The sequence below is a fragment of the Budorcas taxicolor genome, chromosome 11 (assembly GCF_023091745.1).
Source record: "Budorcas taxicolor isolate Tak-1 chromosome 11, Takin1.1, whole genome shotgun sequence".
NCBI classification, from domain to species: domain Eukaryota; kingdom Metazoa; phylum Chordata; class Mammalia; order Artiodactyla; family Bovidae; genus Budorcas; species Budorcas taxicolor.
In genome coordinates this window covers 141,247,436-141,391,614 of record NC_068920.1, presented here as the reverse complement: position 1 = coordinate 141,391,614, position 144,179 = coordinate 141,247,436, and the positions used below count along the sequence as shown (strand labels likewise).

Sequence of the window (144,179 nt, the reverse complement as noted above, 5' to 3'; positions counted from 1 at the left end):
CCCGATAAACTCAAAGCAAAATAAGGGAAGCAATATGTCCTGAAAGGGGGCTTTAAATCCAAGCTCAATGGCCTTTCTTTAGAGGTAATAATATTTACACCAGGCATTCCCACCAGCTTTATTCTCCCTGGAGTCCCTCCTCTCACAGTCCTCTGGAGCTCTGAGATCAAGTCTTCTGTCCTTGTTTGGGCATCTGCAGACATCTCCTGGAGCAGGGCTGTCTCACTCATGGGAGGTCCCGGAGTCCAGCGCTGCCCATGGGCAGGAGAACAGGGTAAGGTTTGCTGAATGCAGAGTCAGCCAAGGGTGTGGGGTGACAGACATCTACATTCCTATTTTTTCCTATGAAGAGACTGAAGTCCATGGCATGCAAGGGATGTGGCCAGGCCCCATGCTGTCATGCCCTTTGCAGGCCAGGATCTGGGGTTGAATAATCAATGAAGGGAGGCGGGCAGCCAGAAGCATGAAGGATGAGCTAGTGACACTAAGTAGGGGGGCTTTCCAAAATGTAGCCACAGCCAGGGCTTCGCAGGAAGGAGGGGTTCACGTCACTGCTCTTCAAAGACCCTCCAGGACAGTGCAGTTCATCTACGTCCCTGCAGGGGTGGGTGACCGACAAGGAGGACCTGGGGAGGGGACAGGAGCGCCCCGATTCCCCACCCTACCCCGTTCCGCCAGTCCCGCCAGCTCCGTCTCTCCCTCGGCCGGGAAGCCGCAGCTCCGCATTGCAGGGGTCCCTGTGGGCCGGGGTCGCCTTGTCCCCGCCGGTCTTTCCTTTGTCCCGGCGCGTCTGCAGCAGCCGCGGAGCTCGGCTGCAGGCGGGGCGGCCGCGCGCTGCCCGGTGCACCAGCACCATCTAGGGGCGATCCGGGTCGCGGGGGTTAGCCCGCGTAAGCGGGGAGAGAGGTCCGCGAGCCTCGGAGAATCACCGCGCACCTCGGGCACTTGGCCGCCCCAGCCCTAGCCTTAATTAGGGTAGAGGTATGGGCCCTCCTAAAGGTGTGAGGCCATTTCACTCCCTTGATCGTGTTTGATCGTCCCAACAACTGAGTTCCCCCAGGGGTTGAGTAACCCCAAAAGGCACAGCAGGTCTGAGCAGAACCAAGAATCAAAGTCCCCAAACGTGTGCACGATGTATGCTCCTCTATTGCACTGCCCAGGGGAGGCCGGTTCCTCTGATACCTACAGCTATGGGAACTTTGTCTTGCTGTGCGATCTTGGCCCAGAAGCCTGACCTCTCTGAGCCTCAACGGCGGCTCAACCTTAGGGATCATCCCTAAGACCTTCCTTCTGGAAGGATGAGTGTGTCAACCATGGGAAGATTTCTAAGTCAGAATTCACTCCAAGAAGGTAAGTCAGAAGCTGTGAGTCATGGCCAGGATCAAGAAGAAAGATCTCAGGAGGGGAAAAAAAAGGAGCTGGCTCCATAAACTGCCAAATTACTATTCCCAAGAGCTGGGTGGTGCGGAACACTGTGCCATAGGCAAAACTTCTTTTGGACCCGGCTTTGAGGTGGGCAGCCAGTGTCATTATCTCCATTTTACAGCTGGGAAAATCGAGGCACAGAGAACCAGAGACATTTTCTCAACCTTCCCATCCTAGGAGAGCCAAGACTGCGGTTACTGCCGTGGCCACCCGGCCTCCTTCTCCCAGGCGGGGGCCTTTCTGGGGACTCTGAGAAGGTCTGGAAGCACAAAGCCCCATATCCCCTCACTTCCAGGGCAGCACCCTGAGGATGCTGGCAGCAGAAAGAAGGACATGGGAGGGTTTGGGCTGGAAAAGAGAAGACCCAGAGGGGCATGGAGCAGAAGACAGTCTCTAAATAGCAGGAGGGCTGACACAGGGATGAAGAAGCAGAGGAATGAGGCAGAGATGGGATGCAGGAGGTGCAGGGTGAGGTGGTCAGGTTTTATTTGGCAAGGCAGGGAGCAGAAGCTGAGACAGAGGGCGCTCTGCTCTGTGGCCTATGGGGTAACCTTCTCCCCAGAGTACCCTGGAGTCCATTCCGTCTTCCTGATGCCACAGCCCGCTACTCCTGGCTCCTTTGACATCCTGTTGACCTTACTCTCAAAAGTGTCCAGACTATAGCCTAGGGCTGCCAAGACCAGGTATAAGACTAGTGAAGAGGACTCTGCCGCCTCCCCTGCAAGGGCAGGTTTGTTTTGATATGCGGTGTAGCTGGGCCTCCCATCATTTGTACAGGTTTACCAGCTCCCATCAGTTCTGAACAATCTCCATCACTTCAGGTGACTAGAGTGTGTATCTCTTACAACTAAACAGTCTGATGAATGCGGTCCCATCATTCGTCCTTTCTTGGAGCAGTGGCCTGGGTGTGAGGCTTGTTCCCCAGGCCTTGGGACCTCTGGGAGTTCTGGACTATTCATTTTCTGCCCTGTTTTCCCCACTTCTACTCCAGCACAATGCTGATGATGAGAGAGAATTTTCTAGAAACACTGTTGAAGTGATAGTACTTTACTCCTTCCTGCAACCCATAGTTGCTTCTGGGGGCTTCCTGCCACAGATGCTGGCTGAGAACCTGCTTTATGATAGGTACTTGGCTGGATCCCTTTATCGACTACCCCAGAATCTTTGACTGTGTAGATCGCAGCAAACTGTGGAAAATTCTTAAAGAGATAAGAATACCAGACCACCTTACCTGCCTCCTGAGAAATCTGTATGCAGGTCAAGAAGCAATAAAAATTAGAACCGGACATGGAACAACAGACTGGTTCCAAATAGGAAAAGGAGTATGTCAAGGCTGTATATTGTCACCTGCTTATTTAACTTATATGCAGAGTACATCATGAGAAATGCTGGACTGGATGAAGCACAAGCTGGAATCAAGATTGTTGGGAGAAATAGAAATAACCTCAGATATACCGATGACATCGCCCTTAGAGAAGAAAGCGAAGAGAACTAGAGCCTCTTGATGAAAGTGAAGGAAGAGAGTGAAAAAGTTGGCTTAAAACTCAACTTTCGGAAAACTAAGATCATGGCATCTGGTCCCATCACTTCGTGGCAAATAGATGGGGAAACAATGGAAACAGTGACAGACTTTATTTGGGGGCGGGGGTTCCAAAATCACTGCAGATGGTGACTGCAGCCATGAATTAAAAGACATTTGCTCCTTGGAAGAAAAGTTATGACCAACCTAGAAAGCATATTAAAAAGGAGAGATATTACTTTGCCTATTAAGGTCCATCTGTCAAAACTATGGTTTTTCCAGTAGTCATGTATGAATGTGAGAGTTGGACTACAAGGAAAGCTGAGTACCAAAGAATTGGTGCTTTTGAACTGTGGTGTTGGAGAAGACTGTTGAGAGTCCCTTGGACTGCAAGGAGATCCAATTAGTCCATCCTAAAGGAAATCGGTCCTGAATATTCATTGGAAGGACTGATGCTGAAGATGAAACCCCAATACTCTGGGCACCTGATGCGAAGAACTGACTCACTGGAAAAGACCTTGATGCTGGGAAAGACTAAAGGCTGGAGGAGAAGAGGAGGACAGAGGATGAGATGGTTGGACGGCATCACCAACTGGATGGACACAAGTTTGAGCAAGCTTCAAGAACTGATGATGGACAGGAAATCCTGGTGTGCTGAAGTCCATGGGGTTACAAAGAGTCTGACATGACTGAGTCACTGAACTGAACTGAAATGGCTGGATCTAGTTGACACACTGGCAAATTCCCCTGACACATCTGTCCAGGTAGATTCATTAACCCAGTTATACATAGGAACCAGTTCACCAGCCTAGGATTGGATACATTCACACATTTCTCATTTTCCCAGTTTATCGTCCAAGTCCCATTAGCCCAATTTTGTGGGAAAGTCTCTATCTCCCTCTCAAGGCCAACTCTTTCTTTGTGGAGGAAGGAAAGTGACATATTGGGACCATTTCAAAGGATACAAAACTTCTGGGCACTGGCTCAGGAAGAACCCAGCTCACCCCACAGCCCATACCCACTTGCCTTTACTATAGGTTGTGGCAAGGGGAAAAGCACTCAGGGTTGGTGACCTAAAGATTGAAATGAAAATCCTGACTCTATTTCTTACCACTCGAGTGATCTTAACCCCCGTTCTCCAAACCAGAGTGTCATTTCCGGTTTCCAGAAGCTAATAAACATCTATGTTTCTTGACCTTTGCTGCTCAATGCCAGTTGCAGTGTCCATGTCCATGAGATGAAATTTCAATATCTGTGTCTTGGCCTGGGGTTTGTAACAAACCCCCAAGGGGTCTTCCTCTGGAAGCTTTAGGCCCCACAGGCACAAAATCCTGGTTGGCATTGTTCTGCATTTCACTGGACATAGGAATCTCTTAGTCCTGATTGCCAATGGGTGGACCAGGCCTTTTGTTAATAGCCAGATCTAAAGAGGTATATTAGTTATTGCCTGTAAGACAACATTTTCAGTCCAAGCTCATTAATAAAGGCTACCATGGTTGTGGTCGCTCCCTCTCACCTTTGGGGCCTTGTGTACTGCAACCTACCTGGAGACTATGCCCAAGTAGGGTTGAGGGGCAGACACTGCTTGTTCACTCAGTGCTAGGTTACTCTTACTCCAGACATCTTTCTTTAAACTTTGTTTTGCAGGCCTTCACCAGTGCAGGGGTTGAGCTTATGCATTATGCAGACAAGAAAGAGATTTAAGGCCAATGAGAAGGAAGAAATACAGCTTGCAGAAAGTGAAGTGAAACAAAGAAGTTAATGAGAACTATTGATTGATTATTCATAAATGAACTGCACTGTATGTAATTTTTTTAACCTTGCACTTTAAAGTATCTTCAAACATCAGAGGCTTCCAGAATGTTATATTTAGCTAATTAAAACTACTTCACTTTTATTTAAAGGAAGGACAAGTGTAAATTCTTTTGTTCTGATCTAAATCTCAAATTACAGCATGAGCCTATAATTTATAAAGCATATCAAGCAATTAAGGTTCTTGGCTGTTTCTTTATATTGAACTTGCAAAGATAAGCAGCTAAGTTAATTACAACAATGTCACTAGCTTGTTTACTAAATATCTTCAAATATGATTTTTAATGGGGATGAAAGGCAGATTCAACTGTATATAAAATACACAAGACAGCGCCTGTCCCAGGCCAAGTATCAGGGATCAGGGAAGAATAATTGATAATTCATTTGTTGCGCCTGTGTTCATGTTCCTTTGGGAAAGGGTCATCTTTCCTTAATTCGGGCAGAAAGCTTGATGTCTTAATCCTTTGTTGTCAGTATGAGAAAGTCTTGGCTGAGCCCTGGTCGCTCTTGGGCAAGGCAGAATGTGTGAGCCATAGATGGACATGTGCCTGTCATCTTAGTCTCTCTATTGATTGCCCAAAAGTGAGTTTAATGAAGACGGAATGTCTCAAGTAAACACATCATTATCCCTGATCAAGGAAGTGTAAACAGAACCTGGCCTGGGAAGCAGGCTCTTTGTCTTTCCCTACCACAGGCATGTAAAAGCGCCTGGGTTCTGGGGATTTGCTAGGGTCTGGAGTCAATAAGGAAACTTCCTGGAGCACAGGGGGAAGACCCAGAAACTAGACACGCCGAGAACTCCGGCAGTGTTTTCAACACCACAGCTTATTCTAAGAATTGGGAAAAGGGCACTAAAACAGGAATAGATGAGCCTTATTTTTAAAAATTCAAGTAATCTTAAATGCTTAAAATGATGATAGGGAAGGAATGAAAATAAATCCCCAAAGCATTTGTTATAAGAATACTTTGAATCATGGGAACTAAAGTGGGATTCAGTTTACTTAATCTGACTAAAATCAACATTTTATCTCTCAATGGCCTTAGAAAAATCATTAGAATGTCTTGATTCTTCGTTTATAGTATGTAATCCATCTCTTCGTATTTATAATGTAGACTCTATAAACTTCATTTAATTTTCTTTGTTTTTGATGAAAGTAAAGCTCCTGAGACAACTATATAGTGCCAGGTAAATATAAGGGGTTATATTTATACAGTGTCTAGCATGTCAGTCCTTAATAGGTGGTTGCTCTTCTAATTGTTATTATAATTATCATGATCTCCATCATTCACACCATTTAATTACCTCCGTGTAAAGTGAAGGGTATAAGTATGTTTTAATTAATAATGTAATAATGGATACCTCTTATTGATTGTAAACTCTGTGCCAAGTCTTATACTAGGTGCTTTGCATACAAATTAATATTTTAGTTATGTCAGGGACTCGGAGACAACAACATTGCCAGCATCATTTTACTGAGGCCAGAGGAAGTCAGGCATCTTTGTAGATAGTCCACAGAGTCTGGAGGAATGTTGGTTCAAAGCCAGGTCTGTGTGACTCTATATACCTTGCTTTTTCTGCCATCCCATGCCACCTGTTTTGAAGAGATGGACAATGCATTATTTCGGGTTTTCATTTTTTCCCCATTAAATGTATACCAACTGTAAAGCCACCTGAAATATGGGCTGCGCCTCCTCTCTGAAGGACAACACAAGCCTAGAGAAGTCCCTTGGAAGCTCAAGTTCACCCTTCGCATTTTATCGCCGTCATTGTCTTGATTGTTATTGTTCTCACATGCCTTGACACTAGCTTTGTTCTGTGAATGATTCCTGTGCACAGTCACTGCTCCAGATACTTGTAAGTATTTTTCATGGTAAACCTACCTTCCCAACCTAGATCTGTTTGAAGGGGGTTTGAAGATTGCTTGAAGGGGGTCCTGTGGTTCCAGGATCTCCCTGCAGTCATAATTAGCCAAGACCACAAACAAGATGAGTTTCCCTGGTGGCATAGCAGTAAAGAAGCTGCCTGCCAATTCAGGAGACATAGATTCGATCCCTGGGTCAGGAAGATCCCCTGGAGAAGGAAATGGCAGCCCACTCCAGTATTCTTGCTGCACAATCCCATAACAGAGAATCCCGGAGGGTTACAGTCCATGGGGTCACAGAGAGTCAGACACAACTGAGTGATTGAACAACAAGGTCAACAACAACAGGCAGGAGAGGATAGATGCTTTCTGTGTCCTCTTTCTCCCCAAACCCAGGAGGTGGCTGCCTATCAGTTCACGCTCAGCAGAAGTGCTCTTTAGATAGGCTCGAACACCTCCAGTAACAAGAAGTTCACTGCTTCCCAAGGAAGCAGATTCCATGATTGAAAAATTCAGGTGATTTGGAAGTTGGATATAGGCTTTTCTTTCTTCTTTTAACTGAGATATATTGACATTGTGTTACCGTTAGGTATACAACATGATTCAACACAGGACATAGGAATTTCTATAAAAAGATAAAGGAACACAAATTAGTATACCCTTTCTAATCCTGGAAGTATCAGTTAGTGTTAGGAGCTTTAAAATTACAAAGTATCAAGGAGCTTTATCTCTATATTAAGGAGAAATTTATCAAGTATCAGGAGCTTTAAAATTATTCTTCCTTTTCAATCAGCTGATCGTAATTCAATCAGCTAATTCTCTTCCTGGAAATTCACAGATCCAAGAGAGTAGAAAAACTGTTATATTTTTAGATGTCAACATTATATTATTTGTAATAGCTTAATGAGTATACGCGTAATTAAGAATTTCAGTTATCTTAACGTTTACTCAGACAACATGGTACGCCAATCCTAAAAGATGACTTACGAAAGAAATGCTTTTTCAGCATAACTCCCCACTGAAATGACCCAGACAAATTAAATGAGAAACTGAAGGGATAAAACCAGACAGCATTTTTCTCAAGTTGCACTAGTTATTCTCATTGTGCAGCCAGGTTAAGAGACATTCTTCTAGAATTTTTCTAGTCATCAAAATGGCTTGTTAAAAATCACTCTCTTCCTCCTTCACGGAGCTTCCCTGGTGGCTCGGGCAGTAAAGAATCTGCCTGCAATGCGGGAGACCCAAGTTCAATTCCTGGGTCGGGAAGATTCCCTGGAGAAGGGAAGGCCTACCCACTCCAGCATTCTTGCTTGAAGAATCCCATGGACAGAGGGGCCTGGCGAGCTACAGTTCATGGGGTCGTAAAGAGTCAGATACGACTGAGTGACTAACACACACATACATTGTGGTATGTGTTCAGGTTGCACTAGTGATTCTCTCTGTGCAGCCAAGGTCAAGAGTCATTCTTCTAGAAGTTTTCTAGTCATCAAAATGGCTTGTTAAAGTCACTCTAGCTCATATTCTTCAGAAAGAGTGGCAGGAGAAAAAGCAGGCCACCTGTTTCTACAGGACTCCTGTGACAAGCAATCACCATTTGTCCTGGTGCCCCAGGGGCTAAGGGACCTTCTCACTGCACCATAGTCACATCCAGCCATCATTAGCCCCTCACCCAGATGAGTCTGCTGGCCCTGCTGGGAGGTCCAGATAATTTTGAAGAGAGAAGCTTCCAATGTGACAAGCAGACTGGGTCTCTAACTTGCTGACCAATCATGTGTATGTCACTTCCAGACTCTGGGTCTCCATTTCTTTTGTAAAATGAAGATAATAACTCCTGCCTTACTAGGGAGCTGCCAAGTTTGAAGCAGAGATCGGGGTTGAAGCCACGCTATGTATGCCCTGGACCAGTTGACGCACCCACATCCGCCGGAAGTCTGCTGTGTGGGAGAGGGGAGTGAGTGCTTCATATGCTCCAGACTGGGAAGGGGACAGACAGACTGAGCTGACCTGGGGAGCTTTCCTGAGATCAGGCCCGAACCCCCACTGCCGGTGAGACACTGTGCCTGCCTGTCCCCTCCAGGATCCTGACCAAGTCAGAGCCTCCCTCTGGTGGTCTCTGTGCTGATCAGCCAGCCCTTCTGGTCCTTTATCACTATCTGTGTTCTTTAGAGGCACTGGCCTCTCTTTCACATGCCATTCAGGGCGATCACCAGTCCCAGTTTCATTTCCTTTGGTGATTTCTTTTGTACAAATTGGAAAAAGCATTAGGGAAAAAAAAAAAGGAAATCCACCAATTAACTAGCTTTTTTTCCCACTTCTAAAATAGGTCTCTGGTCCCAAACCAAAATGAGGGGTGTGATTCACAGCTTCTGCTCTTTAGCTTCTGTGTCCATCATAGGGGTGGGTGAAGGCCAGCGTGAAATGTTTGGAAGGACTTCTCTGAGAACCAGTAGCTAGACCCTCCAAATTGACTTCATTTGTTTTTTGTTTACTCATTCATTCCTTTATTGAGAATAAAAACTGTCGTGACCTCACTGTCCATAGGGCTGCATTCTTGGGCAGACACTTTGCCGAAGTCAGAGGCCAAGCATTTGGGAAGTGGATGGCAACATAAAACCAGAATCTGACCATTACTCAGCACTCCCACCACCAGCCACTGCTATTTCTTCTCTGAATGACAGCGGTAGACTGCTAACTCCTTCCTCCACGTCTCTTTTCTTCTGCCTACCTCACAGGCCAGTCTCAAGAAGGAAGTCAGAGTGCTCTTTTATTTTTCTTAAACCATTTTTAAAAAGGGAATTATAGTTAATTTGCAACATTGTTTGTTTCAGAATGTTCTTTGTAAAATGCAATTTGTAATACGTAGCTTCTCTCTTCAAAATTATACACCGATTCCCCATTTCACTCAGAGTGGAAACCCAGATCCTCACTATAACCTTCAAGGTCACAGGATCTTGCCCTGCCCCCAGGACGGCTCTTAGCTTTCTGGCCCCCTCCCACTGCAGCCATGATGCTCCTCACTCTCCCTCCATCAACGTGGGGGTAAGTCTCGGGATGCGGTGTTTTCTTGCAGTCTCAATTCAGCGCCCTTGATGTGCAGTCTATTCCCAAATGTTGAATTCCCTGCCGCCTCAGTGCGACAGACAGCAGGGCGGTCTGGAGTTTGGACATGTTCAGAAACACTAGTCTGTTCATTAAGAATTTCCTAATCTGCTTCTACCTGAAGCCAAACATCTGGATGGAATATGCAAAAGCCAGACCATATATCTGGGTGTTCTTCACATACCGACAGAACACAGATCATCTGGAGACTATTGCAGTTTCACTCTTTACCCTTGGGTTAAGGTTCAGTTACTTTAAATTCAACAAACACTTGTTTACACCAGCTTTTTGCTTTTTTTTTTAAAATCTTTTCGATAGAGAAATGAATGAGTCCCACCATGAAGGAACTGGCAGGCTAGCTAAGGTCACAGGTAATTCTACCCAAAGCTAAAAGTGCTCTGTGAAGATGCTTGATCTGGATCCAGTGACTGCTTCATGGAGGGACCCTGACGGACAAATCAGAGGCCATCACCACTGATGAACTGGATGTTCCAACTGGAATGTTGGAAGTTGCAGTCTGTCAACACGATGAAACTCAGCCCAAAGCTCAGTTGTTTCCTCTGTAGGATGGGGGGAACACCTTTGAGTTGTCCAAGGCTGGGATGGACAATAAGGAAAAGGATTTGAGGTCATGGTATAGGGAGGGGGAGTACCATCCTTATCAGCAAATAGGGGGTGTGTATGTAATTTAAAAATTCTCTGTCTTTAAAAGTACAGATTAGCGCATGGGCTAATCAAATATAGGAGCTTTACCTCTTTTGAAAGTAGACCCTTCCCCTGCTCTCCCTACAAGGGAAACATTTACTCATCACTTAAGAGACAGCATAACTGCTGCCCACCCCCACCCCCCACCCCCCGCCCTGCCCCGCTTCCTGGAGAAGTCTTCTCGATTATGAGTACACTGGCCACTTTTGTCTGTCTGCAGCCAGCTCTCACCAGACTAAGCTCTGCCACTCTGTCTACTTCACCGTGTTCCTTGCTTATGAAAGGGTCCTGACCCAGACCAGACAGAAGGGAATGCGCGTCCCCTCCCTGGACACCTCGGGATGGAGCATCTTTCACATTCCAGTGTGGTGCTTTCTCCAGACCCCCACCAGGGGGCTGTACCTGAAGGGAAGATGGGGAAGGGCCAGAAGGACCCCCGGAGAGCTGGGACGAAGAATGTGGGAATACAGGTGCAGCACCTGTGGGCACAAGGTGCCAAGCCCTTGGGCTTTCTTTGAGCAGGGGCCACAGGGCACAGAGGGTATTTGGGGACATGCATCAGTCTGCCATGCGTAGATACGGGACACTTTCAGCACTCCATCCTTCCTTCGTTTTCCAGGTCTTCCATGATACCTGCACCATTTTGTTTTAACTTTTTATTTTATATCAGAGTGTAGTTGATGAACAATGTGCTATTTATCAGTTCAGTCTCTCAGTTGTGTCTGACTCTTTGAAACCCCATGGACTATAGCATGCCAGGCTTCCCTGTCCATCACCAACTCCCAGAGCTTACTCAAACTCATGTCCATAGAGTTGGTGATGCCATTCAACCATTGCATCCTCTGTTGTCTCCTCCTCCTCCTGCCTTCAATTTTTCCCAGCATCAGGGTCTTTACCAGTGAGTCAGTTCTTCACATCAGGTGGACAAAGTATTGGAGTTTCAGCTTCAGCATCAGTCCTTCCAGTTAATATTCAGGACTGATCTCCTTTAGGATGGAATGCTTGGATCTCCTTGAAGTTCAAGGGACTCTCAAGACTCTTCTCCAACACCACAGTTCAAAAGCTTCAATTCTTTGATGCTCAGCCTTCTTTATAGTCCACCTCTCACATCCATACATGACTACTGGAAAAACCATAGCTTTGACTAGATGGACCTTTGTCAGCAAAGTAATATCTCTGCTTTTTAATATGCTGTCTAGCTTGTTCATAGTTTTTCTTCCAAAGAGCAAGCGTCTTTTAATTTCATGGCTGCTGTCACCATCTGCAGTGATTTTGGAGCCCAAAAAATAAAATCTGTCACTCTTTCCATTGTTTCCCCAGTTGCCATGAAGTGATGGGACCGGATGCCATGATCTTAGTTTTCTGAATGTTGAGTTTTAAGCCAACATTTTCACTCTCCTCTTTCATTTTCATCATTTTAGTTCTTATTCACTTTCTGCCATAAGAGTAGTATCATCTGCGTATCTGAGTTTACTGATATTTCTCCCAGCAATCTTGATTCCTGCTTGTGTTTCATCCAGCCTGGCATTTCATATGATATGCTTTGCATATATAAGTTAAATAAGCTAAATATCATTAAATAAGTTGAATATATATGTTAAATAAGCAGGGTGACAATATACAACCTTGATGGACTCCTTTCCCAATATGGAACCAGTCTGTTGTTCCATGTCCAGTTCTAACTGTTGCTTCCTGACCTGCATACAGATTTCTCAAGAGGCAGGTCAGGTGGTCTGGTATTCCCATCTCTTTCAGAATTTTCCACAGTTTATTGTGATACACACAGTCAAAGGCTTGGGCATAGTCAATAAAGCAGAAATAGATGTTTTTCTGAAACTCTCTTGCTTTTTTGATGATCCAACAGGTACTGGTAATTTGATCTCTGGTTCTTCTGCCTTTTCTAAATCCAGCTTGAACATCTGGAAGTTCACGATTCACGTACTGCTGAAGCCTGGCTTGCAGAATTTTGAGAATTACTTTACTAGCATGTGACGTGAGTGCAATTGTGTGGTAGTTTGAGCATTCTTTGGCATTGCCTTTCTTTGGGATTGGAATGAAAACTGACCTTTCCAGTCCTGCGGCCACTGCTGAGTTTTCCAGATTTGCTGGCATATTGAGTGCAGCACTTTCACAGCATCATCTTTTAGGATTTAAAATAGCTCAACTGGAATTCCATCACCTCCACTATCTTTGTTCATAGTGATGCTTCCTAAGGCTCACTTAACTTCACATTCCAGGATGTCTGGCTCTAGGTGAGTGATCACACCATCGTGATTATCTGGATCATGAAGATCTTTTTTATACAGTTCTTCTGTATATTCTTGCCACCTCTTCTTAATATCTTCTGCTTCTGTTATGTCCATGCTGTTTCTATCCTTTATTGTGCCCATCTTTGCATGAAATATTCCCTTGGTATCTGTAATTTTCTTGAAGATATCTCTAGTCTTTCCCATTCTATTAATTTCCTCTATTTCTTTGCACTGATCACTGAGGCAGGCTTTCTTATCTCTCCTTGCTATTCTTTGGAACTCTGCATTCAAATGGGTATATCTTTCCTTTTCTCCTTTGCCTTTAGCTTCTCTTCTTTTCTCAGCCATTTGTAAGGCCTACTCAGGCAACCATTTTGCCTTTTTGCATTTCTTTTTCTTGGGGATAGTCTTGTTCACTGCTTCTTGTACAATGTCAAGAACCTCTGTCCACAATTCTTCAGGCACTCTGTCTATCAGATCTAATCCCTTGAATCTATTTGTCACTTCCACTGTATAATCATCCGGTATTTGATTTAGGTCATACCTAAATAGTCTAGTGGTTTTCCCTACTTTCTTCAATTTAAGTATGGATTTGGCAATAAGGAGTTCATGGTCTGTGCCACAGTCAGCTCCCAGTGTTGTTTTTGCTGACTGCTTAAGCTTCTCCATCTTTGGCTGCAAAGAGTATAATCAATCTGATTTCGGCATTGACCATCTGGTGATGTCCATGTGTAGAGTCTTCTCTTGTGTTGTTGGAAGAGGGTGTTTGCTGTGACCAGCGTGTTCTCTTGGCAAAACTCTGTTAGCCTTTCATCTGCTTCTTTTTTTACTTCAAGGCCAAATTTGCGTGTTACTCCAGGTATCTCCTGACTTCCTACGTTTGCATTCCAGTTCCCTATAATGAAAAAGACATCTTTTTCAGGTGTTAGTTCTAGAAGGCCTTGTAGGTCTTCATAGAACTGTTCAACTTCAGCTTCTTCAGCATTACTGGTCGGGGCAAAGACTTGGATTACTATGACATTGAATGGTTTGCCTTGGAAACAAAGAGAGATCATTCTGTCGTTTTTGAGATTGCATCCAAGTGCTGCGTTTCACACTCTTTCGTTTACTATGATGGCTACTCCATTTCTTCTAAGGGATTCCTACCCGCAGTAGTAGATATAATGGTCATCTGAGTTAAATTCACCTATTCCAATCCATTTTGGTTCACTGATTCCTTAAATGTTGATGTTCACTCTTGCCATCTCCTGTTTGACCACTTCCAATTTACCTTGATTCACAGACCTAACATTCCAGGTTCCTATGCAATATTGTTCTTTACAGCATCGGGCCTTGCTTATCACCAGTCACACCCACAACTGGAGTGTTGTTTTTGCTTTGGCTCCATCCCTTCATTCTTTCTGGAGTTATTTCTCCAATGATCTCACATAGCATATTAGAGAACCTACTTACCTGGTGAGTTCAATTTTCAGTGTCCTATCTTTTTGCCTTTTGATACTGTTCATGGGGTTCTCAAGGCAAGAATACTGAAGTGGTTTGCCATTCCCTTCTCCAGCGGACCATGTTTCCTTAGAACTCTCCACCATGACCCGTCCATTTTAGGTGGCCCTACACAGCATGCCTCATTGTCTAATTGAGTTAGAGCAGGCTGTGGTCCATGTGATCAGTTTGGTTAGTTTTCTGTGATTGTGGTTTTCAGTCTGTCTGCCCTCTAATGGATAAGAATAAGAGGCTTATGGAAGCTTCCTAATAGGAGAGACTGACTGAGGGAGAAACTGGGTCTTGTTCTGATTAGCAGGGCCATGCTCAGTAAATCTTTACTCCAATTTTCTGTTGATGGGCAGGGCTGTGTTCCCTCCCTGTTGTGTGACCTGAGGCCAAACTATGGTGGAGGTAATGAAGATAATGGCCACCTCCTTCAAAAGGTCCCATACCCCCACTGCTGCACTCAGTGCCCCCGACCCTGCAGCAAGTTTCTGTTGACCTACACTTCCACCGGAGACTCCTGGACACTCACAGGAAAGTCTGGGTCAGTCTCTTGAAGGGTCACTGCTCCTTTCTCCTGGGTCCTAGTGCACACAATGTTCTGTTTGTGCCCTCCAAGAGTCTGTTTCCCCAGTCCTTTGTAAGTTCTGGCAGCTCTATGGTTGGGTTAATGGTGACCTCCTCCAAGAGGGTTTATGCCATACCCAGGTCTGCTGTACCCAGAGCCCCTGTCCCTGTGGCAGGCCACTGCTGACCCGTATCTTTGCAGGAGACACTCAAACACAGCTCTGGCTCAGTCTCTGGACTGTTTTTAGACACTAGAAAAAATCATGATGCTCCCAGACACACAGACTATTGTTCTTCACTCTTGAAGGAAACCATTCTCCCTAGTATCAGAGTCTCTATTGCTGAGAAGGCAGTAGAATAGTTAATTCCCTATAGGTTCGCTTTGCATAGGAAAAAGAACTTGATTGAAAACCCAAGCTGATGATGTGACCTCCCTCACTGTGGAAAATTCTTCAAGAGATGGGAATACCAGACCACCTTACCAACCTCCTGAGAAACCTGTTTGCAGTTTAAGAAGCAACAGTTAGAACATGACATGGAACAACAGATTGATTCAAATTTGTCAAAGGAGTATGTCAAAGCTGTGTATTGTCACCATGCTTATTTAACTTATATGCAGAGTACATCATGCGAAATACCAGGCTGGATGAAGCAAAAGCTAGAATCAAAATCGCCAAGAGAAATATCAACAACCTCAGATATGCACACGACACCACCCTTATGGCATAAAGCAAAGAGGAACTAAAGAGCCTCTTGATGAAAGTGAAAGAGGAGAGTGAAAAAGATGGCTTAAAACTCAACATTCAGAAAATTAAGATCATGGCATCTGGTCCCATCACTTCATGGCAAATAGATGGGGAAACAATGGAAACAATGACAGACTTTATTTTGGGGGCTCCAAAATCATTGCAGATCATGACTTAAGCCATGAAATTAAAAGACTCTTGCTCCTTGGAAGAAAAGCTATGACAAACCTAGACAGCATATTAAAAATCAGAGACATTGCTTTACTGGCAAAGGTCCATCTAGTCAAAGCTATGGTTTTTCCAGTAGTCATGTATGGATGTGAGAGTTAGACCATAAAGAAGCCTGAGTGCCAAAGAATTGGTGCTTTTGAGCCGTGCTGTTGAAGAAGACTCTTGAAAGCTCCTTGGACTGCAAAGACATCCTACCAGTCAATCTTAAAGGAAATCAGTCCTGAATATTCATTGGAAGGACTGATGCTGAAGCTGAAACTCCAATACTTTTGGTGCCTGATGTGAAGAACTGACTCATTTGAAAAGACCCTGATGCTGGGAAAGATTGAAGGCACGAGGAGAAAGGGACAACAGAGGATGAGATAGTTGGCTGGCATCACTGACTCGATGGACGGAAATTTGAGAAAGCTCTGGCAGATGGTGAAGAACAGGGAAGCCTGGCAGTCCTTGAGGTCACCAAGAGTCGGACATGACTGAGCCGCTGAGCAACACCAGCTGCTCTGAGCAGACTTATCTTCCTAAGGCCTTGGGAATCTTTGGCCAGGATGGCTTCTTGCGAGCAGGTCCATCTCTGTGCTGAGAATGGTGAATGGCAGGTTCCTATGCTCATGCCAGGTCTTTTCTTACCCCCAGGGCTGTCATGTAGCATCTCAGAAAATTGCTTCTCTGGTTCTGTCTCGATGGAGAGACTGGTTTTAGCTGCTGACATGGTGCTTCAACTGTCTGCCCAGTCAGGAGGTTGCTTGTGGTCAAACCCAGCTCTGTTGATTTGTCAAGGCTGTTTGGCCACAGGGAAGGTGGGGAGTGATAGGACCCATCGATCACTTCAACGCTTTCCCCTGAGTGCATTATACTCACTGAGGCTTGTGCTAAGAGCTTGGGGGAAATAGAGAGGGATGTGACTGAGTCTCACCACATGGGAACTAGGGGGACAGAACTAACATAACTCAGGCTGAACATGTTCAAAAGCAAGATGCACTTGTTTTGCCTGCAAATTCACTCCTATTTTGTAAATGATTCTGGCCCCTGACCGACTCACTCATACCAGAGACCTGGCGTTCATCCTGGACTTTTCCCTCTCTTCCCCCCACAAAATGATCTTAAATCCTCTTGATTCTTTTTCTGGTTCTCCTTTCCCATGTCATGAGCCCTGCCTCCACCCAGCTGTTTCCTGTAATGCCCCTGACTTCCCCACGCCATCCCTTCTAGATGACAACTCATGACAATTTCCTTTTAAAAAACTTGTCAATGATTTTTCCATCTCCTTCTGGGTCAAGTCTGCCCAGACATCTGAAAACCATGTGACCTCCTCGATGCAGCCCCATGGGGCATTTCCATCTCATTTCTCCCTCTTCTCCTTTGAGAGTAAAAGCAGGTTCTGTACACCCCCGTCCCCCTTCCCCCCACCAAGATTCAGTTCACATTTCCTGATGCTTTCTCCTTTCTTCTTGACTTTCTTTCTGTCTGGAATGTATCTCCTTTTGTCCAAATGCTGCCTGTCCTTCAAAACTGGCCCAAATGCTACTTCCTACATGAAGCCTTCCCTGATCTTCCCATCTGAGGGCATCTTTCTCTTCCCCAAGTCTCTTGAAGACCTTGGACCCGAGCAGGACCCTGTGGGGCTCTCCTAGGTACAAAAACCTTTTTTGTGTGCCCTGTTTCTTAATTGCAGGATAACACCTTCAAGCTCCCTGACCTTCCTGGAATTCCAAAGAGTAGATTCAGACAGTGCTAATCAGGAAAGGGAAGAAATGCAGAAACAAAGGAGGAATAATCAAGAAAAAATAGAGTAGTGATTAAAGCAGGAGCTGGGTTCCTTCTCAAGGAATATTCATAATACCTTTGAGTTTTTCTGCAGGAACAAAGGCCCCCACCCAGGTGGAGGATGGCAATTTCAGGCTGAGCCCAAGATCCCTAGGGCACCACCCTGTTACCTTACCACCAACTAATCAGAAGAAAGTCATACACCCTGCAACCCTCACCCCAAAATTTGCCTCTGAAACCTTCTTCCTGAAAAGCACTGGGGAGTTTGTTGGTTTTTAGAGAATGGCCCATCCATTCTCTTTGCTTGGCCCTGCAGTAACATTTTCTGGACTCCATACTCCTATGTCTCAGTTTGTTAGCCTCACTGTGTATCAGGCACACAAACCTGTGTTGGCAACAACTTCTGTTTGCAGAAGCATTGTATTGTAACTAGAGCAGAAGCTTGAGATATACCAAGCATGGGCTGGAAATTTGATTAAGCCACTAAATAACCAAGTGTTCTTGGGGAGCTAATATCTCTAAGCCTGTTTTTGTTTTTTAATCCATGAAATGGGAAATCCTCAAGCTTTCTACATTTGTTGAGAGGATGAGAGAATGGTACATGCTAAGCACTGAGTGCAATGCCCATAGTAGGTGTTTAATAAAAGGTGGGGATTGCTATTATTATTCGAGGCCTGTATTATGCACTGACTGTGTTTAAGTTATGTGTGCAATGGCCAAAGCATCTGCCCAAGCCCTGATTCCTTCTAGGGGGTGGGGTTGGGCTGCCCTAGGGCCTGCCTGGTGGGTGGTGGACTGCTAGGAACATAGGAGGGGGGTCTGCTGAGGGCACTGCACGGTCACAGAGAGCAGCAGGCCCAGGGATGAAAGTATCAAAGGCCCGAGGTCCCAGAAGAACCAGCTTGTTTCATTAAAACAAAGGGAAGGGTTTCCTTGAAAATTCCACTTTTTCCCAGATTTCCCTCTTGGCCGCATCTGTGGTCACACATGTTTCCGATGAATCCACATTCAAATGAATTTCGGCCGACAAATAACTCGATACAGCTCTTTGGTGGGAGAGAATTCCTTTGGGATGAGGTCATGGTTTGGCTACGGTAAAATTAAAAATAACCCAGAACCCCCCACCGCCCCGCCTGGCATCCACCCAGGACAGTGCATTTGGGAACCATTATCGGGTTTATCGGGGTAACGTATCGCAGAAAACCTGCTTCTGTTTATGGACCATTTTATTATTCCGTTTTGACATTTCCCTTTTTTCTTCAACCTTTTTCCCCCTTAAGCAAATATCTATTAGACTGAGTTGAAATGTGAGCCAACCAAATATACGCTTTTTCAACTTCAGGCTAAAGCAGGTCTGACTAGAAGCAGAAATACTTAAGTGAAAAGTTATGATTTACTTTCTTTCTAAAGGAAAACAGTGTCAAAAGGAGAATTTTATGTGACAAGAGAAACTTCGGAGCACAGAGCAGGGGCTGGCAGCTGACATATGTGCTGCCTGGGGAAGCAGTGGTGCTTAGAAGGCTGGATGTGATCCTGCCCTGTGCTCCCCACGCCCGGGCCATCCAGGAACAGCACACAGGCAGAACCAGAGTTACTTCCACCATAGCAAAACCCCCAGATTGGATTGTAGGCACACCAATGGTCAGATCAGGAAGAGAACTTAGAAATCGCACAGCGCTATTCCTCTTATCTTACTATGGCATCGACTGAGACCCACAAGATGGTGGCGCCTTGCCCACGGTAATTTCACTGAGGTCTGGTGTTAACCGGTTTGGTCTTAGACTGGAGCTCAGATGGCCTGAGCTTGAGGACCAGCTCTGCCTCATGTTCTCAGGCAAGAGACTTGATTTTATGGTGCCTCCAGTCCATCATAGGTTGCTGCTGTTCAGTCACTCCGTCATGTCTGACTCTTTCGATCCCATGGACCGCAGTGCGCCAGGCTCTTCTGTCTTCCAATGTTTTCCAGAGTTTGCTCAGATTCATGTCCAGTGAGTCAGTGATGCCATCCAACTATTTCGTTCTCTGTCACTCCCTTCTCTTCCTGCCCTCAATCTTTCCCAGCATCAGGGTCTTTTCCAATGAGTCAGTTCTTTGCCTCAGATGGTCAAAATATTGGAGCTTCAGCTACCAGCTGTAAAATGGGATAGTGATTTCTGCCATGTCTGTGAAACAGGAGGATGCCAAGAAGACCCAGATATTATAGCAAATATTGACGGACTGCTTTCTATGTGCTTTGCACTGTTCTAAGCCTTCACTCAACTCACTTACCACTCACAGCAATTGCATCAGTTAGATACCAGAACGATGCCCATCCCTGAGAATGAGGGAGCTGAGTGAGGCATGGATTTTAGTTACATGACCAAGGTTATGTCTTTGGAGGACATAAAGGCTCATTTTGAATCTAGGGTGTCCCACGCTAGAGCCTGTGCTCTTGGCTAGAACCAACTGGTCTCTGTGACCTGTTCCCTCAGAGCCCAGATGTAAAGGTGAAAGGTGAGATCCAGGCTGAGGCATAATGAGACCAGGGCTCCTGCTTTCTGCACCCCATCCTTTTCCAGGACCCTGAATGGCCCCAGCTTCTGGAGGGCGAGACGGTCAGGTTGCTTTCATGCCCTTTCTGTCAGGCCTGGAGCAACAGATTGAATGATGACATGGAAAGATGGTTTGAATTCTCTTTGTGTGCATCAAGCGCAGACCTGAAAGGAATGTGTGCCAGTGAGGGTAGGGGGTGGGGGCGGGGTCAGGAGGCAGGCCTTTCCTGAAGGCTGACACACATAACAGCATTTCACGGGTATGACTGGGGAGCCAGGTGAGCCCCCCCGTGGCTGCTGACTGAGGCTCTGCCCTTGAATTTGCTCCCCTCCCCTCCTCCTCCTTCTCTTCAATGTCTGATTGCTCCCAGGCCTGACTGCCTCCTGGCTCGCCTCTTCATAAACCCCTGGATGTGTGGATGATCTGATGACTGGTTCCCCACTTCTTCTTTAATCTCTGTGTTCCTCTCCCTCTCACCCTCTGGGCTCCAGCTCTACTGCTGTGTGTGTGTGTGTGTGTGTGTGTGTGTGTGTGTGTGTGTGTGTGTGTGTGTATGAATGCATCAAGTTCTCACCCTCCCTAGGGGCTGCTACCTCTGCCCAGAATGTTCCACCACCCCACTCTTCGCCCAGCTAACAACTCACCCTTCCCATCTGCTCCAAATGGCCTTCCTAAGACACAACTCCCATGATCCTCCCTCTTAATTAATCTTCCCCGAACCTCTTCTTACTTCCCTCATAGAACCATTTCTTTTCCTTTGTGCCCTCCTCACCCTTTGCACTCATATGCGTATTTTTTAAATATGTTTCTTTATTGAGACCAGGTATCTACAAGCACTACATTACTCTCATGAACTTTTTGTTATAACCCACATGGCCTATGAGCTAAAAAACGGCTTTTGGATTGTAAATAGCCATGTAAGCACCTACATAGTATCTTTTATTTTGCTTCTATACCTTACAAAACCTGATTTTTAAAAAATATTTATTTATCATGTTTAGGCTGTGTTGGGCCTTAGATGCAGCTCACGGGCCTAGTTGCTCTGCAGCATGTGAGCTCTTCATCCTCAACCAGGGATCAAACCCATGTCCCCTGCATTGCAAGGCAGACTCTGAACCACTGGAACACCAGGGACATCCTGGAAATATTTGTATGTCTATTTATTTTTTAAATAAGTGAAACTTGCCGACATGTTGAAGACTGTGAACACCATTAGAGCAGAGACCATGTCTTTTTTATCTACTCCACATATTTAGTACCCAACTCAGTTCTTCGTATGTAGTGGATATTCAGTAAATATTGCTGTCTTGAAATTATCAATGGACTCTTCCTTCCTTCTAGCTCCTTCCAGGGGAAGGTGAGATGTTCAGTAGGAAGAATTCATGCTGCATGTAAAATCTCGTTTGAACTCCAACTCTTCTGTTTACTTGTTGTGGGACTCTGGATAAGTCAATGTCTTTGAACTTCAAACTTTTTATCCTTTGGGTGAAGTTAATAATTGGAAGGATGCAATAAGGTCATAAATATAAAGACTATGTAACAACATGTAGAGGCTATATAAAATGTTAATTATTATCATAGTAATTGATGCTTTGGGGCCAGGTATCAATTTATCCTCTATCAGCCCCCAAGAACTTTTCATTGCGGGCTCTGTGCTAATGGAGAGGGATTCTGTATTTTCTTCTCCCATTCACACACAGTTTAGTTCTCTCAGTAGAGGGCACTGAAGAGATAAATCAGGAGGAAGAGACTCCCTCTCTTGATTCTGCTGCTTCTTGCTCCAGTCTTTCTGCTGCCAGCATCACATTTGGGAACATTCACTAGGGTTAACACCCACATCTTTTGGTGATTCCTCTATAGACAATTTCCCTTTGATTTGTGGAGTACATCTGTGGGCAGATCCCCAGTGCGTCTCACAGGCATTCCAATGACTGGCTTCCCTGTCAGGCCCACACGTGGTAGGTTTCCAGCTTGCCAGTCATGGCTGTGGGTCCCTGCTCATCTGTTTCAATCTATCTGTTCTTAGATGGAGTATTTCCTGTTGGTCACTTTCAGTTGCAGCTCCCTGCCCACCAGCCTGAGCCTGGTATCTGTGGACCAGCTCTTTCAGCAACACAATGAACTTCGCTGCCATCCAGCGGAGTACAAACCGCACCTTCTTCAATGAGGTGAGCTCCATGCTGAGAGAGGGCCCCAGGCTTTCAAGTTTATTTCTTCCTTAGAGAATTTCTATCAGCCTTAGGAAGTTCTTTAGAGTAGTCTTTGTGTGTGTGCATGCTAAGTTGCTTCAGTCGTGTCTAACTCTTTGCAACCCCTTGAAATGTAGCCCGCCAGGCTTCTCTGTTCGTGGGATCCTCCAGGCAAGAATACTGGATTGAACTGCCACGAGCTCCTCCAGACGTTCTTCCCCACCCAGGGATCAAACCCATATCTCATGTCTCCAGCATTGGCAGGCAGGTTCTTTATCACTACCGCCACCTGGCAAGTCCAGAGTAATGTTTGCTCCTTTATAAAGTAACTGTAACTGTTATAGTTAATAATTCCTTATATTATTATTTTTGCTGTTCAAATAGCTGTTTGTTCTCTGTCTCCTGATTTAACCCTAACTGAGAATGGTTTCAGGAGATAGATATACAAAGTTGAGATTCAGGGTTGCTTCGGTTGTGTCTGTGAACTTGAGGGCAGTGCTGTATTTTTTTGCTAATAGAAAATGAGATGCTAGCAATTCATGGCATGCAATGGCATTGCCATTAGTCCAGCTGTCGCCTGTGGCTGAATGTGTTAAAGTGCCAACTGAAGATGTGGCCTGTGTGCCAGTAATGATGACAATGGGGACAATGGTGTGGGATGACTCTTCAGAGTGTGCTCGAGCAATTATAGAAAGAAAGTGACAAACTCTAGTCCTATAACTGTCAGCTCAAGTCACAGATTGAGGAGCAAAGAGCTTACAAGATGGCTCTAAAATATGTTCTTATTGCTTATAGCTGCAGGGCTGATATTGTGAAAAAAATCAACAAAAAATGTATTATGCAAGTGGCTGAATTACAGTAACAGTTGAACTCAGAGTCTTGCCAAGTTCCTCATGTGAGAGTGAAGACACTCATTTGGAAAGATTAGGAGACTAAAACTAGGATTGAGAACATCTGGTTGGCCCCGGATGCAACTGACAATCTTGAGCCGCCAAGTCACTGTGGATTTCCCTTGGCACTGAAATTACCTAGTTCTCCTGTACACAGAAGTCAGACGTACATTCCTGTACCTGAAAATCTTGTTATTTAATCGTACCTGGGGTAGGTGCTTCAATAGTGGACAATCTCTCTTTTTAAAATCTACCACCATCACCTTCTGTTGCCAACAAATCCATAGTTAGTGCTAAGTTGCTTCAGTCGTGTCCGACTCTTTACAACCCTATAGACTGTAGTCCTCCAAGCTCCCCTGTCCATGGAATTCTCCAGGCAAGAATACTGGAGTGGGTTGCTGAGCCCTCCTCCAGGGGATCTTCCCGGCCCAGGGACAGAACCCGAGTCTCTTATGTCTCCTGCATTGGCAGGCAGGTTCTTTACTACTAGCACCATATTAAGGCCCAGGTGGAAACAGCTTACCCTGAGAAAAAATGAAAACTGTGCTACTATATTGTTAGAAACTTGGGGAACATGAGTAGGAATGGATTTTATGGGTGTTCAGCCAAGGAGGGTAGACTATAGCGATAGATTGGGTCAAACTCATTGGTTTCACTAGGCGTTCCAGAGAAAGCATTAGATCGTGCATTGTGGGTAGTTCCAACAGCTTATTATGAAACTGTGAGCCAGACAGAGAAGTAGGATTTGTACAATGAAGAGATACGGAGGATTTCTGGTCTCATTTCACCCTCCAAAAGACTGTAACTCTGCTGGGGAGAAAAACCACATAAATCCATGTGAAAGCAAATCAAAAAGAGTCTCTTAGGAAGGCAGCCACTTTGAAACAATAGGAAAACAAGTAGCACAAAGTCAGAACTATGGTGCTCAGGAGAGAGAAACTTTCATGGACTGAAGGAGTCAGGAACTGTTTATTTGAAGGAGGAAAAGGGCTATTTTGGAGCTGGAGATGCCTGGGTTTCAGGAGGCCAAGACAGTAGAGGTCAGTGAATGGGAGAGGCAGGTTTTTAGACCCAGGCTGAAAGTGTGGCCACAAAACAGGGATCAAGAGACCTGCGGAGCTTGTCAAACATCATACAGATGCCTAGGGCAACTCAAGATCCCAACAGGGCACTGACTCAGCTTCTTCAGTCTATGCCCAGGGCTGTCATACCTCCTTTCTAGATCCTAACACATGGTAGGCCTGAACTTCACATTTTACTCCCAGGAGCCCAGCACATTCAGCATTTACCATCACCAGGGTCTGGATCCAAGAGCATTCAGCCTCCAAACCTTAGGAATCACTACAGCTGCACATTAACCCCCTCAATGATTCTAGTTTTGAGGAACAGACCTCTTTCCCCAGGTGGCTGGGTAGAAATGGCCCGTTTTTTTTAGGAGAAATGCTGCTCCTACCCTGGAAGTTTTGCTAACACCCATACCAAAGTCTGACTATCACAGCAACAGGACTTTGACAAGATACAGTAGACCTCTCAGAAGAGGCCACCCAATTATCATCAGCGTGGAAAGTAAAAGCAGTGGATTACTCTCTTTATTCAGCCTTGTGGACACTGATGTTCATAATATTGTCTTGCTTGAGTCTTCTGAGCATTTGTCACAGTTGATTAGTCAAAAATGACACTGAAGAACAATAATCCTCTCAGGGCAAGGGGCATGGCAGAGAGGAGGAGGAGATGCGCTGTGTCTGGCTCCAGGTCAGGGTGCGTTACAATCTGTCACCATCTGACGTTGGATCTTCCCTCCAGAAGCTGAGCTGCTTTTCAGCTGGAGACAGTGGAATCAGTGCTATGGGTGAGAGACTCCATGGGACAGCGGGGGCCGAAAAGTCTAGCTGACCTTGCAAGAGGAGATTCTCTTCCATTCTTGTCTTGGATGATCTGATTTATATCTTCGGTAATAAAAGGAGCTCCTGATAGAGGCGTGTTGTGTTAGAGACAGCAGAAAACAGGCAGGGATCCAGCCTTCAGCAGTAGGTTGGTCACCATCACAAACTGAAGGAAAAAGACGGGAGGTGAAGGAGCTGGACGATGGCCACAGGAAGGAGAGCTGAAGAAGAGGGGAAGAAGAGAAGCATGTTAAGGGCTTAGTCAGCGTCCTTGGACCTCTGGGAACTGGGAATAAACTCACTTTGTTTGGCCTCAGTTTATATCCATTCTGTTCCCTCCAGTGGAAAGTAATGGAAAGTAAATAAATACTTGAATAATGAATGAAGACCCCAAAAGTAGATCCAGAAATAAATGAAGGTAAGGTAAAAATAAGATATATTTTAATTAATAGGAAGACTGCATTAAAAATCAATGTCAAATAGTTGATTGACCAATGTTCCTTTGGAATAATAAGCTCCTCACTACTGGGGTGTACAGACATTAGCAGAATGACCCTCCCTTAGGAATGCCAGGAAAGGGCATTTCTGAATGGTGTCACACTCAAGGATACATGCCAAGCTGTCACCCACTGGATTTACGCTAATCAACCTGTGAGTTATGTATGTGAGGTGGTCACTTGGGGTGGCCTTACTCCACAGACCACAGCAAGAAAAGGAGGGTTTCCTTTGCTCGTGGATCCATTGATAAATTTCATGGATATTATAACCCTGATTTATCAGTTCTTCAAACTTTTGTCTGAAGTAAAGCACAGACTTGTGAAAAGAAATAAGAGAAGACACATAAAGCTGGGTGACTGCCACAAGGCTAAATTGGATATGCCATGAATAATAAAATAAAGATGAAATATGCCTTATTATTTGCAAATTTTAACTAAACCTATTAGAAATATTTAATTACAGCTATAAACGTTGTCATCAAAATGGCCTACCCTAATGTGAACATAAAAAGGATAGACAATGAAATCTTCATTAGTTAATTAAAATTTCTTAATTTAATGAGGTGTCATCCTGATAGATTAAGTTAAATAAATATGGTATGCTCTGTAATTTACAAATGAAACCCTGAAAATAAAAACCATTCAAAAGAATAACCTCTGTCTGTGTTTTGTTCATTCGTTCATTCCAGGCCCTTGCCATCATTACTGCAACATGCATGCTATAAAATGTCAGAGCTGAAAGGACGAAGACAATGGATGAGACTCAGTAAACATCTCTATGCATGGTTGACCTTCAACACCAGCGGTCAACCGTGGCTCATACAGAGGAAGAAACACTTGGGACCCAAAGCACATGCATTTTATTAAAGGATAAAAAATGTCACCTACAAGGATTTTGCTTTAGTGGCATCATTACAGACATGATCTGACATCACTGGGTAAAGTGTTCCACAAAGATGTTAATGACTACGTTAGGTTGAACATTGGGTAAAAGAATGAGGGTGCCTAGATGCCTGTCTCTCCCACGGTTGCATGGCCCTCATCTCTTACAGATGGCACAGTGAGTTTGGAAACTCCATTAACGGATAAAAGTGTCAGCACAAGACTTACTGCAGGTGAATGAAATAACATTGACTCCTGTAAAAAAGTGGGCCAACCTCAAGAACCCATCAGGAGGCATTACTGTGTCCAGACCCACATGGTAAAGGATTCCCTTTCCCCTTCCATGAGGGCCTGTGCTTTGACTGAGTGACGGGTGAGCATAACACCTGAGTTGAAATCTATCCTGGATCTAGGTCAAGTCTTCAGAGATTACCTGACATCATTTCTCAACCATCCATTCATATCTGCTCGCCACCTCATGAAGCTTTGCTTGCCCTAGCTCTGTAATATATCAGTCCCTAGACTGTGGAGTCCCCAAGGCTCAAGATTCAATTTTGAGTTTACTTAGGGCCACATGTGTCTCAGTTGTGTCTGACTCTTTGAGACCCCATGGACTGGAGCCTGCAAGGCTCCTCTGTCCACGGAGTTCTCCAGGCAAGAATACTGGAGTGGGTTGCCATTTCCTCCTCCAGGGGATCTTCCCAACCCAGGGATCGAACTCAGGTCTCCCGTATTGCAGGAAGATTCTTTACCATCTGAGCCATCAGTGAAGCTCAAGAATATTGGAGTGGGTAGCCTATCCCTTCTCCAGGTGATCTTCCCGACCCAGGAATCCAATCAGGGTTTCCTGCATTGCAGGCGGATTCTTTCACCAGCTGATATACCAGGGAAGTCCCATTCTCTGGGGAGTCAGCACCCTGGAGTTCCTGGGAAGCTCCTAAAATCTCTGGGCCAGTAGTTTTCAAACCATGAATTTCAATGTCTTTGTTCTACAGTGTTCCATGGAGATTAGGCAGTGGGCAAGTAGTTATCCAGACCCATTCTCCTCTCCGAGTCAAGAAGCCCTACTTGTGTTTGTTTTGCCTGCTGGCACTCTAGTTAAGCTTTTATTTGAACAAAAGGGCTTTTAGGCAACAATATGGAAGTCCAAAGATCTAAGCCAGTTTTTCTTAAAAAACACCATATAGACACATATGGAAAATTAGGATTCCTTGACTCTTTGCAAAGAAATTCTGATTCAGTAGGTCTGGGATAGAACCCAGGAAACCACTTTGTGGAAAATTGCCCAGGAGGTTTTGACAGTGACATTTCAATACCTGGGTAACATGCAAGCTCTCTTCCATAGAACTTTTGGCCATGTAGTTTGTCTTCAGTAGAACTTTCTGCCATGATGGAAATGCTCTCTCTGTGTGTCACCACATTAGTTATTATATGTGACTACTGAGCATTTGAAATGTGCCTAGCAGGACTGAGGAAATAAATTTTAAAATTTAGTTAATTTTATCTGATTTGGAGGGACTGAGACTGAAGCTGAAGCTCCAATACTTTGGCCACCTGATGAAAAGAGCCGACTCACTGGAAAAGACCCTGATGCTGGGAAAGACTGAAGGCAGGAGGAGAAGAGGACCACAGAGGATAAGATAGTTGGATGGCATCACCAACTTAATGGACATGATTTTGAGCAACTCTGAGAGACAGTGAAGGACAGGGAAGCCTGGCATGCTGCAGCCCATGGGGTGCAAAGAGTCCGACATGACTGAGTGACTGAAAAACAACAAAGTCACATGTGGTTAGTGGCTGCAGCATCCTTAACAGTCAGACACTTCTTTTTCTATTCAAAGACCTCCTTGCCTATGCTGAAACACTTTCGGGTTGGATTGCCTTAATTAACTTTCTTAAGTAAGTAACCAAGTGTTAGTCGCTCAGTCGTGCCTGACTCTTTGCGACCCCGTGGGCTGCAGCCTATCAGGCTCCTCTGTCCATGAGATTTTCCAGGCAAGGATACTGGAGTGGGTTGCCATTTCTTATGTCCTATTTAATATGCATCTGGAATACAAGGATAAGTAATTTAGGGTCCCTTTCCTCAAAAAGCTCAGAACCTAGTAAGGAAGATTCTAGTCAGGGAAATCAGCAAGTCTGGTCATGTCAAAAGAAATAAAGATTCCAGTCTTGGCAGATGATTTTAATTCTTTCTGAATCCCTAAATTTCTAACATGGATGAGGGCTTTATATCAGGTAAGTTTCTGCTTCAATAGTTAGAATCTCTCTGAAATTCCAGCAACCACTTGTTGATGGGGAGATCATAGTAATTAAAAGAAAAGGCTCTGAATGAGACAGCCTGGGTCCCCATCCTCAGCCTGACCTTTTTTAGCTGTGTGCCCTTGAGAAACTTTTCCAACCTCTCTGTGCTTCACCTTCTTCATCTGTAAAATGGGGATAATACTATCACCTACTCAGAGCCATTGCTGTGAAGAGTAATAAATTATGCTAAGTGCTGAACCACTGCCTACACACAGTGATAGCCCATAAACAGGCACATTTCCCTAGCATGGAGATTAAGAGCATGAACTCTGGAACTCAGCTGCCTGGTTTAGAATCCCAGACTTGCCACTTAGAGCTCTGAGAACCTGGATCATTCACTTTATCTCTTTGGATCTCAATTTTCTCCATTGTAAAAATGGGATTTATTAAGCAGCAGGGATCGTGTAGAGAGGTTAATCTGCATAATTCACTGAGTCTAGCTCCTGGTATGTGCTATTATAAGCATTTATACTTATTTGTACCCTTACGAATTGTTGGTTTCCTCTCTTCAGTCTATATTTTCCAGACTGTCCTCCCACACAGAAGTCAGAGTAATCTCTGGAATGCATAGATTTGACCACATTACTTCTCAAAAAGTCTTTCCATATCTTCCTATCACTCTCTTAACCTTTCACTTTCTTGTTTGGCCTCCCTCTCATTGGGTTCTCATCTTTTATCTCTCACCCCCGGGGAGAGAGGAGAACAAAACCATGTGCTCCATCCATACAAAGCCCCTGCTGGTATTATGGTCTCTTACCTTTGCACGTGATGCTATTCCTATCTGAAACAATCTCCCTTTAGCCCTGGTCCTTCTGGAGGTCTCCCTCTAGTTTTCAAACCGCAGCTGCCTTTGCCAGGAGTAACTTTCCGACTCCATCCAAGCCAATTAGGCTAGGTTAGGTTTCCCATGTCCTTCCTAACATGTAACTTTGCATTTATCTCTATCATAATAATTATCAAATTGAATCACATTTATGTCCCCTCACTAGACTATTAATTCCCTGACTTTCATAACCATACCCTTGGCAATTAGCACATGGGGCTTATACTCAGTTTAAGTAACTCAGTAAGTGAGCAATGAGAAATAAGTGACTGAATTCTGCATAAGAAATGAAGGATGTTTTCACTGAGAGCCTACTCCCTTTTATCTAGGGGTCAGTGATCTTCACTTATCACCACAAGAATCCTGAGATGCTAATTTGAAAACCCTTTGAAAAAGTTGCATTGTACAAGGAAAACTACAGTTCCACAGGTATGGTCTAGCTATCTTGAGGTTACAAGATGAGTTAATAACAGGTAGTTTAAGTCAGCATACCATGCATGGCTGCTTCTCAAACAGCTCAACTCTGTCTAAGGCTAGAAGGGGACATTTATTAAAAACACTGGCAAAAGCTGTCAGAGTCAGACCTTTCATATCTGTAATTCCTACCATCTGTAACATCTTATGTTACATAAGATCCCCAATTACCAGTAGCAGTGTTAATCCATCATCTGTCCTAAATATTTTTAGATATTCTTTATATATTCTATTTATGAGTTTGAGTAAACTCCAGGAATTGGTGATGGACAGGGAGGCCTGGCATGCTGCGATTCATGGGGTTGCAAAGAGTCGGACACGACTGAGCGACTGAACTGAACTGATATATTCTATTTAGCTCCCCTTTCTGTTTTTATAAATGCACATTCCTAACTTGCCACAATTAATTTTATGCTGACTTTATCATATCATGGGACAATCCAAAACCCTTTGGGACGATTTTTCAGAAGTAGTATAGGGTATAATAACAAGTTATATTGAAACCAAAGAAAACATTCCAAATCTCTTAAGTAAAAAGAGACATTCAAGTTTTCTCTTCCAATCATAAAATATTATAAATATAATTTCTTATGGGGTTATTATTTCTATCTAGATAAGTTACTTTATAAAATCTGCTATTATTTGTAATAATAGGGAAAATATACTTCCAGTTAATTATTAATGCTGATGATTTCAGATTGTATCTATTCCATCTGTTCATAATCAGTATGAGAGTTATTTACTATTCAAGTTACATTTTGACATAAAGAAACTCTTAGCCAAATAAATTTGATTAATATTTACCATCTGATAAATAAGAAGGTTCTACCCCTCTTCACCTCTGTCTTTTGTAATGGCAACACGATCATATATTCCTGAATAGAGCTGTCTGCCTTGTGAATTATTGAGCTACTCCTTGATACAAATTTAGAGTCAAAGACTGGAAATTATACTCCAAGAGTCTTTAAAAAAAAAAGCAAAAAAAAAAAAAAAATCCTTACCATTGGCACACTTTACAAATGGAGATGATTTTATGTGCAACCTACAAGATGGGTCCCTGCACCAGATCGCTTAGGCCTATCCAAGATGTCAGCGGTGGCTGTAGTGGGCAATTTGTAAGCACATGATTGGCGGCCTGCTGGGGGTTGAACTCTCTCTCTCCACATTTGTATTTCCTGACTTTCTCTGAAATGAAGAAAGGTTGTTCAGTCCATGCACAGATGCAGCCTCAGCATTCAGTCCTTCGGGGAGACAGTATTTGGGAGTTTCTGTACAGTTCCCTAGAGAATGTTCAGAAGGACTGGGCTCCACTTGTCCTCAGAAGCAAGTTTCTCAATGAAGCATCTGCTATTACATGCTCCTCCTGGCCCATCTCCTTCTGTCTGTCTCCCAGCCCGTGCTTCCTGGGGCCATCTCCTAAATAAACTATCTGTGCCCGAGTCTTAGCATTAGGATCTGCTTTTGGGGGGAATTCAGACTTAGATATTAGGCTACAAAGAAAACCTTGGTTAATTCCAAAATGACTAGTTCAGCTCAGTTTAGTCGCTCAGTCTTGTTCAACTCTTTCCAACCCCATGGACTGCAGCACACAAGGCCTCCCTGTCCATCACCAACTCCTGGAGCTTACTCAAACTTATGTCCATTGAGTCAGTGAAGCCATCCAACCATTTCATCTTCTGTCGTCCCCTTCTTCTCCTGCCTTAAATCTTTCCCAGCATCAGGATCTTTTAAAATGAGTCAGCACGTCGCATCAGGTGGCCTGAGTATCAGAGGTTCAGCTTCAGCATCAGTCCTTCCAGTGAACACTCAGGATTAATCTCCTTTAGGATGGACTGGTTGGATCTCCTTGCAGTCCAAGGGACTCTCAAGAGTCTTCTCCAAAACCACAGTTCAAAAGCGTCAATTCTTCGGTACTCAGCTTTCTTTATAATCCAACTCTCACATTCATACATGACTACTGGAAAAAACATAGCCATGATAGCAATAGTATAAATCACACATTCTAATCATGATATGATAATACTAACATTAATGACAAAAATTAGAGTACAAAACTCAACAAAATCCTCAACTCTTAATATACCTAAAATCACTTCTAAATTATGCACAAATGGATGAAAACTTACACTCAGAGTATAAAGTAATCTAGTAAAAATGGTAATGAAGGGAAGCTAAAGGTATTATCATAGAAAAATGCATTTCCTGAACGAGTTTTTTCATGAACAGAGGAAAAAAACCACGAAATATTCCATGAAAGACATTGTAAAAATAAAAAATGAAGAAGTAAAAAGTAAAATAAATAAGGAGCTTTAACTAAGAAAGTGGGAAATAGTGAAGATAAAAATTGCTACCATAGATAATAAGTATCAGTTCAGTTCAGTTGCTTAGTCATATCTGACTCTTTGTGACCCCATGGACCACAGCATGCCAGGCCTCCCTGTCCGTTACCAACTCCCAGAGTTTACTCAGACTCGTGTCCATTGAGTCGGTGATGCCATCCAACAATCTCATCTGCTGTCGTCCCCTTCTCCTCCCGCCTTCAGTCTTTCCCAGCATCAGGGTCTTTTCCAATGAGTCAGTTCTTTGCATCAGGCACCAAAAGTATTGGAGTTTCAGCTTCAGCATCAGTCCTTCCAATGAATATTCAGGATTGATCTCCTTTAGGATGAACTAGTTGGATCTCCTTGCAGTCCAAAGGACTCTCGAGAGTCTTTTCCAAAACTGCAGTTCAAAAGTATCAATTCTTCAGTTCTCAGCTTTCTTTATAATCCAACTCTCACATCCATACATGACCACTGGCAAAACCATAGCTTTGACTAGACAGATCTTTCATGGCAAAGTAACGTTTCTGTTTTTCAATATGCTGTCTAGGTTGGTCATAACTTTTCTTCCAAGGAGTAAGCATCTTTTAATTTCATGGTTGCAGTCACCATCTGCAGTGATTTTGGAGCCCCCAAAATAAAGTCCGTCACTGTTTCCATTGTTTCCCCATCTATCTCCATGAAGTGATGGGACCAGATGCCATGATCATAATTTTCTGAATGTTGAGTTTTAAGTCAACCTTTTCACTATCTTCTTTCACTTTGATAAAGAGGCTCTTTAGTTCTTCTGTGCTTTCTGCCCTAAGGGTGGTGTCATATGTATATCTGAGGTTATTGATATTTCTCCTGGCAATCTTGATTCCAGCTTGTGTTTCTCCCAGTCCAGCGTTTCTCGTGATGTACTCTGCATATAAGTTAAATAAGAAGGGTGACAATATACAACCTTGATGTACTCCTTTCCCTGTTTGGAACCAGTCTGTTTTTCCATGTCCAGTTCTAACTGTTGCCTCCTGACCTGCATAACAGATTCCTCAAGAGGCAGGTCGGGTGGTCTGGTATTTTCATCCATTTAAGAATTTTCCACAGTTTGTTGTGATTCATAGAGTCAAAGACTTTGGCACAGTCAAAGATGTTTTTTCTGGAACTCTCTTGCTTTTTCGATGATATAAGTAACAAGTATTAATTGGTTACTACATGAAAGATTCTTTAAGTTTTTATAATTAACATAATTCCACAGATGATAAAATTGAGGCACAAATAAAGTTCTCCAAGATTATACATTTAGTAAGTCATGTAAACTGAATGAAAACCTAGTGTGTTTTTTGGACTTTGAGTGACCCTCCCTTTCGTAAACCATGAACTGCTATCTAATAGCTACTTTTTAAAATGTACACTAACATACCCATGTGCATATATATATATATATATATATATACGCACACACATAGGAACAGATAAATCATGTATTTGTAATATTTTATAATTTGTAAATTCAAAAATGTTTATTCTAAGGAAGTAGAAACAACCACGTGTAAAGAGAACATAATGAATAATTTGTAGAAGATTTTGCTAAATACTTTTTAAAGTGGATTAAATGTACCATTTTCTATGAAAATGCAAGTTACTAAAAATCAAATGAAATGTATAGACTACACTAACAAGCCTCACAAATACTGAAAATATTAAGACTTTACTGACAATATCTGCCTAAAAATGTCAGTTGAGATGGTTTCTTAAGTGACTAGTTTCAGATCTTCAAAATAATACATTCTTTTAAATTATAGAGTTGATTGAAAAATTTTGAGTCTTTTAAAGAAGTCTCAGATATGGGTTATTTTTAGTGACTTATTTGAGCAAGAGGAAAAAATGAGACCTAAGCACAGGTGCTCACCATTAATCTCTCCAGTAGTACCTAAATCTGAAACTGGTATAATGGAAATGGAACAGGGGACATGCAGGAAAGAGTAACTAACTCTGCTTGGGGAAGGCATGGAAAAAGTCAAAGAATAAGAGTCACTTAAGCAAAGTCTTAAATGCATGAATAGGATTTCATAGGACAATGTAGGGGAAATAGAGTTTCAGGCAGAAGGAGCAGCATTATTACCAGTGTTATAAGTATGGAAAAAATACATATGTCAGAAAATTATGAATGTTTTTAATAGCATGGGGAAGTGAGATGCAGGTTTGATAGAAGGTAAGTGAGATGGAAAAATTAAGCTCTTGGGTTTGCTTAAAAAGTGTTTCTGCAGAATGCTAATGTCCATGAGAAATCATAGATGTTCTGTGGCATATGAGTTCTGTAGACAAACACACTTGAGAATTGCTACATATCACATGTTTTACCCTCCTGTGGAGATTTACAATGAACAAAAAATTCTAGTAGTAAAAAGAATAAGTAGATAAAATAATTTGTTTAAACTTGTTCCACAGTACTTGAAAATTGATTTTCTTTTCATGGAATACCAATTAGCATCTCCAAGAAGATATTTCAAGGAACATGATAAAGGCAATAATATGGCACAGTCATTGTCAAATGTATGTCACAGAAATATGAATGTTAGCTGTATGCAAAATGAATTGAAGGAAGGAAAAAGTAAAGACTTAGTGACCTTCTAAAGAAGAGATGGTATAAACAAAGCTAAATGAAGTGAGGAGAATTTGACATATCTTTCCTTTAAAAAGGGTACCTGTTAGGTCTTAATTATCAGCTGGAGGAGTAGGGACAAAGGAGAAAGATTTATTAGTATGAGTCTGATCTGAATCTAAAAGTATTGTGAATATGAAAATGCAAGATGATATATGGGCCTTTCCAAAACTATTTCTAATGTAATATTCAGAATTTCCTATCACGGAAAAATTATTTTCCAGCTGCCAAAAAAACTTTAATTTCATGAAGGACATATTGTCTTTGATAAGCAGAGTTCAAGAAATAAAGTTGAACCAGCAATTAGGGCTTATAGATTCCAGGATACATGGCTGTGGACAGCCAGGGCAACAAGCATCAGTTGCTATCCAAGGTGCTGAACCGATCTGTCTCACTACTGAAATCTGCTTCTCTTGCCTTTCTGCCTCTGCCTCAAGCTCAACTCTCTGATGGAGTAACAGCCTAGCACCAGACTGAGCAAAACTTAATCTGACTAGTATGCCAGCTTTGTCAGAACTAGATGACTCTAACTTTTGATCAAGACAACAGCTTGATTTCTCAGCTGGACTCCAGGCATATCTGTTGCAAGCTGCAGACTCTGTGTTCACATAGGTTAAAAATACCCTGACAAGTAGGTAAAAATTTCCTCCAGGAATAAAGCTGACCAGCCAGAGGATCAGGTAATTTGTGGCTGTTGGTGGCTGTGAGCTATAGAAATTAATTCTCAAGTTCTCATTTCAGCACACTCAGCCTTCAGGACCCTGGAGTTTTCCCTTTGCAGACATCTACTGGCTATTGAACTAAGTTAAGCTTCACACTTTTTAGGACACATTTTCTGCCCATAGGAACTTAAATGTCTAGTGGACAAATAAAACATATAATTTATTTTTTAATTGACTTATTTATTACAATTGGAGGATAATTTCTTACAATATGGTGGTGGTTTTTGCCATATATTGACATGAATCACCCATGGGTGCACATGTGTCCCCCCAGCCTGAACCCTGCTCCCGCCTCTCTCCTCTCCATCCCTCTGGGTTGTCCCAGAGCACTGGCTTTAAGTGCCCTGCTTCATGTATCAAACTTGCCCTGGTCATCTATTTTACATATGGTAATATACATGTTTCAATACTATTCTCTCAAATCACCCCACCCTCCCCTTCTACATAGTCCAAAAGTCTGTTCTTTACATCTGTGTCTCTTTTGCTGCCTTACATATAGGATCACTGTTACCAGCTTTCAAAATTCCATATATGTGTGTCAATATACTGTATTAGTGTTTCTCTTTCTGACTTACTTCACTTTGTATAATAAGCTCCGGTTTCATCCATCTCATTAGAACTGACTCAAATGTGTTCTTTTTTATAGCTGAGTATATGTACTACAACTTCCTTATCCATTTGTCTGCTGATGGACATCTTGGTTGCGTCCATGTCCTAGCTATTGTAAACAGTGTTGTAATGAACATCATTGGGGTACATCTGTCTCTTTCAGTTCTGGTTTCCTCAGTGTGTATGCCCAGCAGTGGCATTGCTGGGTCATATGGCAGTTCAAGCTCCAGATTTTTAAGGCATCTCCCCACTGTTCTCCATAGTGGCTGCACCAGTTTGCATTGCCACCGGCAGTGTAACAGGGTTTCCTTTTCTCCACACCCTCTCCAGCATTTGTTGTCTGTAGACTTTTTGATGGTGGCCATTCTGATGGGCATGAGATGATACCTCATTGTGGTTTTGACTTGCATTTCTCTAATAATGAGTGATGCTGAGCATCTTTTCATGTGTTTATTAGCTATCTGTATGTTTTCTTTGGAGAAATGTCTGTTTAGTTCTTCGGCCCACTTTTTGATTGGGTTGTTTGTTTTTCTGGTATTGAGCTGCGTGAGCTGCTTGTGTATTTTGTCAGTTGTTTTGTTTGCTATTATTTCTTCCCATTCTGAAGGCTGCCTTTTCACCTTGCTTATAGTCTCCTTCATTGTATAAAAGCTTTTAAGTTTAATTAGGTCATATTTGTTTACTTTTGTTTTTATTTCCATTACTTTGGTGGGTGGATCATAGAGGATCTTGCTGTGATATGTCTGAGCGTGTTCTGCCTATGTTTTCCTGTAAGAGTTTTATAGTTTCTGGTCTTACCTTTAGATCTTTAATCCATTTTGAGTTTATTTTTGTGTAAGGTGTTAGAAAATGTTCTAGCAAACACATAGTTTAAACTGCTGTGCAGTGGCCTATATTTAGCACCAAATACATTAAATCCATTAAGAACCAAAAAAGAGAGGTTTAGCATCCTTCCCACTCATATTCACATGTAGCACCACAACCTTTATAACTTCTCCCCATAGTGATTGCATTATTTCTGTCACATAAAAGGAATTAAAAAATCCTTTTAAATCTATTTAAATTTGGAAGGAAAGAATTTTATGGCCTCCTCCAAGTCCTTTTGATAATTTCTAGAGATAAGCTTCTTCAAAGTGTAAGAAGCCTTTTAGAACTACCAGTTCTCAAATCACAATATTGAAGACTTTAGCTCTTGGATGGCTTAGGGTTGTTAATAAAATATAGCTCATGACTTGAGAAAAAGCCTGTTGTGGGGCAAACAAGGACAATTTAAAAATGAAGGCAGAGAGAAAGAGGAGTCTGGAAATGTGCAATTTGATAGTGAAAACTGGAACATTTTATACAGAAAAGACTATCTTGAGTTTACAAGAACTTTCAGCCAAAAAAGACACTCTCTAAAGGCAATTCTGGGACATCAGACAAGGGATGAGCTAGAGTGGTGAAAATACAGCCCTAGGAACTTGATGAGACCTAGGAAGAAAAATTCCCTTCTTTGGAATTTGACCTTCGAGCTGGAGCAGACAGAATGGCCAAGACCTTTCTATTTGCTGAGTAAGAGGTACATGTAGGTGTTAGTCAGGGTGGAGGTAACCAGCAGTGACCAGGATTTTGGTACTGGATATATTAATGTACTTAATTAATATAAATAGTTTAATTAAATCGATCTACATTATACAGTATTATTTAATTGGTCATTTACATTGTGATGACTAATTACCCTTACAGACCTTTCAAATAGCAAACATCTAGAAGTTCTGTCTGCTTATTGATAACTGAGCAGCACCATCACTTTGCCAACAAAGGTCCATATAGTCAAAGCTATGGTTTTTCTAGTAGTCGTCTATGGATATGAGAGTTGGACCATAAAGAAAGCTGAGCGGCTGAAGAATTGATGCTTTTGAACTGTGGTGCTGGAGAAGACTCTTGAAAGTCCCTTGGACTGCAAGGAGATCAAACCAGTCAATCCTAAGGGAAATCAACCCTGAATATTCACTGGAAGGACTGATGCTGAAGCTGAAACCAATAATTTAGCCACCTGATGCAAAGAGCCAACTCACTGGAAAAGACCCTGATGCTGGGAAAGAGTGAGGGTAGGAGGAGAAGGAGATGATAGAAGATGAGATGGTTGGCTGGCATCACTGACTCAATGGGCATAAATTTGAGCAAACTCTAGGAGATGGTGAAGGACAGGGAAGCCTGACATATTGCAGTCCATGGGGTTGCAGAGTTTGACATGACTCAGCAACTGAACAACTGATAACTGATAACTCAAAGTACAAAATCAGGTATAGACTGGGTCTATTCACTAGGTTTCAGGAATGGATCAGCTGAGCTCTCCTTTACCATCCTTCTAGGAGAACTTTGATTAACAACCAAATTTCTGGTTGGTATGAATCATGTGCAATTCCTTACCAGTTGTGTTCCTTTTGACAATCACACAGATGCTTACTCATTTTTTTCATGTATTTTGACTCTCAGCATTTATTTAATTAGGGTCTCTCTCTCCATTTCTTCTCTCTCAAAGGCCCCTTTCTTTTTCCTTCTTTCCAGTTTTTGTCCATTATAACTTGTCTATGTGTCAATTTACAGAAAAATTATTCTTATTCATTTCCCTTTGTGTTTTGTATATAGACTCATAGAAAGTCTCTCCTGGGGACTCTGACCCATTGAAAACACATACAATTAGGTCTTAGGTGATCATCCTAAGAGGTTCAGGGATTAAAAGTAGTGCTCTAGAAAAGTTTCAGTGTTTAATCATTAGGAGAGTTGCTTTAGAGTTTAAATTGCCTGAAAAATGTGCTTTTATGGAATAGGTTGTTAATTTTGCCAAACACAGAAAGTGCTACTACACTGAAGAGAAAAAATAAAAGAGCAAGTAAATGCTCTTTTACTTCTTAGCATCCTTGAATAAGTAGGTCTCATGCATCTCTAAATATGTCATGCATCTCTGTAGTTTATGCCTTTTTAAATAATGGGAGTCTTTGTTGAAGTGCATGGAGCTGTACCAAGAGGAGTTCATTTTGGATGTTTCAGACTTTGGGTATATGAAGAAATGGAGGCTTAGAGAGGTGAAGGCAATTGGTGTGGTTTCCTGATCCCCAGAGCAGACATTTAGCAAATATTTATGTGCAGCAAGCATCTAGAGCTTCCCTGGTGTCTCATATGGTAAAGAATCTACCTGCAATGCAGGAGACCTGGGTTTGCCCCTGGAGAAGGGAATGCTACCCACTCCAGTATTCTTGCCTGGAGAATTCCATGGACAGAGGAGCCTGGTGGTCTATAGTCCATGGGTTGCAAAGAGTCAGCCACAACTGAGCGACTAACACTTAGCACAGCAAGTATTTATGACTGTGCTTATTACCCACTCAACCTTGAACATCATATGAAAGAAGTGTATTTTTAAATATATGTACCAAACTTTAATTTTCATTTCACACTCAAAACTTCTGTACAAAAAGAGGCAAAGCAGGCAAAAAAATTACAATGACTTCAGCAAACAACATATGACAATTTTTAAACAGCTTTGTGTATGCAACAGCCTTTATAGATGTAGTGGGAAAATTGGGTTCCAAAGTTTTTGTTTCTTTAAGACAAAATTCCAATGTTTATTATTAACATCTACAAAAATTTGTAGCTGTCTGGGATACAAGATTGAATGAGAAGTCTCTGATGTCTACTGCACAGTTAGATCCCAAGACTGAGTAAGCTTCATTTTTCTTTTGAAGAAGCATAAAATTATTGTTACTTAAATGTGATGATGTATTAAAAACCTCAGTTTACCATTAATATCTTGATACAATGGTGATGACTAGGAGCAAACACCGATGAAGCCTGATATTAACTAATAGTTAAAGGATAGTATCCAGGAGTTTCTTTCTGGTTCTTAATTAAAACTCCAGCTCCAATGGGTCACCACAATTCAAAACATTGTCACTTTATTTTTAAACTAATGCCTAGTGGCACATAAAATGTTTCTGAGAACACAATTATAATGCCAAAGTAGCAGTGCATCTAAGGAATGTAATTTTCACCTTGTCACTTGCCCAAAAATAAATATCTGAGTAATGGAGTACACTTTCATTTGAAAACTATGAGACCTCAAATATGAAATATAGCTAACATTGACATGGATACCGTGGCTAGCACTTTCCCCTGAGCAGCTTGTGGGTCCTGGACACACATGCATGCGGCACACAAAAATGTGATTGTTCAAGGACACCTGAAGGACAGTCTGTTAAAGGAATCTGTCTCCCACTACAGCTCTGGAGTGGACCCAAGGCCACCACCTGTTAGTGATCACAGACATTCAGTTAACCTGTCCTGCTGCTAACCAGAGGCAATAGTTCAGGCCCTGGGCTTTTGAGAATCCATGTACTGGTGAATCTTGGCTTTGAAACAAGGTGGCCTGGCTAAATTGGGGCAGGCCGCCAGCTCCTCCCCCCATATGTTTAGTCCCACTTGTGAGAAAGTCAAATTAAAAATTATAAATGTGCTCAACCATATACTCTGCAAGTCCTTTCTCTGATATGGGCGGAAAATAGACCCCATGACAATAAATATTGAGTACTTCTACATTTCTAGTCTTGACAGTTGTTGCCCAAAGACAACATGTGGCTTCCAAGTATAAGAAGCTGAGTATCTAATGAATTTGTTCACCCAGTGTTATCCCAGCTTCTGGCTTCTTCTAGGGTTTTTAGAATCCCTAGGTTTGGAAAGGTCTTTGAAAGCCATTTAGTGCATTTCTGTTATTGTGACAGAACCCTCATCCAACCAGCTGTACTTGTTCAGCTTGAAAAGCTCCAAGGAAAAGGGCTTTTCCCCTCTTTGTTGACTGACCGTCATTTAGATATAGACCAGGGAATCCATTCTGCCACTGAATGGATTTGTTAAAAATAAAACCTAAGTATGTCTCTCCTATTCTTAGAGGACTCAAGGGACTGCCACCTGGCTACCAAAATCCAGAAAGTAATGGGTGTGACAGCTCATTCCTTGGGACAATGTCATCAAACCCTGATATACCCAAACCCAACTTCTGGAATTATCATTCCCTGGGCAACTCTCTGCTTCCATCAGAAGTAGGCAAGCAATTGTACAGGCCAGGTTGAAGGTTTATTTAAAAGTGTCCAATATCACCCTATAGTATGTATGCATAGGCCACGTGGTGAAAAGAAAAGGACATGGAATCAGGAATGAGGCATCCTGGGTTCTAGTCCTACACAGGGGTGATGCTGTTTGACTTCATCCTCACTGGAGACCAGAATAGAAGATTTCCAAGATTCCACTCTAAACTCTGATCTGCAGACAGAATAACCCTTGTCATATCGTTAATCATCAAGGCAAGGTGGGCTGATGCTTACCAGATTCTATTTACAAAGGAAGGATGCGAGAGTCAGTCTTCTTATTGGCTCATGTTCTTATAGGAGTATTGGAGGTTATCTATTTTATTTGCCCATTTTATAGATGGGGAAAGTGAGACACAGAGAATTTAAGTGAATTTTCCAAGTTCACTCTGAATCAACAAGTCTAGGATTTAATCCCAGTACTCAGGCCAGAGCTTATACATTGTAACAAGCTGACAGTTAGGTCCTGGAGGAGCTGTCTTTTAAATATCAGATAATCAGAAAATAAACATCTCCCCTCTAAATTCCCCAAGCTTTCTGATAACTAGTTAAGTTCTAGCTAGATCTTTGCTGCCACATGAATGATCCCCAGAGGCCATGGCTCCTATTAGGAGGAGTTGTGTGCCCAGCACTCCACAGACAACTGGAATATTAGCAACTTCACCCACAATTTTAGCCAGAGCTCCACTTCCCTGATCCTGGAGACAGAGGGTTGAAGCAGAGAGATGACTGTCATTGTTGCTTGGATGTCCTTCTTCCCCACCTGTCCCCACTTCCATGACAGTCACCAGCCCAGCCACAAGAGCACATCTTTCTATTCTCCGTTCTCCTCCACAAACTGATGCAAACATGCTGATCTTTTTCCTCTTGAAAAATGGAAAGGGAACGTTACAGGGTATAAATCAAAATAGGAAGAGAGAATGCTGATAAATAAAATAGGTGCAAACAGAAAAGTTGCGTGGGTGCTGTGCCTTCTGAGGAAAGAGGGTGGTGTGCTGAATTCCAGACACTGGGGTTTGTATCTCCGCGGGCATTTTCTTTTCTGGGATTCCCCCTCACTCTCTCTCAGTATAACGGTTGTGTTTCTTGTAGCTGGGCTGACCCAGGAAACCAAACTCTTCATGTTTCTCTAACTATACTTCCCAGAGAGATCACACATCTAGAATTAAAACCTGACCACAAACTGTTGGGAAGTTCTGATTGTTACAGGTATAAGGAACTCCAGAAGCAAAGATCAACGTCTCCAAATTCTGCCTTTTGGAGAAGGGGTTTTTGTTTTAGACATTGAAGGTAAGGCTCTCCAGTCAATTTATGATCTCTGGGTTGAGTCAGTCAGGATACAAATTAAGGTCCATATATTTCAGTGACAAGAAGGAAACGGTTATGTAAATACACAAGTATTAACATCAATCTGTATTAAATTATGTAAACATATACATCTTCTGAGGTCAGTTCAAAGATCCTCTTCACTGAGCAAGGCTTTACTGAAGCATCGCTCGAATCTGTTTGGAAGTCGATTCATCATTCAAGTGCTTTGTAGTGAACCTGGATGGAGAGAAAATGACAGCAGTCAGTGTGCAAACAGTGTGCTCTGAGAAAGCTTTGATCAGAGTTGTCAGCTCATCTTTGGCTTGGGAGGCACAGCTGATATTTAGAAATCAAACTTGGAATCTGTTCTTTACACAAAGAGCCACACTTCAGTGCCTAGCTTAGTCTCAGATTTAATATTCGATCCTTCCTTCCAAAGAAGTTTATATTTTGGTTATTAAACAAATAGATCTTCTACCTAATCAAATAATTACATGAAGGAGATACAAGCAATCTTGTTTTCCAGGGAGACAGATTTCACGTGCTTGAGTGCAGGCTCTTGGCCACCTAGGGCACACCTCCTGAGTCACCGATTGTACAAGGTTGGTTTGCATATAGCAACACTGTTTTTGTTTGATTGCTAAGTCGTGTGTGGCTCTTTTGCCACGCTATGGACTATAGCTCACAGGCTTCGCTGTCTATGGGATTCCACAGGCAAGGATACTGGAATGGGTTGCCATTTCCTCCACCAGGGATCGAACCCACATCTCCTGCACTGGCAGGAGGATTCTTTACCACCCAGTCACCATGACAACATTATCCAACTCTCTAGTTGCTGTTTCCTCAGTTTGTGAGAGTGCTTATCCTCATTACCACCGCAAGGAGGCACTAAGGCAGACCCATATACGAAAGAGAAGTGGTGTAAAGTGTGTCCTCACATTTACTGGTCATGAAAAGGAAGGAAAGGAGAATTAACATGTAATAAAATCTTGACCGTGTTCTAAGCAGTCTGTGGGAGTTTTTATTTCACTCACACTCACACTAACTCTTTGCAGGACAGGTTATTACTTCCATTTTACAGATAAGCAAACTGAGATTTACAGATGTTAAATGACCCATTCCAGATGACAAATACAACAATGCATGATTTATGAGCAATTTGTGGTTTCTGATGTGGATCCAGGTCTGGCTGCCTCAAAAGTCTGTACCCTCTGACTTCATCACAGTGCCCAGAGGAGACACAAAATGCCAAGAACCCAATGGAATTTGCAGTCTGCCACAGTGTCCTGGTCTCTAAGCCTTGCTTAACTGAATGACATTGGACTTCCCTGATGGTCCAGTGGTTAACCTTTCAATGCAAGGGGCGCAGGTTCAATCCCTGGTCGGGGAGCCAAGATTCCCACACACCTCGTGGCCGAAAAACCAAAACATAAAACGGAAGCAATACTGTCATGAATTTAACAAAGACTTAAAATGGTAAGCATCAAAAAAATCTTAAAAAAAAAAATATCAGAAGCCAAAAGTTTTTTTAGTGAGTGTGGAAAGTCTGCTTTCTATGAAATGGGAACCAATGGAGAAAAACCTTGGTTTATGCACAGAATTTGAAAGACTCTTAGGTTAATGCTACATCTGTTCTGAAGAATGGTGACTTAGCAGCTGCACCAAAAAGGATCAGCCTCAGTGTATAATTTATTCATGTCATGTGCATCTGAGTTTCTTCCTTTATTAGATGGGGATAATAGATCTTACCATTCTGACTTGTGATGATTAAATGAGAGCATGAAACATACATGTTGTACATCATAGAGCATCACTGCTCCATTTCACTTATTGAACATTCACTACATGAATGGTATTGAGAGGAACAGAGGGAAATCAACAAAGAGTAAGACAGCAGGGGCCATAAGCTTTTCCAGATGGCAATCCAATCGGCACGATGCAACAAACTATATAGATGTGTCACAGCTAAACAAATGAGAATCCTGCCCCTGCAGTGGATTAAGTTCACGTGTCCTTGGGAAGAGCAGGTGCTTCAGCATGGCTCGGGAGCAGTGAGGAGCTGTCAGGAGCACTGGCCAGATACAAGGGCATCCAGACAGGGGAGCAGGGTTCTCAGTGTTGGCAACTGCCCAGATGCCTCATGCAGGGACCTTCAGAACAAACCCACAAACCTAAAATGGATGCCTGAGCCCCTATCCTAGCGATTACAGTTCATCTGGTCTGGGTTGGACCCAAGCATCAGTGTTGGCAAAAGCTACCCACCTAATTCTCATATGCAGCCAGGTCTGGGGAGCAGGGGTGGAGGGGGAAGTGAGACCCAGGAGGCTTCTTCTCCTGACAAGTCCCCACCAACCACAAAGCAGTGTGGCCAGGATCTGGTCTTTGATCTGCAGGGTCACCCAGACCAGGGTTTAATCTTGGCTCAGCCATCTGTTGTGAGAACTTTTGCCAAGTGAGTTGACTTCTCTAAATTTCAGTTTCTTCCATCTGTGAAAAGGGGATGATAAAAATGGGGCTGACCTCAACATGTGTTAACAGACGTAAGAGGTTAAGCTTGGTGTTTTTAGCCCTTGGACCCTAGCAGCATCTAAATTAGCAGTGGACCTGAAGGGTTGCTACCCCACAGGGCTGAAGCTCACCTGAGGGCATTCAGTAGCCCCTCCACACTGTCTGGGGCCTGTTCCTTCAAAACCTTTATGCAGCCTTTCATCTAGGAAGAGAAAGTACAAGATTTGGTTAATAGCTTAGCAATTCTGCCCATCACAGTATCTGTCCATAACAATATCTGCCTGTAATAATACCACATTGTTTGTGTTCATAGAAACCATACATTGAAATGACCAATAAACCTTCCTCCTCCATCGGGCCGGTGAGTTGCTTCTGTGGGTTTCTAGAAGCTTCTGTGTCAGTTTTCATATTATACCACAATAAAATATCTTCTGTGTCTGGCGTCTGGGGACAAAGACTTGAGATTGATTTTCTTGTCTTGTACACCAGAGCCAAGAGCAGAGCTTCTCTAGTCTGTGCTCAGGGGAGGCTGACCAAATGAACTGCAAACCTGATCATTTTACACCACTCTTCTGCCCAGAATGCATTTCCTCCTTTAGTTGTTTGACTGGTAATCTCTTTAAAATTTTTTTAGGACTCAGCTGGAGCTCACCAACACCAGGAAGCCTCTTCTGATCTCTTACCTTCACCAGGTAGAAGTAACCACCACATATTTGTATCCCTGATAGTACACTGGCATTTCTCAGAGAACATTAGAGATTTTAGTGCTCAGGTTAATTTGTCTCCCTCCCTAGGCCAGGGGAGGGCCAGTAAAGGACAACAGTTAGGAATATGAAGCACATGGAGGCAGAATGCCTGGGTTTCATCCATCCTTCTTTATTTAGAATCTTCATAAACCTGGGTAAGTTTCTTAGCTTTTTGAGTCCTTGCAATGTAATTTATTCATCATTTGGGAAATACATGAAAGGTAAATCTACATCTCAATAGATCACGTTATATTACTCATATATGGGAATTTTTTTGGCAAAGAATAAAAATTCTGGAAAGAATACAGTCATTTTAAACTCATAGATATCCATGTACTGACTGGGTAAACAATACTAAGGACCTCTCTTACAATGGTCACTTAGAAAGTGTTTTTGTAGGTTGAAAGCTTTTTCCCAAAGACTTGATAAAGCTTATTGGATTGATGGGGGCAGCCAGAAGCACAGGGCTGAGAATCATTTGCGGGTATGTTTAGCCTCATCCCAAAAGAATGTCGTGGTAAATCAGAGATGCCTGTCACAGGCGCAGGATGGGGGCAAGCACAGGATGAAGAGATTCAGTCCCTCTCCCAAGAGAGCTCAGAGCCCAGTGGGAGAAGAGAGACAAACAGCTCCTTGTCATCCTTTGATATGTGGTCTTGTAAAAAGTGCCCAGGGAGAAATGGGGACACAGATTAGGAAAGAGGCAGAAGTGTGGTGGATACTCTACGGGAATTTCTAGTACGATCTCAGGCTGGGGTGTGAATAACAAAACACAGAGATGCATTCGAGATCAGATTCAACATGCGTTTAACAACATGTTCAGGACTTGAGGCCTTGACCTGTGGAAAATACCCTTGATAGGTGTTCAACAGTCTAATAATGTGGTTAATACTGAAAGGGATCTGAGGAAGCAGAGCTGGAGACAGGAGGGCCAGTGGGAGCCCCTGCGAGTGAGGGTGTGAGTGATGGTGTGAGGGAGGGCGTGCGTGAGCGTGTGAGAGCGGCCGTAGGCACAGAGGGTCAGGGCGAGATGAGTGGATGTGCTGAGGTCCAGGCCACAGGACTCGGTGGCTGAGGTGTGAAGGTGAAGAGCGAAGACTGGTCCTAGGTTCTGCGGAAAAACCCCAGGTTTGGCTTTGACCCCGAGTTGAAAGGAGGTGAAATACCTGAGACAGGAGCCCAAGAGGAGGAGCAGGTGTGTGTGAAAGTGAGAACCTTTGATCTGAGGCCGGCCATAGCTCAGGTGTCCAGAGGAGGTGGGGTCTGGGATTCCGGGTGAGGTGTGAGCTGGGGACCGGGTTTAAAGAGTGATTCCGTATTGGATCGCTCCATGTAGTTTTAAGCAAATCAGTTGAAAATGCCACCTCACTCCAGCCTGCATCCCTCACACCCACGAACAGGATCTGTTCTCTCACTGATGAACATCCCTCTGGGCCACCATGACTGCTGGGATGAATCCTCTGCCCGGAGTACTCTTCCTTCTCTCCGTCCAGATCCACCTGGAACATCGCCCTGTTTCTCTGCCTCTCTGCAGAAGGAATTTCTCCCTCATCTGCGTGTCTAGAGCTCAGCACTTCCATCTTGGGCTCCAGAACACGTCCTCTGTAAGGGCACGTTCTCTGTAAGGCACAGAATCTAGTTCATTATCTGCTTCTTGGCAGCTGATGCTGATACCCCGAGGGTTTGTAAACCCCATGCCTGTAGCTGCTGACTTTGAAGCAGGCTGGCATCTGGAAGGAGGGCCTTTATGTCATCAGAGAAGAATGGCCCACCATGTAGTCTATATCCTGTGCTCTATAAACCTGAGACTTTCTTAGAGACATGGGTGAGCTGCAATACAAGCAAGCCGCTCTTAGTGAGACCGACATGAACAGACCTCATCAGGAATGGGGAGGGTTAGAACTAACATCATATAACGTTTACAGCCTCCACAGAAAGAGTCAGTGGATGACAAGAAGGACGAGCTTTTTTTTAAAGCTTAAGGCTACAAGACATAATGGTACGCAGTGTATTTTTAAATATTGACTCTCTGACAAGTTAACAAATGGCTGTGGTAAATGAGAACGTCCTATGAGTACTAGGTAATAAATTCAATCCATATTCAAATGATATTCATGGGTTATTAATAGAGCTATTTATGCTCAATCTATAGCATAAAAATGGTAAAGCCTCACAAAGAATACAGTAAAATATTTATTGGTATGGAAAAAACTCTGTAATATACTGTTCTGCTAATTAAATATGTTTTTAAATAACAATTATAGCAGGGTGCTAATCTGTTAAGTATTAATACATACACACAGACACCCAAACATCTATGTAAAATGAAGGGACAAACATATGTGACATAGTGATGATACATGACATCCATGGTGAGGTTACCACACACGTGTTTAATTTTCTGTATATTAATTTCCTTTATTTTTCCCAAATTTTTATATGAATATTTATTTTCTTGAGAAATAAAAAGAGTTATATTAAAAATAAGGAAGACTCTATGGAGAACTTTGGCTAGCTATGCTAGGAAGCCAGAACCTCAAAATGAGTAAACTGAATTGCATTATGAACTGATAAGTTTTCTTACACTCTTTAGACTCACGGCCCCTGTGGGTGTCTGGACCTTCTGTCTGCACAGAACCAGAGCCTCAAAGATGCTGCTGTCTATGCATGAATAAGCCTAGATTGTGCATGCCCTTACTTAGCTGTGTCAGAATAAGTTAGTACCAAAAGGTCCTATTCTGTACTTAAAGGGTTTTAAATTAATACAGGGATACACTGCTGGGTGCTGCTGCAGGCAAACTCTGGGCTGAGAGGAGTGTCTTTATCTCAAAATCAACAGGAAATCACTTGCACACCACCATCATTTGCTTTCCAATCGTATTCATTCACTAAGCAAAAATTTTAGGAGCATTATGCTCTATAGACCAAAGACACTGTTAGGCAATGGAGTGGGCATCAGGTGTATAGATCCTGGTCTCTGCTCTTCTCAACAAACTCAGAATCTGTGTTTGTTGTTTAGTCACCAAGTCATGTCCAACTCTTTGTGACGCCATGGGCTACAGCCCGCCAGGCTCCTCTGCCCATGGGATATCCCAGGCAAGAATACTGGAGTGGGTTGCCATTTCCATCTCCAGGGAATCTTCCCTACCCAGAGTTCAACGTGTGTCTCCTGCACTGCAGGCAGATGCTTTATTGTGGAGCCACCAGGGAAGCCCCAGAGTCTGTGAGGGAGTCAGAAAATCCAAAATGGCGAGCGCTCTGGGGCCAGAGGAGAAGCAAGGCTCTGCTCCGTGCACGGTGCGGGAGATGTGCTCCACATGAGGGGACATGTGAGGAGTGTCTTAAAGGAATCCCCCTACCAGAGAAGAGAGTGGGCCCTCTGTGCAGGGCTCAAGCATAGTCCAAGGACAAGAAAAGCCATGAGAATCAGGTAGTACTCTCTGCTGGGCAATGGGACAGGAAGTTGGAACATTGTTTGGGATTTGACTATGGAGTCTTGTAATCCAGTTATCTCCTAATGCTTTTCACATTGAGACACACATATACAAATAAATATGTATATGGCACATGGATAAACTGAAGGGGCAGCTAGCAGCTAAGTGACTGTTCACCTCTCAGCCCCTCTGCAGGCTGAGGGGATCAGCGTCTCCACCTCTCCTTCTGTGCCTTTGAGGCTGGATGTGTTTGTTGTATGCCTGTGAACAGGACTGGACTTTTTGCTATGAGGAGAGATGCCCTGATGGATTTGCAACAGGGAGAGCTCACTCATGGGCAGTTGGTGGGGGGTGGATGGAGGGGAGGGAGAGAGAGAAGCAAGGTCTGTTTGGCGACATTCACAAGCCCCTTGGGAAATCACCTATCATAACTGTTCTTACATCGATCTTGGATGTCTTGCAGAAAGCTCCCACGGGGTGCACGTGGTCGTAGAGGATGATGACCCCCACCATGACCCTCATGCAGAACATCAGCGTTTCTTCACTGGTAAACCTACTCCTGTATTCCCTGGAAGAGAGGAGAAAGGGCAGAGGTGTTACTTCTGTGACAGAGTCCGTTTGTTTTTGGCTCCACAACTCGCTAGTTTAGCCTCCTCCAATCCTCTCTTGAGAACAATCCTAGACCTGCAAGAACCAGATTAATAAGCTCTTAAAGAAACTGGTGATGATAATTCTCCTTGAATCTATCCAATCAATGTGAAAACAAGGTAAATTGCAGGGCAGTAAATTCTCTTCTCTTCTGCCCTCAGCAAGCCAGCTCATCACGTACATAACTCCCCCACCCATCAATCATGAATATTTTATAGCAGGTTTCTCTGGCTGCCCTAGATTATAGAGAATAATGGCTTCATTATGGAGAAAACGAATCAAGCTCATTTCTATAGAGCAGCTACTGCGTCGCCAGTCAGGGTAACTTCCTTTGTTAAGATACAGGCTGCAGATTGAATTAGATTGGCAAAGATACCTAAAAGAGATTACATACCATTCATTGGGTTGAGAGTATTTGTGGAGCTTGAATTCTGTTCCCTTACCTTGACAGGGTCATTGATGATTCAGATAATTCAGGTCAATTCTAGAGGCTTTCTTAACATCAACTTCATTCTGACTTGGCTCCACAATGATGACGATTACTATTTCCATCTTGGAATAAATATTAACTTAAATACAAATGAAATATCTGAAAGGAATGCCATCTCACATTTGAACAGAGCATCACATTTTAGAAGGCACTCTTGACGCCTTTGGCACTCCCAAACTTTCTGCCTTGTAGATGGCATTATGGGGATCTCATCAGGTGAGGAAACCAAGGTCAGACCACTTGTCAGTGGGCACAGAAGGGGCTACAAAATAAACAGAATAAGGGGAAACCTGACACTGGAGTGAAGATTTCCTCATTACCATACTGCCTCACCTCAACAACTCAAGCATTTTTTAAATCTAGCAACTAATGTAAGTACAAAGAAACTGCCACATGCCTGACAGAGAGGTTTTCATTATCATTTTCACAATAGTCTTACCACTTCTACTCTTGGTTTTAAATATTCTCTCAAATCTTTTCTCCAGTATACTTATAACAATACCCATTTAACTCAATCCACCATTTGATGTGCACACAACTTCTGCATCTTTGATTCAAGTTTTGATTCTGCCATCTAACAAGCCATGCGATCTTTGGAGAGATGTCAGTTAACCAATTTCAGCCTTGTCTTCCTTAGCTTTAAGATGGGGATAACTACACCTATTGCCAGAGTTCTTTATGAAATTAATTCAGGTAATATATAAGGAAATGTTGACGTGCTAACCCAAATGTTAGAAGCTCTCATCACCACCATCATCATTGTTAGAGATACATGAATTCTTGACATGGATACACCTCTGATTTAACTTACGGAGTTTCCAGCATGACTTTACAAACGCTTGTCATTGTACTGAGGCAGTCTGTGGTGTTCTCTATTGGCAGGGTTTTGTTCTAAATAGGAGACACAAAGGGTGTTAGCCTGTTAGCAGCTTTTATGGGCAACTGGGCAGAAGGCACTTTGTTGCTCAGTATCACTTACTTCGGAGACAAAGTGCATGGTGGCATTGCTGAGGGTTTTCAGCATCGGCGTGGCTTCTGCATAGAACAGGGACATTCGATTGGCCATCTCATTGTTGACTTCATTCTCAATGTCTAGCTGATGAAAAGAAGATGAGAAGATGCGATTGATAAAGAGATGGTCAACATTTCAAATTGTGGCTTCTGGAAAATGAATCCCAAAGGCTCTGTCTTCTCCCTGTGCCCCTCCTGACGCAGAAATTAAAAGAGATCTGGAACCTGGGGCTGTCGACCCAGGAGATCCAGGGACTCACATGCATGTTGTTGATGCGATTGCGACTGATGGTCCTTCTGTAGTAGCTGAAGTCATTCTGAATAGCTGGATTCCTCATCTGAAGTTCAGAAAAGAGGAAAGAAGGTCATTTCTCAGCATCAGAGGGGGGTTACGCACCCGAAGTCCAGGCACTATATTTTGCACAGATACCAGACTTCTCTTTGTTACCCAAGAATCAAAACAACTTTGGGTTAAAAATAGACTCAGAGCTTCATTATTTAAGAATATGCCCTATTTTTACCCTAGGCTAGATTTTAGGGAAAGCATACTTGCTTCCAAAGAGGAACAGACACTTGAGATGTTTTCTCTGGTTGCATTTGGCAGATTTTGAATTTCCACACACAAACCACCATCGTAAATCACTTTGACCACAAGGAGTGTGAATTCTTACCACATCACACGTCTCTTGAGGAAAGGAGCTACTTCCCTCATCTTTTTTCCCGACCCCACAGCCCTGCAAAGCACCTGGGTATGCAGGTGCTCAGTATGAATCTGTTAAATTGTCCAAGCACACATGGCCTAACCTTCAGCTCATCAAATCGAAGGGTGAAATGCAGAATTTCCGCAAATTCCTTGGCCAGGGCCTGCTCCCGCTCCAGGTGCTGGGTTGGTGTGTAGGGTGGACAGGTCAGAGATTCCAATAAACTCTGAAGAGCTTTTTCTAAAAGTCAAAGGGATACATACATATTTGAGGTGGACCACAGAGATTTTTCAAAAAGCCCAATTTGCAGCCCCAGTTGACATTTTCAGAGATAACCTGTGTGAGCCTTTCCTCTCCACCTTCCCCCCGCCCTGCCCCCGCCGAACAGTGTGAAATGTGATGTATGTGGATAAGGAGGAAAAGGAACCCCCCTGCCGTCCATGCCTGAGAAGGCTGCCTCTACTGCAGAACTGACCCGTGGTCCCAAAGCTCAGCTGGACCCTCCCATGTTCTGTTGTCCCAAATCCTAACACTGTAGAAAACCACAAATAGGATCATGTCCATGGGACAGCCATCTATGACCCAGGATGAGATGAGGTGGACGTGAATGCATGGGTTAAATTGCTTGCTTTGCAGGGAGAGACTTCTAGTCCACACCAGCCCTTCTCTGCAATGACACTCTTAGCAAATCGCAGGAATATTTTTCTACAAACCTGCTGCCATATCTACCTCCCTTACTATCCTGAAAACAGTCTCATTACTCTCACTTGTCTGTTTCTAAACCTTCCTTCCTGCTTTTTCTTCAATATATTTTTCTTGGCATCAAGTCATTTTATCAATCCTCTAGAGAAGAGGTAGGCAAACTATGGTCCACAGGCTAAATCTGGTCCACAGTCACTTTTTTTTTTTTTTGCAAATAAAGTTTTATTAAAACACAGCCATGCTTCATTAATATTTTCATTCTGTGCCACAATGGCAGGGCTGAGTGGCTGTAACAACGATAGGATAGCCCACAAGCCTAAAATATTTATTATCTGGCTCTTTACAAGGGTTCGCTGGTGCTGACTTTATCATCCCTAGAGGCCTTTTACAGTCTCTTTCTGACGACATCTACTAGCATTTTCTATCTACAGAAACACGCTGTCTTCTGAGGCAGCCCACTTGACCTTGGTGGATCTTTTTCCATCTGCTGAGCTGACACTTGGCTCCTTATCATTTCAGTTCAAGGGGTCTAGACACAAACTTTGAGGAAACTGAGAAGTCAATTCCTCTTCAACCTGAGAGTCTTCAGGAGCTCTTCTTGAAAAACTGGTTCAGTTCATTGAACTATTCCCTTGGAGTCTCAGTTTCAAGTTCTCTCAACATCATAGCTATTATTCCCTCAGGGTACTTCACTTTCTCTGTTTAATTCTTAAAATGTGGCACTCACTTATGGCAGAAGTAGAATAAACATAACCACACACTTCCTAAAGGAAATCAACCCTGAATACTCATTGGAAGGACTGATGCTGAAGCTGAAGTTCCAATACTTTGGCCATCTGATGCAAAGAGCCGACTCTTTGGAAAAGACCCTGATACTGGGAAAGGTTGAAGGCAGGAGGAGAAGGGGACGACAGAGGATGAGATAGGTGAATGGCATCACCAACTCAATGGACACGAGTTTGAGCAAACTGCAGGAGACAGTGAAGGACAGGGAAGCCTTGCGTGCTGCAGTCCATGGGGTCACAGAGACTCGGACATGACTGAGCGACTGAACAACAATAAAACCCCCTTCCTCATTCTAGACATTTCATACGTTTTAACCAGTGAAACCTCAGATAGCTTTACTGTTGGGGGAGGGGTTATATCATATCGGTGGTCACATGGAGCCTACTGTCAACCAGACTTGATTTTACTCTGACCTCTGCAAAGCCATCCTGTACCTGCACAGGGTTGTGTTTTTTGTTCTTTTTTTAAGCTTAAGAACAGAACGTTATATTTGTCTTTCTTGTATTTTGCTATATTATTGAGTTGGCCAAAAAGCTCGTTTGGGTTTTTCTGTGCTGTCATCTAGAAAATCCGAATTAACTTTTTCTGGTCAACCAAATAAATTTAACACATGATTCCAGCCAACCAACTTCTCTTTGGGTTAGGAGGTAACATGGATTTTCCAACTTCTCTGTCCTTTGGAAATGTCATCAGACAGGGTAATACAGTCAAGAATAGAACTTAGCTGAGAACAAAACCAAAGGGAGACCCATTAGTAAAGACACTCGAAACATGCCAATAAATGCAGCGGAGGAAACTCTGAGGCATGTTGTCAGAAATGGACATGACTGCTGTTTTTGTATCTGAGTGGCCTCTGATGATGCACAAGAGTGGATGTGGGGCAGTTTCCAATCTCCGAGCTTTTCCTGCTACTTTCTCAAACACCGTCACAGAGTTTCACAAGAGGGACCTGAAAATCATACATACATACTCACCTAGCCTGATGGAAAACTCATAAAATCTCTTCAGCCTCACGACCAAAGGACACACTGCATTCCAAGCTTTTTCCTGAAGCTGAATGTCATTGGGATTTTGGATGGCCTGCCAAAACATGATGGAATTGTCTGCTTAAAAAGAAGCGGCAGGCTCCACATCAAAATGACTTAAGATTGAGAAAGAATTTGAGGTTTTTTTAAAAAATCCCTGCTGTTTTTTGCTATTGTGTACTGCCTCAATCAGTTCATGGAAGTGTTGTCCAAGATGCTCAATTAGGATGGTGATTTTAGCACTTGGACATAAGGCAAATGGCTCAACAATTAGACACCATGTCATTTGACTCGCTTCTCGTATCTTCAGTGCAAAAAAAAAAAAAAAATGCATGTCTAATTGGAAGCAATTCAGATCTCCTCCATGACCATTTGATTCTTCTAAAGTAGAGCTAGTGCTCATTATGAAGTACAGATTCTATAGATGTTTTCCTTTCTCTATAATATGTATTACATTCCTGGCAGTCTGACTGAGATGGTACCTAAATTACCTAAATTAAATGGTGACACTTAAGTAGAAAAATAACCTCTTAATAGGCTGCTACTTTCTTTGAAACACTGTTTCGCCTGGGTTTCAGCAGTTTGAGGATTATGATGCTAGCGGCATTTTATTGTTGTTGCTATGTCTTTTTTTTTTTTTTTCCAGAAAATGGTGATGGCAATGTGTGTGTGTGCCGATACTTTCACAAAACTAATTATTTCAAACAAAAGGAGTGTGAAGTTTCTTGCCTTGAAGGCATGACAAACTCTCAAAAGCCACACTGCCAATTTTTTTGTTGTTGTTTTGGTCACTGTTTTCATTTTCCTGCACTTATTATTTTGATCTTACACGTCATTTCAGGATGACAGACAAGCAGGCTCCTTAAGGGAGGTTGTTTATGTCTCTTGATTGTGATAGTCATGAAACCTGCCAAAAATCATTACAAAATGTTGGAAAGTTCACATACACCCAGACCTCATGACTCATATTTCAACTACCGTTCACAGATTTCATATGTATGTTTCTCTTATACGAAGCAACATATTGACAAATTATTGTTTAAATGTGAGTCCCACAATTTCAAATGTATGTCAGAGGAGAGAATGGCTTGCACTTTACATGGTGCACAGCACTATGTGTTCAGATCAGTGGACTCGAATAAAAGGGACCATTCATACATTTTTAAGGACACATTACCCTCCTTGTTCTTCTTGGTATGCTAGGAAAAACTAGGGCTATTACTTAATCTTGCTGTGTGTGTGCGTGTGTGGGTTTCCCTTCTCCACCAAGGGCGTTGTCAGCTTAGTGTTATTATTGGCATACATCTCGGATCTCTGGCCCTGCGCCCTTGTACGCCTGCAGGTCTGCGAGGATGCTCTCGGAATCCTGGAGCACGGCGCTGATCTGGTTCCATACTTCCCTCTCTCCTTCTGTGGGCTGGGCATCTAGGCAGACAGGAAACCAAGAGACACAGAGGCTTGTGTTTATAAACAGCCTGGGAAGAGGCTCGGCATTCAATTCTACCCGCTAGACAATCCTATGTGACTCCTGCAGGCATGGTATTTCCTCTTTAACATAATAAGGTGCTAAGAAATGAAAACTAACAGAGGATCTGGCCATTACTCAGTTCAAAATAGTTACAAATATTTCACTCATATCTAACAAAGCTTGTTGGAATCATTGTGCATGCGCCGTCGCTCAGTTGTATCTGATTCTTTGAGACCTCATGGACTGTAGCCCACCCGGCTCCTCTGTCCATTTGATTTCCCAGGCAAGCATATTGGAGTGGGTTGCCATTTCCTTCTCCAGGCAATCTTCCTGACCCAGAGATCAAGCCCATGTCTCCTGCAGTGCAGGCAGATTCTTTACCACTGAGCCACCTAAAAAGTCTATGGAATCATTGTAGGCACCCCTTTATTTGTATAGATCACTTTTGTTTCTTTTTTTGCACATATACTATGTGTCACATGGTACACGGGGTGATAGGAAGAATAAACATTACCTTTTGGGATCCAATTCTAATATTTAATAGAAGCTATTGTGACTGAAAGTCTGTGAATCTGAGTCTGGATGGGAAAGTAGTCCCTCTTATATTCACATACTAAAAAACACTTAAGATTTTCTGTAATTAATCCTTCAGAGCTATGGCATAGATGTATCTTTGCAGAACACAATGATGTAGAAAGCAATGGAGTTCCTTTTTGAACATGAGCTCAAGAAGTGCAGAGAGTTCATTTTAAAGACTCCTGTACTGTTCATCTTTGGTCGTAACCATGAAACTTATCCACAAAAATAAGTAATGCATTTAAACTTAAATACTGAAGAACAAATTCTAACAGTCACAGAGACATCCACTTAGTTCCTCAATGAATTCCAACTTGTTTACATTCCTGGAGCCAATGTATGTTCTTGCCTGCAGGAATATTTTGTGAGGGCTGGTGGGTGGAAGTTGAATGGTGATAAAGATAGGGTCTTATTTATCTCACAATGCCTATAAAATAGGTTTCTTGCCCGGGCTAGTTAGGAAATTAATCTCCATCTAAAACAAAGGCATTGCTAATACAGGAAGAGGACAGATGTCATCTCCTAACATCTGTTTTCAAAAATCCAAGTCCTAAGGGACTGACTTCTCCCAGCAGACTTCACTAATGAAAGGGTACCTGCATGTGTGCTCATCCCTTCAGTCATGTCCCACTCTTTGCAACCCTATGGACTATAGCCCGCCAGGCTCCTCTGTCTACAGGACTCTCCAGGCAAGAATCCTGGAGTGGGCTGCTATGCCCTCCTCCAGGGGAATCTTCCAAAGCAAGATTCAAACTCGCGTCTCCTGAATTACAGGCTCATTTTCTTCCATAATTGGTTAGGCTAATTGTAAGTCCTAGGCTTTGCTGCTTTTCTCTGTCAGGGAACAGAATCACCTTTTCTTCCAGCTATTAATTAAGCCCTAGGTGTTGACTGCACAGTCCCTGGCTTCTGGGCCAGGCTGCTGTAAGAGTCTAGAGGACTCAAATCACAAGTAGCATAAACTTCCGAGATAGAAAGTACCAGCTGGGAGAAGCCCTAATCTGTCTGTCTTGGTTTTCAAATGAGAAAAGGACCATGTAACCCTAAGTGACATGTGGTTTTGGCCCATATCCCTAAGTTCATAATTCACCCCACTTTGATCCCCTAGCTAAAAGAACAGATAGGACTAATAAGTGAGAATCTGATCCACAAGACTGTAAGATTCAGACCTTATTTGTCTCATTTGACACTGTATCTCCAGGATCTAACACAGTGCCTGGCACACAGCAATGGCAGTAGAAAAATGGGCTGAATGATTGAAACATAGTCAAAGCTACGACTTTTCCAATAGTCATGTATGGATGTGAGAGTTGGACCGTAAAGCAGGTTGAGTGTCAAAGAATTGAGGCTTTCAAATTGTGGTGTGGAGAAGACTCTTGAGAGCCCCTGGACTGCAAGAAGATCAAATCAGTTAATCCTAAAGAAAAATCAAACCTAAATATTCATTGGAAGGACCGACACTAAAGCTGAAGCACCAATACTTCGGCTATTTGATGCAAAGATCCTGATGATGGGAAAGATTGAAGGCAAAAGGAGAGGAGGTGACAGAGGATGAGATGGTTAGATAGCATCACTGACTCAGTGGACATGACTTTGAGCAAATTCTGGAAGATAGTGAAGGATACGGAGGCCTGGCTTGCTGCAGTCCATGGAGTCGCAAAGAATCAGACACAACTTAGCAACTGAACAGCAATTCGTACTGTTTTGTGATGGTTTTTCTGCTCGTCTTTGAATACCAAGCTATCTGAAGATAGGGCCTGGATGCTTGTCCTCAGGGCTCTCATATGCCCTGAGGAGAAACTTACTAAACGTGTCATGTCTGTCTCAATGGACAAATGATGAAATTGATCATGTGACAGAGAACGTGAGTGTTGAGAAGTGGTGAAAAAAATAAAGACCTTACTGCCTCCAGATCCTCTCCTCCGTCTTGTCTCCTGAAATGGCTTTACCACTGTTGCATGTCTCACTGTCACTGTGAAAATAATATGCATTTACCTACAATCAGACTGACTATTCACACTTTAGTTAATGTGTTTTTAAATCCTCCATCATTTATCTATGGCCTCAATGTTTTCTCAGTGTGGTTAACACATTAATAGAATATTGGATGCGTGCAAAACTGCATTAATGTTACTCTCCTAACTCTAAAGCGGTTATTTCACTCTCTGGAATAGTCCTTTGAGAGACTTTGGGGTCTACACTTTTGGCATTCTCCAAATTGAGATTCAGTTGGTCACCATGCTTTTAAAATGTATTGTGTCTTCAGATGTCAAGGAGAGACATCTTGAAAAAGACCCAGAAGAATTAGTGATTGGAAAGGTTACTATTTAACCTATCAGCAACCTCCTAGAGCATTTGCTGAGTGAACAGGAACTCTGAATTAAGGCTTCTGTTTTTCTATTTTTAACACAAAGATTGATCTTAAGTCAAAGGTACATACACACACTAATAATAATGATGATGATGGAAATGGGTCCCTGTTTCCAGTTGTAGCCAGTGAATTATTTAGTGACGTTTCTTCTAAGAATCACATTCTAAATTCCTAATCATCACCAGTTATTTCATCGAAATTGAGCAGAATGGTTACAGAAAGCTGGACTGTTCCTGTCTAACAATGAAGCTGTTAAAAGTGCCTGTGATTTACACAGGCAATTTCAGAAACGAACACTTCTAGGAGCCCTGGAACAAGCCTCTCCAGGCCTTTCTCCAGGCAGTGATTTAAACCCCTATTCTAGCTGTTGTGGAAAGAATGAAAATGTATCATGTGCCCTGTGACCTTGAATACATACATTTATTGTCAAGAATTTGCTGAATTCCAAGTGCCTAGAATTTTTAATGGAAAAAGCACCATCTTATCAATTAAGAAAGTTCAACAGTATTCATTTTGTTTATAGGGGACCTATTTATCCTCCTTTGACTCAATTTCCCAGTGACAGTGGATATTAACTGTCAGCATTTTAGAGTCACAGGGGTCAGGGGGAGGTTTCGTGCTGAAGGACTGTGATATTTACTGAGAGCAGAATTCTCGGCATTCCACTGTGCCTGTGCCAATGCAAAGCAAGGTGGCCACCAGCTTTGTTTGTCAGAAAGGAACATCTTCCGTGAACATACCCCAGGGCACAGGCGGCAGGGCTCAACCATGAGCAAGGCTGTCAAATCAAAGAGTTCTTATCTTTGTAAATCAGCCAAGGATGCACTCTGTCTCCACAAGCCCCGGGAACACACACACCTACCCCTAAAGACCTATTCAAGACTGTGTGGAAAAGCTGACAGAGAATCAAACAAATTAACTGAAGAAAATGTGAATGGACGACAATTTATTTGGAGATGTCTTTGGCTTTGAAGGAAGCCCTGGCATTTCATCAGTAGGATACCTCCCTTTCTCTGCACCCACCAGCTGCTGTATAAGCACCAGAGAAAGGCAGAGCAGGAAGGGTTTGCCAAACCATAAATTAAATCTATAGCTCTCCTTCTCCACCCACTTCCTCATTTCACCCTTCACCCCTGCAGGATAAACTAGGAAGTGTAATAACTATCTAATATTAACATTATATGTCTGTGTGTGTGTGTGTGTGTTAGTCTTTCAGTCAGGTCAATGCTTTAAGACCCCGTGGACTGTAACCCACCAGGCTCCTCTGTCCGTGGGATTCTCCAGGTAAGAACACTGATGTGATGTGGGTTGCCATTCCCTTCTCCAGGGGATTTTTCTGACCCAGGGATCAAACCTGGGCCTCCTGCATTGCAGGCAGATTCTTTACCATCTGAGCCACCAGGGAAGCCCTGATATGAACACTGGGGGATGTAAAAGTGGAAACGATTTATAGCACGATACTAACTGCTTACAAAAAAACAATCTAAAATTGCAAAGGTCTGTCAGAAGACGTAAGCGTGACGGGACTGACATATTTATTTATACAGGAACATCAGTCATCCTATGCCAGAGCCCTTTGCCAAGGGACAGTCAGATGAGGGACTGCAAAAAGCAGGGAGGTTTAAGACACTTGAAGGCTTGTTTATTTCATTCACTTGCTGAGGCATCCCTGTGATGTCATGGGGGGAAGAGAGAGCTCCAGGGATGTAATTTTTGAAGAACCAGATCCTATCATAAGTTTTCACTCACTCAATATGAGACCTCAGGGCAAGCCAATTAATCTCTCTTGGTCTCAGATGAATTCTTGGTAGACGGAGGGGAGCTAGCAAGAGCCTCGTCTCCTCCCTATAAGGTCCTGTGGGGGTCTGTGACGTGTAGGACCATAAACAGGATGTTGACAGCTGAAAAGCACTTGCAAAGCGCAAGTGCTAGAAACTGAAAGAATCTCTGAATGAATCCCTGCCTTGGCATAAACAAGTTGCTTCCCAGGTCTGTTCCGTTCCTTTGCTTTTTGTTTGTTTTGGTTTCATTTGTAAAGTGACCAAAAACATCTTTTATTGTCCTCCTTTCCCTTTCCAAGATTATCTAGCCTCCTATGCACAACCACAGCAGATGTGAGAGTACCAGAGAGCGGGAGATGAAAGAAGAGATCAGTAGCAGAAGTATTCTGCATCCCCCAAAGAAATTCCAGCCGATTGCATAATCTGACACGCACCCACACCCTTGCTTTAAAGAGTAGGCAACTGTAGTTGTTTCCAGTCAAAATACGCAGAGCCTTTCTGGAAGTACCATGGCTTGGGAGCTTTAGAATTTCCCTCTTGACTAATGCCATCAACCACCATTATGGTTTTTGGCATTCCTATTATGCTCATAAAGGTGGATTTTTCTTATAAGAAAATCACTTTTCAGTTACTATAGCCTAAGAAACATATCTTCATCCCAGCCTAGAACCTGTACTTCTTTTGGCTAGTCCATCACTTTCTCTTTGTTCTAGCTATTACAGATTTTTTCTCTGCTACCTGTACTATTGTCTCGTCATTGTGCTTGCATCTGATCTCCCCAATAGTTACATACTCCTTGAAAAAGAGTCTGTGCTCTTCTAATGTTCCTGTACTTATGTACCTTATGTCATTCCCCCTCATGACCCTCTGCTCCTCTAAGACCCGACCCCCACTTTTGCTGGTCCTGCCTGAAGCTAGGATACAGAAGACACTCTGCAGATAGTTACTGAATTAGCATCAGTGAAGAAGCCAAGGTTCCTAAGCTTATGCTTCGTGCCCAGGTCTATGTCAGATACTGAATAGGTCACACATGACATAAGCATAAGAAGCCATCTAAATCTTTTCCACAGAGAAGTTCTTTAGGCTAAAGTGAAATAATACCAAAGAGACCTAGCTATGTCAGAAGGAATGGAGAACACTGAAAAATATGTCAGTAAATATAAAAGATCTATTAAGATTACAAATATAAATACACAGAGACTATTTGAGAGCTTAAAGTTTAAAATAAAGACATTGCAATGAGTTTATAACATATGTACACCGAAGTGAAACATGTAACAGTAGCACAGAGTGAGTGGAAGGGTGGTGACTGGAAGTCTACTATGACAAGTTTCTTAAATTCTTCATGAAGTAAACAATGCATTTTGAAGGCAGATGGCAGTAAGTTAAAGATGTATATAATAATCTCTAAAGTAAGGACCAAGAAGCACAACTAAAAAGTCAGCAGAAAGGACACAAAAGAGTACTAAAAGTTCTTTGGTTTACTTAAAAGACAGAAAGACACTGAGAAACAAAGAGGAGAAAACGAATGGAAACAACACCAAGATACACAAATACAAACATTAATTAAATGCACATACAATAATTAAAAGTAAATGGACTAGACATACCAATTAAAAGGTTGATATTTCCCGCTTGGATGAAAAAGCTTGAGGCAACTACATATTGTTTATAAGAAACACGCTATAAAGAAAGGCAGACAAAATAGGGAAATACACACTGCTTCAAATATGAAGGGTAAGAAAACTGTTACGGTCAAAATATGACATGATTAAAGGTAGATTTAACAAAAGATATGCCAGATTTCTATAAACTATAAAATATTTCTGAGTGAAATTAAAGAATATCTCAACAAACAGAAAGACTATACGCATAGGTAGGACAAATTAATATTGCCTAGAAGTCAATTACCTCCAAACTGATTTATTGATTTATATAATTACAATCAGTATCCAAGCAAGATTTTTTGTGAACATAAAAGCTAGTTTTGAAGGATACATAAAATTATATAGAAAAATAAAGGTGCTAGAATAGTCAGAACATCTTGGGAAAGAACAAAGTTGAAGCACTTGCTTTTCCTGACTTCGTAACTTATTAGTTGCTATGTTTTGGCATTAATTGGTGAAATGGATCAAGAAGCAATGAGAGAGAATAAAAGGTCCCTAAGTAGCCCCACACATATTATAAATAGTTAACAAATTTATGATAAGGGCATTAAAGCAATGCTGCCTGTGTTAGAATAATTTTGTATCACATGAAAAAAGAAATAAACCCAATACCTCTTTCATAACATATGCAAAAACTTGCTAAGATTGATCATTGACTTAAATGTAAAGCTTAAAATTCTAAACCATTCCTAGGGAAATGTAGTTGAATATGTTTATGACCATGGAATAGGCATGATTTCTTAAAGAAAACAGAATGCACTTACTGAAAAAGGAAGAAAATGATGAATCACACTTCATCAAAATATAACATTTTTGTTCATGGAAAGAAAATAGTCATGGGATGAAAAAACAATAAAAAGACGGTAAGTGACTGTGTAGAAATATAAGCATAGACTGTAGAACCCACTACAAAGGTCAATCAGATCTACACAACTGGAATACCTAAGGACAGATGTGTCTAATTTTGTGTTAAATTTTGACCCAGCTTAATTATATCCATTTGACCCAGTTCAATTATATTCCATCACTGACTTCAAAAAGAACATTCAACACTCAAAGCAGAGGTGCCACATGCATTTAAGCTGTTGTTACACCCTGTTCAGCCTGCCTTTCTCCCTTTACTGCTGACTTCCTCCTTAACTCTCTGCAATCCAACCTCTGTATTTAAAGCAAAAAATCCTGAATCTGTTAGGCAGCTAACTGCCCAACTCATCATCCCCTTTTCAAGCCTTCTTGACTACTCTCAGAATCTGAATCTATTTTCATTCCCTCCTTCTTGAAAGTCTAGGTCTTCTGGCTGTGCTATCTGGCCTGTTCTATTCTGTTCCTTCACATGGCCAGCATCTGTCCCCTTGGGCTCATTCGGTCTCTTAGCTCAACACAAGCTGATGGCTGGGTCACCAAACTGGGTGGGGCCCAAGCCCTGCCATCAGGAATCTCAATTAAGTTGCCCTGCTTCTCCCTCAATGTAGCCTCTCTCCTACTCAAGCTCCCTTTAAACACAAGCATGCCTGAAATTCTCATCCACTCAGCTCTTATCTTCTGTAGTTTTCCTTCAGGGATTTCAACTATTCTCTTTGGAAAACTCTTCTGAAAGTGAAGGTGTTAGTCGCTCAGTTGTGTCCGATCTTTGCGACCCCATGGACTGTATGTAGCCCACCAGGCACCTCTGTCCATGGAACTCCCCAGGCAAGAATGCTGGAGTGGATAGCCTTTCCCTTCTGCAGGGGACCTTCCCAATCCAGAGAATGAACCCAGGTCTTCTAGATCTTTGGAAAAAAATACACATTGTTTTAAGTCCATTCCAAATTCCACCTTTGCAAGAAAACTTCTCTAATTCCTCCTGAGGTCATCCATTTCTTGAAACTAGAAGTTTCTCCCTCTATTCTCAGGCCGCACCATGCCTCTTCTAAGCCCCTTATTTTATTTTGTCTTTGAACCGTCTGCCTATATTGTCCTCCACACCAGCCTGGGGCTTCGTTAGGCAATAGCTGCTCTTGTTTAGTTCTGTCTCCCTGATGTCACCAGGCTTACACGGATGCTTATGACCATACTCAACATACTATTGCCATAATGAGCTGAAATCTACACACTCAAGGAAAAATCATGACCTCAGCCCATCTTCCCCACCCTTCCAGTCTGTCATCCTTCTTTCTTGAAAGCCAGCTTTAGGAAATAAGATTTGAAGAATCACGAAATGAAAACAATTTTTTTTCATGAGACATCTCATCTCCCTCTCTAATTAGGCAGAAGATGATGGCTGTATTACTTCCTGGAAGCTGCCTATGATGAGCACTTAAGGGAATCAAAGCAAAGGGAGGAAGAAGGCCAAAGACATCTGTACTCCCACCTCAGTTCCCCAGTCATTCCCTGTGTGACTTCAGCCCAGTGACTCATCTTCCCAGACTCAGTGAAATAATGTTAATCTTCTCTTTGGTAGTAAGGGGGATATAAACAGGATTTTATACATGTCTATAAATTTATAGTTTTATATTTTCCTTAAATACTCTAGTTCTAGTCCTAATAATAGGCCACCAGACATGGAAATCCAGTCTATACTTCCCCTTCCTGAAGAAATTAGAGCATATCTATAAATGGAGTTTTGATACTATAAGTCATTATCAAAATTGAAAATATTGAAATGTTTTCTTTGGCCACCATGATCTTTCTTTAAATAACATATTAAGAAAATGGCCAAACTACAAGACTGCGTAGGTCAGAGTCCTTGGGTTGTAGGAGAGAGGAAGAGAGGCCCCTTTGCAATGTTGCTGGGGAAGGGGATGCCCTGAGATCTTGCTCAGAATTATGGTGCTTCAGAGAACACCAGCTGAAAACTAGTGCTTTAAATTCCTGTAGATTTTACTTTTATCACTTTAAAGGGTTTTCATATTACACTTGACAAAGAACTCAATATTATTCTTTGTGGAAGCATGGGAAGGCCAAAGTTTAGGAACAGCTACATAAGCAAACAGGGCCACTGAATTCTGGGTGACATTGTGAGAAGCATGCACTCATGCATGTGGAGTTTAGATCTTCCAAAAAAGTGAAGCATGAAGCTCCCTTAGCTGTTTATATGCCCCTGAAGTTGTGAGTGAACGCTGTTGTACCACTGTTTTGGCCTTTGTGCTTGCTGAATGAAACAGTGTAAAATACACATGACAAGAAGTGGAAAGGCCCAATCAAAGATGCAAGTAGTAAAATTGGGGTGTTGGAATAAGAGGTAGCTCATTCTACAACAATTTTAAAAATTATTAATAAATCTTCCTGTAATAACAAAGATATGCATATTATAGAAGAGTAGCAAAAGTCACACCAGTTTAAAAAAAAAATTCTTTTTGAAGTATCATATCAATCTGGCTCTTGAGTTCCCAGGTGTCCTCCTTACTAAACTGAACCAAACCCAGCATAGCCCAACCAAACCCAACCAAACCCAGCCAAAACCAACTAAATCCAACCAAATTCAACCAAGCCCAAACAAATCTAGCCAAACCAAATTAAGTCCAGCCAAACCCAATCAAATCCTAGCAAACCCAACCAAGCCTAACCAAACCCAATCAAACTCAGCCAAACCCAGACAAGCTCAGCCAAACACAACCAAACCCAGCCAAACTCAGCTAAACTCAACCAAAACCAACCACACCCAATCAAATCCAGCCAAACTTAGCAAAATAAGAAAAATAGCAAACTGAGTTAAATCACAAGAGATCTCTTTAATTGAATATAATTTGCATTAAAAATTTTTTTCAGAATGTATGAGTTTTGGGAATACTTTTCCTTTTTAAGTAGGTATTTAGGCATAACAAAGGTTTTAAAAAGATACCTCCAGAGAGCTTTCATAGTTTGGTTTGCTGTATCTTAAAAAGTTATTCTAGCATTTACTTAGAAAATCTCTGTTAGAAGGTTTAATATATATGCAAGGAAGTTTCAACTTATTTTTAATATGAATAAAATACTTGAAACTATAGTTTAAAGCAGATTAAGGTTTGCAACAGATGATGACTACTGGGACAAAGGACATTTAACTGTGCTTGGTATTGTGGAATTGCAATTCAAAAGGAGGAGAACACAAGAATAAGTATAGACACATGAGATCAGTTGCTTAAAATGAATGTGTCACTCATTAATAAAAATATTCAAACAAGGAACAATATAAGAAAGAATCTCTGTATGTATTCAGTCATGATTCATAAGCCATTTTCCCTAAAGTTTTTGATTAAAAAAAGTCTTTCAAATGAAAGCTGCCTCTCAAAATTCTGAAACAGTTCTGTATTATCGAATAATACACAAAGAACAGACAGAGATTACTCAAAACTACAAAATCTCTAAGTCTCATTTCTGCTATCTATCACTTTTTCTTTTACATCTAGTGATATTTGTTTTATATTAATCTGTGTAAATTACTATGTATACTATTTTTCTTTGGATTATGACATAATAATTCATGAAAATTATTAGGAAAATATATGATGAAGATTGATGTTAGGCTTACAATAACTGATTGCTTCTAAAATCAAAGAAAAGCATGAGCATATTAAAAAGATGGTTTTTGTTTTTTTTAAAAAAATAATATATGAAAAGAAAGGAGGAAATGGTCTTTGAAGACTCAGAGAAATGCAGAGAGACATTTGGATGTGGTTTAAATATTACATAACAATCTTTATAACTCCCCTATCAACAAACTATAAAGAAAGTGAAGCTTTTTCATCATAATCTTTTAACTTTTGGAACTTACTTTCAAAATCCAGGAAAAAATGTGGGTAGTTTTCAATTTCCCTGGTAAGGACTTTGAGCAGGTTTCCCATCCCAGCAAGCCTAGGAGAGGGAACAGAAAACCAAACACCATTAGCAGTATAAAAAACATACTTCTTCAAAGGTTAAATGTTTTTGAATGATTTGCATAAATACCATTGAACCCCTATAACTACATCAGAAGACCTAATAGAAAGTATTTTTATGCCAGGTGACAAGTGATAACTTAGCAATTAGTTATTGTTCAAATAATTGGGTAACGGTCATAGAAGGCAGAGTTCAGGTGTTTTCTAGAACTTTTTTTCCCCCTTTCCCTTTCACTAATCCCCAGAATCCTGACAGTTAATATTTCATCCTTGCTTGATTTCTGTTCCATCGGTGTGGGAACATACCATGTCAATGGACAAGCAGAACAGTGAGGGCGTTATTAAATTACCTATCCAGAAAGGTAAATTTCTCAAAGTTCCCAAGGAAAAGAGTTTAGAAAACAGATTTACACTACCAGGAATCCCTTTTAGCCTGTACAATAGGTCCTGCTTCCCAGGTAAGTCAGAGGTTCCTGCAATTTGACATTTCAATAGTTATGAGATTAGTACTTTATGAAGCGTAAAAATGAAAAGCTATAACATCCAAAAAGTTATTCTCAATGAAACTGCAGCCTGAGGCATTGGCAACGGTGAATCCAACCTACAGAGAAATACAAATCTGTGACATATCTGCAACCCCAACCTGAAAGAATAGGAAAAATGTAGTTATTATTGACAACAGAGGATGAGAAGTTTGGACGGCATCATTGACTCAATGGACATGAGTTTGAGCAAACTCCGGGAGATGGTGAAGGACAGGGAAGCCTGGCATGCTGCAGTCCACGGGGTCTCAGTCAGACACAACTTAGCGACTGAACTGAACTGATTTAAATAAATAGCAACATGTCTACTCCTCTCAGCTCTGGACATTAAACCTTCTTCTTCAGGAGGCCACTGTGCCTTCATTCATTCTACGCATATCTATGGAGCTGCGATCTGATGCTGAGTGCTGAAGGCATTCCTCTAATTCGTGACTCAGACACCTCAGCTTGTGAGGGATAATGGAGCTCAGAGCTGTAATTTTCTATGCACATGGCTCCTGATAGTGTTTATGTTGCTGTAGGAATTAACAACAACAACAACAACAAAAAAGCCACTGTAAGAAAGATGTGGTGAAAAAGAATAAACCAAAAGGATGCTATGCATAAAAATACATAACAAACAGTTCCCTTGGGTGCAGCAGGTGGTACAATATAGTCTCCATAATCCTCCCTCTGAGAGAACACTCACATTCACTTACAGATATCACCCAAGGTCACCCATGTCACTCATGTGAAGCTAGAAGGTCTCAGGAAGGACTGCTGGCAATCCGTCCTCTGTTTCCTGTTAGCTCTGTTTTCCAAGGCAAGGCACTGACTCTCTAAGCTTGTTTTCTCATCTATAAAAAGTTTTTCAAATGTATCTATTTCATCAATTCATGGATATTAATGAGGTTAAAGATATAAAATGCAAAGCACAGTGCTTCTAAGAAGTGCTCAAGAAACAATATGTAATAATTACCACTGCCATCATTATGATGATTATCCTAACGCCTTCAAATACTTACTCAGAATTCTCCTATGGAAGACAGATCAGAGAGGCGTCATGTGGCTCTAGGGAAGAGAACTAGAGCCAATGGGGAATAACGAGGAAGACTTTCATTCAATGTCGTGAAAACATTTCTCACCATTAGGGTTGTCAGACAATTGGGTGATCTGCCCTGTGAAATAGTGAGTTTCCTGTCACTGGTGGTGGTGTAGTAATTTAAAATATTGTGAAAATGAGTTGGGCAGAAGATTGGGATATATACTTCTTCGACCTTGCTGATCTTGAAGTATATGAATATCTGGGCATGCGTGTGTGTGTGTGTGTGTGTGTGCTAAGTCACTTCAGTTATGTCCGTCTCTGTGCGACCCTGTGGACTGTAGCCCGCCAGGCTCCTCTGTCCATCAGATTCTCCAGGCAAGAATACTGGAGTGGGTTGCCATGCCCTCCTTCAGGGGATCTTCCCAACCCAAGGATCGAACTTGTATCTCTTGCATTGACAGGCAGGTTCTTTATCACTAGAGTCACCTGGGCATGTGTGCACAAGCACACAGACACACAGTAGGAAGCAAACACCATGCTCCTCTTGCCCAAAAGAATCTTCCCTCTTTTATGTTCTTTCTGTCACTGTTTATTTTTTCCTCCCTTGTCTTGATTTGTGTTTCCTTTTAAGATATTTTTGAGCAAAGCCCTGTGTGAGACAGGTTCTGCCAAATTAAAACTCACAACTAGTGTAGTCCATTCTTGCCACTGTGTGATATTCACAAACCCTCCTGGGTCTCTAGGAAACAATGTGTTTCCAATTTAATGAACAATTCCAACTCAGACCCCAAGGCAAATCTTGCAGGAAGATGATTCTACTGTTTAGTAGCAGACCCGACTTTCATATAAAATGCCTTAATGGAAGTTAAATATTCTTAATTTCCCTAGTTTTGTGCTATTAACATGTCACAGAGACCTGAATGAGTTTAGCTTCCTCCTAAAAGTCTGCCTTGTGTAGGATTTTACTGTCAGAGTTCCTGGGTGGGAAATACGTTAAGCCTTTAAAATTAGTAACAGGCTGAAACACACATGGAAATACATCCAAATATTAGCCGGCTGTAGAGTGCTATCTGTTCAGAAGGTTACTTAGGCTGGTTGGCTAATGTGGTCAAATATCTTGAGATGTGGTTCTAACAACAGCCAAGGTCAGTTAACTGGAACTATTCTAGATTTCTAGATGCTGACATCTCAAACAGGAACTGTCTGGAATGATAAAATTGTGGGAACTTATGTAGTGTTATGAAACCTCGAAGACATGCATTTCAATACAAGCTTCTTGAACAGACACAGAAACAGTTCATCTCCTTCATGGCAAAAAAAAAAAAAAAAATGTTCCCCTCCAAGGGGACAAGAACATGCACATTTTATTGAATGCCCATGGTGTGCCTGGCTCTGTGCTTAGAGCTTTCACACTTAAATTCACTAAAACCTTACACCCACTCTTTGGGTAGCTACAACTGTCTTCATTTATTGGAAGAAAAAGAGGTTCAGATGGTTAAGTATATTTCTAAAGATGACAGGAGAATAAAAGATGGAGTCACATTTGAACTTGAGGGTCTGGGAACCCAATGTCCACATTCTTTTCCCCACAAGAAGGAACCTGGGGCTTCAGACCCCTAGCAGGTCCCTGGCTGAGAACGCTGAGAGTCCATGGTCTGCAGAAAGTGTCTGCAGGATAATACAGTCCTGTAGGTCTATGCTCCTTTTTCTGGGGACAGAGTCTACAGTTTCTGTTAAGATTCCAAAGCAGCCTGTTTCTCACTAGTCTTGCTCCATGTACAGGGAAAAACATACTTCCTGAGGAATTCATGCTTTCTGTAGGAAACCATGTCGGGGTGGAGTCTTCCAGAAAAGTTGGCTTCATAGAAGAAGTGAACTCCACCCAGGCATGAAGGACCCTGAGAATCTGTAATGGCAGAGAGGAAGCCCCCAGCGGGGGGATGAGGGGTGAGAAGGGAACAGCAGACACAAATTGGGTGACTTCCCCAAACAGAAGGCTTATTCCTCAAGGTTTATTTACTTAATACAATTTTGAAATGGATCCTTTCACTGTTGTTTTTTTTTTTTGCAAATTGAAGGAGGGCGTCTCTCTAGTCCTGGTAGGAGTGTTAACAGTGTCTGTAAAGACAGCCCGCGTGTCTCTGCCAAGGGAGGCGCTCATGTCTTAGTGGTGATGATTTGGGATGTATACTGGTGTTTTCTATGACTACTTTCTTGGCTCTCAGCTTAAAACCACTTCCATGGGAGTTGGCTCATAGGCTGCTTAGTAGAAAATGATGACTTTCCTAAAGAAGTCGTTTTCTGCTAACACTCCAGTTCCAAAAATGAGAAGAGAAGCAAAACATGCACACAGACACCATACACACACACACACACACACACACACACACACGCAATTATTTTTTTGTCCTAGTTATAACTCTGCTCTTGTTTGGAAGAAAAAAAAATAAATAAACAATAGGATTAGCTGTATTTCCAGAGTGTAAAAGCAAACAAAATCAACCGGAGGTGATTTTTAACAAATGGGGCCATCTCTAGTGAAGAAATTTGTTTACTAGAAGTAAGACATAGCAAAACTCAAGTGCAGGGCATGGGCGTTGCGAATTCTGACCTTCGCCTGTGCACACCAACATTTCAATGCCCGATTTTCATGATTAGAAAACAAGCACTCAGAAAATTTCTTTTGCAGCTACAACTATTGCAAAGGAGAATTTCTAAGCCAATACCACCTTTCATCAGTACAGAACAGAAAGTGAGAAAAAACAGAAAAACAGCCCTACATGGTTTTATTTGCTAGTATTTTTCTTAAGGTCTAAGATGGTAAAGGCTCAATGCCCCTACTAGAGAGATGGGTTTTCTTAGCATTTTGAGTGAGCCAACACCTTCCAGCATCTACAAATGTTTTAGCATCCCTGGTACAAAAATTTAAGAAATTAAAGACTTAGATTCTTTTATCTATAACTCCATAGTTTGGAGATTAAGAAGTTCTGTTGAGCCTAATATTTTTCTGTAACATGGTTATTAACATATAGTGAAAATGAGACTGTCAGTTGCTCAGTCATGTCTCTTTGCGACCCCATGACCTGTAGGCCACCATGTGCCTCAGTCCATGGGATTCTTCAGGTGAGAATATTGGAGTGAGTTGCCATGTCCTCCTTCAGGGGATCTTCCCAACCTGGGGATAGAACCCAAGTCTCCTGCATTATAGGCAGATTCTTTACCAGTCTGAACCACCATAAGCCCCAGACAAATCACGAATACACAATTACATATATTTATACAACATCATATCTTTATCAAAGATGTTTCTGGACTCATTTATCCTCAACATGAGCATGTATCAAAGGCAGGGAAGGTGATATTGGACTCATTTTACAGATGAGAACTTGTGGATCAGGTACAATAAATGTCCTTTTCAAAGTCATCCAGATGGAAGTCCCAAATGTCATCAGAACACATTACACATTAGAACTGGAGCCATCTTTTTAAAGCTCTTGTTTTAAGAAACAGCACTTGCCCCAGGACATTAGTTCAAAGAAGGGTTCAGAAGAGAGGTGTCCTGACTGTCAATCTCTTGCTCTGTCCACTAATGCAAAAAGTAAATGGGACATCAAGTTCATTTTTTTAACGACATTAAAATATAAGGTGCAGCGTGTCGCTGCCCCTGGAGTTTCTGCTCCATGCCAGTAGGGTCTCCCCAGAACATGCTAAACAGCTACTAAACAAGGACATCCCCACTAATGATTCATTGCATTGGACACACTTCTCTCCTTCCTTGTCTAGATTATCCTAATTCAGACCTCAGCAGAGCTTGTCTGCACCCTACAGAGAGCCCCCAGACTGATCCTCCTAATTCCAGTCTTCAGTTCAGTTCAGTCACTCAGTCGTGTCCGACTCTTTGCGACCCCATGAATTGCAGCACGCCAGGCCTTCCTGTCCATCACCATCTCCCGGAGTTCACTCAGACTCACGTCCATTGAGTCCGTGATGCCATCCAGCCATCTCATCCTCTGTTGTCCCCTTCTTCTCCTGCCCCAATCCCTCCCAGCATCAGAGTCTTTTCCAATGAGTCAACTCTTCGCATGAGGTGGCCAAAGTACTGGAGTTTCAGCTTTAGCATCATTCCTTCCAAAGAAATCCCAGGGCTGATCTCCTTCAGAATGGACTGGTTGGATCTCCTTGCAGTCCAAGGGACTCTCAACAGTCCTCTCCAACACCACAGTTCAAAAGCATCAATTCTTTGGCGCTCAGCCATCTTCACAGTCCAACTCTCACATCCATACATAACCACAGGAAAAACCATCGCCTTGACAAGACAGACCTTAGTCGGCAAAGTAATGTCTCTGCTTTTGAATATACTATCTAGGTTGGTCATAACTTTTCTTCCAAGGAGTAAGCGTCTTTTAATTTCATGGCTGCAGTCACCATCTGCAGTGATTTTGGAGCCCCCCAAAATAAAGTCTAACACTGTTTCCACTGTCTCCCCATCTATTTCCCATGAAGGGATGGGACCGGATGCCATGATCTTCATTTTCTGAATGTTGAGCTTTAAGCCAACTTTTTCGCTCTCCTCCTCCAGTCTTATCTCTCGCCCATTCATTCCCAGCTTTCTAAACACAAATCTGACAGTGTTCCTTCCTTGCTTAATATACTTCCAAGACTCTGCAGGACCCGCGGGATACAAGGCATGCGAATGGGTGCATTGGGTCCAGAAAACCTGGCCCGCAGCCTCTGCCGGTTCCTCTGTCTCCTCTCTTCCTCTGGGCCAGTGGGCCCAGCACTCGTTACACCCTGCACTTCTCAAAAGCAGCCTGCCTTTGTTGCCTCAGGGCCCTTGCCCACATTGCTCCTTCTGTTTACAATTAGAACGATAGCTAACATTTTTAAATGATCTGCAGGCCATAGCAATGAGAGCTTTTAGCAGTGAGAGCTTTTCATGTATTATCATATTTTAATTTTCACAACCACCATATGAGGAAGCAACTGTTACTATCCCGACTTTAGAGATACAGAAATAATCTTGGAGATTTAAAAAGTTTCTCAAGCCCCGAAGTCATAGAGCTGAGTCTGGACTCCAATTTCATCTGACCTCTAAGCACTGCCTCGACCACTGCCTCCCCGGAATTTCCTTTCAATTATGAGTTTGGAAATAAGGGCCTTCAGAAGGAACTGCCTAAATCTTCCCTCCTCTTCGACTCCAGCTCAAAGAAAACAAAACCCACTCCCTTGGGTGAGCTCTGCTTCTCTTTGCTCACCTAACATGCTGTTTTTACTGTGTCACACGGCCTCCAGTGTGGACGGTAATTACACACTTTCTCCCCAGCTCTGAATGTAAGGCCTTCTTGGACAGGGCTGGTTTTATGCCTCTTCGTATGCCCAGCACTTGGCACCAGGAATCAACACACGGTTATCACTGGCAAAGAAATCCTTAAGATTGTCCTGTCCAGTGATTCCAAAGCAAAATGAGGAAAAAAGGCTACAGCATGAATCTTGCAGAAAGCTGAAGTTATGCAAACAACTCTAGGCTACAGTGTTTTAATCTACTTTATAAAATGATAGAGATAGTTACATCCTAAATCCCCAAAGTTTATTTTAAAATTTTACAGGTTTATGAAATTCTAAAGACTAGAGGTCATTAACCTGGTCAATTACTTGGCCCAGCTGGGGAGCTGAGCTGCTGGTCTCTGCTCTGAGGCTGGTACCTCCAGGGGCATCCTAGGACCTGCCTTACTTAGTTTTACCAGAAGTCTGACCTAATTCCAATGGAGCCTCGAGATTTCCCCACCTGAGTGGTGGAAAGAAGTCCAGTGCTGGCTTTCAGAGTGTTTCTGGTGACTGGATGTGATTTTAGGAGGGCTATTAAGACAATCTGCTCTTCAACCTGATCAGTGAGGTTCACAGTTGGAGAAATCTTGACAGCAGCCAGGGTGGCAGCTGATGCCAGTGACAGAGGAGGTCTGCAGCTCCCCACACCACCCCTCAAAAGTGAGTGACCCCTCTGGCTTGTCTCCCATGAACCATCCAGGTTGCAATCTGGGAGGGGAGAGTACAACCCCGATACATCAACTATTCACACAACTCGGGGATACTTTTCTTCTAGTGATCACACAACCCCATCATACACCAGGTATACTCCCTGACTGTTTAGAATGATAAGCAAAACTGGTTGACTATCAGCCTATAATATATCAGGTACAAAACAGGTGGCTTAAAAAACTACTTCTCAACCAAGGGAAAGGTACATTTCTTAAATGTTAGAAGCACCTGTTGTTCTGGGAGGGAAAAATGTACCAATGGAATGCATGGAAGTAGTTCAGCCTATAAATTCCAGGAGCCTGAATCTGCTAAACCAGGTTAGTGATTTTAGATAGCTGGGCTGGGCTGGAATTCCCCGCCCCAGCTGCCACTTCTGCAATGAATTCGTAACGTTCTCTGTTCCATTGCCGAGTGTGGTGCCAAGAATCCAACAGATGATTTCATTCCAAGACGAAGGAGGGAAACTAGAGTGAGTCTATTAAGCACTTTCATCTGACAATAAAAATGAGTTAATGGCTAAAATGTGTTTTTGAAACGTTTTAACACCACAAGTAATGGCACTCAAATGGGAAAATGCCTTGAATATTCTCATCCATCATTAATACCACGGTGTCCCTCAAAAGGGCTGGGCGTTCCCAGTGGAATATAAGCTGCTAGAGTCGAGTTGTAAGGCAATCCATGGGAATTCTCCAAAAAAATACCCAGAGACCATTACGGAGCAGAACGATTAAGCACAGGTTTAAAATAGTCCTTTCAATATCTGAGTTCAGTTTTCTAAAATAGACTATTACCTCATCAGAGCTAATTTCCCCATAAACATCAATATTACAGCAGCAAAAAGTCTCCAAGAAATGAGGGCAAAATTAGATTCTTTTTTAGGGAATGAAAGTCAATGTGTTCCCCTCTGCCCCAATTTCCAGTACTAGTGAATATGGAAACAATCAACCTGCTTCATTATGGACCGGCCCACCACTGGGGCATCGTTAGTGAATTTGTTCCCTTCCACTTGTGAAATCAAGAACCTGGTGATGGGGAGCCTGCTTAATGAGCTTTCCCTTTTCCTAGAAAGAAGGCTGACAGTCGTAGCCCACTCAGCAGTAGTAGTGTTAGTTGTTTGGTCGTGTGGGACTCTTTACGACCCCAAAGACTGTAGCCCATCAGGCTTCTCTGTCCACTGGAATCTCCAGGCAAGAATACTGGAGTGGGTTGCCATTTCCTTCTCTAGGGGATCTTCCTGATCCAGGGATTGAACCTGGGTCTCCTGGACTGCAGGCAGATTCTTTACCATCTGAATCACCAGGAAAGGCCACCCAGGTCACTTCCCAGTTTCAAAGGGAGAGTGACCCCTGCAGCAGCCCAGGGCCCTGAGCTCTAGTCTTGGAAATGCCTTCCACGGACTCAGTGGTGTTGGGAAAGCTATATATTCCCTTTCTCAGATGGCTTCACTTCAGTTCTAGAACCCAAAAGGGAACTCGGGGAAGTAGCCCAAAGTTTGGGCTGCTCTAACGGGCAAATGATTTAGATTAGACAGACTTGAGTTTCTCTTGGATTACAGATCTCCTTTTCCCAGAACTGCTTCTCGGGTACTTAAACCTACAGAAGCCAGGCTCCCGCTACTCAGAGCTGGGGCTGAGGACAAGTCTTGCCCTGAGCACTGCTGGCCAAGCCCTCCTCCCTGAGATGCTGGAGGACCTCCGTGCACCCCCTCATCTCTGAGTGGTCCGCCTTCAGTCTCCACTTGCTCCATCTAACCTTTCAGTGCCTGTCTCCAATGATTGTCCTTTACACCTTTTCTCCTGCTCCTAGGTGAGACCCCCTGGACTGTGATTTTCATTCATACACAGAAGACTTCTCAACCTTTAGCCCTAAACTGGACCTGCCTCCTCAACTCCAGGCCAGTAACTCTAAGGGAATTTCCTGCAAGCATAACAATTTGGGAAAGGCCCTGATATCCTTAAGTTCTGCTCTTCCCAAATGTCCTCCTCCTTCCTTGTTCAAAGAAATACCTCATTGCCTAATGAATTATGAGCCAACAACCCGAGTGTCCCCAAGATTTCTACATCTGCTGCCCGCCTTAAACCCAGTCTCTCACCAAACTCTATCCAGGTACTTTCCACATTGACTTGAGCCCTGACACTTCTCTAAGCCCTTCTCCTGGTGCAATCTCTCTCCATCATCTTTGGTCACTATCTCAGGCTCTTTCTTGTCTTCTGCCAACCCAACACCAGATACCCCAAGCACCTCGGATTACACAGCAGACTCTGTGCCCATTCCAGGAAATGTCCTGTGTAAAATGCACACTGGTGAACTAAATTGCTTCTATTTCTGCAATCTCACAATCCAGCCTGAAAAAAAAAAAAAAGGGCTTTCCCCCAGTCCCAGTCCCTGTCTGGCTGGCTCTCATTCCATAGGCAGCTGGTCCACACATCTGTGCCTGAGGTCTCTTTGCCTCCATACTTCACTGCTAAGTCACTTCAGTCATGTCTGACTCTGTGTGACACCACAGATGGCAGCCCACCAGGCTCCCCCATCCCTGGGATTCTCCAGGCAAGAACACTGGAATGGGTTGCCATTTCCTTCTCCAATGCAGGAAAGTGAAAAGTGAAAGTGAAGTCGCTCAGTCGTGTCTGACTCTTCATGACCCCATGGACTGTAGCCTACCAGGCTCCTCCATCCATAGGATTTTCCAGGCAAGAGCACTGGAGTGGGGTGCCATTGTCTTCTCCGCCATATTTCACTATCAGGGGGTAAAACATGACCTCTCAAATGAGGGCACCGTCAGGCATGGGGCTCATAGATGGGGGTCTTTCTGGGAAGTGAAAGCCCCCTGAAGAGTCCCACCCCTCCCAGAGTCAGGGACTGACCTGATTCGTAAGTTTAGGGTTTCAGACCCTGAACTTTCTTAAACGGAGGTTGACCTGCACACCAAAGCAGACTTTGGAATTGACTCGAAAGTCAAAGCATTAGGGGTATTACCTCCCAGTTCAAATTTATTGGGGGGTTTTATAGTTTATAGTGTTGCTGAGTCATGTCCAACTCTTTGCCACCCTAGGGACTATTGCCCACCAGGCTCCTCTGTCCATGGGATTTTCCAGGCAAGAATATTAGAGTGGGTTGCCATTTCCTTCTCCAGGGGATCTCCCCAGAGACCGAACCTGGGTCTCCCATGTTTCCTGCATTGCAGGCAGACTATTCACTGAGCCATGGGGGAAGCCCAGGGTTGTGGGGAGAGAATGTCAAAACTTACAGAAGTACCAACAAGTCAACAAAATCCACTTCATATACTGAAAACCTGAAGAATCGGAAGCCAAGGAAGGGCTGGTGGGATCCATCACATCTCAAGCTCATCCTAAGGGCCGAAACCTCCTTTGAAATCTCAGAGGCTGGAGGGGCTCTGCTTTGGTCTCCAGTTTCTGAAAGGAGCAGGTGCCTTGATTTCGTAGTACCCTTCATTGCAAACCAAAGTAAAGTTTTAAAATAAAATTCTTCGTTTGAAACCCAAGCAAGGGGTGAAGACCATCACTGTAAGCTGGGACAGGAAAGGTGGGGTGGGGTAGGGGTGAGGTGTGCTGAGTTCCTGGAGACAGATCCTCCCCTACAGGGAGCTGCTTCTCAAGGTGACATCCTGGCCTGGAGGGACACTGAGTAGCCGGGTGAAAGGAGAAAAGCACTTTCAGTGTAAGTACTTCCCAAGCGGACTGTCAGAGTTAGATGGGTGCAGTTTTTCGCCTGGTATGGAAACCTGATCTGAATCGCTCTTCCAAGTTTCAGCTCCTCGGAACATCCTACTTTTGTCATATCAGAACACAGATGGTGCCCAGAGCTCTGGCCTCGTTCTTGCTTCTGTTTTTTTGGCTCATGTTGCTTCCTTTGCTTGTTAAGTCTTCTCCTCCCCTCGGCCTGTGGAGGTCCTATCTTTCAAGGCCCAAATCAAACATTTCCTCCCAGAAACCTCCTCCCTGACCTCCTGGCCTTGCTGTGAATTCTTTCAAGGGCTATGTCTTCTTCATCTTCAGAATGTTACCCCACTCCTCCCAGTGCACTCCTCTCCCCCTTCACCCCTCCCCACCCAAACTCCAAGCAGGGGTCGGGCACACAGCCTCTGCACTGATGGCTACTGAAACAGAATGGGGGTTTCCGTAAGGATATCTACAACCATATGATTGTCAGCTGCACACAAGACCAACAGAGGAATTGTTGTTTAGTCACTCAGCCATGTCTGACTCCTTGTGACCCCGCGGACTGCAGCAGCACGCCAGGCTTCCCCGTCCTTCAATTTCCTGGAGCTTGCTCAAACTCAGGCCCATTGAGTCGATGGTGCCATCCAACCATCTCGCCCTCTGTCATCCCCTTCTCAAACAGTAAAGAATCTGTCTACAGTGCAGGAGACCTGGGTCAGGAAGATCCCCTGGAGAAGGAAATGGCAACACACTCCAGTATTCTTGCCTACAGAATCCCATGGACAGAGAAGCCTGGTAGGCTTCAGTCCATAAGGTTCATGGGGTTGCAAAGGGTCAGACACGACTAGGTGACTAACAGAGGAATAGGTGGAAGAAAATAAGCATTTCCCCAAACAGAGATATTGTGGGGGGCTCGACTCTGTTGTCTTACGATCACAGATGACTTGGAGAATCTGATGAAAAGCAGCCTTCTTAGAAAAAGGCACCTATGCTCAGACCTACATGTTTCTTCACATGATTCCAGGAAGTACAACACACATGCTGACACTCAAGAGTAGGAATCTCTCATTTATTTTAAAATCGCCGATTCCATCCTATGGGCGGCCAGGCGGGGAGACAGTTCCAAGTGCGTGGACAGTGGAGGACGCTGAAAAAGAAAAGGAGTCCTTCAGTGGCAACCGCACAGACTGTGGAGACTTTGGGCAAATCCTGTACTCTTCTGTTTTTGGAGAATCTCTTTTGTTTGCTTATTTTTAAAATATGTATTTATTTAGGCTGCACCAGGTCTTCAGTGCTGCATGAGGGCTCTAGTTCCCTGACCAAGGGATTGAACCTGGGCCCCTCTCCATTGGGAGTGCAGTCTTAGCCACTGGACCACCAAGGAAGTCCTAAGTTTTCGACTCTTTTGAATCTGAGCTTTTCTCATCTTTAAAATGCACATCATAACAGTTCCCAGTGTCGTTATTGAGTGAGATAATGTACAGAAAGCAACGAGGAAAGCATCCGGCATGCCGCTAGCCTCTAGCAACAAATGGTCGTTTTCTGCACCTCCTGTCTAGCATATGAAAAAAACTGCAACCACAATGCAAACAAGTCATTTCCCTTTTAGCCATAAATTCTGCACGGCTGCTTTGGCGCGAGGGAAGAAAGCGCCTGAGACCACCGCCTCGGCAAGGAGGTGAGGCGGGCGCTGCACGGCGGCTGCGGGCGCGCTCGCGTGGCGATTAATCATACAAGAGCCCATTTATGACAAACACAGGTCACTCCCTTTGCATGACAAGGCCTATGGGTCCACAGAGGCCCATTATCCAAAAAAAAAAAAAAAAAAAAACCAGAGCATTGTGGGCGACGCGGGCGAAGCCGAGTGCACACACACAAGCGGACATTGTGAGGCTGTTTGCACAACCCCGCGGTGCTCCTCGCGGATTTCCTGCCAAGGAGACATTTCCATCTCGCGGAGGCGGCTGCAGACGTTTGCTCATTCAATATGGCTTCAGGCCGCCGGCTGCGAGAGCCGAGGGCGTGGCGCCCTCTGCCGGCCGTCCTCGGAACGTCAACCTGGGAGGGGCGGAGGATAACGCAAGCCATTCTCAGCATTCCATCCAGCCTCTTCTCTCCCTTCTGAAGGACAACGGTGCAACGGGGCATGAACCTTGGGGTCTGGAAAGCCTATAACATGCGCTGCCTGTAGGTTCTTGGACGAGCCCTGTCACCCCTCAGGTCTTACTTTCCTAGGTGGAAAATGCAGCTCTTATTTGGCTATGCGTGCTCAGCCACTCAGTCGTGTCTTCATCTCTGTGACTCCATGGACCGTAGCCCGCCAAGCTCCTCTGTCCATGGGATTTTCCAAGCAAGAATACTGGAGTGGGTTGCCCTTTCCTCCCCCAGGGAATCAAACCTGTGTCTTCTGCATCTCCTGCATTAGCAGGCGGATTCTTTACCACTAGGGACACCTGGGAAGCCCCATTTGGCTGTGGCAAGCTTGAAAGGCTATGACAGATACACTCAGCCAGTGTGAAAGAAATACCTGTATTTCCCTTCTCCACCTGTCTCCAGTAGGGTGGGCACTGTCATCTGATCTCTGGAACTAGGAAAGGAAATCAAGGGTAACATCTTGGCTTAAACTGTGGCCAGTGTTCAGATGTGTTAAGAGCATGTGACTTATCTTCCTGATGTATCGTCTCTTTTTTCAAACTGTTCTCTTTTCCTTGCTTTACAGTGCGTGTTCCATGTTGGCGAGGACAGCCTAGACATGCAGTATTTTACCCAGCATCTGAAAGGTCCCATCTTCCGGACAAGTTCCTCAAAGGTGGGGGACAAGCTGACAGAAATACTGAGCTAAGTTGTCTTTCTCAAAGATAAAAGACTTATTAAACTGAGCTGTGATGTTGAGCATAGCAACAAAAATACGAACTTGAGTTTGAATCCCAGCTCAACTATTTATTGGCTGGGTGGTCTTAATCAATGTATTTAACAACATTGACTTACCCTCCCAGAATCGGAGCTTCAATATGAGTAAAACAGAGATGATTTCAACCTCTTCAAGGCTGGTTTTTAGAAATAATGACACGACATATATAAATGGGCAGATGCATTAATAGTAGTTGCCATAATTCCTCGGGTGGCTCAGTGCTAAAGATTGCACCTGCGATGCAGAAGCCATAGGAAACTCAGGTTTGATGCCTGGGTCGGGAAGATCCCCTGGAGAAGGAAATAGGAACCCACTCCAATATTCTTGCCTGAGAAATCCCATGTACAGAGGAGCCTGGTGGGCTACAGTCTATGGGGTCTCAAAGAGTCGGACACAACTGAAGCGACTGAGAGCATAATACTATTCAGTTCAGTTCAGTTCAGTCACTCAGTCGTGTCCGACTCTTTGAGACCCTATGAATCGCAGCACTCCAGGCCTCCCTGTCCATCACCAACTCCCGGAGTTCATTCAGATTCATGTGCATCAAGTCAGCGATGCCATCCAGTCATCTCATCCTCTGTCATCCCCTTTTCCTCCTGTCCCCAATCCCTCCCAGCATCAGAGTCTTTTCCAATGAGTCAACTCTTTGCATGAGGTGGCCAGAGTATTGGAGTTTCATCTTTAGCATCCTTCCTTCCAAAGATCACCCAGGGCTGATCTCCTTCAGAATGGACTGGTTGGATCTCCTTGCAGTCCAATTGACTCTCAAGAGTCTTCTCCAGCACCACAGCTCAAAAGCAGCAATTCTTCAGCACTCAGCTTTCTTCACAGTCCAACTCTCACATCCATACACGACCACTGGAGAAACCACAGTCTTGACTAGATGGTTACTGTCATTATTTTTCTTGTTTTAGTCACTGGTCTTAGTGCTGCCCTTCTGGCCATGAAGAATGTCCCTTTCTGACACAACTCTTAATATCCGATGGCTTAAAATACTATGTTAGAAGATGTATGCTGATGACTTCCAAATTTATAACTGTCACCTTGACCTTGATCCCCTTGCCTGAACTCCAGACTCATTTATCTGATTAACTGCTTGACTTCTAACAGACACCTCACATGTCACACATCCAAAATTAAAGTTGTTATTTTTCCGCTAGGAATCTGCCCCCTCTCCAGTCCTTTTTCTCTCAGTAAACGGCATTTCTATGTCTTCAGACACTCATTCTAAAAACATCTGTGTCATCCTTGACTTTTCTTTCTCTTACACCCCGTATCTAAGCTAACAAATCCCATCAGCTTTCCTTTTAAGATACAGCTTGAATCTGAACATCTCTTGGACATAAAGGTGTCATCAGAGTCCTAGACCAGACCACAAGCCATCCCATCTCTTGCCAGGAGTATCATACTCACTTCTTAAAAGATTTCCCAGCTTCTAATCACTCATAAAATAGATAGCAAGTGGGAATTTGCTGTGTGATAAAGGGAGCTTTACCCAGTGGTCTGTAAAAACCTAGAGGGTGGGATGGGGTGGGAGGCGGGGGGTTTGCTAGGGGGGCTCAGGATGGAGGGGACAAATGTATACTTGTGGCTGAGTCATGTTGATGTACGACAAAGGCTAATACAATATTGTAAAGCAATTATCCTCCCATTAAAAAAATTGAAAATAATATATATATTTTTAAGTTTCATCATGTCACTCCTCTAAGTAAAGTCCCTTCACTTAGAATAAAATACACAATTCTCATCATAGTCACCAAGGCCGGAGGTGACATTTCCACAAGGTAGCTCATTGCCTGCAATTCCTCATTCCATCGCTGGCTACTCACTGCTTCTGGCCTTTTCCCTTTTCACTCTTGAACTTATCACATGAGTTTCTGACAGAGGAGCTTTGCTAATCTTTAGGCCTAGGATGCTTTCCCCCAATATGTCTGCATGGTTTTTCTTTAGGCCTCTGTTCAGGGCTTACTTTTCGGTGGAGCTCAATCTAACCAACCTCTCCAACATCATACTTCACCCGACTCACCACTCACTGTTTTTATTTTTCTTTTTAGTCGCTATCGCCGCTGATATATACCCTCCGGCTCCTAGACGAGGGCCTGACACACAATAGGAACTCCATACCTAGAGTGAATGAATGAAGTCATCGGTTCAGAAACACAACTCCCATGACCCCTTGGAGCTTCTTCTCCCATAGAACATACGTTTCTTCTGCTAGACTCATGGAAGGAGAGGCTCTCAGGTCATCTGTTATTTCGGTCAGACAGTCTTTTCATTTGTTTGTTTTTTGAACTTTTTAGTTTGTGTTTGAACCCCAATTAGGGCTTCCCTGATAGCTCAGTTGGTAAAGAATCTGCCTGTAATGTAGGAGATCCCGGTTCGATTCCTGGGTCAGGAAGATCTGCTGGAGAAGGCAGAGGCTACCCAATCCTGTATTCTTGGGCTTTGTGGCTCAGCTGGTAAAGAATCCACCTGCAATGTGGGAGACCTGGGTTCAACCCCTGGGTTGGGAAGATCCCCTGGAGAAGGGAAAAGCTACCCAACTAACAGTGTTGTGATAGTCTCAACAGATGAACGGCGAAGGGAGTCAGCCATACATATGCAGGTGTCCATTCTCCCCCAAACTCCCTTCCCGTCCAGGCTGCCACACCTAACATTGAGCAGAGTTCCCTGTGCTGTGCAGTAAGCCCTTGTCATTTTCCATTTTAACTCCAGGAGTGTGTACGTTAGGTCAGATACTCTTATTTGGATAACAGAAAGGGAGAAGTAGTCATTCCGGGGGATGGGAAAGTGCGTGGTCAGTGAGCCTGGTCCCAGAGAGGAACAGCATGAACCTCTAAAACAGAAACTGTGTTTTGGGGGAAAAGTAGAGGAAGAGACAGGAGAATGTGCTGAGGACTGATTACATAGGAACTCTGAATCCAGAAAGCAGAAGCAAGGACACTCCTGGGAAGATATGCAGCTTGGTGCTTGAGTGGGTTAGACGGTCCCTGTGTAACCCAGGGCCTGAAGGTCATGGGAGCTACCGTGACTGTGAAAGTGAAAGGCACTCATTCATGTCCAATGCTCCGTGACCCCATGAATTATACCGTCCATGGAATTCTCCAGGCCAGAATACTGGAGTGGGTAGCCCACCCACTGGAGTAGTACAGGAAGTCACTGCCTCTCATCCTAATCTCTTTTCAGCCACGTGTTCACCACGAGACCCTAGGGAGGGTCATCATCCCCTTCCCACTGCCCCCAACCCCCAGCTCTAGCTCTGAGTCTCATCCTCATGGCCTATAGCCCTCTAGGACTGGCTAGATGACCTGGAAAACTCCTTGCTCCGGCATCCTGAGGTTTTAATGCAATGAGAATGTCCAACTATTTCTAAAAATGTATTCAGGCAACCTAAAGTCACACCAGGAGCTAAGTTAATTAGAAACAGGATGAGACTTCCATTTAAGAAACAGAACTGTGTGCTGACTGTTCTTCCACAGAGCCTCCCTGGTCTTGGTCCATGGAGCCCTTTGGATTTCCAGCTATTTGGGAAGGATGGTGGGGACAGCTTCCCAACACTGGAGAATGCAACATGCTATCCGGAAATTGGCCACTGCTGCAGACAGAGAGTGCTTCTGGAGTTTACCTCTGAGAAAAAGCAGTAATTCAGAAATCAGGTAGAATGCCTAAATGACCCAAGAGAAATTATTCTCAAGTCTTTGTATATTTCTGAAGCATCAAACATCATGATGTATGCAAATGCACTAACTACAACTAGGGCCTTCCCTAGTAGCTCAGTGGTAAAGAATTCGCCTGCCAATGCAGGAGACTCAAGTTTGATCCCTGGGTTGGGAAGATGCCCTGGAGAAGGAAATGGCAACCCACTCCAGTATCATTGCCTGGGAAATCACATGGACAGAGGAGTCTGCTGGGCTACAGTCCCTGGGGTCACAAAAGAGTCTTGTACATGACTTAGGGACTAAACAACAACTAATTTTCATACATAGATAAAGTGGCTCCCAAAGTACCTAATAAGGTAATGCTTAGGCAGCTGGGTTTCATCTATCACGTGTATTCAAAGGTCTAATGTGATCTTTAATTCAAACTTTTTTCCTTTGGAATTCCAGAAGCAACTGACGACCTACCAGCCCTTGAAGCCCAAATCAGGTCTCACTGCAATGACGATAATAGTAAAATTGTAACATGAAGGGAGTAGGTAGGGGATAATTTGAAAACACCAAAACTATGTCTGCTGACTTTCAAAAAAATTCCAAGAGATGGTGAAATGATGCTGTTAACTGCTGAGACTTTGGAAATCTACTTAGTTTGCCCAGGAAATGGCAGTTGAAACAAGTAATGAATTCTTTCAACATGTCTAGAAATTACCAGCAACACTGAAGATTCTGGGTAGTTGGCAAAACTGTTGGTTCTGCTGAGTGATCTATCCACCTACTTTTCACTTCACATGTGACTTGATTCAGCCAATGCCCACCTCCACCCAATCCAACATCCCTCTTCTCCTTTGTCACAAGCTCCCAAGTTACACCTGACCTCTTCCTTGTTCTGGTCCTAATATATACACTCCGTGTATCCTGTAAATATTTCTATCTAAATATAACATTCTTATGTGTCTCCTGAGCTTCCTGAAGGCAGGTATTAATCAGTGGTCCAGCCTCCATACCCAGCACAGCCCTTAACAGAGGACAGGAACGTGGGCGCATAGTCAGAGAAGTAAAGGCGCAAACATCTGCTCTTCTTAGAGACCAGAGCTACATGAGCCACGGCCCCTGCAGTGGCCTGGCAGCAGAGAGAAGCCATGTTTAAACGTGGCTATCAAGGGCTTTCCCTGGCAGTCCAGGGGTTAAGAATTCACCTTCCGATGCGGGGGGTGCACGTTCAATCCCTGGTTGAGAAGCCAAGATCCCACATGCAGTGAGGCAGTTGGAGAGCCTGGGCATTCTGGAACCCATGCTCCACAACAGGAGAAGCCCATGCGTGCAACGAAGACCCAGTGCAGCCAAATACAGAGAGGTGGCTACAAAGGCTGGAAGGTTCTAGTGATGACCGGTATCCGGGAAGAGGGTGGAAGAGGGGCAAGGACTCCTCTGGCTGGAAGGACCTGGGAGGGCTTCCTGCAGGAGGGGGCTGTGGAGTGGGAGGACAGTTGCTTACTCAATTGTCAGTGGGCCTTTGGTGGCTGCGGAGGTCTGGGGTTGGGAGGATGGGAAGCCCCAAGTCCCCCGTGGCTGAAATGACATTCTCTGTGGATAGAGAAGAGAGGCCTTTGGAGTGACAGCTGTGCAGAGGCCTGGCCCTGAGACCTGCTGGCACATCCATCTTCGGGTTATGATGAAGTGGTGGGACCAGTCTTCCTAGGTGGCATTTAAAACTGCTACAAAGATGGTTCTCTGCCAAGCAAACTTATGTCCACCACCAGCCAGGGGCCGGTGCCACTGCTGGTGCCAGCCTGGGGCTTGTCCGGGGCAGGGGCCTGCCCTCTGCTCCTCTGCCCCCCTGGGAGCCCTCTTCCAGCACCTTACCTCAGTCTTACCGTTCTTGTTCACCTGTCTGCCTCTCATCCTAAAGGATGAATCCATACAACACAGGGACCGGAACTGACTCACGTTTGAATACAAAATAGGCCGTTCGGGGAATGCATATTTCCGAATACATGGAAAAGTGAGTGGACAGAAGAATGTGTGGGTGCCAAAGTCTTTATCCAAGGACCTCTCACTGGAGTGCTGGGCATCACCTTAGAGCAAGAGGGAAGGAAAGAGGAAGGGCCAGTGGGAGAGGAGGAAAATGTGAGCGAGGAGGAGGAATGAATGAAAGGAAGAAAGGGAAGAAGGAAGAAAAGAAAGAAGGAAGGGGAGAGGGAAGGAAAATTGTACCCCCCACATTCACATCTAGTCTAATAAAGATGTAACTGGATTCAGACTCCTAGGGGTCACATCTTAGGTCTGTCAATTAAAAGAAAGAAAACTTGAGTCATCAGAAGAGCAAAATACAGCCTCGGTGATGCCCAAATTAACTTCTGAAAAAGACATCTCCTCCCGCAGCTAGGAGGAGTTGGCCAGTGAGTCACTTTCACAAAAGGAGACTTGTGGAGCTGTCTCAGCATCACTGGGAAGCTGAGCTGGGAGAAGTCCAAGGTCAAGGACAGAGGTGGCAAAGGAATAGTGTCTCCTCACTAAGTGGGGGTGGAATTGCACTGTGGGATGCTCTGTGCAATGAAAGCTCTGGAAAGACAAGAAGCCCTGCATTCTGAAGTGGTCCTCACTGCTCTTGGCCTTGGAGCAGGTGGGCTGGCAGTGGGTCCCGTCCCAGGTAAGTCCTGGCCACTACTCTTCATTCATCTTTCCTGGTAGGGATCAGTGTGGGCACAGAGGGCCCTGAAGACTCCCAAAATGTTGTCACTCAGCCCCCTGCTTCCCAAATCCTCATTCTCAGAGAAACAGGATTAATTAGCAGCTCCTGCTGCTACTAAGTTGCTTTAGTCGTGTCCGACTCTGTGCGACCCCATAGACAACAGCCCACCAGCCTCCCCCGTCCCTGGGATTCTCCAGGCAAGAACATTGAAGTGGGTTGCCTTTTCCTTCTCCAATGCATGAAAGTGAAAAGTGAAAGGAAAGTCGCTCAGTCGTATCCAACTCTTTGTGACCCCATGGACTGCAGCCTACCAGGCTCCTCCATCCCTAGGGTTTTCCAGGCAAGAGTACTGGAGTGGGGTGCCATCGCCTTCTCCGAATTAGCAGCTGCTGACCCTCAGTCCTGCACTCAATGCCATTTTAAGCGCTGTCCACAAATAATCTCATTTAACTGTCACGATAACTTTCCAATGTAGATAAGCAGTTGGCTTTCAGAGATACTAAATCTATGTATTTCTGCCACAACCAAGAGCTTTTCTTTGGGCCAATGTAAGAGCTTGCAGTTAAGTACTTTCTCCACTAAGAGGCGTGCTCATCTCCCGTTAAAAGTGCGGGTCAGGCTTCCCTGGTGGTTCAGATGGTAAAGAACCTGCCTGCCAATGCAGGAGACATGAGACTCAGGTTCTATCCCTGGGTTTAGAAGATCCCCTAGAGAAGGGAATGGCTATCTACTCCAGTATTCTTGCCTGGAGAATTTTGTGGACAGAGGAGCCTGGCAGGCTACAGTCCATGGTGTCGCAGAGTCACTGCTAAGAGACTAACACTTTTCACAAAAGAAGTTTGTCCTTTTCACAAAAAGGACAAAGCAGAGGGATCGCTTTCAATGCCCTGAATATATTCTAAACGTTGTTCCTCTTGGTGGTAAAACGGGCTCACACTCACAGCTGTGGCACCCAGTGCTCACTGAACACTTTAACTGACTTCGTTCCTGTTCACGGTCATGTCAAAAGCACTGGTCTTGACTACTTTGCTGGAAATGGAGCTGTGACATTTGGTGGGAAAGAAAAATGAATAGATTCACCCGTTTGGCTTAGCAAGCATCCTCCTTCCCAGCCTTTTCCCCTAAATTTCTCAAATTACCTTTTCCACCCAGGGAAACGTGTCTGGTGGCTGAATCAACTTGACTCCAGTTGCAAAAGGGAAAGAGAGAGAGAAAGAAGGGAAGAAAGGAAGGAAGGAAGGGTTGAAATCCTATCCAAGCTGATCAGAATGAATTCTGACGGCCCATTTTCATGCAACATCCGCTTAGAATTATATTGCGGATCTGGAAAAATCTCTGGAAGCGTAAACCGGGAGAGCAGGAGATCCTCCGTTAGCGATCGGTTACCCGACCCTGTACGGATAAACAGAGGCAGGAGGTGTGCAGAAGTAGAGTGTTGTTTTTACAAAGGATGCTTCGGCAGGAAACTCGACATACACAGAGGAGTTAGCAGAGGGACTGTGGAAGTTCCCTGTTTGGGCTGATCCAGCAAGACCACAATTAAACCAAACAAACAAGCTCACCAAGTTTATCTCCAGATTTCTGTTTTAGCCCCGCCCTGCTCTTGATGACTCAACCATGCGCTATCCTGGTTTAAACTTGACCCTGCAGCCAGAGTTCCCAGGCTGGTGTCTGTGGCCACAAATGACTAAATTTAAAAGCTGTGCCCTGCATGTGCTCCAGGGTTGCCAGCTCTCACAGACAGATCAAGTATTGTTTAGGCTATCCCTAAATTCCACTTGAAGACAGCAAATTGTTAACTCAAGCACCAGGTCAGGGGCTGCTCTGCAGTAGCAGCTGAGAAGCCAGCTCAACAAAGTAATCCCAGGTCATTTGGTGGAGTGGAGGGCGGAATGTGGGAAACACACTGAAGAGACTGTGGAGACACTGGCTCCCCTTTTACTTACTAGCCTGTGGCCTTGGCCATGAATCTGACCCAGGTGGTAAAGAACCCATCTCCCAATGTAGGAGACATGAGAGACACAGCTTCAATCCCTAGGTCGAGAAGATCCCCTGGAGGAGGGCATGGCAAGCCACTCTAGTATTCTTGTCTGGGGAATCCCATGGATGGAGGCGCCTGGAGGGCTACAGTCCATGGGGTCGCACACAGTTGGACACAGCTGAAGGGACAGCATGCGTGCATGCATGCACTGGATTAAAGATGTGAAGTTCCAGTGTCAAATCTCCCTTTCATCCTGTACATCACAAGTAAATGGTTGTTTTAGGATTGACTGTCGTAAGATAAATGAAACCAGGGGTTCCCCTTGTACTAGTTTCATATTCACTTTGTTTTAAGGGTAAGTTTATTTATTGACAGCCCCCTTCCTGCCCCCACCACCCGCCGCCTGGCACAAATCACAGCACAAAAAGTAAGCAGGGATGGCATTCAGTAATCCCTCACCTCGGACCAGGTCTTAGGCTGAGGGCTTGTCACACAGGGTCTGCATCCTGGAGCCTGGGACAAGAAGGCTATGCAATCTTTACTGCTGCCACTTTCCACAATGCCTCCCATTCTCCTGGCCTCAGTTTACTCATCTGAAAAAAGGGTCAGACAGAAGCAAGATCGAGTGATCTCACAGAACTCTCTAAAGACAACTTTTATGAAATTTCCAAGGCAGAGCTCTTTCAATAAATCTTCGTTAAATAACAAAGAGAAAACCAGGTGTTTAAATGCAACACTTACTTAAGATAAAACACACACACACACCAACAGAAAACAAGCAACCCACTGTATGCAGCAGTTAGTCAACATGACTCACTAATATTTTGTCTGTCACTGACCAGGCCACTAGCCTCTCTTGGAACCAACACCAGCAGCTCCTGTTCATCTCCAACTAGGCTGTCAGCAGCTCAGGGCCGTCCTTGCCAAGGTGTGACCCAAAAGATGCCCAGGGCGCACACGGCTGGCGCCCCCTTCCTACCCTCTGCCTGGGGAGCCGGTTGGCATGGTGACGCCTGAGACATTCTTCACTCCCTTCCCTTTCACTCTATTATCACTGTGTGAGATCTTGCCCCAGAAGAACAGAGAAATCCTGAGGGTGAGGTCTGATGTCAGGGGAAAACAAGCAAGTCTTTGTCAGGCCGTTCAAGGAGGAGGCCCAGCCCGGGCTCTCCAGCCGCACACAGAGGGGCTTGTGCTTGCTCTGCCCAGAGCCGGGGGGCCCTTCATTGGGGCATCCTGAGCCCTCTTCCTCGCCTGACATCGGAGCTGAGCATAGTGAATGGATTTCCACTTGGCGAGCAGGTATTTCACACCCAAAGGGCTTAAAGCAGAGCTTCCACCCATAGCCACACCAGAAAACTACCCACAAGAAATCCACCCTCTAAGCTGTTCCTGCCACTCAGCACGGTAGCCCCTTCCCTATTTATCCTTAGTCAGCTCCTCCATCCTTCTCTCCGCCTACTTTCCACTCTCCCAGCCCAGGCTCCCGCCTTCATCTCCTCCTTGCTACTCCCTCCTCTCCAGACTCCCAGCTCCTCTGAGAAGCCACTTGGTTCAAGGAACTCTCCAGCCTCTGGTCTCCTACGAGGCTTCACTTGTTCCATTGGACAGAAGGAGGTGTCGCACACTCATGACGTCTCACTGTGTTTATTGTGTTGCTAACTTAGCTTTGAAATGCCATCATCTAGGAAAAGTTCTGCTTGGGGGTGGAGGGGAGTGGATTTCTCCTGGTGGCTCAGACATTGCAAGAATCTGCCTGCAATGCAGGAGACCACAGTTAAATTCCTGGGTGGGGAAGATCCCTTGGAGAAGGGAATGACAACCCACTCCAGTATTCTTGCCTGGAGAATTCCATGGACAGAGGAGCCTGGCAGGCTATAGAATCCATGGGATGACAAAGAGTCGGACATGACTGAGTGACTTTCATTTTCACTTTTTCACAGGACAAGTTCTGCACGCAGGAGATGCCTAATAAACAGCCATTAAATTATTGAACACACAGCTCATCCCAGAAACGGAACTGAATATTGAAGTGAGGTTTTAGCAAGGAGATCAAACCAGTCAGTCCTAAGGGAAATCAACCCTGAATATTCATTTGGAAGGACGGATGCTGAAGCTGAAGCTCCAATATTTTGGCCACCTGATGCGAAGAGCCGGCCACCTGATGTGAAGAGCCAATTCCCTGGAAAAGACCCTGATGCTAGGAAAGATTGAGGGCAGGAGGAGGAGGAGGGGACGACAGAGGATGAGATGGTTGGATGGCATCATTGACTCAACGCACATGCGTTTGAGCAAATTCCAGGAAATGGTGAAGCACAAGAAAGCCTGTGTGCTGCAATCCATGGGGTCGAAAAGAGTTGGATATGACTGAGCGACTGAACAACAAATTGCCCCAGAACCCTGGCTAGCAGCAGGGTCAGGGCAGAGAGAGTGGCCTGGCAGGAAGGGGAACCCGCACGGCGCTGATGGACAAAGCTGTGCCCACATGGACGACTCCGCAGGACCCCTCTGTCCACCAGTTTGCAGCCTGCTCCTGCCCCTGGCTTCCTTCCTGCTTTCCAGGTCAGTTGCAGACTCCCTCCTGGCACTTCTGGGCTGGCAGCTTACAAGTGACCGGGGAAGAAAGGAAGCTTACCATCAGGGCCAAGCCCAGCAACTTGAACTTCTCCGGGCTGGACGACTGAGCTGCAAGGAGGATGGGGGGATGGAACGGGGTACAGAACATGGAAGCAGCTACACTGAGGCTCCTGGCCGAAGGCTGGGATGACGGGGTGCAGCTGAGCCCTCTGTGTACTCCGTACTGGCTCGGCTCTTCTGGTTCCAGGGCTGGGGGAGGCCCTCCAAGAGGAAGTGGGGACTCTCGTTTCTCACCTTCTGAAGCTTTCTGGTGGTGATGATGCGAATTCGAGTCCTACACAGGGGTCCTATGGGACTACCGGGGAATTCAAGGACCCTGCTTGGGGACAAGTTCAGAAACAGGAGTTGGACAATCAAGCCCAATACCCTCCTAGTGATGATGGAGGAGGGCAGGGGTGTCCAGGGTCAAAGGTATGTCCATGCCAGGCCTGGACTAGAACCCAAGTTCACCCTGATGTCTTCCTTCATCCTATCCCTCCTTCCCTTCCTCCCTACTCCTCCTCCTCCCTCCCTCCCTCCCTTCCTTCCTTCCCTCCTTCCTTCTTCCTCCCCCTGCACAGCAAGGTATAGTGTGTTGCCAGCACCAGAGGGATCTACAGAGGATTTCCGGGCACACGTATCCCTGACTCCACGATGAATTTCTGCTGCAGTCTGAAGCCCTATTTATAGGCTTCCCCGGTGGCGCAGTGGTAAAGAACTCTCTTGCCAATGCAGGAGATGCAGGAGACATGGGTTTGATCCCTGGGTTTCAAAGATCCAGGAAATGCCAACCCCCTCCAGTATTTCTTGCCTGGGAAATCCCACGGACAGAGGAGCCTGGTGGGCAACAGTCCATGGCGTCACAAAGAGTCGGACATGACTGAGCGCACGTGCACACTTTCCCCTATTCATAGACAGGGTGACACACAGCATGGGGCTGTGGGAGAGGCAGTCAGAAGAGGGCCTGAATCCTGACCAGCTGGTAGTTGTGGGCCTCGGGCGAGATGCTTCCTGAGCTGCGGGCTCCTCTGCCGTGGCCAGTATCCAGGCTCCCTCCGGCTGTGCTTCTGAACGTACAATACTATGACCCTCAGTGACCTTGGCACATCGGGGATGTGTGCACGTCAGCAAGGTCAATTCTCACCCGCATCCATCTTCAGACAGCAAGCATGCCTGAAGGTCATGGGCACCAGGCTCTGTGTTCAGTTAAAACAAATTCTATCTAATATGAGTGTGCGCATACTTGTATGTTGGCTTCCCAGATGGCATGGTGGTAAAGACTCTGCCTGCCAGTGTAGCACCCAAGAGATGCAGGTCTGAACCCTGGGCTGGGGAGATCCCCTGGAGTAGGAAATGGCAACCCACTCCCGTGTTCTTGCTGCAAAATTCCTTGGACAGAGGAGCTTGGCAGGCTACAGTTCATGGGGCTGCAGGGAGTTGGACACAACTGAGGGACTATGCACGCGTACACATACACGTATATACATGCACTTTCTTATATATCAGACCCACCTACACAGGAGAATGTGCATGTACATAACATCTATATCTATTTTTTTTTCGAAGAGAAACATAGGACAGATACAGTTTCAAAAATCTCCTGTCTCCTACTTTCTACTTCTTTTCTTGGTCCCCTTTATCCAATTCTGATCACTAACAAGCTCCATGCAGTCAGAGAAGGGATGAACTCGAATTAGTCAATGATTATTTTTAGTCTCTGTCGGGAATGAGGTGGGAGGATGAGGAGGTAGCCACTAATGCTTTTCTGCAAAGCAGAGCTGAGGCATTATCTGTGCTACTTCCTCCCCAGCGTCATCACGGAGGACTGAGTGCTCACCCTTATTTATAAGAGTGCTGCTCTGTACTTTCTCCCAGCCCCCAACTCCTACTCATCCTTCAAAACCTAGCTCACATGGCCCCTCTTGGAAGAATTCCCTGACTTGCCTGAGCAGAGGGCAGGCTCCCTCTCTGCACCCACATCACTTTGTCTATGCTGAGGCTCTTGCCCACCATCTGCTCCTGTTACTGCGGGTTCCTCTGTCTTTGTCACGAGCTATGAATTACTTGGGAGGCTGACCGGGCTTGATTTGTCTGCATGCTCCCAGGCCTAGCATAGTGCATCGTGAGGGTTCAGGTATTGTCTGTTTAAGGCATGTGTACAATTCCATTCACCTGCTGGGCAAGACTGGAGGCAGGAGAAGGAGTCGATAGAGGATGAGATGGTTGGATGGTACCACTGATTCAATAAACATGAGTTTGAGCAAGCTCCGGAAATCAATGAAGGACAGGGAAGCCTGGTGTGCCGTTGTCCATGGGATCGGAAAGAGTCGGACAGAACTGAGCGATTGAACAACAATGACAACAATGATTCTAAAGAGAACACTCTTATTTTAGTGCTCATCAGAGAGCAAGGGTTCAGAAATGGGTATCACCACTTGCTTACTGACTGGAAAAAACAGATCGAGATCTCAATTCCGTTATTTCTACTAGAACAGCATGGCCTGTTGCCAGCCACTCTCTCCCATCAGAGACAAGACTCGTGTTCTAGCCATTTCCCAGGAATCTGTGCACCAAGACGCAGGTGCAGAGCCATCAGCACTCACCATCCCCAAGGACCTCATGGTGGAAAGGCTGGGCACCCTCACAAGCATCTCACTCAGTTGATCTGTATGAATTTGTTTTACAGCTGAGGTATGATCATATACTATTACAAGAAACAGACGTAAAATCAGCACTTTACAGAACAGGGAGTCAAATAAAAGTTGACCCTTTGTTTTGTAAAACTTCCTCATCAGGTCCATCCATCTTCACTTAAGGTTCTGTTACCAGCTCTGAGCTGTCCTCAGGATTCACCCAACCCTCTCGGCCTGACATTCAAGGCCCCTGGTTAGTCCTCCCACCTTCTGTCTCTGAATGAGTCTTTCTCGCTCAGACTCACCTCACCTTCACAGCCACAGGTCCTCCAAGAGGCAGCCCTTGTATACGCCTCTCTTCTGCCTGGAAATGCCCAACCTTTCCCTGAAGTTTCTCGCTCTCCCTGCTATTCACCTGGCAGACTACTCCTCTCACTTCCAGGACACAGTGGAGATAGTGTGTCCCTAGGAAGCTTCCTCAGCTATGCCCCTCATTCTGCTTACATTCTCCCAGGAACAGGGAGCTCACTACCTCAAATGCTCCATCTCTTGGCTCCCTCACACCCACTCTCATCTGATAAGTGGTGTGCTGTATAATTACTAGCAGGCTTCTCAGGAAAACCATAAACCACCCGAGGGCAGGGACTGGATCTCAGCATCTTTTCCCCAGGTGTCTAGCGCTGGTACCAACACAGAATAGGCACTCACAGGTTTGCTGAATGGATTGGTCCTCCCTCAACCCAAAAGGCCAGGCTTGGCAACAGTCTAGGTGAATGAATTCCAAGAGAACTGGTACCAGCGACTTGCAGGAGGTACCAGCAGAAAATTCCTACTCTGGCAAATTGCTTCCAAAGTAACCAAATTTGGATAACTGCTCACTTGGACTGATTTATCCATGCATATTCTGCAAGCAGCCTTGAACGAGTGCCTGGCCACAGGCTCCTAGAACGGAGCCAAGTCTCATTTATCTCCAGAGTCTCACTATCGAGTGCCCAATGCAGGTTTGGGAATGAATGGTGAGTACTCTATTGAGCAAGAATATCCATCTTTATTTCTATTGCAGGATGTTTCAGGGATGAGGCCCTTGAGATATTCTGGGGAAGAAGGAGGAAGGGTAGAGGTGGCTCTGGAAAAGTCAACCAGAACATAAAAGCCCAAGTCTTCACAGTGGCTCACAAGGTCCGCACTGCCTGCCTATGCCTCCTGTCCTCACCTCCTTCCTCTGTCCCTCGTTCCTTCTGTTCCAATCCTATTGGCCACTTGCAGTTCCTTGTAGCCCAAGCACATCCCTACTTCACAGCCTTTGTTCCCACTTTCCTTCAAGCCTCTGTCCCCAACTTTGTTTGGATCCTGCTCCAGTGACACCTAGTCAGGGGGGCTTCCCTGGTATCCTGCTGAAAACAGGAGGCTGGGGGCTGCAGGCATACAGGCACTGCTATCACTCTGAATTGGCTTTATATGGTCATTATTTTTTGCTTTATTTTTCCCATAACACTTAATACTGCCTGGGATAATATATGCTTGTTTATTTACTGACACGCCCTTGATCCCATCAGAATGCAAGCTCAAAGGGAACAGGAATTTTGCTTTGTTTTGTACAGATCTCTAACCCCAAGAATGCCCTTGCTGTGTAGACATGCCCCTTTCATATTTGTGGAATGCATGGATGGCTGGATAAATGAATGCCCCATAAGAGCTAACAGTTGAGGAAAAAAAACCAATGCTGTGGGCCTGGACAAACACGTGCTTCAAACCTAACTGTCTCGCTGAGGGGCCAGGAAATCTCCCCCAAATCAGCTGATCCCAGCTGTAAGGACATTCGTCTGGATCTTGGAAGTACGCTGGTCTGAGGTGGGAAAGCTGCTGGTGATGAATTAGTTTTCAGCTACTATCTGATGGGACAAAGGATGTACTCAAGAGGCTGGGAGGGTGGTGAAATGTAACAGAGCAAACCTTCAAATGGTTGAACCGCAGAGGGCAGTCTGTCAAAGCTAGGAGAGGGAAGGCTGCTACTGAAGAGGAACGCTGAAATCGAGAGCTGTTAACAGTTCTCTTCTTTACTTGTGTGTGTAGACTAACCTGTCCCTAGGGTTTTGGCCACAGGAAAGGGAGCCCAATGGGGGCTCAAAGCTGTATTGAAATACCTCTGAATAAGGTTGACCAGGGAAAGTAGCTGACATTTTTTGGGGGTTTACCATCAGCAAGAACCCACGCCAATGCATTATCGTCTCCTTGGAGCCTAAGTACAAGCCTTCAACACAGCAGGGACTGTCCCCATCTTACAGTGGGGAAACAAGCTCAGGAATTTACGATGACCTAAGCAAAAATCACTCAACCAATAAATAGCAGAACTGAGATGTGAAATCAAGTCTGTCTAATTTCAAAAGCTCTTCTCCTTCCCCTGAATTATGCTACAATTCAGGGACCCCTCGGGGGAAAGAAATCATAAGAGGAAGAAAGGCAAAGAGCACAAGATAAATCAATTCCCCTAAGAATGAGAATCTGGTATAAGGAACGAGTCTAGGACAAAATAACCCCAGGACTTCAGAACTGGAAAATACCTGAGAAATCACCTGGCCTTACCTTCTGTACTGTCAAGCTTTATGAAATGCTTCTGATTTTGCTTTTCAGGGAAAAATCAAAATATGTAAGTGAAAAAGAAGAGATTTAGGAGAAGACAGCAGAAGGTAACAGCGGCAACCACGGGCGTGAGGTCATCACGGCGTATTGTCACCTCCTTCGTGACTGCTGACCTTGGATGTGTGGGTGCCCTGGGCCAGCTTAAAGGAGACGCACTGATACCCCACAGTCCCAGCGGACAAAATCAGCAGATCTTAAGTCACCTGGGAAGAATGTCAGCTTGTGTCAGGCCCATGTTCAAAGAAGACGTTCAAGTAGGTGTGACCCTCTCCCCTTCCAGGTAAGAAGAAAAGTATCCAAAACTGTCTGGGAGGCAGTGGGAGAGAAAAAAACCACCGTGCTGGCGATGAGGGAAGAGTCAAGGGGACCAGTACTCTGTAGTGGTGCACAGCGGTGCCAAATTTACCTTGAAATTCAGCTAGTTTTACCTCCCGAAATGTTATACCAAGAGAGACACCAGCCGGGCCTCTGGCATGAGACTTAAATTCATGCCAGGTCAGCTACGTCTCTCCTTGCTGGTCTTACTCTGGATGGCCAGGATGGGCAGAAAGAAACCCTCAGATGCATTCTGTAGGGACAGAGAAACCTACAACAAGAGCTCTGAGCTGCTCCCTCTCCATGTTTCAAGCTCCTCTCTTTCTTGCCTAAACACTCAGAAGACTCATGTAGCAAATGCTCCCACTCAAAATGCAGTTATAGAACCTGGGGACAGTTCACCACTTCAGAATGACAGCTACTTTGAAATACACATCAGTTCTTCATTATATCCTTGTTTTTTTCTTTTTTCTCCTTGTACATGTATGTGGTGTAAGGAAGCATGACTTCCAATCAGAGATGAGAAATCTGGCAGAAGGACCATCCTTGAGACTTCTGGGTATTCCGGAAGCCCGAATATCACAGATTCTCTGCACTAAAAATGCTGGTCATCACCATGCTGTCGGCTAAAAGCAAAGACAATTGTTTCTTACCTGGAGATCTCTCCCGTGACTCGGAGTCACCAATCCAGGCTGACGGAATGAACCAGATGAGCAGGTGTTTGGCCAAGACAAGTCTGGCTCCCCAGATCAGGGCTGTGGCCCCTGAGAGTCCTGTTGTTTCTCTGTCCCTGGTGAGTGATAATCTGCAGAAAGGGAACACAAGTCATGTTACAAGGAGAGGCCATTCCCCTTCTACTCTGGCCATAACACATTCATTTATGCAGAGTGGAGAGAGCCCCAGAATCACCGATTACCAGGGATGGAAGAAATGCAACAACCTTGTCACATGTAGTTGGGGAAACTGAGGCTCAGAGAAGAAAAGCGCCTCCCTCTTTCCTTGCCACTTGGAGAAGACTCCAGATCAGAACGTGTCTCTGACTCTTTGGCCTCTGGAATTTTAAAGCAAATTTTTAAAAAGCAGCCACATGACCCATCTGACTTCTCAAACAAGTGGTCACTGACCCTGAATGGAACTCTCTGTTTTTCTTTTTCTTTTTTAAAACAGATTTTCCAAAAGAGAGGTGGCACTTTTTCCAGAATGCTGTTTTTGTAGTTTTTTGTAGTATTACCCCCTGGGAGCGGAATGAGTAAAACAGTCCACCTCAGGCATGTGATTGGGATGGTTCTCCATGTTTCCCATTAGAAAAATACTGTTACGGAAGAGAGGCACCCATGAGCACAGTGGTGGGTGGACTTGTTTTAATGAGAGTTGTCTGTATATCCAGCCCCTAGGCCTGCTGATCTGTCTCTGTCTCTCTCTTTTTGTCTATCTGTCACTACGTATTTCAGGAAAACACAGAAATACACATGGACTCTCCTCCCATGAATATCATCCATTATGTTATTTTCCTTTTTTTAAAAAAATTAAACTGTAATTGATTTACAATATTGTGCTGGTTTCCGGTTCACAGCAAAGTTATTCAGTTATGGTGGTGGTTTAGTCACTCAGTTGTGTTCAACTCTTGCAACCCCATGGACTGTGGCCTGCCAGGTTTCTCTGTCCATGGGATTTCCCAGACAAGAATACTGGAATGGATGCCATTTCCTCCTCTAGGGGATTTTCCTGACCCAGGGATCAAACCCACATCTCCTGCAACTGAGCTACCAGAGAAGCTGATTCAGTTACACATATATACATATATGTGAGTGTATCCTTTATGGTTTATTACTGGATATTGAACATAGATCCCTGTGCTACACAGTTCACTTCAGTTCAGTTGCTCAGTCATGTCTGACTCTTTGTGACCCCAAGAACTGTAGCACACCAGGCCTCCCAGTCCATCACCATCTCCCGGAGCTTGCTCAAACTCATGTCCATCGAGTCGGTGATGCCATCCAACAATCTCATCCTCTGTCATCCCCTTCTCCTCCTGCCATCAATCTCTCCCAGCATCAGGGTCTTTTCCAATGAGTCAGCTCTCCTCATCAGGTGGCCAAAGTATTGGAGTTTCAGCTTCAACATCAGTCCTTCCAATGAATATTCAGGACTGACTTCCTTAAGGATAGACTGGTTGGATCTCCTTGCAGTCTAAGGGACTCTCAAGAGTCTTCTCCAACACCACAGTTCAAAAGCCTCAGTTCTTCGGTGCTCAGCTTTCTTTTTAGTCCAACTTTCATATCCATACATGACTACTGAAAAAACCATAGCTTTGACCAGACAGACTTTTGTCAGCAAAGTAATGTCTCTGCTACACAGTAGGACCTTGTTGTTTTATTATGTGATTTTTCTGAACACTGTACATTTGAACAGCCACTCCTCTATGCAAAACATCAAAACCAAAGAAGGGATCCCACATTTATGAAGCAAAGCATTCACATCATGTGACTCTTATAGATATAGTTTCCTAATTTATCCTCAAAAACTTCCCCTAAAGGTACCATGAGCTCCATTTCCCCAAAAGGTTAGACCTATAGCTGAGTTGGAGAGAACTAGAATGCCCTACAGAGTCATAAGGAAAATTTGGTGCAGAATTAGGCACAGACCCATCTCTGACTCTGAAATCCGTATTTTGTTCATCTAAACTGGACTACAGTTATTAGGCCAAAAAACACTAGGAGCTGTCTTATTTTCCAGTGTGTTAGCCTGAAGGCAGGCAAAAGTTCTCTGGCAGCTGCTAATGCTGTCAGGACATGAAGGGTTATTCTCGTTAGATTCTCATGCAGACAAGAGGCTCGAAGGGCCCTGGCTTCCTGTGTGTTGCCAACCAAGGCTCACGTGCCCCAGAGACGCTGGGCTGGCCCTGGCCCCGAGCAGCCGGAGGGCCCGTCAGGAAATCATGATTATTAACGGCCAGCCTCTGTTCCTGGTCTTGGACAACAAGGGACAGGCTGGAGAGATGGTGGGGGTGGAGAAAGGGGAAGAAAAAACAGGAAGTGGTGGGGGAAGGGGAGGAAATGATAGAGAAAACACAGCAACTCCTGCCTGATCAGAAAAGGATTTCTGAGCCCTGCATTTTGGGAAACCAGGTCATGGTGGTAGCGGGGTGGGGAGTGGGGGGATCGGGGACGGGCCGGGGAGAGAAGTTAGTTTCCTCCACATTTGGGGTCGTGCCCGTGAATTCCCAGCAGAGCACAGGCCAAGAAGAAGGGTGCCCGCCACGGGTGCTGTGTCCCGGGGCACCTGACTGTAGGCCTGGAGAAGGTGGCTTTCTAAAGAAGAATCCGGGGAGACCACCTCTCTCACCTCTTGGTTGTGGCTGAGGCCAGATGTGCCACAAAAGGACCTGGGAACTTTCGAGGCAATCAGTGTCAGGGGGTGTGATCCCGTCCCCACCCTGTCCTGCTCAAATGCTCTCAAAATTAGAACCATTTTCATATGTTTGATTAGGCCTCGATCTCTCCCAGTGGGGTCCGGCAAGAATCCCACTTTCTTCTATCACAATACTAAGAGAGTCAAGGCCAGCAGAATGCTGGGTCTCCTCCAGACCATGACTCTAAGTACTTCCAGAGTCTTTTCCTACCATTTTGTTCACTTTACTTAATTACAGACACAACTAAAGTCCCCCAACTCCCAATGGGCACCACTAAGGCTGGCAGTCACCTGGTAAGCTGAACAACCACACAAATAGAAAGGGAAACTAATAACCCGATCACTCTGTAATATCAATACTAATAATACTTTACAGGATCTGAATGGGTTCTAGAGGGCAGGCAGGGAACACAGAGGCCCCCCGAAGGAAAGTCCTAGATACCAGTCCAACCCACTCCAGTGGTTCCCCAAACCCGTTGTGCATCTAGAGAAGCTAAAAAAAAAAAAAGAAAAAAAAAAAGTACAGCCCAACCTGGAGTAGGGGCCAAGCTTCTGGAGAGATCTATGTCATCACTGGCTCTGGCCCACAGACCAGCATTTAGCTAGCTTGGATCCTCACCCAGCCCTCACAGGGTCCCACCTCCTTCCATCTTGTCCATTCCATCACGGAGACCCTCCCAAGGAGAAGCCTGCTCCAGGGTTCCGGCCTTGATTCTGTAAACTACTCCCCCACCATCCAAATAAACACAGAGCAATAAAAAGCAAGCGTATCTTTGAGAGGAGTCCAAGCTTTTTGAAGCGATGGCTGGTGGTTTCCTGTCTGAGTCACCCACAGGCCAGAGATCCGTCAGGGAGCACAGAGTCAAGTGAAGAAAGACACTGACAACTTCTGCCTCTGATCCCCACCAGCAGCCCAACCTCACACATCAGCACGGGTCTGCTCCTGTTGCCATGGTTACGAATGACCGGAGCCACAGCCACTGTCCCTTTGCCCCAGGGAGGAAACCAGCACCACCCGAGACCACCAGTAGACGGCGCTGTGGCAGCACCTGAGTGCTCCTGCTCAGTCGTGTCTGATTCTGCGAACCCATGACCTGTGGTCCACCAGGCTCCTCTATCCATGGGATTCTCCAGGCAAGAACACTGGAGTGGGTTGCCATGCCCTCCTCCAGGGGATCTTCCTGACCCAGGGATCAAACCCGTGTCTCCTGCATTGCAGGCAGCTTCTTTACCACCTGAGCCGCCAGGGAAGCCTCTCTTGTCAATATCTTGTCTTCTTTAGTCATTTTAACAGCTTTTTGACCAGAGACGTATTAATACATCTTTTGTTATCCAAACGTTATTGACCGGAGTGTTCCGATATTCACTTACATTACAAATCACTGGTCACAGGCGTCAGTTTCTGCAAAAAACTCCCGGATCAATAATGTGTTAAGAGAGGGACACAGCATGGTGTTATTAGCCCATGTTAAAAATGGGGAAGCTAAAACCCAGAGACATAAAATGACTTCTCCAGGTTCACATGACAGAACCGAAATGAGAACGGGCATCTCCTCACCTTCTCCAGTCTAGTGACCTGGGACCTTTTCCCTGCCTCCTGTTCCCCCCGGCACCCTACCTCCCCCGTTCAGGGGAGGGGTTGAGAAATAGCTTAGGATGTCTGTGTGTCTGCCATTGTTGAATGGTTCTGAAAGTGGAATCACTGGACAGAGAGAAGGTGATACCTACAGACGGTGAGGGAACTGGAGAGCGTGGAAGACCACCTGCCTGCCCTCCAAGCCGAGGGGACTCAGAATCCAGAGCAGGGCAGAAGCCTACTTGTTCCAGCCACAAGTTAAGCAGCGGCAGGGCCTACACCCTGAGTCAGGGAACCTCAGAACGCTCTCTCCCACAGCAGCAGGAGCCTTGGTCAGTGCGAAGAATGACAAACAGGTAAGCATGTGGATAATAAAGATGACTCCTGCTCATCAGGTTCCTACAGTGCATCAGGCGTCACTGAACACTGGAGACCTGGTGACTCCCTGACACACTGGACAGATAGGTGTTCTTCCAGCTGCTTTTACAGACGAGGAAACTGAGGACTTGTCCAAGGGACTTGGCTTCTGAGCGGTAGAGACAAGATCTGAATTCCTGCAGTCTGGCTCCGTTCCTGCGCTTAACTACTATGTTGTTAATATTCCATCTCCCCAGGTGGCGCTAGTGGGAAAGAACCTGTCTGCCAATACAGGAGACTTAAGAGATGTGGGTTCGACCCCTGAGTCGGGAAGATCCCCTGGAGAAGGGCATGGCAGCCCACTCCAGTATTCTTGCCTGGAGAATCCCATGGACAGAGGAGTCTGGTGGGCTACAGTCCATAGGGTCTCAAAGAGTCCAACACGAATGAAGTGACTTAGCATGCACATACTCCATCTCCGAGCAGTTACATTTTTTTAAAAAAGAAAAAGGGAATGAAAGGGAGAGGCACACAGAACAGTCACTTAGTGGAAAGAAACAGGTAACAAAGGAGGCGCACTAGAAGCAGACACCACCTTCATGCCAAAGGGTGGAGGAGAGGGGGAAACTCTCCAGGGCGGGAAATAGTGATTGAAAGGTGCTGGGCAGGCAGGACCAGGATTCTGGTCCCCAGCCCTTCCTGGGTGGCAGCCCTGCCCCCACCCCCAGCACCAGTGAAGGACTTCCTGGCTTCAGTATGGACCCAGCACCACTCGTGGGAAGAGGGAGTGAGGTGGGCTGTGGAGGGTCTGAGGCAGGACCCAAGATGGGAGAGTCATCAGGGTGGATGGAAGGGATGGCGTTCTTGAGAACTCGGTGCCCATGTCACAGAGGGAGGGACCCACTGGGCAGCTGGCGAGCGAGACTCTGCCGAAAGTTCCCACCCAGAGCAGTGAGTGCACACACTACCAGGGAGCCTGGGTTCCAAGGGTGCTGGGTGAATTCAGACTCAGGAAGAACCAGGGAGTAGGGCAGGACAGAGAACATCCCTCATCATTTCACAGATGGGGAGACTAGAGCCAAAATAGCAACAGTCATGACGTCATCGTCATCGTCATCGTCATGGCAGCCACCATTTATTGACACCTGTCATTTATCAGAAACAAACTAGATGCTGTATATAGGTTACATCTCAATTTATAGTTGAGATGAGCTAAATCATATCCTAAAGGTCAAGTAGCTAGTTGGTTTGGAGCAAGGATCTAAACTGTTGTCTGACATTTTGGTCCACGGTCTTACCTCTAAGCTACGTGTGTCATGAAATGGTGACAGGCTCCGCCCATGACTGATGGTGCTAACCCACAACCAACTTTTGAACTGTTAAAGCACAAAGGTACAGGTCTTTAAACTTAGACATATTATCCACACTTTATCCATACTATGTATCCACTTATGTATCCATGCTACATATCCACCTATGTACCTATGTGGTTATGATTAAGGTAGTCAAGCAGCTTATGATCCAAACCTGGGTTCTTGCCAGAGTGAAAAGGGCCTATTAATAATGCTGCTGGGGAACTTCCCTGGTGGTCCAGCAGTTAAGACCCCACTCTTCTAACACAGGGGGCGTGGGTTCGATCCCTGGTCAGGGAACTAAGATCCCACGCGCTGCATGGTGCAGCCAAAAGCATAAATAAGAAATAAACTGAGGGACTGCAACAGACGTCAATGAATCCGAAAACAGGAAAAAAATTAAAATAATAATAGTGCCGCTGGGACAACAGGCATTAACCAGTCCTGCCCCAGGCACACAAAGACGTTTTTGGCACCCTGCTATAACCACAGTCCCGGGGGTGGGTTCTTTCCAGCCTCACTGATTCAGTGGAGAATGCTACTGCGTGGTCTCCTGCTTTCTAATTTACCCAAACACTCCTTTGCAGCAATCCATTCTCCCTTCGCTCACCAGAAAGTCTTCTACACCTGTTGGCCTCATGGGCCTTACGTATAAAACAGGCAAGCTGATGATAAAGCGGATACCCTATGATTTGGGAAGCAAGGGTGTGACTTGTTCAGCAATAGATTTTGAAAGTACTGCTGGGCGCCTGGTGCCCTCACATCCAGAACCTCAACGGGCAGGTGTTCTGATAACCAGCCAGTCCCCCAGACCTGAGGGCTCGGCGTCTCTCTCATCTCTGGCGGCCCAAGGCAATAGGACAGGAAGCACAGCGCAAACAGAAGCTGCTGCGTCCTGCTGGAGAAACCGGCACCCACCGACAGGACCCAAGGCCCTGCTTCCTCGGAAGGGGGTGCAAGGCTGGGACAGGCGCCCTGTCTCCATTGCCAGCAGGCACTGATCCCCCAGCCCCTGGAGGGTGTGGGGTTATACCCACCTGTCCAGGGATCTCTCCTCTGACGCTATGAGCCTGGGGAGGAGGGAGGCAGCACTTAAAGCTTGTTTTTTGTTTCTTAAGCTTTTTGTTTCTTTTCTGCCTTCTTAAGAATCTCTGATCAAGAGGAAAAAAGAATCTGATGTTCTTTTGAAACCAGGAAATCAGTCTCACATCAATACAAGCGAAATGCTAACAAGAAAGCAACAGGCACTATTAGTTCATTCTCTTAAGAGCCGTTTCCTGCAGTTATTTAATCAGGGGCATTCCAGTACCTCTGGTCCAGTGATTCTCTGACAGCTCAGGAAAGCTCAGTGGTGCTGGGGAGCCAAGAGACCCCTGGAGGGACTGGTGAAGACACAGGCCGCAGGGCCCTGCAATAATACACAAAGCCAGCCTCTGTTTTGCATAGAAGGGTCTGCCAGTGATGATTTTTGATTAAGAGGAAGACCTTTTTTTCCCCAAGTTAGGTCACATTCATATGCCATTGGGGTTTAGGGCATGGAGTTATCTTTTGTGGCCCACTGATCTTATTCAACTCTCTGGGGTTCCCCGGTGGCCGGGGTTCCCTGCCTGCCAAAGCAGGAGACGCCGAGATGTGGGTTCAGTTCCTGGGTGGGGAAGATACCCTGGTGTAGGAAATGGCAACCCACTGCATTATTCTTGGCTGTAAAATCTGATGAACAGAGGAGCCTGGCAGGCCACAGTCCACGGGGTTGCACAGAGTTGGACATGACTGAGAGACTAAACCACAATTCAACCCACTACTGCTATCAAGTTACTGCTATTACTATTATTAATATTATTGGTCGTGCCATTTTGGGGATGCCTGAAACCTCAGGGAGGGAAGAGACTTAGTTAACAGCACCCAGCAAGTAGGTGGCAAAACCAAGACCAGAACACAGTTCTCCTGACTGACTCCTGATTCTTCTATCTCAGCATGTGACCCCTTGAGCTAGGGTCTAAGGGCAAGGAGCCCAGACTGGAGCAGGAAAGAGCCCGTAGACAGACAGTGACAGAGCCTGGGCTCAGGCCATCCTAGACTGTCAGAGAGTAACGGGGGACAAAGGTGATACAACCATCACTCCTCTTCACTCGATGCTGGACATCGGGTGCACATCACATGACTGCCTCATGTGTGACAATCACGAGGTTGGTTCCATCAGGTCATCCCCTGGGGTCAGAGACTGGGAGACACCTTAGAGATCCAATGAGATCAGCCTCCTCTCCCTGACAAGCCTGAGCACCAGCACAGTCAAATCGCAGATCTCTGGGGCTCCTTCATGTTCCTGCCTCCCTTCCCAAGGCTGCAACTCCAGGAACGTCCCTTTCTGGAAGGACGAGGGCACAACGTAACAGGCTTGCATGCGTGGCCATCAGTGGTGGTGCAAGCCTAGACACCTTGAATGCTTCATGGTGGAGCCAGGAAACCTTGGTGTACCCTGAACTTGGGTCTTGCTTGGGCTCCATGACCTTTGGTCCCTCACTGCCTCTCTCTGATCTTCAGATGCAAAGTCCGCTCAGCGCAGCCTTACAGCCACATACACGAGCAAGCCTCTCCGGGCTACTCTGAAGATCAAATGAGCCTCAAAAGCACCACAGCTATTTATGTTCATACGCTCTCTCTGCCACTGACGGAAAGTGCCTTGAGAGGAGGGGCCCACGTCTTCCTGATTTTCACAAACTATCACAATGAGCTCAAAGTCCTGCACAAATGACAAACACTGATGGTTGAGTTTGTAAAATCCAGCCTCCCTGGGGGCAGTGATTGGCCCAGGGAGGCTAGAGAGGGAGAAAGAGGCAGCAGAGACACAGTGGAAAGAGGCTGGCTTCAGGCTGTGGAGGGGGCTACACCTGCCCATGCTTTCGGTGTGGCCAAGTGGTGAGCTTGTCTATCAGATGTTTTTGTGCTAGTGGGAGGATGGAGCTGTGGAAAGAGCCTGGGGTCTCGTGCTCAACAGTCATGAGCTGTAATTTTTGGACACCTGGACACCTGGCTGCCCTGTCTGTTCAATGGGAATGATCTCTCTCTTTTAGGCATCTGGGTGACCCAACATAAAAAGTGGCCAGTCCAAAAAGAAAAAAGAAAAGGTGGCCAGTGCAGTGCATGTGTGCCCAGTCATGTTCAACTTCTTGTGACCCCACAGGCTGCAGCCCACCAGGCTCCTCTGTCCATGGGATTTCCCATGCAAGGATACTGGAGTGGGTTGCCATTTCCTTCTCCAGGGGATCTTCCCAACCCAGGAATCGAAGCCAGGTCTCCCGCATTGCAGGCAGATTCTTGACCATCTGAGCCACAAGGGAAGCCCTCAAATTCAGCAAATACAACTGCCCCCTAGATAAGTGGAGCAAAAACTGACCTGGGCTATCAGAGTCAATGACTGTTATGGAAGTTCGAAGTCAGTGCTGCCTGGAGGTAACTAAGAAATGGTACCACGGCCAGATTGGACTGAGCACAGCCTGAGAGCCAGTCTGGCTGGAAGCATTTGTTGTCCAAGTTCCCAACGACCCTGTTGCACTCCAGCACCTCGTGCAAAGCCTGGCCACACTCCTGCACCCAAAAGCAACAAGGGTCTCACAGGGCAAGTACCACCCAAGGACCACAAACCACCTGTGAACTCCCAGCAGCCCCTTTGAAGTGGTTTGGGTTGGGTGTTCTACAGAGGCCCTGCTTACGCCATGAGGCTAGGTAGGGTGGGGTTGGAGGTGGGGGGCGGCAAAGCACAGGGGTTTGGGAAGCGAGAGATCCGGGCTCCAGTTTCTGCTCTGACCCTAAATCTCTCTCAGAGCCCAAGCACATCACTCAGCACTATCTGCATCACGAATGGAGAGGTCTTTGGAACTTAGGGCTCTCAAGGTCTAAGACAGCCCTTCAGTGGAGTGTTTCTAAAAGAGCTTAGCCTGGGATATATATTATATACTGCCCTTGGAGAGAGTAGTTTTCTGACAAGCCAGGCCTCTGCTGAAAACACTGTGAAAGTGGAGGTCCTCCCGCAGACACCTCAGGCCAAATCCAACAGGTTCTAGTTCTCACCCCACTGACTCTTGCTGTGCAACCCTGGGTGAGTTGCTTTACCCCTCTGAGCCTCAGTTTTCCTCATGAGAGACTCAGCGGTAATGACATTCTGCTCATGTCATTTCCCAGCAAACTCTGTTTTCTAAAACTTCATAGAAAGTACAAATCTCCTCTCTCTCGGACATGACAAGGCTAGTCAGACTCCACCCTCCCAGACAGAGCCAGACACACCTTCACAAAGCAGGGACGGGAGAAATGAGGGGCTGTCCATTACGCTCAGGAAGAGCAGAGGGTCCCCACCACCAGCGGCAACAGTGATGAGAACGGCCTGCAGTGACAGCTGGGAGCCGGCTTATCTGAGCTGATGACAAGATGCCGGTCACCCTGGCCCAGGCAGACAAATACTGGGGACCCTCAGACAATAGCACAGCTGCTCCAGTTCCTGGACCCCCCTCTGTTGCGAGGCAAATTAGGAATCGTTAAATCAGCATTCATTCTCAAGATGCACAGGGCTTCTGCCTTTCTCAATAGCACAGGGATGTAGGGGGCAAATGCACACACCTCCCCATCAGGGTCCCAGACACCCTACACCTGGCCCTGGGGAAGAGAGAAGGGGGAACCGTGGACATAAAAAATGCCTGGGATAAGATCAGACTGACTACAGAAAAATGCATCGCCCTTCTGAGACCCACTAATTTCTAATGAAACCCATATTCCTAAGACTAGTGTTCAAATCTCTACATGATCAGGTCCATATTTGAAAGAGAACCACCCTTATATAAGTTCTCACTTTAAGCCCAGTGTTCTTCTGCCCTGTTCTGCAGCCTAGACTTACCTCTCCAGACACCTCCCTCCTTTTTACCATCCATCCAGGCCAGCAGCAGTCTCACCTCCTCCAAGAAGTCTTCTCTGACACTTTTCTGATATCCAGTGCACATGGACCTCTGTTTTGTCTGAACTCTCACAGCACGTTCAGCCTGCACCAGTCAGCATTTTTGCTTCATGGCTTTTTGACTGTTCTCTTATACCAGCCTCCCAACTGGTTTCATCCTGCCTGGACTCAGACTCATGTTCTGCAGAAAGAGCTGTCTAAAGCATATCAGATGATGTGTGTTCCCTGTTTAAAACTCTGCTAGTACTTCCTACCACTTCTAAGGTCAAACTCAAATGCCACCGCATACTCCTGCCCCTCCCCTGAGGCTGCCCACGCTCCAGTGACACCAAAGCACTCCTGAGTTTATATATTGAGGTGGTACCAAGAGTGGGATAAGAACTCAGTTGAGAATTCCTCCCACAGTTTCAAGGTCCCCTCTGCAGGTCAAATGCTGGACCACAGAGATGATGGCTATGGGCAAATGGCATTGAACCGTGGCCAAGATAAAAAGAGTCAAGACCAACTAAGTGCTCAGTAATGTCTGACTCTTTGCAATCCCATACACTGTAGCCCACCAGGCTCTTGATCTTAATAAGTTTAACAGCATTATAGTCTTCAGCCAATCCATTGACCAACCAAGTGGGAGAGTAGGCATCTGAGACTGGGACATAAGACAATTCATCTGTTCTTTACAACCACAGTGATAAGGCAATGTTCACAGCCATGGAAACGGAGGCTTACAGAAGCTGAGCTCATGCCTGAACTAAAATTCCAGCCAAGATCCTACCTAGATATTCTGGAATGGTATATGGAACCCTGCAGCCCAGTGGCCATCACTACCTTGTACTTCTAAGTACCTCCCTTTCAACTTGTCTGATGCTGAGCAGAACACTTCATTCCTGCCTAAGAGTTCATTCTGTCCAGGAGACCCTCCCGATGAGCTCCTGTAACTCCTTAGATGGAAAGATTGTGAAACTGGATGTTCATCTAAAAGAAAAGGGAGAAAATTCCTAACGGTCCTATAGTTATCCATAGGTGATCAGAAACCCTGACTAGCCTAATCGTACCCCCAATCATACCTCACAATCATAAGGGTGTGTGTTTAAGGTAGAAAGCGTAGAAGAACAAGGTTCGGAAGACAGAAAGACCACCGTGTGGACAGAAGCACACACAGCACCAGCCCACCAGAGCCAATTATACCTGTGTCTTCCCAACTTCACATTCAGTGAGGTCTTATAATTAGCAATCGGCCATGTGGGAATACTTACACTGTGGAAATTGGCAAACACTCCTAGTCAGGTTTGTTTATGTTTTTCCCCAGACTGTCAGTTATTAACCAGGCACCACTCACTGGATTCATCAGAAGTCACTGAGTTAGGATGATGGGAGATTTAAACTGTAGCTACACCTGTGCCCCCAACTCACTGTTTGACCTGAGCACGTTTCTCTCCTTCTTGATCCTCAATGAGTTTAACTGTAGACTGGGAGCAAAGAATCCTTGCCTTCCTGACACACGACTGTATAAGGTAGGACAGTGGACCTAAGTGCATCGAGTAAATGTAAAGATAGCTTGGTTGGTAAAGAATCTGCCTTCAATGCAGGAGACCTCAGTTCGATTCCTGGGTCGGGAAGATCCACTGGAGAAGGGACAGGCTACCCACTCCAGGATTCTTGGGCCTCCCTTGTGTCTCAGCTGGTAAAGAATCCGCCTACAACGCTGGAGACCTGAGTTCGATCCCTGGGTTGGGAAGATCCCCTGAAGAAGGGAAAGGCTACCCACTCCAGTATTCTGGCCTGGAGAATTCCATGGCCTGGAGAAGTCATGGGGCTGCAAAGAGTCAGACACGACTGAGAGACTTTCACCTTCACTTTCAAAGTTGTGAGGATGTATTTGGCAATGTCTGCAGGCATTTCTGATTGTCACAGCTGGAGTGTGTGCAGTGCTACTGGCATCTCAGGCCAGAGGCCACGAGATATAGGCCAGAGTAGAAGCCAGAGATACTGCTAAACAGCCTACAATGCACAGGACATTTCCCACAACAAAGGCTTAGTTTGCCCCAAATGTCAGTAGTGCCAAAGTTGAGAAGCCCTGAACTAAAGATACTTAAACATGTGGCCTGTTGAAGTTCCCTGAACACATCAGCATCCAAGAGGAAAATAAAGGTAACTCGGGCTAGTTCGAGGAACCCTGGAGGGTCAGTGGGTACAGAACAGAGTGACAAGTGCTACAGGGCCACAGCCCAAGGATACGACAGTTTCTGCACCAGCACAGTGCCTGGCGTACAGTAGGTACTCAGTAATTATTTGTGGGAAAAGCAGTGAGTCTAGCTGGGACCCACAGTGCAGTCTCTCTAGCAGACTCGCACTTGTGTGTGCACACCCTCCATCACAGGGGCACCAGCTAGAGGAAACTGACAAGAGGGATTTCACCTCCTCTGGGAGGGAGATGGGAGGAAACGGTGTGACAGCCCAGCCCCGGGGACTTGGCTTCAACAAATAATCGCCAGCCTGACAGTCACAGCAGCCAGCCGTGGTCAGAAAAGCAATCTTATTTAAGTCACTTTCTAATAGGAGTTGAAGCATCTTGAAAGGTGAGGTTTTTGAACCCTCTCTGGGGAGGTGATTGTTAAAAACACACAGCAGGTGGTCTTGCTTTCCACACATTCACAAACCACTTTTTTTTTTTAAAAAAGACAATCCTTTTATCCCTTGTACCACTTGGGACTGCAAATGCATTTAGCACAAACCACCCGAAGCAGAAATGGCGTTGGTTAAGAAACCCTGCAAGCACAAGGGAAGTGGGCTGGCATGGCCCAGATGCTCACAAGAGAAAAGCGATGACATGCCACATACCAGCTGCCCAACTCCTCTGGGGCCTGAAGTCAGCAGGGCTGTGGGGAGAAGCTTTGCCACAAGTCTTTCCTGGAAGACCCCCGGCGAGCCTCTTGGTTCCCTGTCCCTGGGCTGGACTGGGAGAGGCGGCCCACTTCTCAGGGAGCAGATGACAGGACGGGACCCCCCTCGGCATCTCCCTGACCATGAGCCATCTGACTCACAAAGCCCTTTAATTAAAATCCCAAGGGTTCAGAGCTAGTTCTAGATGTAGCTGGACCCAGCGGCTTCTCAGGCACCAGAGCTGCCAGCAGAACGACGAGGGTCAGTTGGTTTCTCCTGGTCTACCGACGACAGCTCACTCAGCTACCAATTAGGCTCACAGGATGCCAGGGCTGGAAGCCGCCTGAGTACCTGCTCCCCTCCCCCACTCCCCTTTGAGAATGAGGGGCCCCTGGCCCAGGGGAGGGGTGCACTGCCCCAGGCCTGCTGTGGGGTTTTCTATTGACTGTTAGGTGAGGGCACCTTTGTGACTGCTCAGTGAGTCTTTTTGTTCAGGTCTCTGAACTCTAAACGGTGAATCCTACTTGGAACATTCAGTTCAGTTCAGTCGCTCAGTCATGTCCAACTCTTTACAACCCCATGGACAGCACAGGCTGCACGCCAGGCTTCCCTGTCCATCACCAACTCCCGGAGCTTACTCAAACTCATGTCTATCGCGTCGGTGATGACATCCAACAATCTCATCCTCTGTCATCCCCTTCTCCTCCCACCGTCAATCTTCCCCAGCATCAGGGTCTTTTCCAATGAGTCAGTTCTTCTTCACATCAGGTGGCCAAAGTACTGGAGTTTCAGCTTCAGCATCAGTCCTTCCAATGAATATTCAGGACGGATTTCCTTTAGGATGGACTGGTTGGATCTCCTTGCAGTCCAAGAGACTCTCAAGAGTCTTGGAGCATAGGCATAAGCTAATTGCGGTCCAGGTAGGACTTGGGGCCACAGGATGGAAGCAGGGAGGTTTCAGGGAAAGAAATTTACAAAGTAACCACCACTTGGTGAAAACTTGGCTCCATCCTTGGCTGAACTTGGCCCCTTCCATCCTCATCTCTCATTCATTTCTCATGTCCATGACCCAGAAACAGGTCATGACTCAGGCTAAGTGAAGTAAAGAAAGGCACTAAAGCCCAAAGGAAGGCACTGAAACTAGTGAATCCCTTTGATTTGATGCTCTTGCCTTAAACAAATTATTTTCTTTTTCATTTAGAGTCCTAATATTGAAAGAAACAGTGCAATAATGTCTTCAGTAATGCCTGAATTTTATTTTACAAAATAAAAAAAATCATTTTGCTTCGTTATTAATAATCTTCAGAATGACCTGACGGCAAGCTTGACTTTTTTTCCTACTAAAAAATTCCTACAAAAATGGTCAATATTTCTAGATGTGGTCCCAAGGGCCTGAGTGAGTGGAGGCGATAAATAAGATGCCTCTTGGGACCTCATCTTGGAATCTGAAAGCAGCTATGCAACTGAATGACACAGGAGACAGTATAAAACCCTGCCTAGTGGGCTGAACCCTTGAATGGGGATGCACCCAGAGGTATAGCAATAAGGAGGAGGAATCCCACTGAGGTCTGCCCTGCAACCTGTCACTAGCTTCCTGTGTTTCTTCCATTTGGGGATAAAGATTCTGAGAACAAAGTATGGCCCCCTCACCTGTGTTTACTGGGAACTCAGGAGTTACCAGGAACGATAAAGACAAGAAACAAGAATTAAAATACAGTTTGGTGATTGCTGTCAGGGAAAGCAGAGGCTGGGGTGGGAGCCCTAATGGGGGGCCCTGACTCCATCCATGTTGAGGGAATCCAATCAGTCAAGGCTTCGTGGAGGGGTCAGTGTCTGAGCTAAGTCTGGAATCCACACAGGACTTAGCCAGGCTAAGGGGGGTTGAGAAAGAGAAGGGGGGAAAGAAGACAGAGGTCTCAAGGCAATAAAAATGAATGGAGGTGATGAAGCTCCTGATGTGAGACACTATGTGAGTTGGCTATGGCTGGTTCAGTTCTGTTCAGTCACTCAGTCCTGCCTAGTCTTTGCAGCCCCATGGACTGCAGCACGCCAGACCTCCCTGTCCATCACCAACTTCCAGAGCCTACTCCAACCCATGTCCATCATGTCGGTGATGCCATCCAACCATCTCATCCTCTGTCGTATGGCTGGCTATGAGACAATAATAGGTCAGGTAGGAGGGAAACCTGGGCTGAAATGGAAGCCAGACCACAGGGGCCAGCAGAGCTTTGTAAAGGGATGTACCGTTCACATGGGAGCTGGATCCTACTGTTCACCTTTCATGGTTTGTCAGGGACAGGGTGACGTGGTCAGGTTTATATTTTACATCATGCCTCTGTGTGTGTGTGTGTGTGTGTGTGTGTGTGTGTGTGTGCGCGCGCGCACGCGCACATGAGCACATATGAGTGTACACACTCTTCCATCCTGGCTGTCAATTATTTCATCTCGAAAATGAGGGAAACACATTGTGTACTTCATATCCCCAATGTGCTACAGGGATGAAATGAGATATTTAATAAAAGGTTTATTAAAGATTTAAAAAATGAGAAGCCTCTATGAAGAATGACCCCTAGCTTATCTCAAGGCTATCAAATATGAAAACACACTCCCCAGAAGAATGAACGGAGAGTAGGTCATGGCGCTCAGAGCAGAGGAGACCACAACCCGCAGCCCCAGGCCTTCTTGTCCAGAAGGCCCTCTGGGATTCTGCACCCAGGGAGCATCTTGCCCAGGGCACCTGTGTTCAGGACTCACAGGTCAGCAATAAGGAGGCAAAAAAAATCAAATACCAAACACCCAGCTTTTTTGTTTACCCAGTTAATGTCCCCAGTTTCAGATAAAATAATTATCTTCACAAACCTCAGCTTGAATCTTACAGAACACACAAGTGGGTAAAACATACTTGCTGAAATGGCAAGTCTTGCCAGAAGAGGTGGGCAGAGAGACCTACCAGTGGGTCTGTTCCTCTTCTCCACCAGTCCTGCCTCTGGGAATGGCTCTTGTATTAGTCACTCAGTCGTGTCTAACTTCTTGGGACACCATGGACTGTAGCCCGCCAAGCTCCTTTGTCCTTGGGATTCTCCAGGCAAAAATACTGGAGTGGGTTGCCATTTCCTTCTCCAGGGCATATTCCCAGACCCAGGGATCAAACCCAGGTCTCCTACATTGCAGGCAGATTCTTTACCGTCTGAGCCACCAGGGAAACCCTGGGGATGTCTGACTCCTGCTGAAATCAGGAAAGACAAAAGCCATGGCAGGCTGCTCACCCGAGTACCTGGAGCACAGGGCTTAAAGCTGCCTTCACAGGGGAGTGTTTCCAAGCCTTGCACAATTACCTTTATTAGCATAACGCTTTGTCCTGCCTTTTGTAAAACACTTTCTATTTCCATCTCAGGAAGAATGCAGCAACAGAAAATGCTGCTACTGTGGGGGAGGTGAGGTAGTCTATAAAATTTAAACCATGGGGCATTCGTTCAAGACTCCTGGGTAAGGATGTCTCTTGATACATAATTCATGACAGCCTTAAAGCTTGGCCTGCTTCTGACAGAGGGATCATATATTTTGGAGAAGTCAGGTGGAAGGCGGGGAGAAGGAGAAAAATCACTTTCAAATGGTTCTGTTGTGCTCCGTCTTGTGGATAAAGCCAGACCATATTTTGGACCACTCTTTTCTACCAGAAGGGCTTCCCTTAAAGGCATTTAAAAAAGTGTTTTTCCTCTTAAATTGAAAAGGCAGCATATCACCCAGTTTCAGTCTTATCTTCTGTAACACTAGATAAAGATGAGGCTGAATCCATCTGTTAACACACATAGGCTGCAAACTGTATGAAAGCGTGCACACTTATACACACACACACGCACATGCGCACACTTGCGCACATACACACTTATTGCAAAAAGGGAGAAAAATCCACACTTTTAAAAATTTATCATCCAGAAATGCTACCCAATGCAGATGAGATAGCAGCACTTTTATCCTTTTATGGCAGATTCAGGAGGAAGCCAGCCTCGCCCCAAAGGCTGCTCCCCCAACGTTGCTGCCACTTGCATTGGGATCCTGGGACTGGCTGCAGGCCAGGCCCTTCCCCCCACAGCCTGGGGTTCCATCCTTGCAGCTGAATTCAGTAATAATCCCCTGGGCATCATTACCTGCCATGTCTCAGCCCACTCTAGCTGATGCTGAAAGAATCACTGGGCAGAGAGGGGGTTTCTATCCTCTGGTACAAAGGCTACGCTCTTGAGGCTGGATTTTCAGGGGGAGAATAAACAGGCAGGCTGCCTGGGCCCCATCTGGGTCACTTGGCATTTCCTAGGGTACTGCTGGTGGGGGTGGCACTGCAGATTACCCTCTTGAGGCTTTGAGAACTGCTTTTGCTCAACTATTCCTAAAAACGCTGTATGCAACTGATCAGACCAGACGAAACACTTCAGAGACTGGAGGTGGGAGGTGACCTAGAGGAGCCCTTGCCAGAACGCACATTGCTCACATCTCCACAATTACCTCTTTTGAGTGGGCACCATGCAGGTGGAGAGTCCTAAAATGCACAGCGTTAATTTGTTTCTTAAATGCAGAGACCATGGGCATCACAGAGTTCCAAAAATAAGCCAGCTTCATTTCACTAATGAGGTGAAGGTTGAGCACCCACAGTTTGGAAGAGGATGGGGGTGGAGGTGACAAGCAAGAGCGGCTGCCAAGGCCACCTGGCACTTGAAGAAGGGGGCTTCCTAGGTGTCGCTAATGTGAAGAATCGCCTGCTGATGCAGGGAACATAAAAGACACAAGTTTAATCCCAGGGTCAGGAAGATCTCCTGGAGGAGGGCATGGCAACCCACTCCAGTATGCTTGCCTGGAGAATCCCATGGAGAGAGGAGCCTGGCGGGCTGCAGTCTATAGGGACACGACTGAAGCGACTCAGCAAGCACACAGGCATGCATGTGGTCTTTAGGGAGGGCCCAGAGCCCCAGCTACAATCCAGGCAGCCCACACTCTCCAACGCCAGGTTCTGGGGATTCCGCTTCTGTGGATTCTCACATGGCCCCTCCCCCTCCTCCCACTGCAGCTGCCCTAATTTAGGTCTTTATTATCTTTCTCCTGGACGGTTTTGCACAGGCAGCCAGATGACTCTTCCTGAAGCAGCAGAGCTATGATTACGCCACTCCACGGCTCAAAGACCTTTAATGATTTCTCCATGGGCTAAAAAATAAAATCCCAGCTTCTAATTTTTAAGGTCCTCTTCACCAGGTCCCAGCCAAAATTCTAGCCTCACCTTGTTTTCTTTCTTTCCTGTACCCTGCCATCTGGCTCAGTGTCACCTTTCCAGCTGTCCCACCTGCATGGCCTTGCTCTTATATTTCCCTCTATCTAAAACAGTCTTCTCTCTACTCCATCTCCTGAAATCCAAATCCTATACGTCCTTCAAGATCAAACTCAAAAGCTACTTCCACATGGTTTTGACACTGACCCCCAGGGAAAATCTCTCTGTCCTCCGAGCTCCCGTAATTTTACTGTATCAATCACATTCTTTTGTGATAATAGATTCTGTATAAGTCTTGCTGTACTCCTTAGGCTAGAAGAGGGCAGAGGGGAACACGATTGACTTAGCAGCTTTATTCTATCTCGATCAGTCCTGCACACAGTAGGTGCTCATTTACGTTACATAAGTGAATCACCCATGTGAAGATGTCTGCAAGACTGCAGACATGCAGCTATTTTGTGCAGGCACAGCTATTTAAAGAGATCAAATGAGTACAGCCTAGAGGCGCATCATGAAAGGACCGTGTGGTATGCAGAGGAAGTAAGCTGGGTGGGCTGGGGTCAGAGGTGGATGACGCTAATGACCTCCCTGATGATAAATCCAATGGTCAGTTCTCAGCCTGCATCTTTACTAGACCATCAGCAATTCTGCACGATTGAGTCATCATTCCATCTAGAAAGTCTTAGGAGATCACAGTCTCTTATTTTTCCTCTTAGTTAATTTCTGTCTCTCCCTGTCTCCCTGGTTGGTCCCCTTTCTCTTTTTCTAGAACTCTTGACATTGGCATTCCCTAGGACTCAGACCTTTAGTCCCTCTCTTCCTTATTAGGACTCATGCCTTTAGTGACCTCACCTGGCTTCACGGCTTTCAAGTTGTCTATATTTTGATAAATCTCAAATGTGTATTTCCATCTTTGACCTCTTCCTTTTTTGCACTAACCACAGTCTGCTCAAACTCCACACCTGGATGCTGAACTCAAACTTAATGTGGCCCCACAATGAACTCTTCACTCCTCCCTACTCCCTAGCCTGCTTCATCCAGTCTTTCTCATCTCAGCTAATGACATTTCCATCCATCCAGTTTCTTAGCATAAAACATTGAGTCATCTTAGCCTCCTCTTTATTTCACATCCCACAGCCAACCTTCCAGGAAGTTCTTTTTGGCTTTACCTTTAAAGTACATCCAGCACAGATCCAAATGTATCCCCTTACTCCACATTGTCCCATGCTCTTTTGACCTTCTAATAAGCTAGAAGGCAATAAACATTATTTTATTACCTTTGCCTGAGTGATACTAACTTTATTATCTACTTTTTCTCACTAATGTCTCATAGGCCCAGTACATGGAACTCTGCACGGCACAAAGTAGGCATTCAATTAATGTTTATCAAATGCATGAATGAATGGTTTTAGCTGATCATCTCTGAACTGTAGCTTAAACAATAAATAGCATTTAGCCAAGAGAAAGGCAGCCACAGCCAAAAGGCATCTGTAGGCAGGGGAAACAAAAGAGCCAGGGCCTAGAGATAGAACCTTCACCAACATCTTAGCATTTGACAGTGTCGCAAGCCTGCCTGTATGATACAAAACCATGCAAGAAGCAGACTTGAGCAGTTTCCAGCTTATCCAGACCAGCCAAGGATGTTTTCAAGGGACTTCAATGGACAGCATGCTTCTTTTGTTAAAAAGACATATAATCAAAATGAAATGAGACATACAAAGGTTGGTAAATAATTGTGTAGAAACATCCCCTGTACAATTTTATTTACAGTACACATCTTTTTCCCTACAAAGACTTTATCCCTAGTTCTATTCATGTTATGCTACGAGCTTAGTCGCTCAGTCATGTTCAACTCTTTGCGACCCTATGGACTGTAGCCCGCCATGCTCTTCTATCCATGGACTTCTCCAGGCAAGAATACTGGAGTGGGTTGCCATTCCCTTCTCCAGGGGATCTTCCCAATCCAGGGATCAAACCTGGGTCTCTTGTATCTCCTGTACCGCAGGCAGGTTCTTTACCTTCTGAGCCACCAGGGAAGCCCAGTTCTCTCCCATATTCACCCAGAATTAGACATTACGTAAGTGCATGTTCAGAACTTAGCCCGTGTCAGCCCTGCTCCCTGTCATACCTTTGGGGCCCACCCAGGCATGGTGTTTTTAAATGATTTGTTCAATGAATGAGGAAATGAATGAATGCCTTCTGATCATCTCCCGCCAGGACCAGTTCCCTGATGTAAGAATATACTCTAAGAAAGAATGCTCCTTGAGACGTGTCTTCAAGGCAGAATATACATCACCCTTCATTTCCGCCCAGTACCTTACACTGGAAAGATCTGGTGTCTAGAGTCAAATTCATCTACATGCAGACCTGGAAGCAGGCAAGGGCACAAGGGCACATCCATCTTCGTGACCCTCTGCCAGCATCTCAGCATCTCTACTCTGTTGCTGGGATTTGATCCAAGGTAGAGTTGGTGTGAACCTCTTAGTCGTGGTGTCCACCCTGCCATAAAAGGGGGTTAGGACTGGACCCAGAAAGATTCTACTCTACAGTCAGTCCTTGTAGTGGAAGGGTTGAGTCAGAGACGCCTCGGTGTATGCATCTCTAAAATGAGAATTGTCACACCAGGGAGCCACAAGAGGACTGGTAACCCCATGGAAAACTAGCCTCACTGAGTTCTAGCCATGGATGACCATTTCTTCTCTGGGTACGCTCTGTCATGTTCCCCAGGGAGATGGGGCTTATCCTGCTATTCAAGATGCATCTGTCCAGCAGGTGCTGTGGCTTAACCACTGTCATCTGGCAGAAGATTCCTCTTGGCATGTTTTCCTCACAGATGGTCATGAAGACACTTGCCATCACCAAACTCAGAAGCTTGAATAGGGGCTTTGGGGCTCTGATTAGAGTCAGGAATTAACGGGGCTGGGGAAATGACTTCCTTGGAGGCCACACTTAGATAATCACATGGAAGATGAATCCAGCATCACTGTGCATGTTTTCTGCTACTTTGGGGGGTGTGGTCTTTAACTTGGAATGGGGTCAGTGATTGCCATGGGAAATAAGCGGAAAGTAGAGCAGAAAAATAAAGCAGGATTTTCATAGCTCTGCTGCACACATAAACACACACACACACAAAGACACAAGCATTAAGTCTCCTGGAGAGCAGCAGCTGATTAGATTTACCCCATCTATCAAGGAAACGGATTCTCAAGGAATCCGGTTAACAGCAAAACAAAAAGGTATAAGTTCCCATTGTTTTCATTGCAGGGGAGAAAGACTTGGGTCAGTTAGAACATTCTTTCATCTGAAAGTCATATTTCATCTGAACTTGCAGATGTTCTGGGGACAACTGGCAGGCAAGCAGAACACATTCACAAGAACCAACATTCTTTTCATTTTTTCCCCAACACGAGGGTACTCTTCCGGCCACTGACAAAAATCGCACAAGCCTTATGCCCGGCCTTTATCAGGCTCTAAACTACTGAAGTCCCGTCTTCTTGGCTTGTATTTCTGCTCAGCAAACATTTGTTGTGAGCAAGGACGAGGAGCTAAGGGTGTGGAATTTGGAGTGCAGGGTCCTGGCTTCAACTTAAACAGCCTTAAATAGGCACTTCCTCTCTTGCAGTCTCAGTTTCCTTACAGTATTAAATGAAGCTAATATACGCCACCCATCTCACATGGCTGCTAAAATTTAAGTGAGCTCCCCTATTACAGCCCTGGTGCAGCGTCTGATGGAGGCTTGCAAAAACACTGAATCAGAATTGAATGCCTGATAAGTAAATGCCATTCTGTTACGTGAACCACACGTAACAGAACCTGATTTCAAAGTGGTCGTATTACTGGAAAAGGAGATGGAATACATTCACCGACGAGTCTAACATAAGATAAAAACTAGTAAATGCTTTAAGATGTCACCAAGAAAATGTGCTGGAGGGTGAGACAAGGCAGAGATTATTTACAGCCAGGGGCATTTGGGAATGTGTTCCGGAAGAAGAGACACTTGACGTAGGAGGATGCCACAGTTTATTTTAAAGGAAAAGGATGGATGATAGTTTATTTATACTTTAATACATAGAAAAGTCCAAGCCATTATGCTTGGCATTTTTTGGGGCGGGGGGGGGGGGCGGGTAGTAAGAAAAGAAAGAGAACATGACCAAGACTTTGTCTCTAGATAATGTATAACCCAATTGGGAAGAGATCATGTGAATATACATATACACACAGTCAAGTCAGCTGTCCCTGACAATTTGTAACAAATGGCTGATGAATAATTCAGAAATTTGGAGTGACTAAAATGTTAAGGCAAGCCACGGAATGTAATCGCAAGTGCCACCAGGTAGCTCTAGCGTTTCCCTCCCCAGGTGTCAGTATTGCCATCTGAAAAACAGACCCACCTGTGTGTGGCAAAGATGTCCTTAGTCTAGGAAGATAGCTGATGAGGTCAGCGTGGCTAGGCCACTCTCTTATGACCACAAGCAGCTTCACCACAAGCACACCATTTCCTCTGTATGATGTACACACATTACCGTTTCCCAAGTGGCTATGACATCGAACATTGAAAATCCCTGGTCTAGATGATCTCAAAGAACCCTGCCTGTTTGGTCAACCTATCAAGCAGAGGTCGAGTGTGGCCCTGAAAATGGAGAGGTCTTGAATTGTCTAAAAGCAGAGTCTCAGAAATCCAGAGAAGCTGGTCCATGCATAGGGAGCTAGGGTTCTGGGCACAGCCCTGGCCAGTGAGCTCAAGTCTCACGTGGCTGCTCCATTTAGCAGCTACCACAACCTGGGTCAAATGTTCCTATGAGCCCCTGAGCCTTAGTTTCCTATTCTATAAAATGGGCATAAGTCATAAAGCGTGATGTCCAGGATTGTTGGGAAGAGGAAGGAAGACCATGCAGGTGGGAATCCTGAAAATCTGTGTCCTTGAACTTGAATGCTACATCAGAGCCACATACAGAATGTCTTCCCCCACTAGCCAACAGATCGGCAAGTGATAAAGATGTAAATAAGGCCTGTATTTTCCCAGCTATTAATAAAACACAGCATTCTAAATGAGCTGCTGTGTCTTGCAAAAACCTGTTAGTGCTAGTGACAAAAGGCTTAGATGCTAAAGTGGATTTTGAAATTCCTGGATGCTCAGCATGAAATTATTTAAATTAAAGGTGTTAGAGAAAAGGTAACCCTCAATTACAGAATAAAAAGCAAAACAATGTTTCATAATTTGCAGGTTAAAAATGCAATTTACGCTGGCCTCTTAGAAGTTGTCTACTCAAGGTCTGAATAGAGGGTGATGTTTATTTACAAGGACCCCCAGACGGTTGCAGGGCACTCACCTGCCTTTGAACCAGCCCCTGGGGGTCTCCTGAGCCTTCCTGCCTGAGGTTGGTTCTGAGCATGTTTCTTGAGCTCCATTTCACACTTAGAGGCCTCATGCCTTGGACAAGCTGGTCGGACACAGCCTGACCTGGGCTGTCATCAAGACACGATCAGGGGCCCAGAACAAGCATCCTTGTGAACATCCCTCGTGCCTGCTCTGCAGGACTTCTAGTCAGTTCCGGTTGGGGGCCTCCAATAGGAACTGACTAGAAGTCCTGCCCAAACAGGAAGCCCAGTGGGCCCCAAGACCCCTGAGGCACAGGTTCAGCCCAGGTGAGGACCTGGAGGAATCTTCCAGTTTCTGCACCACATCAGGGGGCTGTTCAGACAGGAGTGTGACCTTATCCCTTCCTTCCTCTACCATTCATGGAGTCCCACATCCCAGCCTCAATCAAACACCTCATTACTAGACCAGTCACATGGAAGACCAGACCACTACTCTGCCTACCACTCTCTCTCCTGTGCCCGGAGCGAACACCTAAAATGGATCATGAGTACGCTGAGCACCGGCTCTGTGCCAAGCACAGCCCCACTAAATCATCACAGCACCCCCAGGAGGAAGACACAGGGGTTAACACACATATCTTGCAGGTGTGAACAATGAGGCACAGAGAGGCCAAGTCATTAGCCCAAGGTCACACAGCTGGGGAGGGAAGGATTGGTGTCCACACCTCCTGCTTGGCCTTTGGCCCCGCCCTCACACCGTTGGCCCTTGGTTTTTATTTCTTTAAATTTAAGAGTCTACCATTGCTTCCAGCAAGACAGAGACAGTACAACAAGAAGATATGAAGAATAATAGTGTTTTGGAAAGCCCCAAAGAGAGACACAACAACGGTCAAAAGTGTGGTTGTTACTGTCCCTCACAAGGACACTGATCATGAACAATGCTGAGGACCTTGGGTTATGTTTGCACTCTGAACCTTCTTTGATGTCATGATAGGAGTTCCAGTGTAAGGGGCAACAAGGCTTCAGAAATGTGATTATATTTGAATTGAGGAACTAAATTGATAAACCTGTTGATCTAGCATAGAGTTAAAATTCATGTGTTGCCAAATGTTCTCATCTTAAATGGGCTGGAAACCTTAATCTTACTTGATTCTTTGGCTCCAGAGTACTTGAGTAGCTGTGACTCTGTGGAATTATTCAGAGCAGCTAGTCTGTATCCAGTGCTTACTATTTGCCAGGCACACTGCTAGGCTTTACCCCTAGCAGATGGGAGTAAATGACCTCAAATTTCTTCTCCTGGAGAGACTACATTTGAATGTCCTGGCACAGTCCAGTCCAGCTGACATAAATATCAACACCAGATATGAGCTCAGTTCCTACCATGCCATCAATTATTATTTTACTAAGAACATAACATTCACATCTGGTTTAATGGTTTACAGTGTCTGGGGTTGTAGAAAGAATATACAGCCTTTCTGGTTGCCATATGGCTTCATGTATTAACACCACCTTCCCTCCCATGGCAGGGGAACACAGTCAATACAGGACATGGCCACTTGCCCTTTTTAGGAAAAGGAATGTGAGGAGCAGAAGCTTCAAGAAGCATCTCAGCTCTCTGCCACCTTGCTCACTCTCTTCCCTGTCAAGAAGGACACTTTCCAAGAAGCAGCTGCCCAGTCAGACACCGTCTCAAAATGAGAACTGTGGGTCAGTGCTGCGAAAGCCAAACAGCAGCCCTCTGATGCATGACATAAGTGAAAGCCTTGTTGCTACCAGCCTCTGAAACTTGGGGGTTATTTCTTACTGCAGCAAAACTGACTACTATACCACCTGATGGCATATTAAGTTATTTCGTATTCACAGGTATTATGTTGAGGTCAGCAAAGGAGGAATCGGGTCCATTCTATGACTGAGGTCCCAAAGACTTAAGAGTGATTAAGTGATGGCCCAGAATTAAACAGCAAAGAGATGTAGGTCATGGGAACAAAACTATATGTTTTATCACTGCTGCATATGATTAAAAACAAGACTGGCTCACCTTTAGTGTAAAAATCTCTTTTGCAAACTGCAGATCAATTCAAACACTAGCCAATCATAAAGATCTGACTGGTCTCTGGGTCAGTTCCTGGTATCAGGGATGATGTAGTCAAAGAACAAAATACATACAATAAAAGAAATGCAGAACCAAGTGACAAGGCTTCCATCTTTATTGAACTGAACTGGCAAGCCTCAGACCTTCTGCCCATGGCTGAGAGATTGTTCTCTGGCTAAGCGAAGGCTTCCTGGACTGGACAGTGTAGCCCTGCAGTGGCTTACATGACAAATATCCCCAGAATGCCCATCACAGACCCTGGACCAGCCCCGGGAATAGCGTGTTATTTCACCAGGAAATTCAAACATCAGGAGACCCTGACCTTAAAACCTTCACAGGGTGGTAGTCATTCAGAACAGAGGCTCACAGGATCTGACACGAGTGACTAATTTAATTTTCTTTTTCCTATTGTTTAAAACTCGAATCCTATTGTTCTTTGCCTCTGCTTTATGTTCTTCTTTCCCTCTTACTTTCCCTTTTCCAAAGAGCTCTTTTCAATGGGGAATGAGTGAGTCACCTTAATCATTTATTTAGACACATTTCAGGCTGGCTCAATGCTCTGTCCCAGCTCTCTGACATATAAGGAAAGCATTCTAGATTCTGCAGCAACTGATCTTTTCACCAGAAAGCTCTATTTTAAACAGCTATTTTTGGGGGGATCTGACAGAGCTGGCATCCTACATGCTTTTACAAGATAATAATTCACACTGTTGGTTTCTTACCCTGACCGGAGCAAGGTTGACTTCTGACACCTCCCACCCCCTACTTATCCACTGGTGCTGTTTTCACACAAAACCCAAGTCCTTTCATATTCTGAGCAACAATCCTGACCTTTTTCTTCCATTTGTATAATATTGGTCAAAAAAACAATCGGCCCCACGGTGTTTAGGTAAATACATACATGCGTACACTTCTAAAGCATTGCACTGAATTGCAAAAACCAGACACTAATAAAAAGTCAGGAAAAGCAGTTCTGAAAGCTGGAAGAAAGCCCAAACAGGCAGTCAGAGACATGGAAGGAGCAGCAAAGTTTAGAAAAATTAAGTTGTGAACGAATATTAGACTTGATCCAAACCTCTCACCAGGTGCCTCATTGCTAACAAAGGTCTCTCACAGCCCTGTGAGTAACACCTTGCAATCTGTACAGAACTTTTCACTTGTTGGCAAAGCTTGTTATGTTTCTAATATCCCTGGGAGGGAAAGCTGAAGATCAAGTCCACCAGTGGGTGAGGAGATGAAGGCTCTGAAAGGCTGTCACTCACTTTACACAGATCATCGGCAGGTACAGAAGTAAACCCCCAGCCCTTTAATATCAGATACAGTGACTTTTTATTTCCCCACCTTTATACCTCTGCAACATGCATTTGAAGCCAGGTCATGCAAAGGGTCTTATCCCATGTGTTTTGAAGTATGGTTTCTCTAGCAAGGCTCATAAGGAATGTGTTGAAATGCTGTGTCTACATGAGCACCTGGTTTGATGCTGAGCATAGCCCAATGTCCAAAAAGAGTTGCTGAATAACAACAAGACATCCAAATAACAAGAAAAATCTTTGCTTTTTCTTTTTTAAAATTTTTAAACCAACCCATCCTGAGACACACCAGTGGGGGAAAAAATCACTCCCCCCAGCATCCCTCGTGAATGAACACTCAATCATTTCCAACTATGTCATACACACCTGGACACACACACACATCTGGCTGGAAACCCTCTTTCATCACTGCCCTAACAGCTTCCAAATGATTTCAGAACATCCTCCAGCCTCAATATCCACAAATTGCAACCCTCTCCCCCAAGGATCCAATCCTAGTGAGTGACTTGGACCAACTGCTCTGAGTTGGGACAACTTTGTCCTACAAGGATCCTGAGGATGCATGGTTTGAATTGGGAGCAGATATGAAGGTGGGAGGCCTTCCCAGGTGGTGCTAGTGGTAAAGAACCCACCTGCCAATGCAGGAGATCTAAGAGATGCGAGTTCAATCCTTGTGTCAGGAAGATCCTCTGGAGGGGGCATGACCACCCATCCCAGTATTCTTGCCTGGAGAATCCCATGGACAGAGGAGCCTGGCGGGCTACAGTCCATAGGGTCGCTAAGAGCTAGACACAACTGAAGTGACTTAGCACGCACACACGCATGAAGGAGCTGCCAGCAGAGGGGAGGTCCCTGACCTTGACATGCCATGGGAGACCCAAGGCTTCTGCTCAGCCCTCTTCTCATCCCTGTTTTAGCTGATTTCCTAGGTGTTCTTTCTCTGCCTCAGAAGCAGCCCAGGTCCCTCAGAGACCAGCACGGAGCTCTGCAAGGGAAACTCCCTACCAGGGAGAATGCTCTTTTCTTTCCTGAAAGGTCTCCAGAGACAGGCCTTCCAGGTCCCTCTGAGTCAGCAAAGTGGTGAGTGGAAAGTCCTGGCTGGACTCCCGACACGCTCTGAGGGTTTCACTCTGAGGCTTTCTCAAGAGCTCCTTGCTCAGCCTGCGGTCACTCTCTGTAAACACTGGTCCCCAGCAGAGATCCGGGCAGCCCCGCTAATCCCGGGACTTTCTGGTGAAGTCCTCCAGTTAACACTCTCCTCGCCACAGTTTCCACTTTCAGCTTTTTCCTGCCCCTTCTTTCTTTCCCTGGCAACTCTTTGATGGTTGTCCAAAAAGGAACCCACTAATTGGGAGTTCAGAAGCGGCATGCATTCAAAATTCCCATGTTACCCAAAGAATCGCAAATAAACTTTTCATTAGCATTTTTGGCTTTTAGAAAAAGGAAAGGAATATATAAAAAATAATGCATATATATATATGGTTGAATCACTTTGCTGTACAGCAGAAAGTAATACAACGTTGTATGTCAACTATGTGTCAATAAAAAAGTTAAAACTGAAAAAAAAGACAAAGAGAAAAAAATGAGCAGAGTTATCATCAATGCTGCACTCTCCTTCCAGCCCAGGCCTGGGGCTAGGTGCCTTCCCTCCAGGGTGCACAGGCCAGGGTAGGGACAGACCAGCGGAAAAGCAGGCTGTAAAAAGACAGCAAAGGTTCTCAGTTGGAAGGAGAAGCCCTGAAGTTGCCGGCCAGCCCTTGGCTGTCTCCCCAACCTCCCCACCTGCCTCTCGTCCACTCAGCCACAGCCCTGGCCTCTGTGCTGTTCCATCACCAAGCCGGCATCACCCACTCCAGGTTTTAAAGTCCTGCACTTGCCCCGTGTTCTGAGGTTTTGACTCTCCGCCTGGAACATGTTTCTCCAAGTGAGCTGTGTGGTACACCGTCTCATTCTCTGCAGGTCTGCCCTGCAGCATCCCCCTCTCTGAGATGTTCCTTGACCATCCAACTTAAAATAGCAACTCTTTTCCCTCAAATTCTCCCCACCAAACCCTCACTGTGTACACCTATCTCTGCTTCATGTTCCTTCATCAACTTGCAGCCATCTAACATCGTCTCAGTTTTACTTGCTTATATTATTTATGGTCCGTTTTTCTCCAGTTGATTGTAAGCTCCATGAAGCAGGGGGTTTGGCTCTTTGGTTCACTGTTGACTCTCCAGATACTGACCCAAAGGAGTACCTGACTCATCGTGGTTACTCAATAAGTTTTTGTTGAATAAGTGGATGGATGATGGATGGATGGATGGATGGATGATGGATGGATGGATGATGGATGGGTGGACGAATTTGTTGGGTAGTTGGGGAGGTTTTTAGGTGAATGAAACACCGGAAGTGAATCTCAGAGAATCTGTTCAAGAAAGGAAAGAGCATATGTAACTCACATGCAATCTTGGGTAAACATATCACCATGATCCCTTCCATAATATGAAGCTAATGCATAATATTGGCAAGTCGGTGATGAGCCATGAAACTAGAACAGGAGTTGGGGCCAGTTCAAATGGCCAAGGATGGTGCAGGCTGATGCAAGATGGGGAAAGACAAGAGGAACCAGGTCTTTCTTCACAACCACAAGACGGGGTTCTGACCGCAGCAGACAGAGACAATGAGGCTGAGAGATGGGTGGGTCAGTTGGGGCTCCATTTCATGATTCAACATGGGGTACTTCAGCCCTCAGCCAGAGGAAAAATCCCAAGCCCCCTACAGAGCCATACTCCAAAATGTTAACTCACAAAGCAAGCCATAGAATAAATAATAAAATAAATAACTGCCTCTCTCTGAAACTTAGTTTTGACCTCTGTAAAATAAAGTCACAACATCTTCTCCCATTAAATGACACAGGAAAGTTTCTAGAACTTAACACATGCATGGCAAAAGTTTGTTATATGGAAATATATTATTTGCATGAAGTTTACATTAAGGTAGGGAGCACCGTGGGACTCCACTGGAAGGAGACAAAGAACTCCAGCTATGGTTGCATTTTCTGAGGCTTAAGTAGAACCATGTCAGGAAAAATAAAAAGATTTGATTTTCCTAAGAAAAAAAATAAAATTGTGGCCTGGAAGCGGTATGAAGTATGTGGTGTGGGAAAGAGTAGGACTCTGAGAGCCAGACAGTCTTGAATCCAAATCCTGGTGCCCCACTTTCAATCCTATGTCTTAAAGCAAGTTTATAAAACTGTCTTAGTTTCAGTCTTTATCTGTAAGAGACAGAAATATATCTACCTTGCAAGGTTGTCTGTAGGGTGAGGAATGTATACAGACAGACTAGCGAAATAGAACCGATGGGTATTAAAGGCATGATAAAGATCACAACTCACTGTGTACAAATATAACTTAAAATGTGGTAGACTTTGAAACATTAGGGCCATGTCGGTATAGGGTAACCTGTAAATAACTATGTACAAAGAATTACTCATGCATATATATGATGAAATAGCAATCTCACTGCTGCTATTTTAGCTGATATGAGGTATTCAAATCATTTCCTGAATTTGAGGTGGAACAGATATATTCGCACAGCCCACAGCCTTACTAGCGGGTTACAGAGTGGACAGAGAGAAAGGGGCCTTCAGACAGGTGGTTTAAAGGGAGGGAAAATGGAGGAGATGCACAGAGCATCTCATCTCCACCCACAGGTGCTGACACCCTCGCCCCCAGTCCCATGGGAGCAAGCCTGCAATTTGCACCCATGGATAAGAACGTTCTCAGCAGCTGCAGGCTGAGGAACCGAGGCACAGCGAGAGACAGATAGTTAGAGAAGGTTATCTGGGTCAGTGGGAGACCTCGGCCCCTAGGGGACTCCCTGGATAGGGCACTCTCCGTCACCCCAGATGTCTTCCTGATCCTCGGAAGCGTAGAAGCAAACTCTGCAAAGGATCCTCTACCCACTTCTCCCCGTGTTCCTCCCCCACCTTCGCCTCCAGCCTCCTGACTCTCTCAGCTCAGCCTGGGTTTGGCCCAGAAGAGTCTGGACCAGGAGACGGGCCCACCGTCCATCACCGGGCACAGGCAGCTCAGTTTCTCTTCCGTTTCTCTTTCTGCTTCTCTTCCTTTTCACTTTCATAATCTTTTCCTACCTTCCCCCAACCGATTGCTAAATAACACTGGATGTATTGCTTTCTATTTTCTCTAGTCCTTCATTTTCAAAACCTGTATCAGGCTTTTCTCTTATTTTTAAAGTTGCATCCTCAAATAATGTGCGCCTTTTCAAACATGTATAAAATCAGCTTTGACAGCGGTCTGGGTTTCCAAAGCTGAAAGATTAGATATTTCTCCCTAAGAAAACATAATTTAGTTGCTTCCTGCCAGTTAAGCTCTGAATTGCTTTTGTTGGTGGTCATTAGTCCCTGAAATATCAGAGGTCCCTCAGCCCCAGGGACCCTCTGGGAGGTCAGTTCCATTCGCGAGCTACACAAAGGCCAGGAATCAGACTGAGGGGGAGCCTTGTCCAAAGGACCTAGACCCAAGTCTTGGCAGCATCTCCCAGGATCCGAAAGGACCTCCAAATCCATGCACTCACACCCGTTCACACTGACACACACACATCTACACACATTCACATACACACTACATACCATGCACACAATGACATACCATGTACCCTCACACACCCACATACCAGGCATACACTGACACTCATACACGCTTCACCCACAGGAGCCCAGGCCTTGTTAATTTACGAAGACCAGCCACTCCAGAGCTGCCCTCCTCTCAGTATGCCTTGGTGTCAATGATGTTTACAACTGCCCAGTGGCTCCCAGTCTGTGTGAACTGAAGGACTTCAGGATCCCCAAAGTCAAGATCACTTCTCCACTGGGGAAAGTCCCCTGTGCAAGGTCAAGGCCCTAGTTCCTAATATGAGTTACTGCCAAGTGAGAATCTCCTGGCTGAACAGGGTGGGGCCTCTGGGAGACAGAAACACCAAGTTTTTAAACCATGTCAGACTCTGGAGGAAACTTTCAACCTGGCAAAAGTCAGAATGATGGTACTTTAAGTGAAAACTCCAAAAAGAGAAAAAGTGAGAAAGAAGGACGAGAAGGCAGGAAGGAAGAAAGAAAGGGAGAAAGGAGACAAGGACAGGGAATTAGACGGGTCCTCAGCATCCTTTACCTAAATGCTCTACATTTCAACCCCTTGCCCACACAGGCCATGGCAGGGACCTACTCCATCTCCCTGTCTTCCTGGGCAGATCTTGCACTGGTCCTGGGCTCTGCAACAGGGAACTCCCTCTCTCCTTCCTTACACCCCCTCAACCGTGCCCGGCACGGCCTCGACCATAGCCCAGTGATACAGAGCAAGGCCTGGCCATCACCAGCAGGGCAGCATCACCTGCACGGCTGGGTTAAACATCCTGTGAGCCCTCCCTAGGCAGCAAGGGAGGTGCAGGGGTCAAGGTGAGTCCCACACAACCCAGGCCACAGCATCAAAGGATCGTGTTGTGAGAGAAGCGGAGAGGACGGGCCCAGAGAAGACCAAAGCAGAGCCTTTCGCCTCCTCCGGTCCACCTTGAGCCAGATGGAAGCTGGGAGGATGCAGTCGAGGAGGCAGGTCAACGCTTTTCACTCTCTTTGGGGGCCCCATCTTCAACTCCTAGACTCTCAGAAAGAGAGAAAGAATTAGTTGACTTTGAAATGGAGTTCCGAGGGCCCAGAGAAGGGAGGCAAGGAACCCAAATCCCTCAACAAATGAAGAGCGAAACCAAGATAAGAATGGAGACCTTCTCACGCCTACTCGGGCCTTTTGACTTCCTCCTGCTCATTCTCCAAGGCCTGCTTCCTCCTCACAAGGCTAAAAGGATGATTAGGATTGAAAAATTCCCTTGTACCTTCCCCCAAGGACAATGACGAAACAATTATAAGCCACTCTAGACCAAAAATTCCCAGCTTAGTTCTATGGAATTAAAAAAAAAAAATACTTGGTCCCCATGAAACTTTGGAACCCGTGCTTTAAAAGGTTTTGTTACTGTTTTTTAATTTTGTTTTGTTTTTGTGCCAGGGCCTGGTCATTTAATTTATATCCTCTTATTTAAATTGAGGAAATAGAAAACTGGCCACAAAGGCTTTTGATGAGCACATGACAAACCATGTCACTACAGCATCTGGAATCAAGCAGACATTGGAGGACCCCTCTGGTGTCTCCCCAACACCAAGGGTCCTGTGAGTTCCTCCGGGCTTTCAGAAAGAGATTCATAAAGGCTTCTTTGAAACTCTTTGCTCAGATGTGCTGTCAAATTCAGAATTTTTCAGATTTTAGAAAGGTAACAGAGTACAGATACCATGTTACACGCACCCCCAGCAGGGTCTGGAGCATTCATTCTTCTGATGAAAAACATATTCATCCCGAGTGGGATAAATACAAACTAAACATAGTCTCATGTACCGTCAGGCCAGCTTTTGCACCCACGTGAGTTATGAAAAAAGAAATAAAAACTTTGCATTTTCAGAGCATTTTGGATTTTCGACTTGCAAATAAGGGAATGTAAGAAAACAGCTTACAGCTCCATTGATTATTTCTGAAGGTGCTCAAGGGCATAGATTTGAAGCCTCAACACTTTAAGGAAAAAATACATATGCATTTACAAAATCAAGGAAGGACAGGAGGCAAGACTGATCATATAGAAGGCGTAATGCTGGATGTCAACTGGGAGTCTTATCCTTGTCACACTCCAGTAAGGAACATGGTCAGGTTCATTTAAAGTATGAAACAATGGCTTATGAGCTAGAAACACAGGTCCAGCAGAGTGGACTTGGGTGGCTTTGCCAAGGCAATTCAGGAACGCATCTTTTAGAGAAAGAAGTTCCCTGCTGTTTCCAACCAAAAACAACAAATAAAAAGGAGCCAAGGAGGTAGATGAACTTTCCAAACACACTTTTCTTAGAAGATCAGGCAAAATGAAGACTGACATGTTTATTTATGGCACGCTTCCCTGGTGGCTCAGAGGTTAAAGTGTCTGCCTCCAACGCGGGAAACCCAGGTTTGATCCCTGGGTCGGGAAGATCCCCTGGAGAAGGAAATAGCAACCCACTCCAGTATTCTTGCCAGGAGAATCCTATGGATGGAGGAGCTTGGTAGGCTACAGTCCACAGGGTCGCAAAGAGTTGGACACGACTGAGTGACTTCACTTTTACTTTCACTTTTTCAGAGATACTGTGGGTTTGGTTTCAGACCACCTCAGAAAGTAAGTCACCTGAAATTTTTGAGTTCCCAGTGCATATAAATGCTATATTTACACTAAACTATAGACTATTAAGTGTGCAAAAGTACTATATCTAAAAAATATACATATCTTAGTTGGCAAAATTTAAATTTTATTGCTAAAAAACGCTAACCATCATCTGAGCTTTCAGCCAGTTGAAGCAGTCAGATCAAAGATCACTGATCACAGAGGACCAGAACAAATTCAATAATAATGAAAAAGCTTGAAATATTGCCATAATTGCCAAGATATAACAGGGACACAGGAAGGGAGCAAATGCTGCTGGAAAAACAGCACAGACTTGATTAACTGAGGGTTGCCACAAAGTTTCAATCTGTCAAAAAAAAAAAGCAATATCTGGGAAGTGCAGTAAAACAAGGTGTGCCTATATTCTTTGCAATATTTCTGGGCCACAGATATTATTAACTTCAGTTCAAAACTTGGAAAACTCAATAAGCTTAAGGCATCGGCCCAAGGGAAGAGGATTCCATCCAGGTCTGGATTTCAGACACACTCACACTACAGCCCTGGGATGCTCCCACGTAATTTCCGTGTGCCCATTTCACCTCTCTGGATCTCAAAGTGTTGGCATCATCTCATTTCTAGGGTGAAAGGTAGAGACAGGCCACACTTTGAAAGCACACAGACATGGTTTCAAGTACCAGCTATGCAATCGTCCTAATGAATGATGTGACATTATGCAAGTTTCCTAACACCTGTGGCCCTCAGTTTTCCCATCCATAGAATGGGTATATCTGCTCTTAAAGCTCTTTGTGGAAGTGTGGAAGTGTCAGTCGCTCAGTCGTGTGACCCCATGGACCGTCGCTCTTTGTGAGTCCATGGACCATAGCCCACCAGGATCCTCTGTCCATGGGCTTCTCCAGAAGAATACTGGAGCGGGTTGCCATTCCCTTCTCCAGGAGATCTTCCTGACTCAGAGATCGAACTCAGGTGTCCTGCATTGCAGGCAGATTCTTTACTATTTGAGCCACCAGGAAAGTCCTCTAAAGCTCTTTAGAGGACTACTAAAAATGGATATTAAATGCTCATTATTCAGAAGGTACTGCTGCTGCCTGTGTTTTACTGGGAAAACACGAGACTCAAGAGAGATGGAATAACTTGCCAAAGCCCAGGCAGCTCTGAGTGGGTCTCCTCTGCTTCTTTGCTCCAGGAGAAGGGGATCTGGCCTCATCACTGCAACTGGAAGACCCTGAGTTTGGATGACACTGGGGATGAGAGAGTTTGACACTGTGTTGAGGCAGTTGTGTGCTTGTCACTCTTTCTGAGGTCCCACAGTGATTATGCATTTTAATGCATTCCAAAATCCAGAAATCATCAGACTAAATGATTTTAAAACGGATATTAACTTAAAACAGAGAGCATTCTGCAGGAACCAAAGCATTCTCTACCGACTGGAATACGGAGGACAGACCACATTCAATGTGGTCACGATGTGGTCAACCCTCCACATTCCAGTCGGTGGACGCTCTGGAACGTGGGAGTGAGCTGGTAAGGGTCCTTCCCACCTCTACTGAGCTCCTGGGGCCCTTCTGCCTTTTGTCATCAGCCTTGACCTTCAACTATGTATCAGGATGTTCAATCAGACTTGGCCCCCTTTCTACGAGGGAGAGCAAGATTTCTGTGTTCTTTGAAAACACCCGGGGTTCTCTCCACTCCAGCTCTGTTTTTGAAACCTTACTGACTACGGCTGCCAGACTTTGCTTTTTCACCTATCACTTTGGGACAGAAGCTCAAATCATTGGCTAGATGTGGAAGCTCCCTTCTAAGTCACCAAATCAGCCTTCCTGTTTTACCAACAGAAAGTACAGTGATCTTCTTTATTCTCAGGGGATCCATCTGTTCCAAGCCTGCCAGTGGAAACCACAAATAGTACTGAACGCTATATATACCATGCTTTTTCCGATACACATGTGCCAATGATAAAGTTTATAAATTAGTCACAGACAGGGATGAACACCAATAACGAATAAAAAAGCAGATCCATTATAACAATATGATGTAATAAAAGTTATGGAAATGTGGCCTCTCTCTGAAAGTACCTTATTGTACAAACTCAATGCCTTTTCCATCTTAACTAAACACTCTTCATGTAGCTGTGACTTTTGCAGCTTGAGGTGTAACAGCAAAACTAGCATGAATTTCTTACTCTAGATCTTACCAACCTCAGCAAAGATTTTTTTTTTTCTTTCTTTAATAAGTTGAGAATTTTCACCTTTTTACTGAAAGGAAACACTTTACAGCTTCCTTTTTTGGCACATCCAAATTGCCAGCATCACTACTCATGCACATTAGTTCCATTATTAAGTAAAATACAACTTTCTTGAATAACAGTAATGCGATCCCACCAGAGTCTATCCAGTAACTGAGATGGGTACTAAGTGATTAATAGGAGGAAAACGCTGGACAAAGGGATGATTCACATTGCAGGTTGGACTGAGCGGGAAGGGGCTAGATTTCACTACACTCCTCAGAATGGTGCACAACATAAAATTTATGAATTGCTTAGTTTTGGAATTTTCCATTTAATATTTTCAGACTGAGGTTGAGAATGGGTAACTGAAACTATGGCTGTGTGCCTGCCTGTGCAGTCACTCTGTCGCGTCTGACTCGCTGAGACTCCAAGGACTGCAGCCTGAGTCTGCCAGGCTCCTCCGACCATGCGACTCTCCAGGCAAGAATACTGGAGTGGTTTGCCCTTTCCTTCTCCAAGGGATCTTCCTGACCCAGGGATCGAACCCACATCTCCTGCGGCTTCTGCATTGGCAGGGGGGTTCGTTACCACTGAGTCACCTGGGAAGCCGGAAACTGTAGGGGTCTCCTACAGAGAACTGCTCCTCTTCCCCAATGCAGGAAGCTGGGAATAGAGCTGAGTCGTTCATCATCCAGGCTTTACCTTTTCTCTTCCAGGCTTCTTCTCCCTGCAGTGTCAAGTGTGATAGAGGTGTACCACAGACAACGCCCATGGGGAGCAAAATGGATTGTGTTGCAATAAGAGCTGTGTTGTCATTGTTGAAACAATGACACTTCCCCACTCCCCACCCCCTTGCACTGCTTTTCTTTATGACATTCTCCAAGCCCCATTTCAGGTGTGTGTTTCCTCCCCTGCCTCTCCTGGAGCGAGCACTACCTGTGGACAGGGACAAACCATCCTGATCCTTGTGTTCTGTCTAGCAGAGCACCAGGCAAGAACCAGTCTCATACACATTTGCTAAGTGAATGAATGAATGATCCCATTTTTTATGCTTGATCCCTCATAAAAGTGCAATTCAACTCTTCGGGGGCATCCCATTTCCCCAGTTTCATTTTAAAGATCTAATTATCTATGCCATATAGAATTTTTATTAGAAGGTGAAGTCATTAAACAAGCAGACACCAGACTCAGGCCTTGAGATAATTGCAAATAGAAACGGATCTGTCAGCAGAGCTAAGCTGGACCAGGAAACATGTTGCCGGCAAACATGGAACCGTTTTCAGAACAATGGGGTCCTTGGACCAGAGAAATTCGATTTCTAAATCACCCAGGAAAGAAATGCTGGGAGGGGGCCATTCTGTAATCACTTTCCTACCTGTCTCCCAGCCATGAGTTATACCGATAGACTGAATCCCAACCACCCCTGTATTTGTTGGGCCGCTGACTCAGGTTTTCTGACCTTCTTGCTTCTGTCCCCTTATTCCTGTCATGCTTTCCATTCATATGTTCAGCCCGAAAATCAGTTCAATTTATGTCAATGACAAATCGGTAACCCATTCTTAGGCAAAGGAAGCTATTTCAAGCATCATCAAAATTTTCTCTGAACTTGTACATGCCAAACTCCTCTCCTCTTCACCACTTCTAGGAATGACACCTCAGCCAACTGCCAAAAACCTTGATAATGCTGTGATGAGAGCAAAACCCCAATAAAGTCTCTAAATATTTACTATGAGCCTGGGTCCAAATTACAGCCCTGACCGGTCCCACCCCCGTTAAAATCTGCTCCCATGCTCCAAACACAATTATTTTAGGTTACTGACACACCAGCCAAGGAGATGACAATGCTGTATACCTTGGCACGAAAAGCAAGTAGGACCCAGTTTAAAATTCTGGCCCTGCCACTTACTAGTTGTTGGACTCTGCGCCAGAGACCTTTGCCAATTTCCTTCACTGTCCAAAGGGCACAATAAATACTAATATCACAGAGTTGCAGTGATGATTTGAGAAAATGTTTTTCCATAGGTAGCGTAACTTAAGAAAATAAAAGGAAACTAAACAGGCCCAGAATAAAAATGTGAAGCACTCATTTCAAAGTGTTGTCTGACAGAGGAGCCAGGGTATACAATGGAGAAAGGACAGTCTCTTCAATAAATCGTGCTGGGAAAACGACAGCCACATGCAAAAGAACCAAACTGGACTACTATCTTACACTGCACACAAAAAGTAACTCAAAAAATAGATTGAATGTAAGACCTAAAACCATAAAACTTCTAGAAGAAAACATATGTGGTAATCTCCTCAATGGCAATGATTTTTTTTTTTTTTTTGGACTTGACACCAAAAAGTAATAAGTGGAACTACATCAAATTATTCTCATAGTGACACGTTTCTTAAACATAGGGTGTTTGTTGCCGTTTCAAATTTGCTCCCTCTTGAGGACATCAAACACCACGTTGCTCAGCACAGTTTATCTGTTGAGAGAGAACTCAAAGATTAACCAGCAGTGCTTAGAACAGGAGTGTGGCCGATTTTTAGCTTTCCCCGATAATGAATCTCTGAAGGCCAGAATTAGATCAAAAAGCTCCCCACCATGGCTTGAAGAGGACCCAGAGGGCCGGTAACTGAGAACTCCTTTCTAATCAATATAACTAAATAACAGTAAGCATGAGGTGGGCACCAGGCCAGAGCCTATAAATGCATAAGATCATCCACTTCCTAGAGGGCAAGTCTCATTATTACCATTTTACAGGTGCGACAGCCAAGGCTCAGGGAGGTCAGATGCTCCTCAGGAGCCCACCCCTAGGACACAACAGTAGGAGAGTTTGAATTCATGGCTGACTCCAAAAGTCCATTTTCTTTCCAGTCACCATGCTGCCTTGTCAGGTAATTCCTGCAGCCTTGGAGAAAGGATTTTGACCAAGATGAACTCGGAGCCAGAGGCTACGGCGAGTGGATGAGTCAAAAGTCAGGAAGGAAGGCAGGACTGGCCCCTGCCACAAACCTGACACTGTTCACAGAGCTGAATGAGGGGCTCAGCAACCATCCCCTCTGGCTGGGAGGGCCGGACTGAGGGCTTGCCATGTGGGCAGAGGTAAGAGAATTGTGTTTCAGTCACAAAGCACAGGATGAATGATTCAACCCTAACATGGGGGCCAAGTCAACTCACCATCTCTGGATCCCCATCACCCCACCTTCTCCTTGATCACCCACTTGTCCTACGCATTGCAAGGCTCTCCTTTCACATCTGTCTTTACCCCCAGACTGCATTCTTTGAAAACAGAAACAGTGTTCACTTTTTAAAATCCCCAGTTCCCCAAACTACATTTGGTACAGAGTAGATGCTCAGTTAACAGAAGGTGCATAACTAAAGAAACAGATTGATCCAACATCGAGTCTGGACCTGCAGACCGGAGAACACCTCTGATACTAAGATTTCACAGCTTAATTATTCTCAAATCAATTCTTCATCTCTGAGCAGTGGTTTGGGGGTGTCTTTAACATGGAGACCTCCCAACAGGAAGAGGACATGATGGGCCCTTCAGGCTTTCAATTTTGCAAAAAAAAAGTACTCCCTGTAAGCTACTGCATTCCACCCCACAAAAACAAGCCAACTGTGGCTAGGAGGAGAGATGCTATCAACCCCATTTTAAAGGTTAAAACTGAGGTCCACATGAGTGACTGCCCCAGGGCTGGAATTTGACAATGGGCTGCTGACTCCCTGTTTTTTTCCTGCCACCATGACGCTTTTCCAGCTCATTACTAACAGGCCAAGAGCACCCGCAAAGTAAAGGGTGGGGAGGGGCAGGGTGGAGAAGAAAAGAGTGTGTGGTGAAGGGAAAAATAAAAGGGGGGACAGCTTCTCTGGGAGTGTGTCACTGACAGCTGACAGTCGGTGACCCATGGCCTGGACAGCTCTGAGCTCCTCGCCCAGGGCTGGCTTAGGAAGATCTCCTGAGCTCTCCGTGTCCCCAACTCACCCGGCTCTGAGAGTAAAAGCAAGCCGAATGCTTCTGGGTGCTGAGTAAAAACAGGAAGTCCCAAGTAGCTTGACTCTCCTCCCAACTTCAGCTCCCCCAACTTGAAGAGTCAAGGGTACACAAAGGACCTGACAGGTCGCTCTCTGGCAGGGTCTGGAGGGGTCTACCAGAGAAACTAGGGAACACCCTTCCCACTTGAATCTCCCAGCATGAAAGTTTAGGGAGCGCTGTTATCCCTCTCCTGGGACCAGTACCTGGGAGCCTGAGAGGTGGCCAGGGAGCGAGCTGGGTGTTTGCCCATCAGCTCCATCACTTTTCCATCCATTCAACAAAACCTCAGTGCCCACTGTCTGCTGAAAGCAGAGTGACCTGAGGGAAATAGCTCACTCTGAGCTTAGTCTTGTCATCTGCAAGGTAGAGACAGACCCTACACCACAGAACTGCCTTGAAGATGAAAGGAAATAATATTCCCGGGCTTCTGCATCATGCTTGGGTCTATTATTAGCCCTGGGGCCCCGGTGCTATCCACTGTGAGCCCCAGGCTGTGATGCCACAGCCCCCATCCCAGAGCTGGGGGCAGGAGATGGTGTGGCCAGGTCTGTCTCTACCTCTCTCCTCTACCCTCCCCTCACTGGAGCGTGGGGGCCAGGAGGAGGTGAGATTCTGCCAGTCCCCCGGCCTGGGGCCCAGGTTTATGACTGTTTATTTCAGAGCAAATAGAAAGGAGAAATTAGAGCCATAAAAGACAGGACAACAGACCAATAAAAACCAGCTCCCAGAAGAGTCAGAAGAAGGAAGAGAGGCAAAACTGTCACCATAGCAACAAAAGACAGTCAGAAGCACGCAGGAAAAACAGCCCCTGTTCTGCCTTCTCTCTCTACAGCAAAGCAAGCTCTTGGACCTCCTTCAGTGCTCAGGGAAAGCCAATGGCCCACCCTAAACCTTGCCGGTTCCCCTCAACCCCAACCCCCGGGGCCCAGATGCCCAGCCTGACCTGGCTATCAGCCACCCTCCTTGCACTGGCCCAGCACACGTCCCAGCCCACAGTCCCAGCCCAGCTTTCAGTGCCCTGGGGACACGGCGCTGTGCAGATGGCCCCAGGCCCAACCAGAGTGATGGTGCCTGGAAAGAAGGGGAAAGTTTCTGACAGGGAAGGGAAGGAGGGCCAAAGGGCTGGTGGGGAGACTGAGGCCCTGCATACAGGCTCCAGGACTCTGCCCTGGGTTCCCTGGGGGGAGCGGAGGGGGAAACAGGGGCACCGGAGCGGGGGCCAGGGCCAGTACTGTTGCCCATCAGTGCTGGACCCTACAGGGGAGGGGAATTCTGGAGAACTCAGGGTGGGGTCGGCAAATGACAAAAGCTCGTGGCCCCAGTCTCTGGGAACGCTGGTCACAAAATCAGGGCAGCCTGGAGAAGGACCCAGGGACCCTCTGGCCTGGTATAACAGAGGCTCTTCGGTCCTTCGGCTAGCAGGCATGACAGGTGTTGCCCCCAAACAGCCTAGCTGGCTTGGGACCAGTCTTTCGGGAAGTGGGTCAAATTGTTCCCAAAGCTAAGGATCCGGTGAAGTCCCTTCTTCAGACTGGGGGATTCTAAGCGGGGGAGGGGGAGGGTGATGGCAAGGCGGTCTGGGTCCCCGCACAGCTGCGGGCCGTCTGGCTGGCAAATAATCTCCCTGGCAGGTGGCAGCACAAACGTCCAGGTGTGCAGGCCCCAGGGAGCGGGGGTCGTCCCTGCCTCTGGGGGCGGTAGGGAGTGGTGGGGATCCGGGTCTCTGGTGGTGGGAACTAAGAAGCAGAGTTGGGGGTCTTCCGGAAGAATTGGCTTTGGAGCCCAAGCTACCTGGCGCTGGGGTTGAAGGGGAAAGATGTTGAGCGGCTGAGCGATGAGAGAGATGATCCGGAGCACAATCACGAGGCTGTGCTCCGCAGAAGGGCAAAGGGGCTCCAAGCCGGACATCTGGACGGCGATCGCCGGAGACGGGCTAAAAGGACTGGGTCCTCAGCTCGCCCTCCCGCCCGCCCTTCCCCGAAGGCTGCGTCGGGAGCTGGGGAAGGACGGCAGGGTTCTCCGGGCGCCTCCGGAGTCCGCGTCCCTGCAGGCCCCCGGCCGCGAACCCCGCCGCACCCGCGCCGCGCTCACCCCGAGTCTCCGCCGCCCTGCTCCGCCGCCGGTCCGCCGCTGCCCCAGCCGCCGCCGCTGTGGAAGCCTCTCCCGCGGCCGCCGCAGCCTGCGAGCCGGCCCCGAGCCCCGCCCCAGCTCCGCCCCCAGCCCCGCCCGCTGCGGCCGCCCCGCCCCGGCCCCCAGGGAGCCCCACCCCCGCCGTCATCCGGCCGGGTCCCCTTCCCAGACCCATAGTGCTGACCACCTCCGCACACGGCCATTCCTGCTCTTTTTTTCGGCTTTGGCCTCTGGCTTTGCCCTCCAAGGGGAAGCCTGCATCTGCCCCTGCTACTTCTACTCACGGAATTCCTCCATACCCACTATTTCTCTTAAAAAAAAAAAGAGAGAGAAAGGACGGGGGACCGGTCTTTTGATTAATCCCTAGCCGCACTTCCAAATGCGTGCCCATGCACCCAGCCAGACCATCCCAGCCTCAACCACCCCCTTCCAAATTACTCTCGATTTTGAATCCAGTTCTCCTCCCTGCCCCTCCCGGCACAGACTGTTAACAGAGTCCCAGCTCTGGGGGCTGCCCTTATCTGAAGGGACCCTCAAAAGTCTTTGCAAATGCTTAGTCCAAAAAATGTTATTACCCTTCAGAGCAAGTCTGCAAAAACACTTGAAAAAAAACCCTATGATGCAAGGGAAAGTAGGGGATTACAGTGTCATTGTCACGATCATTGTTTTAAAACATCTGCCATCAAGAGAGAGAGATTCAGGAAGCCAAAGAGGGCTGCTCATTGCCAAACAGGTTGTGAGTCAGAGCTCCTGTTGGGGGGGGGGCCTCCTGCAGGCACAGGCCTCTCCTGCTTCCTTTCCCAGTCAATCAGCCAGAGCACCGGTGAAACTTTATTAAACCCCTACAAGGGGCCGGGCCACGAACGTGCTGGAGGCTGCAGCAGTTGCTCCAGGAATGTGTGGTTTGGGTGCATCAGGCCGTCCTGGTTCTGGAGTTAGAAAGCTTCAAGAGACCTCCGTCCAGTTCTTCTTGAGGGAGCTCCTGCTCTGAGTTTTGGCAAGAATTTAGATCAGAATGCACAGGTCTCCATTTTTTATTTCTGCCAGTCAAGTTGCCTGTACTTGAACCAGACCATGTTGTCAATCCCTGCAAAGACCTGTTTTACCTTTGGGTGGCTCTACTGGAAAATCCTTCTTGCTCCACCTGTGTACATGTACACAGCAAAGTTTCTGACTTATTCTATCCACCGTGAACCTGGTCAGGGTCTGAGGAGGGCAAGGACAAGCCAGCCACAGACACCATTCACCCCACGCGACACCGTCATTTCAGATCACGGGAGGACTCCTTACTTTACACTTGTCTGTCTCTAATAACACAGCTGAAGTTGGTGAGAAGAGACTATTTGATGTATGAAATTTCACTTCCACACACTTAAAGAGGGCTTCTGTTTCAGTAATTGAGGGCTACCTGCGTGGTGTTGCCTAGCCCATTGTGAAATAATAGGGTTTCTAATTATTAGTGTGGAATTTAATAATTATGTGTTTCCTAAGACACAATAATCAGATGAAATGGTCTTTCAACTTTGTCAGTAATACTAATAACAAGTTTAGAGGTTACTATAATAAAGATTACAGTGAAATTAAGCTGTCAGTGAGGGGGCAGGTAGGTTGAGATGAAATTTCAGTGGTCTTTCTTCAAAATATACATTTTCTAAAATGAACCTTAATAAAATTAAATTTAAACCAGACTGCTCTAATTTCAAGGACATCCTTGTCATGTATGTATTTTTTTTAAAGAGATACCTTGAGCTTTGACAAAGGGCCAGGCACTGTGCTAAACCAAATGATGGTGATGTAACATGTGCCCCTGGCCTGAGAAGTAGACAGACTGATTGCCAGCCCAGTTTATGACAAGGCAGAAGAGAAAATAGGCTAAAACAGAGGTATTTTCATGTGGGCTCAGGACAAGGAGTTCATTGTGATTGGGGAAA

General features: G+C 45.1%; 1 protein-coding gene across 1 annotated transcript; it reads right to left on the bottom strand.

Moving 5' to 3' along the window:
- Positions 1 to 42,787: 42,787 nt before the first annotated feature.
- Positions 42,788 to 98,910, bottom strand: CYRIA (CYFIP related Rac1 interactor A). Its single transcript, XM_052649107.1, has 11 exons — positions 98,788 to 98,910; positions 67,306 to 67,385; positions 56,014 to 56,135; positions 54,660 to 54,765; positions 52,301 to 52,437; positions 51,757 to 51,834; positions 51,465 to 51,581; positions 51,297 to 51,376; positions 49,789 to 49,915; positions 45,299 to 45,369; positions 42,788 to 42,896 (listed from the first exon to the last, which is right to left on the bottom strand). The coding sequence occupies exons 2-11, from the start codon at positions 67,373 to 67,375 to the stop codon at positions 42,833 to 42,835; spliced, it is 972 nt and encodes a 323-aa protein (XP_052505067.1). The 5' UTR covers positions 67,376 to 67,385; positions 98,788 to 98,910; the 3' UTR covers positions 42,788 to 42,832.
- Between the last annotated feature and the right edge of the window lie 45,269 nt (positions 98,911 to 144,179).

Coding starts and splice junctions, on each gene's coding strand:
- CYRIA (XM_052649107.1), bottom strand. CDS start 67,375: ATGGGAAACCTGCTCAAAGTCCTTACCAGGGAAATTGAAAACTACCCA. Junction 51,582..51,756: donor ATCGCATCAACAACATGCAT/GTGAGTCCCTGG, acceptor TCTTTTCATCAG/CTAGACATTGAGAATGAAGT. Junction 49,916..51,296: donor AAAGTCATGCTGGAAACTCC/GTAAGTTAAATC, acceptor CCTCTCTTCCAG/GGAATACAGGAGTAGGTTTA.